The sequence below is a fragment of the Ochotona princeps genome, chromosome 1 (assembly GCF_030435755.1).
Source record: "Ochotona princeps isolate mOchPri1 chromosome 1, mOchPri1.hap1, whole genome shotgun sequence".
In the NCBI taxonomy this organism is placed as follows: domain Eukaryota; kingdom Metazoa; phylum Chordata; class Mammalia; order Lagomorpha; family Ochotonidae; genus Ochotona; species Ochotona princeps.
Genome location: NC_080832.1, coordinates 78,245,777 through 78,389,955, shown reverse-complemented (window position 1 = coordinate 78,389,955; position 144,179 = coordinate 78,245,777). Strand labels below are relative to the sequence as shown.

The window sequence follows — 144,179 nt, the reverse complement described above, 5'->3', positions numbered from 1 at the left end:
ATGTTTGAGAAAAAGGTTTTTGCAGATGGAGGTTAAAGATTTTGAACTGAGAGTACTGTCTTGTATTACTCCATGAACCTAATTAAGTTACAAATGTTAATAGTGACACTAAAGGAGAAACACAAAAGGAAGAAAGGTCCATGTGAAGATTGCGGCCGAAGCAGTCACAAGCCAAGGAACTACAGTCAACAGAAACTGGAGGAGACGAAGACCAGACTGCCCTAAACCCCTGAAGGAAGCATGGCCGCAGTAATACCTTGCTTTTGAGCTTCTAGTTTCCAGTGAGAGTACATTCCTGTTCTTTCAGAACATGGTGTGTGGGGTACTTGATTATAGTAATCACAGGAAACTAACAAAGCAGATTTGTTTGAAGACAATCCAACACATTACTCTTATATTGTTTTGAATGCTTAGGCAATGAAAAGAAGTTATTCATAAAATTTTGCTTCATTACACACAGATCAAACAGTTTTTTTTTTCTTTTTAGATTTATTTTATTTTTATTGGAAAGTCAAATACACAAAGAGAAGCAGATATAGACAGAAAGATCTTCCATCCTCTGGTTCACTCCCCAAGTGGCCATAATGGCAAGAGCTGAGCCAATCTGAAGACAGGAGCCAGGAGTCTCTTCCAGTCTTCCATGTGCGTGCAGGGTTCCAAGACCTTGGGCTGTCCTCGACTGCTTCCCCAGGCCATAAGAAGGAGAACTGGATGGGAGTTGGAGCTGCCAGGATACAAACCGGCACCCATATAGGATCCCAGCAGTTACAAGGCTGGGATTTAACCAGTAGGCTATCACGCCAGGCCCAGATCAAACATTTCTTAACAACATTTTGAAAAATTGCTTTTCAAAAGTTTTAAATAAATCATTTCTCATGTGTCAATTAACATAAGAAAAAATACGTTAATTTCATAAATGAATATTTTTAAAGCTATGAATACTGCCCCAGTCTAGTTTTTTTATTTCACAGTCACCACAGAAGTAACTGTTTAATGCCCAGATTTCAATGTGGTGGTGGAAATGTCATCTGTCAGTGCAAATTTGTTATGACTAGATTCATGTGACTATTGAGTGCCTGAAATATGTTTCTATAACTGAAAGACTGAAGTTTGAACTTTGTGTCAATTAAGAAATTTAGCTAGTTGTGACTTGCAGCTACTGTAGTGGAGAATACAGGTCTAAAATAACCCTTATGCAAATCAATCACTGTATAATTCTTTTCTTCCAGAATTATTTTGCCCATGGATAGACTAAATCACTCTTGGTGGTGAATCACTCATGGTTGCACGGCAAGAAACAGATAGTATACTCCCATTAGGTTAATAAGACAGGGGAAGTTTAATAAATGGACATTTGTAAATATGAGCAGGTTGTAAGCAAACATCAAAAACATTGCAATAGCCTGGGAACAAAAGGTTAGTACAACCTTCAGTTCTGAAGGAATAAGAAATGGATAGTTTACCAGAAATCAGAAGGAGACAGCTGGTATAGAGAGGACATCTTGAAATGAAAGGTAATTTTTCATGGAGTAGCCTTCTCTTCTCTCCCTCTGGTTTCATTCTGAGGAATTCTCATTGTCAAATCCAGTTGGCAGCAAGGTGGGAGGCACATATAGTCCGTATAGGTCAGCCTTTGGGCTGAAAGTAAGGTAGAAGAAAGTGGCTTAGATGTGGGAGAGTAAGAGAAGATATTCAACAGAAAGTAAACTAAAATGAAATAAACTTTTTATCATACATATGCTTCTGGCATCCAACCTGGTTGGAATTTAAGAAATTAAGTGATTATGCCCGAATTAAACTCATTCAATTCTGTTTATTTACTTATGATAACAAAATTTTCTCATCCTGAGTCTCATCGCATTTGAGCAGTCATCAAAAGGTTGATAAATGAGTGGGAGGGAAACCCCATTCATTTCAGATTTGTTTCAAAACATTACTAGAATTAATGAAGATTTGATATATTTAAGGCATTTAAATCAAAGAGTTATAGCAATTATGATTTATTTACTTTTGAAGATTTGTTTATTTATTTGCTATTGGAAAGGCCAATATACAGAGAGAAGTAGATACAAAGATCTTCCACTCATTGATTCACTCCCCAAGTGGTCACAATTGCCAGAGCTGAGCCAATCCAAAGCCAGGAGCCAGGAACTTCTTCTGGGTTTCCCACAATAGTGTAGGGTCCCAAGGCTTTGGGCCATCCTTGACTGCTTTCCCAGGTCACAGGCAGGGAGCTGGATGGGAAGTGGAGCAGCCAGGATACAAACTGCTGCCCAAATGGGATTCTAGTGCATGTAGGTGAGGATTTAGCCATTCGGCTATCACACCAGGCCTAAAGATTATAAGTTAAATCCATGGGAAATTTTTCAACACACTGTTATGTAGCCATACAGGGTAAGATATACATATTTAAAGAAAAAATAAGTGATATGGAAATTCCAAGTTTTCTGAATTTTTTCTGTGAAAATGTGTAAATGAGTAAAAAAGGGCATTAAACTATTATGTTACACGAGATTCCAGTGAAAGTGGTAGAATAAAGAATTCTAGAAGTTGGCCCCACTTTGAAAGTTATGAATAAAATGGAAAACTGTCTGAGTCAACTGTTTTGGAATTCTGATGTTTCATCAAAAGCTGACAATAAGTAGGAGAACGCAGGCCCAGCGGCGTGGCCTAGCGGCTAAAGTCCTCGCCTTTAAAGCCCCGGGATCCCATATGGGCGCCGGTTCTAATCCCGGCAGCTCCACTTCCCATCCAGCTCCTTGCTTGTGGCCTGGGAAAGCAGTCGAGGACAGCCCAAAGCTTTGGGACCCTGCACCCACATGGGAGACCTGGAAGAGGTTCCTGGTTCCCACTGGCCCTTTGCAGCTCACTTGGGGAGTGAACCATCGGACAGAAGATCTTCCTCTCTGTCTCTCCTCCTCTCTGTATATCCGGCTTTCCAATAATAATAAATCTTTAAAAAAAAAAAAGTAGGAGAATGCAACTAACAGAATACAGCTGAATCTCAGCAAATATTTGCCAGTCTGGGTACAGACTCAAGAGAAGTGAAAATTTATGTGTTCATATAAAAATATTTTCATGAACCCTCACAACATTATCAATAACAGTGGAAACAAGCCAAATGTCCAACAATTAATAGGCAGATAAAATTAATTATATCTAAAAATGGAATATTATTCAGATAAAAAGGGATGAAGAATTGATATGCTCTTTAATATATGTAAACTTGAAACTTTACTTTAAATGAAAGAAATCAGTCACAAAATATTACATGCTATATGATTCATTTATATGAAACTCCCATCATAAGCAAATCTAAAGCAGATTAATGGCTGCTATGGGCTGAGGGACAAAAGAAACAGGATGCCTGCTAAATGGGCATGGGATTTCCTTCAAGATGATGAAATGTTTTAGAACTAGATAAACTGATTGTTGTGCAATATTGTGAATATACAACTAGCCATTGAACTGCACATGTTAGAGTGGTTTCAATTTTGTATTTTGTGTTATATGAATTTTGCTCCAAGTAAAAAAAAAAAACTACAGGGTTTAGTTTCCATTGAATACATTAACAATGTGATATATTTGTATTTGAAAATCTGTTATGAAAAGGTGATTGATAGGTGCTACATTATAGATATATATATGAATAAGAAGTTGTGAGCCTCAATTGCACAGTGAGGTGAGAATACAGAATATTAATGTATTTTGTATTTCTTTATTTTAAAAGAAGCCAAGAAGATAGGATTTTGGATGCCTTTACTGTTTACATATATCAAATGCCTGAAAAAATAAATATATTTACCTGACTAATATTATACAATGTATATATGTATAGTATATACAAATAGTATCCCTAAAATACATAATTTTATGTTAATATTTTTAAACTGAAATAAATGACAAGCTAGAATGAAAGAAATTCAAATATTACTTTAAAATATGTGGCATGGTAGGTTGAGTCAAAGGAGATTACTGGTAGTTGGCCAATTTTTACCCAGAAAATAATGAAAATTTCCTGTTTCAATTTAATAGCTTTTGAAATTTTCTAATAAGTACATGAGCAGGGTCCGGGGTGATAGCATAGTGACTAAATCTTCGCCTTGAACACGCTGGGATCCCATATGGGTGCCAGTTCAAATCCCAGCAGCCCCACTTATCCAGCTCCCTGGCTCTGGTCTGGGAAAGCAGTTGAGAATGGCCCAAAGCTTTGGGACCCTGCACCCACGTGAGAGACCCGGAAGAAGCTCCTGGCTCCTAGCTTTGGATTGGCTCAGCTCCAGTCATTGCGGCCACTTGCGGAGTGAACCATCAGATGGAAGATCTTCCTCTCTGTCTCTCCTCCTCTCTGCATATCTGCCTTTCCAACAAAAATAAAATAAATCCTTTATAAAAAAGTACATGAGCAAAAAAGTTTGAATACTATCATTACAAAGGATTTAGGAAAGAGGGTAAATTAGCATCTGCAACTGAGGGAAGGTTTGCTTTGAATGAGAATTTCCAGAGGGAGTGAATGGAAGGAAACATGTAGAGCTAAGAGAGACAGCTTGAGGGGAATCAGGCTCTGTGGCCATGCAACCTGGGCTTAAACACTTGTTTGCTATCTGACTCAGGCAAGTTCAAACTTCTGTGCATCAGTTTCTTGAACTGTATAGTGGGTATGGCATTGCTATTCATCTCATGGGGTTGAGAATTAAATGACATAAAGTATGAAAGAATTTAAAAATATGTGCTGTATCAGGCAGCCTTGTCATGATAATAATACAGAACAAATGAGCCAGAATCCCAATGCCTACAGGAATAAATGTTTATTTTTTGCTCTGCAGTCATGGACTTGGGCTACAGGTTGTGTTCAGGTCTGCTCCAAGTCCCATTCTCTTTGGACCAACAACTAACCAAGGTTTATTCTTTTTATGGGAAAATGCATTAACACAGTAAATGTTAACTTCTATTTTTTTGGGGGGGGAAGTAACCTTTTATTAACTTTTAAGTCATCTTTTGTTTTATATGCCTTTCTAAATTTTTCTTTCTTTACAGTAATTTTAATAATTAAGAGATTATTACCCATTGAAAAATCCCTTGTTTGTGAACTAAATGAATGCTGGAGTCACAAGCATTGGTATTCTCCAGGCTTTGGAACAGTCTGCTACTCTTGGGCAACAAACAAGCTACATGAATCCCAGACAACACGGATAAAGAGAAATCGAGAAATATCATTTCCTTGTGGTTTGAACTGACTATAATTTTCTCTCCCCATCATTTGACACGACAGTCTTTTGTACCGTTGAAGCCATTTTGGAGTATGTACTCAGATAAATAAGTTAGAAAAGACATTGCCTGCTGTGGCTGATAGATTTTTCTTTCTGCTGCACAGGGAGGAGGACTGCTAAGGAAACGTACAACTCCTCCCAAGTGTCGGGTTCAGAGGTGACTGAGAGTGAGAGAGAGACTTTTAGTTCAGGCAAAGAGCTCTATTAGGGGATGAGTGATGGATCGCTCAGCCCAGGACCACTTCCACATGCAGGGTGACCCTTGAGTGAGATGGCCACCCAGGGTATACAGCCCTGGGCTTTCATACACCTCAGGTGTGAGGGGATGTGGGAAGGCAGCAGGCCCTCGATTTCACGTTCGTGACACAGGGGACTCATCATGGCAGTTATTGATCTTCCACGCAGAGATAAGGTTAGGGTGATTCAGCATTCCAAACATTTTTGAGTGAAACTGTCTGCTTGACTTCAGTTGTTTCTACTCTGCCCAACTTAAAACCAAGCTCGATATGTATATTGTGCTATCAGAAGTCAGTAAGCTTTTATTTTTTTTAAATATTCTTCTGTTTTCTGGCATGTAAACAATGGAACATTGTTTGGATAAAGAGATTGGGAGCCACTGAAGTCTTTCACTTTTGCAGATGAGTTTACAAACCTAGGAGCAAGCTACCAACTCCTTCTTCCTAAATAGTCTGTCTAGCTCATGAGATTTTGAAAATAAAGTAAATCAACTTCATGTATTTTCCCTGTCTAGTATTTCTACAGGTTATATACAAAGTTATCCTACATAATTGACAAGTTGAAAACATCTTTAAATCAGCACCCCTAGTAAAACGTAACACGGGAGTACACAAAGTGGCAGCCAGTAGTGCACATTCCTGCTACTTAACCACTGGGGGCAGGGAAAGGAGAGTGGCAGAGTACAAAATAAATTAACAGAAATCAACGGCACTAGAGTATGTAAACAACTCCAAGATTGAAAAATAACTAACCAGTAGGGTGCCCTTCAAAATAACAAAGATACTGAAATATCTTGGAATATACCTAACTAAAGATGTGAAAGATCTCTGTGAGGAAAATTGCAAAATATTTTAAAAAAAGAAATAAAAGAAGACTTCAAAAAGTAGAGAAAATATACCATGTTCCTAGATGGCTCAAGTCAACATATAAATTAAATGTGATTCCAATCAAAATACCAAGAACATTCTTCACAGAGCTGGAAAAAAATGATACAAAAGTTCATCAGGAAAAACAAATGACCACGAACAGCCAGAACTATTTTAAAGAATCTATCCTAAATAATAAAGAATAAGAAATAAAGAAATAAGAGCAATGAATCCTAAAGAAACTATTCTAAATAATAAAGAATAAGCTAGAGGGATCACAATACCAGACCTTCAGACATATGATAGGGCTGTAGTAATAAAAACAGCCTGGTACTGGTGCAGATACAGAGAAAAAGACCAATGGCGTAGAACAGAAACATCAGAAGGCAGCCAAAACATATACAGCAATTTTATCTTCAACAAGAGAGCAGAAAACATCCCAGGGGAAAAAAGGTCTCTTCAATAAATGCTGTTAGGACAATTGGATAGAAGCCTGCAGAACTAAGACACAAGATTCCCACCTTTCACCATAAACAAAGAGCAAATCTAAATGGATAAAGGATCAAAACTTACACCCAGAAACCATCAGACATTTAGAAGAAAATGTAGGAAACATTCTGTAAGATATAGAAGCAGGTAAAAACTTCCCAGAAAAATCATCAAAAACAAAGGAAGTCAAGACCAAAATAACAAGTGGGACTGCATCAAACTAAGAAGCTTCTGCACAGCAAAGGAAGCAGTCAGTAAAATTAAAAAGCAACCAGCAGAGTGGGAGAAAATCTTTGTACACTACACAGCAGATAGGGGGCTAATGTCCAGAATATACAAAGAACCCCAGCATAACCATAACAACAGAACAAACAAACCAGTCAAGAAATGGGTGAAGGATATGGGCAGACATTTTTCTAAGGAACAAATCCAAATGGCTGACAGGCATATGAAAAAAAATGCTCAAGCTTCCTAGCAATAAGGGAAATTCAAATAAAAAGAACACTGAGATTCCACTTAACTCCAGTGAGAATGACCCCCATATAGAAAACAACCAACAACACCTGCTGGCAAGGATGTGAGGAAAAAGGAACTCTACCCCCACTGCTAGTGGGATTGCAGGATGCTTACAGCCACTATGGAAGTTGGTATGGGTAGTACTCACGCAACTGAAAATTCACCTACTGTATGACCCAGCATCCTACTTCTAGGAATATATCCAAAGGACCTGATACATGATCAAGCAGCATACACTCCTATGTTTATTGCAACACAATCAATAATTTTAAAAATATGGAAGTAATTTAGATTCCCATTGACAGAGGACTGGATAAATAAATTGTGGTTCATCTAGTCTACGGAATTCTACTCATCTATTAAAATGAATAAAATACAATCAGTTGCAGCCCAATGGGCTAAACTGGAAACCACTGTGCTAAGGGAAATGAGCCAATGCAAAAGGTCAGATATCACATGTTTGCTCTAATGTAAGATAACATCCATCTAAAATATGCAACAACAACAACAATTGCAACAAAAAGGAGAATAAACAAACACATGTAACCCCACAATCAAAGGCTGTAAGAGAGACCAGACTACCAGGAAATAAGAAAAGTCAACGGAATGCATTTTTACTAAGGAATGAAAGTAAACTCCCAATGAAACTTTCAAATACACCTAGACCAAAAAAAAAAAAAAAAAAATCCTAGTACTAATCATGCCAACAGTTCCAAGACCCACATAAGCAGCAGAAAATATCGGAACCATTTCTCTTTCATACCTAATCTTAAGAGATTGTTCCCTGGTGATGCTCAAATGTCATCATGGCTAGGGGATGTTTTGCTCATCTTCTCAGGGAATGGCTTTCTTGTTTCGATTTGCAGTTTTATGGGTTCAACTCTAATTATTTTTCCTGTGAATTTGATCTTTTCATATTCCTAGGTATTTGTATCTTTCTCAATAAGTTCTTGTGATGTGATTCATTAATTCAACATTCTTAACAGATGAATTACTTATAAATACCTGAGATTGTTAACGTCCCTTTTATCACTGTTATTGCTACATCTCATGAGTGATAATGTCCTAGTTTTTATTGTAATTTTATTTATACCACATGGATCGTGCACAGGTATCTATTTCTACATGAAGGTTCTTGATACTCTTTTTGACCACTCTAGTGTTGCATTGGTACTTTTGTTGCATGTTTGTTAACTTCATGTTGATGAGAGCTTACAGTTTGTCTCCGCATTGTGGACTGTGTACCGTGGCTCTGTATTTAAGGGGATGCATAATGGAAATATAGTGAAAACTGAAATGTTCAGAGGTGAAGACAGAAAGCAGTATGTCTCTATGCACACAAAACAAGGATGGACTCTCAGAGAAATGGCTGAAAATGTCCTGACAGTTGGATGCTGGACTGTCTGACAGTGTCAATTCCTACATTATTGGGAGACACTTCAATGGCAGCATGATGAACTTATGAATGTTCATGAAAGACACCCATTGTAAAACTAGAGGTAAAACCAGTGGGGAGGGAGATGGGAAATCCCTGTGCCTACTAAACTGTGTCATAAAACAAAGTTAATTAATTCATTCATTCATTCGTTAAAGTTTTAAGAATGTAACACAGTAGAGTCCTTTTGACCAAAAGCAAGAGATCATTTTCCTCGGAAATGCTTCAGTGTAACTCTGAAACACGAATGGGATTATGCTTGTTCCTAGAAAGACGATTCTAATTGGAGTGACTGAATGTGAATAATACAACTGACTTTGCTGACAGCTGTCCTTGCTGTTTTCTGAATGTTTCATGTAATTATATTTCTTTGAAGAGATTGCACTATGGTCTCATCTTGAAATGGTACCTGTAATGTCACAGCAAGACCTAGCTATTACTGTTTCCTCTGAGGTTTGAATAGAAATCATTCTGTCCATGTAGTCACATGTTTGGCTTCTGCAGTTCAAGGAACGTGTGTGTGAGCACTATGCAGCCATTCATTATGATAGTTCCTTAGACTTGTTAGTGACATGAGAAAATCCTCAGGGGAGGTTCTTACAATTTCTAAGTGAAAAAAAACAGTATATAAAATTGTTTCATTTCAATTGAGCTAGAAATAGAAAACAGCTATTTGGAAAGAAACACAGCAAATGTTAATAATGATTATTATTTCCCTCTTGCATTTTTCTGCATGAAATGTTATCCATATTACTTTTAGACATTAAAGTGTTCCAAAAATAAATAAATCTTTTAAAAATGTTAAAGACTTCCTTAAACCACAAACATGCCCCACTCCATTCTTGAGATGTGCTGGGAAAATATTAATTCATTCAAAATGCTATATCAGCATCTCTTCCCAGCTTCCCAGAATTTCTATTTCTTGTCATCTCTTCTACCTTGTTCTTAGTGAATTTTAGCTGGTATCATAAAGCCAGCTGGGGATTCTAAGCATGTTCTAGATATCCATCCTTTTCTTTGATATTTATGTCCAGTCCTGCAACACTGATTGCCTGCCAGCTAACACAATTGTTCTGAGTCCTCTGTGTGTGTGTGTGTGTGTGTGTGTGTGTGTGTATGTATAAATCTATTGTATTGTGGGCCTCAAGGGTCGAATGGGTCACTAAGTGAACAAGATGGCAACTAACAGTCAAGGTCACTGGGTTACACATGGCGAGCAAGATGGCAGGCAAGGACAGAGCCCTGGGCAAGAACCAGGGTAGGGGTCAAGTTATTCCAAAGAAAGACTGATTGGCCAGGGCCATTTCGCTCACCTGCCCCTGACCTATAGGGGGGTGTGGCTTCCACAGTCATACTGATGACAATTGGCTCCTAGTTCTCCCCTCCTGAAATTCCTGGCCTGAGGCTATTCCCTCTTCTATATAAGAAACTGAATTTCCCAAATAAAGCGGAACTGCTTAGACAGAATCCCTGCCCACCTGTTTGTTTCTCGTGCGCCTGGAGGCTGGATGGCGGGCATCAGGCTCACCCTCTCCGGCAAGGGGTATTAGGACAATCTGTAGGGGAGACCCTGCACTGTATTACTTTATAACCAACTTCAAGAGTTGTCCTTTTAGGCCTACTTATAAGCCTTGCATTTTGTGCCTGACACCATTGTTTTTTGTCTTTATGGAGAGCATTCTCATTGTTATCTTTCACTCTCCTTATCTCTTACATGCAAACAGCTGTCATCATATTATAACTTCAGGGACAGGCTCATCTATATTTGGAATACATGCTTCGCAGATCACAGTGCCTGATTTTGAGTCCCAGCCCCTACCACGGCTTCCAGCTCTCTCTAAGGCAAACCATGTGAGTCTGCAAGTGATGGCTCAGGTGGTTGGGTTTCTGCCATTCCTGTTACCCAGGTGGGAGACTCATATTGAAACCCTGGCTCCTGAGTTCAAAGCCTGGTCCAGCTCAGCTGTTGTGGGCATTTGGGGGTAGAATTGGTAGATGAGATTGTAAGTTCAACACTTACCTATTTCTGTCCTCATTGCAAATAAATAAACGAAATAACTTTTTAAAAGAGTTGAATATCTCCAGTTCTATCTTAATAATGTTTCTTACCATGTAATTGCTTCTTTCCATCCCCACTGGCACTATCCTAATTATACCTCTCACATGAACAATGCATTGTACGTTCTAAGCACTTTACATATGTTGACCTTAATCCTCACAGCAGCTTTATGAGAGAGATATTCTTATAATCTCTGTTGCACAGCTATTTGTCTAAGGTCACAGAGTTTAGGAGCAATGCTGAGATTTGAACCTCGGCCTACAGCATCATAGACTGCACACGTAACTTCCAGCCATGTGGCCTCTACATCAGTAATGACCACAATAATTTTTCTCTTAATTCTCACTCTACTCTTAAGAAAGACATAGAACTATTTCTATTTAAAAGATTGGGAAATTAAGGCACAAAGACAAGAACAGAAACAAGTCATGAGTTAACTATGCCTATTCCCCTACATTTCTTTATCACAATTATCTTCTAAACATACCATTCTACTGTTTCTTTGAAAAGGGAAAAGAAAGGAAGAAAGAAAAAGGGGGGGGGGGGACAAAACAGTGTTCCTTGTTGTCTAAGGAATGAAGTCTACACTGTCTAGTTGGGCATTTGATGGCTCCCTATCTGACGTCTGCTCGCCTTCAGCTTTATCCCCCTCTCTACTCCAACTGAGTAAGTCTTCTCTCTATCACTGGGCTATGAGCAAAAGTCCTGCTATGACTCAGGGAAGCTCAGACTTCTAGGTTCCCTCCTCAGCATCTATCCCAACTGCCATGGCTGCACTCACCCTTGAAAAGGAGCCCTTGAAATTTTAACTGAAAAAGAACCATGACTACATTTATTCCAAGAACTTCTCTGCTGCTAGCAGACTCTGAAAGAGAGAAACCACTTGTTTTTTTTTTTTTCAAAATGCAAAACTAGGTATGACAGAACCATCTTATTACTTTCTTTTCTGCCCCATGGTGAATGTTATCAGTTTGACACTCACCTATACAGTAATAATTTTTTAAAAAGAGAATTGTTCATGAGCAGAGTGGAGAAAAAGGGCAAATTCAGTGTCCTTGAGCTATTAACCATGAGAATGATGGTTTTGGTTGTCCCAGTCTATAGGTTCTTGTGTCTAGATAGCTTTTAATATTGACCTTCTGCTGCAGGCTAGAGAAATGATTTTAATCTTTCTCCTTTTTCCATTTATTTTTCTAAAACTCTTGCATGCAAAGAAATCTTACCATGATGCATTATGTGAACAATGGATTAAAACAGCAGCTCTTCTGAGTAGGGTGTGGAGCCTAAAACCTTCCTCATTTGCCCTACACATGCCATATCCTCCCCCCACCCTTTTATTTCCTGGGAGTTCTGCAAGCACCAATTTTCAAAGACTGGGCAGGCAGACTGCGTATTTAGAGGTGAGAGGGAGAAAGCGAGGATTTTTGTGTTCATAAATATTCCAGGTGGCAACCTGCTGCCATTCTCCCATGCCCGTGTGGGCCTGGCGATGCAGGCTCAGGTAGGGGGAGGGTTGGGGCATAGCACCCATGGGCATGTGGGGACCTGGGAGCTAACCTCCAGGCATGTGGAGCAAGTCCGGGGATTTCCCCATGTGCTTGGTCCTGGGGAAGGTGAGAAGAGGGGAGGGGAGAGCCCCAGGTCAGCAAACCTGCCTGTGGGCTGTTGGACCAGGCCTGGTGAACTTCAATGGGCCTGGATCTTGGGTATGTTAAAAGGGGTAAGGCACATGTTTTGGAGCTTGGGACTCTGGTGGGCAGGCAGAGCTTTGGATCACCATACCACCGACTGGGCTTCCGAAGGCTGGGTTGGAGAATCCATGCAATCCTGGGCACAAGGATTGTGGCTTGATTAGGGAAAGGAGCAAGGGAATACTGGATAGGGAGGACCACTGTGGGAGTTATCTTGCAGGTGAGGAATGACTCTTGAGAGACTCCAAATAACAAGGCCACTGTGCTTGCAGGTAAGTGAGGGGACTAAGGCTTGGTGTTTTGGAGGGGAGTTATTGGATGATCTGTATGGATCAGGCTGATGCACCAGCCCACATGGCAGACCTGAGGTGAATATCTGCAGCTTTGTAAATATGTCCAGGTTATTCGTTGCATGTCTCTTAGGATAGCTTATATTGTTGGGGAAGCTGAGACATAGGTCTTCAGCTTAACGGATGGACTTAAGGATAATGACCATTTGTTCCTGTTGGAGAATGTAGGGGTTCCCCCTGCTGGGCCACCATTCCCACTGGTGAGCCTGAGAGCTAGGATTGGGGGCAGACCAGGCCGAGTAGGGCTATAATGCCTGGTGGCCTACATGTGAACTGGATGGGGGAAAGCCAAGCTGGGTTGACTGTACCTTCTGGTGCATGCATAAGCCAGAGTGGGTGTGGGTAGGCTGGGCTTTGCCGCAGCATCAGCAGGCAGATGCTGGCATGGGGGAGAAATTCTGTCAAGCTAAACTGCAAAATCAGCTTGATAATGCAAGATCCAGGACTGGGAATGGACCTAGCAGGGAAACAATGGGCACCACCCTGTTGGGTTCCCATTCCCACTAGTGAGGATGAGAAACAGGACTAAGGGTGGGCCTGACTAGACAAGAGGTGGCACACATCAGCATAAGAGTGGTGTGGATAGTGGGGCTTATTGGATTGATCTTGGCTTCAATGCCCACTGACATGCATGGGAGCTGAATGGGATGTGGGACAGACTGAACCAATCTGCTGTACATACCAGGAAGCACAGAAACCAGGGCAGGGGACGAGCCTAGTGGGAGTTATTGGGCATTGCTCTGACTAGGCTGCAGCTCCTGCTGGTGTATGTAAGGGCTGAGTGTGTGGTGGGCAGCATCAGGCTCAACTGCAGCATCCTTTGGTTTACATAAGAGATGGGGCTGAAGATAGAACTGACCCAGCAATTGCAACTACCAGCATGTGCATAGACTGATTTAGGTGACAGACTGTGCCAGACTCTGTACTGACAAGCACACACAAGAATCAGGTCTAGGATCACTTCAGACAAGGTTTCTTTGGGGATCCCCCCTCCCCACAAAACTGCTGGACTCAGAAGTCCAACCATGGGGAGAATTGCAAGAGCTGTGGGCTAACTTTGGAATGCATATGTCAGAGCTGGACCTCAATGACTTAGAGCAGTGAACCGATGCACCTGGAGGATATGGCAGTCCATTGGAGCCTTCAGAGGATACCTGGTACTATCACAGAGGACGGAGGACAGAAGAAATTTGTCAACTACCCCAGCCAAGTGTTGGCAGTGAATACCTGGGTGAATGGAGACTCTAAGTTGAACTATGCCAGCCAGTGCGTTCTGGAGAGTTCTTATTGTGACTTGAGTGGCAAGATCAACAGCAATTCAGAACTGTTGAACTATCAAATCACTTGAGCAGAACCCCTGGAAAATGATCCATACTGGGGATCTTGGGATGGTTGGAGGCGAGATGTGGCTTCTCCCTTTATCTCCCCCATTCCCACAGACACAAGAAGGAAAAAAGAAAATGTGGAAACAATGGAGTCACCCACTTTCCTCTAGTCCTTGACCCTTCACACCCTAATCAACTATATAAAAATCATCAAAAATAAAATTGAAAAAAAATATAAAAATATTCTACATACTCAAACCCCTTCCTCCTTTTTATCTAAATTCTTTCTGTTATATCTACATGCCTTGCTGTTATGTTCTAGGATCTCCAGACGTTAACTTGAATTCTACTTTAATAAGTACTTGCTTAATGCTTGCTGAGCTGCTTCCATGCTACAAGAATTCAGAGAAATATGAGTGCACTTCAAAAGGTTTATGAAAAATGCAGCTAAAGGTAAGTTTAGTTTGGTGCAAAAAGTTTGAAATCCATGATTATGACGAAATCTTCAAAAATGGCATGAAAAATATATAACAGAAAAAAATTACACCTGGGTTTCTTTATCTTTGCTTCAAAATAAACGTGTCTTTTCATTCTATTTGCACAAACCTTTGGAATTACCCTTGTAAACACAAAAACTGCATTCACTAGAATGTCTGGATGATGACTGGGATTTCCAAGGGTAATTTTAAACTCAGCTGCTTTCATTAAAAATAACCACTGTGAAAACTGTGACTTTGTTGTATTTGACTTTGCTGTGCAGAACAATCTCTGAGATGGCAGGATAGTGGTGTGCTGCCACTGTAAAGGAGAATTGGCAGTGAACTTCCCTTCTCAATTTGGACCTGGGCTGGGAAGAAACACACATGCCAAATGAAGTTGAATTAAAAGTGCCCTAAAGGTCATTCCCACTAAGGGCTTGAGTGTATAAATATTCCTTCATTTGGAGGTCAGGGAGACAAGAAACTAAAATCAGGAAGGAGTTTTAACAGAGTGACCTTCATGACCAGGAGGATATTGGGACTTCCCTTATAGGGCTGCTAGGTTTTAGAAACTGGACAAAGAAATACATCACTTTAGGGGGAAAAATGTCAAAGGTATAGAAGAGGCTGGGCAGTAGAGGAGAGTGAAGTAGGTAGCAGATGCTGATGGAGGAAAAATAAACAAGATAGAAAAAATGTCCCTTAAGGGCTAACAGGAGTTGAACTGTGTTTAAGGCAGTGTGAGCTTAACAAAGACCTGATTGTTGTGGGGTGCAAATGAGATCACACCAGGCATGTCTAAGGTTTTTTAAGGAGTCTTTATTAAACAAGCTTGGCGATAATAGAGCACAATAAAAACAGCAAATCACAAGTCCATACTGCAATCCAACCAATAATAATCCAAGCAAGCATAATCCCAAAAGGAACAAATGGTCATTATCCTTAAGTCCATCCATTAAGCTGAAGACCTATGTCCCAACTTCCCCAACAATATAAGTTATCCTAAGAGACACGCAACGAATAACTTTGCCACATTTACAAAGCTGCAGACATTCACCTTTCCCTGGCTTCTCTGCCCACATTCCATCACTGCTTGGCCTCACCTCTCCTGGAACTCCTAATAGTCCACAAACCAGAAACAACATTACTATATCCATTGTGCAATCTAAGCAGTACATAGGGACCATGCTCAGGAAATTACCTGTCCTGGGTCAGCCAAAAGTTGAGGTGCCAGAGTAACGGAAGCACCTGACCAGAAAGAAAGCAAGCCCCTGCTTCACAGGCCTTTTAAAGGGGCTTGTGAGGGGAGTGGTTGAAGATAGAATTATCATTCCATTGCTGTTAGGACCTACCTTCAGGACAGAGGGTAGGAGACACAGCCAAATTTCATTTGCCCACTGTCAATGGGTGCTGGCTATCACTGGCTGCACCCCATAACACTGACAGCTGTTCTTACATTGGTAAACTTTGGCAGACACTGAAGACATGTGAACTCTGGAGCAGCTCTGAAATACAAGGAAAGGAAAGAGCTTGTGTCTATGTTACAGCTTCTTCCTCCATACTTGGAAAAATTGGGCTCTTTTAGACACTAGGAGTGGAGGACAGGGGGTGGCTGCCAAAATTATCTTTCAACTCATCCACCCACCTGCCCTCCTTTAGGCTGTATTCCTCCTTTAGGCTGCCCTCCTTCCTGGCTGTATTCACATGAGAAGGTGAATAGCAAGAATCCATAAACACCTCAGAGCCACAACAGGGCCTTTTAAGAACTTATTTTTCACCACAGAAGTGAAAAGGGACTTTTAAAAATATCATAAAGACTTGTAGTTAGTGGTCAAATATATATACAGATATGGTACATGATCACTTACTAAGAGATTAAACTGCTTAAAAAGGGCATTCAAGTAATTGTCCATCTTTTAGTTCTACCAGTATTTTATATTAATTGTATTACACAACATATAAAACCATCATAGGATGACCTGAAGCAGTGTGCAGCTGCAGTGATGTTCTCAGAGATCACCAGCCCTAACTGAACACTATGTACACTATGGCAGGTGATCAGAAAGCATTGTGGTGGTGGCGTCATCAGCAGTTGGTGATATTTCTAGGTAGCTTGTATGCTTCTGTATTTGAGTACTATTGGGTTACACTTGTGTAGCCAATTACACCAATGTGCAAAACTACATTCTCATTTAATTTTATATATATATATGTTTATCATATATATCATTTATATCATATATATATACACACATATAATAAAAAAAAAAAGCATATATCTAGTCAGAAAGCCTGGAATGGAATGAAACATGTTTTAATCACTTTCCACTTGTGTAGTAAACAGAGCTCAAATTCTGAAATATTAATGTGGAACAGGTGACATCCCAAAGATGCCTCTGCTTCCCTCCAGTTGTCTAGGTGTGAGGGCTGGCCCAGGAACACATCATGTGGATGATGACAAGCCCAGGAAAACAAGATGACAACCAATTAACACTTGTTGTGAAAAACAGATGAGAACCTTTGGTGGTAGGTTGACACCTGGTTATCTTTTTACCTCACACTGCAAATGACTTCCTCCCTTTTAATCCCAGCATTTTACAATTCATCCTGAATTTATTTCACACAAAATTTCAAAGACATTGCAATTGTCTTTCTCTGTTTTTAAAAAACTGTTTACCTTGGTGGAATATAGGTGGGATGGGGGTGGGGAGTTACATAAGGTTAGGGAAAGGCTTTGAGCAAAGGCAGGACACTCACAGCTGAGCACGGGTGACCACAAGCAGAGCAGCAAAGCTGTAGCAGTGAGATTCTCCCATGGACAGCAGTGGAGGTCAAGGAGGAACCTCCGGGGGGTGGGGGCATCTTGCACCTACACCAAGGCAACACAAGTTATTCTTCATTTCCTTCCTCTCCTTTTTTCTCCTTCTCACTTCTACGCCTCCCCCGCCCCCTTAATATTTTAAGGGCCACAGTAATCGAAATCCCAAGATTCTTTTCTAAGCCACCACCAAGTCAGGCTATGACCAGAGTGATGGGCTCTAGAAAATGAGAATGGGGTAGGTGGCATAGCTTCATCCTCAGCTGGACAAACTCCATGGAAAGCTGGGAAAGCCACAGTATTATAGGTCCATGGGGTATGTTATCAGCAAAGACAATTTCCTCTTTAGCAAGAAAAAACAGGACACAGAGGCCAAGGACGAAAAGTTTGATTTCCATAGCAACATAGATACTCCCTCTTCCTGCTGGGGTTGGAGCACACTGAAGGCCTATTCTGGGCCATATATAATCAAATAACACGGCATCAAAAAACACTAAATTATCACATAGCAATGGACTCTGTGATTCAGGGAAGGCGATCTAAAAGCCATAGAACAGTTTCTTTTAAATTAAGATCAGGCAGATTTTTGTTTTCTTTATGATCCCAAAGAATACCTCCTCAAATAATGGGAACATGTTTTACTTTTGGATATTTTGCTGCTTCGAATCGTAACTCATCCTGACTCTTCTGATTATCTTGAGGGATTTCCAGCAGGGTCACCTGTGATAAATTCTTTTAGTACATGTGCTAGAGGGATTTATTTGCAAACAAAATATTTTCCATGTACACTTGTCTGACTAAGTTATAAGCATAAAAATAAAAGGGCTGAACTGACAAAAAAGGATCATCACTGGCAAAAGGAAGCATTTCAAATGTCATCATATCCATACCTGCTTTTTTTATCTTTGGTCCAAAAACCCTCTTGAACTGTTTTTCTTTTAGTACTTTTATCTGAAGAATGTGATATGAAACAGCAAACTTAAACAGCATTATTTTAAAAGAATGCAACTTTATTCAGCTTGTTAACATATGGTATTATCATTTATAATGCATAAATGTAATTGGAAATATATATTTTTCAAACTTACCTATGATTTTCTCCTACATTTTCTTTTTTTAAAATATTCTATTTTTATTGGAAAGGCAGATTTACAGAGAGAATGAGAGATAGAAAGAAATGTTTTCCATCTGCTGCCTGACTCCCCAGATGACCATACCAGCCAGAGCTGAGCTAATTTGAAGCCAGGAGCCAGCAGCCTCCTTCAGTTCTCCCATACAGTTGCAGGGTTTGAAGAATTTGGGCTATCCTCTACTGCCTTCACAGGCCACAAGCAAGTAGTTGGATATGAAGTGGAGCAGCAATGAACCTGCACTTGCAGTTAGGATTAGCTAATTGAGTCATCATGCTGGCCCCTTTCTCTTACATTTTCAAAAGTCAATATCATAGTATCTTATTGTCATTAGCATTGGTTATGCTACTGTGGTAGTGTTCTGTTCTACACATTTAATTAAATTTTTTAATATTCTACTTTACCCTAAGGCATCTTCAACGCAAAGAGGACAATTTTGCAAGCGAGAAAAAAAAGGGTATCAGTACTTAAAATGTGTGGTTCACTGCTGTATAGAACTTTTAAAATCTGGAATCCCTTCCTCAAAATGTGTCTAGGTTAAGTAACACTGGAGGAAAACTAGAGGCTTTCAAATGTCAGGAATAAGTTAGTTCTATTATTTTGCGTGCTATATTTGTGCAACCTATTCTTGAAGATGAATCTGTTTTGCTGAAGAGAAAACTGAAGACTTACTAAACAGTTATTTGTAACCAATCAGAAAACAGAAACAATGTCAGTGTCTCTAAGTAGAGACTGGTTGCTTAAGTACAGAGCACCCAATCATTCAGTGTAGCCTAAAGGAGACAGTTGGGAAAACACTATGTAACAATATAGGACAAGATTTAGTATATGTTACCTGAAAGTCGGAAGATACATCATAGTGGAATATGCAAGGAATACTCCTTACTTTACAAGAATGATGGGCCCTTGCCATCATTGCTGGGCTGGCAATGGCCAGAGGTAGTCAGCTCCTAGTGGCTTGGGGGTGAGGGGCATACAAGACCTAGGGTCTCACGTCTAGGTAGGTGGAGCTTGCCTGGGGTGTCTCAGGTGTTTGGTCCTGGAAAGGAAAGGGAGGGGAAGGAAGGGGAGAACCCCTGGTTCGCATGGAGGCCTCGTGGGCTGGTCCACTGGGCTTGGGGAACTTGGAATGGGCTTGGATTTTGGGTGTGTGAAGGGGTACAGTCCACACGTTCCAGGAACCAGAAGTTGGGACGGGGAACCCATGCATTCCTGGATTGATTGATCACAGAAAGGGACAGGGGAAGGTGGGAGAGGGAGGACTGCTGAAGGAATGTATTGCAGATGAGGAATGACTTCTAAGGAATGCCCAACAACAAGGTCACTTACAGGAAAGTGAGGGGGCTGAGACTGGGAAGTTGGGAGGGGAGAGGCTGGAGAAACTTTACGGGTCAGACCAATGCACCGGCCCAAGAAGCAGAGCTGAGCAGGGCAAGTTAACATGGACCACAGCCTATCACTATTCACCAGTTCTGGCTAGGGCTGTGGGCCTGACAAAACTAAATCACAGTACCCACCATGGAATGTTGGAACAGGGCACGGGTCACATTGGGCTGTGCCATGATGCTAACCTGCACTAAAGAGAACCAGGTCAGGAGGAAGATTCTGTGGGGGAAATGTGGACTCATCCCTGTGGAACTGCAATTTCTGCTGGCTAGCTTAAGAACTGGGGTGGTGATAGGACTAAGCTAGGCGTGACCATGAAACCCTCCAACACTCAGGGGCACTGGAGCAAGGAATAGGTGAGGCAGCTCTAGGCTGCAGCACCAGCAGGCACACCCAAGAAAAGGGTGTGAGGCAGACCAGACTGCAACACCCAAATGCTCATAAAAATGCCAGGATGACGTGGGCAGACTAGCCTAGCACCCACTGGAACATGTGAGATCTGGGTCTGGGAGTGGGCTTGGTGGGGAAATTTGGGAAATTCCTCTGGTAGGCCATAGCTCTTGCTGGTGAGCATATGGTTTAGTCCTGGGTGTTGGTCAGGCTGGGCAAGGTAGTTCCACCCATTGGGCAAGTGTATGGGTAGGTTCTGGAAGGGGTAAACCAGGCAGGGCCAGGCCAAACCTTGGCACACTGGCACATGCAGGAGCCAGGATGGAGTTCAGGTCATAACAGGCAAGGCTATCACACCTACCGGTTTGCATGTGTCAGATGTGGGAGCAGAGAGGAAGGTCAGGCTGCTGCTTCACCCACCAGCAAGAGTTGGGCCTGGAGGCAGGCCAGGATGGGTCAGGCTGCAGGATACGATGGGAAAGGCCAAAACAAGTGATGGGCTATACTGAGCTGGGTCAGAGCAACCACTGGCACACACAAAATATGGCTGGGTACAGGCCTGGTTGGGGAAGTAAGAGAATGCCACACTGGCTTATGGTTCCCATTTGTGAGGTTAACAGCCAGGGCTAGGCTGGACATGACTGCAGTGTTCCTTGCCATGGGTGTGGACTGGGTCTAGAGTGTGCCAAGTTCAACACCCACTGGTACTTGTGAAAGCCAGGTTCAGAGTAGGCTACGCTGGGCTAGATCTAGCCCTGCTAAACCATGTGAGAATAGTGTCTGGGTGTGGAGCAGGTGTGACTGGGCATTAGCTCCCAACAATAAGAACAAGAATGGGTGTGGCCTGTCAGGCAAAGCCGCTGTTTCAGCAAGGACAGGAGGTGGACTAAATCAGTCTGGACCAATGACCCACTGGTGTGCACAAGATCTGCCACTGTGAAGAGACCTGACAGAGGAGCTGGGGGAAGTTCTTTGTCAGGATGTAGTCCCTGCAGGTGAGCACAAGAACCAAGGTTGGGAGCAGCCCAAACCAGACCAGGTTATGGTACCCACCAGCAAGCGTGTGGGTCAGGACTGTGGGCAGGCCAGGCCAACTCGTAATACCCACTAGCAGAATTGAGAACCAGAACAGGGTGCAGGACACAGGCCTCAACACCAGCCAGTTCATACTAGGGTCTAGGGTAGGGTCTGGTTGGGCTGGACAAGGTTGCAGAACCTACCAGCATGAGCTTGAACTGGGGAGAGGCCAGACTGAGCCAGGCTATAACACCTTCTGGTAAATGCCGAGGTGAAGCAGACCATGCCAGACGAGACAACAGCACAAACCAACACATGTGGATCCGGGGGTTGGTGGGGAGTGTAGGGTTGCAAGCCTGGTAAGTGGACTGTGGGAAGCTCCCTTGCTGGGCCACTGCCTCCACTGGTAAATGTGAGAACTGGGAACAAGGTATGCTAGGACGGGCAGGGCTATAACACCTGGTAGCCTACATGTGAGCTAGGTTAGCCAGGCTGGGCTAAGCAACTGTATCCATTGGTGCAAACATAGGCCACAGTAAGTACAGGCTGGTTGGGCTTTGCATCAAGTGGCAAGTGCTGGCATGGGGATAAATCCTATCAAGCTAAACTGCAAAATCACCTTGATAATGCAAGATCCAGGACTGGGAATGGACCTAGCAGGGAAACAATGGGCACCTCCCTGTTGGGTTCCCATTCCCACTAGTGAGCATGAGAAACAGGACTAAGGGTGGGCCTGACTAGACAAGAGGTGGCACACATCAGCATAAGAGTGGTGTGGATAGTGGGGCTTATTGGATTGATCTTGGCTTCAATGCCCACTGACATGCATGGGAGCTGAATGGGATGTGGGACAGACTGAACCAATCTGCTGTACATACCAGGAAGCACAGAAACCAGGGCAGGGGACGAGCCTAGTGGGAGTTATTGGGCATTGCTCTGACTAGGCTGCAGCTCCTGCTGGTGTATGTAAGGGCTGAGTGTGTGGTGGGCAGCATCAGGCTCAACTGCAGCATCCTTTGGTTTACATAAGAGATGGGGCTGAAGATAGAACTGACCCAGCAATTGCAACTACCAGCATGTGCATAGACTGATTTAGGTGACAGACTGTGCCAGACTCTGTACTGACAAGCACACACAAGAATCAGGTCTAGCATCACTTCAGACAAGGTTTCTTTGGGGATCCCCCCTCCCCACAAAACTGCTGGACTCAGAAGTCCAACCATGGGGAGAATTGCGAGAGCTGTGGTCTAACTTTGGAATGCATATGTCAGAGCTGGACCTCAATGACTTAGAGCAGTGAACTGATGCACCTGGAGGATATGGCAGTCCATTGGAGCCTTCAGAGGATACCTGGTACTATCACAGAGGACGGAGGACAGAAGAAATTTGTCAACTACCCCAGCCAAGTGTTGGCAGTGAATACCTGGGTGAATGGAGACTTTAAGTTGGACTATGTCAGCCAATGGACCTTGGAAAGATTTCCTCATCCTTAAATCAGCAAGATCAATAGTATTTAAAAAAATTCAAACTATTGAAACCACTTGAGCAGAATCCTAGAAACATGGTCCATACTGGGGACCATGGGATGACACTGGGTGGCTGTTCACCATCTTGTGTACTAAGGTGGTTGGGAGGCTGGGTGCGGCTTCTCCCTTATCTTGCCCTTCCCCCCAGATACAGGTAGAAGAAAAAGAAAATGTGAAACAACAGTATTACCCACTTTCCCCTAATCCTTGACACTTCCCACGCTTATCAACTATGTAAACATCATCAAAAATAAAATCAAAAAAGAGAATAGTGTAGAATATGGATAAATAATCCATGTAAATATCTGTCGAAAACACTGAAAGCCATTTATACCAGTTTAACAGTGCTTTCTTTTACATGAATTAGACATGGTTTGGAAGATTATAAATCATTAATTATTAGAGTAGAAACAACTATTCTTCATTAATTTTCCAGATAACACATTCCATTTACAGGCTGATTCAAATACATGAAAATTTGGTTTTAAATGGAACTTGTACCTGCCTCCCTACAGTTTCCCTTAGCTGAGTCTCTCTGCCCATGACAGAAGCAGGAATAATTCAATTTCCTCTTCAGTGGCTGCTTTAATTATTTAAAGACCTCACTTAGTTCTTCCTAAATCTCCTGGTGTGCCACCTTTCTGTGTGGTTTCTGGACTTTTACCACACTTACCTGGAGCTGCCTGAGCTCTTGGTATCCCTCTGAATGGAGTCATCCAGAGTGAATCATGCTCTCCGCGTGCACAGGCCTGCCTGAATCCCAAGGGCCTGTTTGCTTCTTTAATCTCAACACAGTAAAGCCTGCAGTTGAGTCAACTTCAACTGAGTTAAAACTCTTCCAGAAATTTTCTACATCAGCAACTAATTAGGACCATCTGCCTGAATTTGAATTTATTCTTTGTATCCAAGCAGGACCTACATGGCTCTAACAAGTTGAAGTGTAGTTCCTGGCCTCTATATTATACTTTACTAAGAACTATTTTGCCTCATATTGCTGTCTACAAAGAGTCATTTGTAATCTTTATTATGCCTACTACCAGGTTTTTGTTTTTGTCTTTGTTTTCCTTCCCAGCTTGGTAAGTAAGGCCTCCTTGTCTTTGCTCATCTGTGAAAAACATTTGAAGGGCAAAGACTCAGCCAGCACGTGTCCTTAATGTCCCAAATATTCTTCTGTTTTTTCAGGGGATTTTATGATGCACTATTTCTTTGGAAACTCCCTATTTATTTTCCATAATTCTGAATTAAGCAGACTGAGCTTCCCTGAGGACAGAGAGGAGGTACCTGTTTAGGAAAGAATCAGCCTTGAATTTCTTACACTTGAGTTACGGTGTTTACACACCACCAGGAACAAGTAAAAACAAGACAAAAACAAAACTAAAGAGAGGAAATTTTCCCAAAAAGAAAGATAGTACAGTAAAAGAATGAAGGCCCTAGTATCAATTAGTGCTTACACTCTGTCGACAAAGTGCAAGTCTGTAGAATAACAGGTAGGAGTTCTGACTGGCTTCCCCAGAATTCATGCCATTTACGTTTAGCCCATTTACCTGGAATGCGACTTCAAGAAAAATCCTGCCTTGCAGAACCAAGCTCCAAGGAGAATTATTCAGCCATGAATCTCAGAGCATCTGTTACCACTGTTACATAATGTCCTCCCTGGAGCTGAGGTTCCACACCTACAGGGTGAAGGGGTTTCACTCGGTGACTTCGGAGTTTTTGATATGAAGGTAAGTTGACACAATGAGAAAAGACATTTTCTGATATTTTCCTTGCTATGCTCTTCCAAGTAAAATGTGAAACATAGATTTGACATGGCCAGAGTCTCTGTCTTGCTCAATAGTTTTCCATTTATCTTACAGTGGATCTCTGCTTTCTCCATACTGCTCAGGTACTGCCTTACCCAGCCCCACTTCCTCCGCACCTCTGCGTGCTCTCGGCCTTCCTGAGAAAACCACAAGGTTTGACCTAAAGGCCCGCACACATGTGACTTCCACTGCTTACTGCCACGTGATCTACTGTTTCTCATTTCTAAGCCCCTATCTTTATTTAACCAAATCAAATAGAGGTGCTAAGTCTCATAGAACACCTGTGGGGCTGTTTAACAAAAGAAATGTGATGGGTTACATAAGTTACTTGGCACATATAAAGCATTCAAACAAAAGTAAAGAAACAAGCAAACAAATAAATAAAAATTTTACATTTTTCTACTGAAACTTTTCTATTTGTCTTCATCCTCTGGTTTCAAATGAGCAAGTATCCTTACTTTTTTTTTTTCAAAGGCTATCATAGTTCCATTTGTATTGGTTACTGGCTTAAAACGATCAAAAGGAATTACAGGTTCCTGGAACTGCCAATTTCAAAGGGAGGGCAGACTTCACCAGCTCAACAATGCCCTGAAGAATTGAACTCTGCCTCTTTTCTCTGCCTTCAAGCAGACATCAGCTGCCCTATAGCAACATCAGCTTGAGAGGAGGGCCACTCAAGATCACAAGATCGCTGCACCAGCTCCAAAGCAAAATTTAAAAAAAAATCATAAAGAATGTCCTTCTCAAATCTCAGTGATCTAAATTGGATGAATGGGTGGTCATTTGTCTTAGTGGTTCAAGTTCCAACTCCATTCCCAAGCCCAGCCTTCTGATACTGGCACTATCAGAGCCTGTAACAGGTGATGACTGGGATAGATGAGTCTTTGTGACCCATGTAGGAGACGTGGATCGAGTATGCTGGCTTTGATTTGTCCCAGTCCTAGCCATTGTGAATATTTGGGGACTTAACAGTGGATGAGAGCTCTCTCTGTCTCTCAAATTAGAAATAGTGAATAAATGAAGAAATTGGGTAAGATCCCTTTCCTATACTAATCACTATGGTCAAGACATGTGGTAAGTAGGTATGATCTTAGCCTTGAACCCCATATTACAATTTTAGAAAAAAAAAAGGTGAAATGAAATTTTCTGAGCTGTGTACTATACCACCCACCTAACATACAATGGGAATAGTGCTTCCTAGAATCATTCACATGGTAGATTTGGACTTGAAAGCAGGGGTGAGTACTTGAAGTTAAGAATCATTACCACAAAAAGAGTATTACATATTGGTTAGGTCATCACAATATCCTTTCCACCATATGCATTTGGACCCATCTCTTCCTTCTTCCTCTGGATCACAGTTAGTTTATCCATTTTCTTGATTTAGCAATAGTGCCTTCCTTGTTAGACCACCTGCTCAGGATCATTCTTCTTCATCTAAAATAAAAAGAAGCAAAACACAAACATTAACTTAAGCTAAAAATTTTCAAAAGCAAAGCTTTCCAACCTGCAGGTACATAAAGTTACCTTAGTTTTCCTAATTCAGTCCTTGTCTCAATGCAGTAATTTTGCTTATGCCTCAGCTACTCCAGTGAATCTCCCCTATGGAAGAGGGATTTTTCTATAAATAAACCTAAATATCATCGACTGATACCAATTTCTCTGATCACTACATCCTCACTTTATCCATTTATTTAGTCAGTATTTATTGTCTACTTTTCATGTGATACACCAAGTTAGATACAGAGAATGCAAATACTGAAAGAATTCAGTCCTTGACCCCAGGGACAGTATAAAAGCCAATGAGAAGATAACCAATGAAACAACAGATGGCAAGCATAATGGAGGCAAGTGAGAGAAGAAAACACCTAGTTCCATTACAAATCAGAAATTTCACAAAGATGCCATTTGGGGGATGTTTTTAAAGAAAAAGTAAAGAGTGTCACTTGGAATATGTCAGAGGCACTGGGAAAAGCATGGAAAAATCAGACAACTACACTTGGCTCGCTGTGGATAAAGAAAATAGGTTACCAGAGAGAGTAGCGGAGGAGCAGGAGGCGCGGTTGTCTAAGAAGGGAGGAACCAGATCAGCCAAGGATTTGGACAGTGTGACACAGTCATGGGGTCATGGGCAGAGCTAATAACTGTATTCTGAGATATCTGATGGCACAATCAGATTTGTGGTTTACAGAGATGTTTTCGTTGTAACAGTAGAGACTGGAAACTGACTGGCATGTATCTGAAAGTTGAAGGATCAGTAAGAAGAGGCTACATGGGCCAAATGAAGATGTTTCTGAGTTAAACCATGGTAGAAGATTCAAACAAAGCAAAAGAAATTCTAAAGACACACAGCAAAAAAGAAGAGAAAGAGCAAAGTAGAAAATGATGAATACGGAGAGGGGAGATTCCATAATGTCAAACACAAGAGAGAAGTGAGCTAAGAAAATGACACAGACTACCTGTACTTCTCTCCAATTTTTTATGACCAGTTCTTCATTCTCAGTCTCTCAGCCATGCTGCTTGGCAGACATGCTTCCCGGTTACTAAGGCCATCCATCTCATCTCAAGGCTTCTAAAATCACAGCTGTGCCTTTAGCCACAAATCTGCATATTTCAGTCTGACTTTCTCATAAATTCAATGCCAATTTTCAGTAATTTCCTCACCGTCTCTACTGGGTGTCCAAACATGAATCTTTAATGTGATCAAAATCATGATTCTGGGCCTGGAGCAGTAACTTAGTAGCTAAAGTCCTCGCCTTGCATGCGCTGAGATGCCATATGGGCAACGGTTCTAACCCCAGCTGCTCCACTTACCATCAAACTCCCTGCTTGTGATCTGGAAAAGCAGTCAAGGACAGCCCAAAGTCTTGGAACCCTGCACCTGTGTGGGAAACCAGGAAGAAGCTCCTGGCTCCTGGCTTCGGATCGGTGCAACTCTGACTACCGCAACCACTTGGGGAGTGAATCAGCAGATGGAAGGTCTTTTTCTCTGTCTCTCCTCCTCTCTGTATATCTGACTTTCTAATAAAAAAAAAAACATAATTTAAAAAATCATTATCCTAGCCCCCAATTTAATCCTTATTATAGTTTCTAATGTGTTGGAGACACTGTTGTCCTTATTGCACTGTTTACTCTCCCATTTGTGTCCCTATTATTTCATTCAATCACCAAATAATAGGCACTTAACACTGATTGAGATCTAGATGCTCAGGATATGGTGGTGACTAACGCAAAGCTTTCCCATACATAGCTTTATTCAGGAGAGGCTATAAAGTGTATAATATCAGATAAATATATTTATCTTAAATAAAACAGGATACAGAAGACAAGAGTGATTTGCTTTCTACTTTTAGTTATGTATTAAGATCTTTCCCTTTGTGTTTCAAGTCTCTAGCATTTAGCTCCACGGCTCAATTCCCTCATTATCCAGGTTCTGCTCTCACTGCTCCTCAGATGACAAATAGCAATTGTGCTCCTGTTGAACAAAATTTATTTGGAATAAAATAAACTCAGTTCTTACTGTATGCTGGGCACTGATTCCAAAAAAGAACCATGATCATTTGCAATCTGGTGAGAGTGAGGAAATGAACATCCAAATCACTTAGATACAAAACAAGGTTGATTAGCTCCAATATGTTCAATCAGCCATGGATATTCTCAAGACAGGAGGTTCTGAAGGAAATTCAGTTGAGTGAGCGGTATTCACACTGCTGCCTGAAGTGTGCATTAAGATTTTGTGTTTATTTACATGGAGCAAATACATTACAGTAGATGAATGAACAGGGCATTTTGAGGGGGAAAAAAAGTCCAGATAATAATGTATGGTGCTTTCTACCTTAAGCTAATGTCACAGACAGAAGAACTTATGTCTAATTAATAAATAGAAAGTCATCATTTTTCCTCTTTTCTTTGATACATGCATGACAATTTTATTTACTAATATACTTAGTTAAAATTGGCAATTTAATAAAAAGCTAATATGCAAGGCAAATATATAGAGACAGTACCTTATCTCATGCAAGATAGTGGTATATTTTAACAGGCACAAAATTAAATTTCCAAAGTCTTTTTTAATATTTGGAGTTTATAATTTTTTTTAGTTTAAGACTTCAATGACCAAACTTACAAATTTCTATTTCTGTTAACTTTAGATCAGGAACAAAAGAAATGTTCCCTTTGTATGTTTCAAAATTTTGTGATTTGACAGTTCATGAAGCACAATATATTTGAATTCTAAACTTTTATGAATTAGGGCCCGGTGGCATGACCTAGTGGCTAAAGTCCTCGCCTTGAAAGCCCCGGGATCCCATATGGGCGCCGGTTCTAATCCCGGCAGCTCCACTTCCCATCCAGCTCCCTGCTTGTGGCCTGGGAAAGCAGTCGAGGATGGCCCAAAGCTTTGGGACCCTGCACCTGCGTGGGAGACCTGGAAGAGGTTCCTGGTTCCCAGTTTTGGATCGGCACAGCACCGGCCATTGCGGCTCACTTGGGGAGTGAAACATCGGACGGAAGATCTTCCTCTCTGTCTCTCCTCCTCTCTGTATATCTGACTTCGTAATAAAATAAATAAATTTTAAAAAAAAAACTTTTATGAATTATCCCCAGACATTAGTTACTATCTGAATAAAATATCATAAATAGGAAATACCTCTCATGTTTATGGATTAGCAAAATTCATACTTATTAATAAAATGTTCATCATATCCAAGGCAATTTTCAGATCAAATGGAATCCCCATCAAAACACCAATCAAATTTCTCACAATTAGACAAATCAATCTGAATTTTCATAAGGAAATACAAAAGACAGCAATTATCCAAAAACAATCTTGAACAATAAAAACAAGGCTGGAGGCATTACACTACCAGATTACAAAATATGCTACAGGGCTATTATAACTAAAACAGTATGGTATGGGCATACAAGTAAATACAGAGATCAGAAAAACAGAACCCATATAAATCCACATGCCTACAAGCAATGTATCACTAACAAAGGTGCTGGAAAAATAAGGAGAAAGGACTGTCTCTTTAGCCAATGGTGTAGAAAAACTGGATTTCCACATGTGAAAGTTTGAAGTAAAACTCCTACCTCACATCCTTTATCAAAAAATCAACTCAAAGTGAATTCAGTGTCTAGATACAAGATCTGAAATTATGGATGTAACAGGAGAAACCACAGGGGGAACACTGGAACGGGAAACAGTTTTTTGGATAAGACCTCAAACACACAAGCAATAAAATAAAATAGACAAGTAGATTTATAGCAAAATATCAAGCAAAAAGAAATAGTCAACTAAGTGAAGAGACAGCCAACAGAATGGGAGAAAATATTTGCAAACTATGTATTTGACAAAGGATTAACATCCAAAATGCATGAAGAGCTCAGGAGAGTCAATATAAACAAAATAATTGAGTTAAGAAATGGACAGGAAAAAAACCACAAATGGTCAAAAACAAAAACATGTTCAGGATCACTAGCCTTCAGAAAAATGCACATAAAAACCACAGGGAGATATCATCTTACTGCATTTGGACTAGCTATTATCAAACAAGTTTGTAGAGGTACAGGAACTTTAATACATTGGTCATGGGAATGCAAATTAGTACAATTATTATGGAAAACAATGTGGAGATTCCTTCAAAAACTAAAGACAAATCTATCAAATAATCCAGCTATCTTTCGCCCAAGAATGTGATCAAAGGACATGAAATCAGCATATTAAAAAATGACAGTACCCCATGTTAATTGCACCACAATTCATAATAGGAAAGACATGCAATCAACCCTGATGTCCATCAATGCATGAATGGACTTTAAAAAGTATATATATGTGTGTGTGTATAAGTATATATGTATAGATACATATATATTTTAAAATTCTATATATATATATAGACTTTAAAGTCTCTATATACACATATGTACACACAGTCACACATAAATATCCATATGGATTATTACCCAGTCATCAAAAAAAATGAAACACTGATGTTTTCAATAAATATGTGATTTGAAGATAATTATGCCAACCCTGTTTTTTCTCATGTGAAAAGCTAAATATATTTTTATATCTGTAGTAAAATTATGGATTATATATCTAATACAAATGGTATGTATATATGTTTACATGTAAAGATACATAGCAAAATGCTAAAAATTATTTGCAAAACTGAAGTAAGATGAAAGATACCATATAGTTTCCACCAAATATACATTAATAGCTAGCTATTTTTACAATGAAACAGTTTCCAAAGTAGTAACTTGTCTTTCTAACAAAAACCAAAAATATTGAATTGTTTAATTCAAAGTATGCATCAAAAAAGGAAATTTCCAATTGGAGAATTTTCCAAAGTGAGTAAACCAACTGAAGTATCCAACTACAAAGTCCTTGTTGTGTTGATAACTTATCCTGGTAACTTACATTCTGGTTTAGTTTCTGAATTATTATATATATGGACAATATCTTCAAAGTATAGAATTAGTAATGAGTACAGAATTTTTCTGTACATGAGTAGATTTAAAACCAAGCAAAATTTCAGGGTTGGCCAACTTACCAAGGAAGTGCAAAAGGGTTTCAGAAAATCAATAGTGCCCTCTAAAGGATATCCATAGGAGGAACCTTCAACATCTAGGCTTAATTCAGCAGTTATTTTGCCAAAATGGTACTTTTATTCATAATATGGATTCAAAATTACAAACAAAAATGTAGTGTCTCATTCTGCACTGGAAGGCAGAACTACTTTTGTGCTAGTTGCTTCTGCTCAGATCAAACTATGGACATCACTATTGTGGTTCTGGGATATAGGAAACTCAGGCATGGGTCTAAGTAGATGTCTTGGGAAAATGTGTTATACTGGAGGAAAAATGTGTAGAATGGAAGCCGTGTCAGAGTTTGCCCAGAGCAAACACTGAGAACTTGTATATTGGGAAGATAGCCAACTCGGCTGACTCAGAAAAGGACAGGCAGTGTCATCTGGCTCAAAGAAATGAGAATTGACAGGAAAAAAGTGACATGGAACACTTTCTGGTTTATTCTTACATGTGCCTTTTTTTCAGTTTGCATGATACACAAAAAATCAAGCACCGATTTCTTGATAATGTTACAAGATACATAGGGTAAAACCTTACATTTTATATTGATGAAGAGCAGAGTAAGCCTTGAACATTAAAACCTGCCTATATGCTCCAATATGTCACTGTGCTTACACCACATAGTAACCTTGCGGGATTAGCAGAGCAACTATTATGTTGGTGGAACAAGAAAAAAATATTATGGGACATGAAAACAAACAAACAAACAAACAAAAAAATATTATGGGACATGAATAGGGTGGTGAGAGAGAATTCACTTGCAATCATATTTTTCTACTGATTGGTTGGAATATTCAAACACTTGAAAATATATTAGATTAAATTCAAATGGAAAATTAGGATCTTCTAGGAAAATACTATGCCATCCACAACAGGCTGCAAACTATTCCCCCACTTTAGGACAATGCAGGCTGAAGGTCACATTTCAACCGAGCCAGTTGAGAGGAGTTGAATAAGGTGATAATACAGCACGGACTTAACTAGATGTGACTCATTAGTTGAAGAAATAAGGCAAATTAGAGAAATGTTTAGCAGGTTCCTCAGAGTAAGGCCAGCATCAAAAGGTGTGTCCATTGGGCAGCACAGTGCAGAAACTGTTGGAAGCAGTTGGCTCCTCATACCACTACATCACAGGCCTTCCCGGGCCTCCTTGATGCATGTTGAACTTCACAGGCTAGAATTTAAAGATTTAAACGTTCATTTAAATTTTCCTTCCAAATGGCTCACAGAAAGACAGATTCAAGAAGATTCCTTTAAACCCCCAGGTCTGAAATAACACAAAAATCCCTCCTCCTATGCTTTGTTCTTTCTAGCTAAGAGGCTACTTTAAAGTAGATGCCAAGCACGTACTTTAAGGAGGTTATCAGCATCACAGCACAGTACAATGGTAGGCTGGGCAGGAATCATAGATTCCCTTAGGTCTAACTGCTCCTTTGCCAGTGTGCATTCTTTTCTAAGCATTTTCAGAGTTCTCTTCCAGAACCATAGCTCTGCTTTAGGAAAAAAATCGCTCTTGATGGACACAGCTTAGATGCGAACTGAGTGTCAGAGAAACTGCCTTCAGTACCGTGGTTATCAGTCACAGCCTGGAAGCCTCAGGAGAACGTTTCGTTTCCGATCATGTCCAGAACCGCTGAGGTTCAGCGTTGTCACTGGTCCTGTTAGCTACTATTGTTATGTGACACTGTGTGATCATTAGAACATGGACACATATGGAACAGACAACAACTTCACAAATAGGTCGGGCAAAAATTTTCCTCCCCATCTTGTTGCTTGTGAAGCAATTGAAGGAAAAGTTAAACAGCTGAGCCTGAGAACACCCTGGTAGCTAACAATCCAGGCTTCTCCCTGTTAAATTAATGTTGTTTGTTTTATACCACTTTATCCACCCTCCTGTTGGCCCCATGTCCGTGTGAAGAAAGCAGTCTGATAAGAGAGCAGCATTACCCGCCTTTAGCATCTCCTCTCCAAGATCTTTCAAGGCACACTACATTTAGGAGACATTGAGTCCAACACGATGGCGCAATTGTATAATCTTCCACCTGCAAACACCAGAATCCCATATAACACTGGTTCATATCCTGGCTGCTCCACTTCCCATTCAGATCCCTGCTTATGGCCTGAAAAAGCAGTGGAGGATAGCCCAAGTCCTTGGGACTCTGAAGCCACATGAGAGATCTGAAAGAAGCTCCTGGCTTCTGATCAGCTCAGCTCCCCATGTGGGTGCTGATTTGTGTCCCAGTTTCTCTACTTTCATCTAGCTCCCTGTTTATGGCCTGGGAAAGGAGTAGAGGATGGCCCAAGTCCTTCATACCCTGCACCCATGTGGGAGACTTGGAAAAGGTTCCTGGCTCCTGGTTTCAGATTCACTCAGCTCCGGCTGTTGCAGCCATTTTGGGGAGTGAACCAATGGATGCAATATCTTTTTCTCTGTCCTTCTCTCTGAAAATCTGCCTTTTCAATTAGAGAGAGAAAGAGAGAGAGAGAGAGAGAGAGAGAGAGAGAGAAAGCATTGTCTTGGAATTTTAGACTGGAAAGATAAGATTTTGTTGTGGATTTTAGGGATAATAAAGAGCAGTAAATAAATGTGCATCTTTTAAAGTGTTTCCTTATGAGATGTTTAGGAACATATCCATGTGATCTTTTGGCTGTTCGAGAAAACTATACAAGATGATAGGTTTCTGCTTCATGGGAAGACAGAGTGGAGGCAGCCAGGTCTTGGGCACTACACCAGTACCATAAAGTAATGTATACCCAACATATGGAAGACCCTCTGCCGGTCATCAGTTATCCAATTATTGGGTCAGTCAGGATGTTTCTAGTGAACAATGGATCAATCATTCTCATTGATCTATTTTACTCTATCTGAGTAGCTTTAGTGACCAGAACAGAAACTCTGGGAGAACAGATGAAGAAATGAGTCAGGAGGCCATGACACTCATCCAGAATATTCACAACATGAGCCATACTGTGATGAGCCTATTGATGAAAAGAAGAAATAAAATCCTGAGGAAGGATAGAAAACTTGAGCCCTACTTGTTGCCTTTGCTTAAAGCAAACCATGTCCATCACCCTGCAGAAAGTTCCTGAGAAGGAGATAGTGTTGATTCCTACATAGAATGTGAGGTATCGCTGTCTCAAAGAGATATCCAGGAGTGAGGACATAGCATTTGACCTTCACTGATGAATTAATCCTCAAAGTATAAGTCTGAACTGGTAAGGAGGGCTGATGTTGTGGCGCAGCAGGCTAAATCTTTTGTTTACACTATCAGCATCCCTCATGGGCACTGATATATGCCCCAGCTGCTTCACTTTGAATTCTTCTTTAGGCCTGTGGAAGCAGTGGAGAGTAACCCAAGCCCCTGGGCTACTGGACCCCCATGGAAGACCGTGAAAAGGCTCCTGACTCTGGCTTCAGATCAGCTCAGCCCCAGCCATTGTGGCCATTTGGAGAGTTCACCAGCGGATGGAAGACCTCTCTCTCTCTTCTACTCTCTCTCTCTGTAAAATCTGCCTTTCAAATTAAAACAAAAAATAATTTTTTCAAAGATTCTATTATTCAGGAAATGGTCATTTTTTTCTGAAAATCAAAGATTGAAAAGCTAAAAACGACAATGTTTCAAGTTGTTTAGACCTAGCATTCTGGGCTCTGGGGTTATGTTCCTCCTGCATGAGGCATTCTGCTGGCAACCAGGCCTGTGGAAATCTCAGATACAATTACCAGCTGCTGCAGAAGCTGCAAGAGGCTGACTTGGGGCTCCAATATTCAGCAATTGTAGGGATGGTGGATTTCTAATTCTGGTTTTTGGTTCCCTGAATTACAGCTGTGATGCTTCCTGATAGTAGCAGAGGAAGCGGTTTCCTTTATAGTACAGTCAGTGTTCTGGGAAGCATTGCTTGAACCCTTATACAGTATGCTTCTCTGGTTCTTCTAATTGCAAACACTTTGCTCCCTGTAGTAAATCCTTTCTTTTAAATATCTACAGCAGTATCTGCTTCAAACAATAAGCACTGGCTGTGCACAGAGTACCAGGAAAAATAAGAGACCCATCTAAATACACCCTGTTGATATTTTTATTTGGCTTATTAAGAAAACAATCTAGGCAAACAAAAAAGTAAGGAAAGAAAATTTCAGTTAGAGTAACAGTTCTCTATAACTTTAAACACCAAGAACACCGGAATGTTGCCAAACTTGGGAAATGATACAAGTCTCTAAGATTCATAATTTGTATTTGTACAATAAAAACTTTGAGTTTGGTTTTGTTTACTCTAGGGTTTTCCAAATTCACTTGAGAATGACAATCACTATTTGAGAAATGGTGGTGTGTTAAGTTTGAGGGACAAGATAATGTCAAACATAATTCATTAAGGAACAACTTGGCATCAAAAACAAAAGGTTCACATTTTAAAAGGTGAAGACACTATACAGAAAAGTCAGTAAGCAGTAAAGACCAATACAACATACTGAAAGTCTAAACACTGGTATGGTTATTAAACTTAACATGAATTTAAGCAAAAGTCTTGAAAGAAAAGATCAATAATTCACGACTTTAAAATCTTAAAATATTCCAACACAAACTGAGAAGTATCAGAGATTGAAGAAAACATGCTACATCAAAGAGGTTGACAGATCAAATTTATCCATAATAACAGAGAAATATAGGAAATTAATGAAGGGATAAAGGATTAAGTATTTAATGCTAAGGTAGTAAAAATGTAGTAGAATATTTCAATCTTTCCATTCACTAGAGAAGGAAAAAAAATCGAATGCAAGAAAACAAAGCAAGAAATCCTATTACTATATGCTTAATATTGAACAGCTCTAGTGACAGCTAGAAGTGTAAAGGGGAAAAGCAATTATCCCAGCTTTGATACAAATTCCATCCTGTGCTCTTCTTAAGCAACCTGTAAAAACAAAACCAAAGAGAAAGCATAAAACAGAGACGGACAAAGAAAGAGAGAGAAATGTCAGCTAAGGAGAAACGGAGGGTCTTGATACCAACATCAAAATATAACTCTGGGCAAAAGAAATTATCTGCAGATCTCTATGTTAACAAAAAGTATTGGGTACCATTTTTCTCTCTTGGAGACCACCCCGACAAGTGTTTCCCCTAACCTCTCATTGGCTCCCTTTGCTGACGTATTTTCTTACAGCCTCCCACGTGAGGACAGCTTGTTCTCCATGTGGAAACCTCTCTGAATGACAGAATAGTAAACTTAACATCTGGTCTTGGAGAAAATTAGCCCCTCCCCACCAAGCCACTCAACAATGAGCAGGCAAAGGGTGAGCTTGTCCTGCACACACAGCTTCTAGAGCATATTTCTAACCACAGGGCTGCCCTTATGTCTGCCACACAAAAATACCGGGGCTAAAAATAATAATAATAACAATGGGGCTGCTGCCTTTTCTCGTTTAGGTTTTTCCAAAGAGGTCAAGTGTGTGACTTGCCGAATGCCTACTTTTTTTTTTTTTGATTTGAAGGTAGCATTTTATTCATATTACCATAGAAATTGAGAATAGTGCTTCAAATTTGGTCAACTAAAAGGAATGAAATACAGCATGATTAAGATAGAAATGACTGTAGGACTTTGGCACCTTCAGCTTGCAGTGGTTAAAGCAGTGTGAAGTGCTAATTTTTATTTTTTGTTATTAAATTTATTAATTAATTACATTGTGTTGTAATTACATAGAATCTGGGATTCTCCCCCACACTCCCCCTATGGTGGGTTCCTCCACCTTGTTGCATAACCATAGTTCAAGGTCAGTTGAAATTCCCTCTTTGCAAGTATATGCCAAGCATAATGTCCAACATCTTATAGTCCAGTCAAGTCCAACTACTTATTGGGTAGACCCTCTCTGGTCTGAGGGCAGAGACAGCAGAGTATCATCCTGGTCAAATAAAAGCACTAATATATCATCTGCAACAATTAACATCGTTATGGAATTAATTGACATGGTATTGAGCAGTCAACATGTTAAAAATAAATGCGATTTCTTAACCACTTTCTGTGACCCCCCCATTCACAGTTCAATTTTAGTTTATATACTACATATGACATAATATCCATAACATAACATGTTATGCTTAAGGCAAACATGAATTCCTACTTTAACTAGAAATTCAAGCCAAATCCTCCAGCTCCATTTAGCATGCAACAAAGCTCATATTTCATCCCTTTCTGAATTCTGAACATTCTTCTCAATTAGTTTATGTACTGGAGAGAAGGGAGCTATGGGCAATTATCATCTTGCAAATTTCCAAAATGGGAACCATTAACTTTAATGAAAGTACATTAAAGAAATATATAAGAAGAAATCGTCAAATGATATTTGAAAAAGGAGAATAAACACTCTTTCAAACCTTAATTGGACAAAAAGACAAAGAGTAAAACAAGAGAGAGGGGACTGGAGCAATTAACTAGAATTTAAATGAAAAAAAATGAAATTTGTGTGTTACAAAAGACACTCATTCCTTTCATGTATCATGTAAAAATCTGAAAAACTTGACTATATATTGAGATATAAACAGAATCCTAAATTCCAAAAAAGTAACATTTCTACCTACCATGTTTTCTGACTGGAAAAATAAAAATAAATATTAGTATTTATAAAAAATAGTAAAACAAAATTTAAAGTGAATTAGAAATAATCAAATTTTAAAAATAATGATAAGGTTTGATCTACTGAAAGGTAGAGCTAGAGATAAAGCTTTGATTCTCTGGTTCAGCTCCCGAATGCCTGCAGTGGCTGAGGCTGGGCCAGGCCAACGTCAGGAGCCAGAGATTCAATCCAAAGCTAAAAGCAGCCCAATGTGTATCAACAGGAGACTGGCAAATTAACTCTGGTATATTCATATAAATGGAATACCACACAGTTTTTCATTTAAAGTGAGTATGCCTTCTGGCAATGAAATGAAATTATCATTGTAACAGAGTCTGTGTCTGCGGGCTCTGCATCAACCAAATGTATAACAATAATATTTTCAGGGGCCAGCATTGTGTCATAGTGGGTGAAGCTGCCACCTGTGATGTCGGCATCCCATATGGGCTCTAATTTATGTCCCAGCTACTCCACTTCCAACCTGCTCCCTGTAATAGCCTGTGAATGGCAGTGGAAGATGCTGCAGGTGCTTGGACCCCAACTACCCACATGGGAAACTGGGATTTAGCTCCTGGCTTCTGCCTGGCCTAGCCCTGACTATTGCGGCCAACTAGGGAGTGAATCAGCAAATGGAAGATCTCTCTCTCTGTCTCTCTGTCTCTCTCTCTCTCTGTGTCCCTCTGTCTTTAACTCTGATTTTCAAATAAATGAAACATATCTTAAAAATAACATATCTGACATAAAACACATACGGATTTTTCCTTAGTTATTGTTCCATAAGAAATAAAGTGTAATAGGAATTTAACATTCATACTTTATCAGATATTATAAGTAAACTAACAATGCTCTAAAGTATATAGGATGATGCAGGTTATTAGCAAATACTGTTTCATGTTGTATAAAGGATTTAACATCAGCAGATATTCATATCTAAGGTGGGTTGCCCTGGAACCTACTTCCATGGATATTGGCAGATGACCGCATTAGTTTTCCAGGCTGCCATAACAAATTACTGCAATCTGGGTGCTTTTGAACCAACAGAAACTTCTCCTCACACTTCTGGAGGTGAAGTTTCAATCAAGGTGCTGGCACAACCATTGCCCTGTAGGCCCCAGGAAGGATCTGTTCCATGCTCCTTTCCCAGCCCCTGCAGTTGCAAGAAATTCTTGTCACTGTGTGGCTCAAAACATGACTTGATTCTCTGTCTCCACCTTCACATGACATTCTCTTCTGGATTAGCAAATGATCAAATAACTGTGCATTACAGGTGGCAACGTTATTCAGAAAAATAACCATCACAACAAGAAGTATATTCAGTGAGAAATAAATCAAGTACAACAATGTGTCAAATATACTACCTTTTATTTACCAAAGGGGAGAAATGAAAATGTACATTGACTTTATTTGCATAAAGTCTGGAGGAGTCCTTAAGAAATCAATGAAGCAAACTGAATATGTGCATGTCTTACATTAGGGATAAGGCAAAAGAACGTATAGACCTTTTCATATCACTTTGAATTTGAGGACCACAGGAAGTACTGCATCATTTTTGAAAAACAAGAATAAAATCTGTGATACTGATGCAGGAAAAGGAAGATGATTAGAACAAGATGTAAAGTCGAAACATGCGCATGCACACACACACACACACACACACACACACACACACACTCCTGTGATTCAAAAATGGCATTCAAAATGACTTGGTAACGCTTTAGGTTAATTTACTTTCTTTGGCTTATTCTGTACAATACAAAAACAGTTTGAAAGGTCTTTAATTTCTTTCAGGATGCTTAGCAGAAAACAAACATCAAAGTAATTTAAGAATCAGAGTTTCTGTTCTGAAATTTTTTAAAAAACTTTAATCTCTGCTATTAAAAAGAGGTGATTTTTTCTCCTATGAAAAATCTGAAGAGAAAGGCTAGTAACTTCATTAATTTTCAAGTGTTTATGAAATTCACAACTGAATATGAAAAATGGCCCTAGGGAAACCATTTCCACAGTGGAAACTGACAATTTCTTTGTCATTATGGACCTGTCGTATTCCTACGTTTTACACACTGGGTAACCTTGTGCTGACCATGGCCACATTCTGTTGGTGTGTGAAGGAGTCCACAGATTGGTTTCTCTAGTGTAGAGCTTCCTTTGTTTGCTGGTGGAGCCTCTAAGAACATTCCAAAATAAACTCTCACGTTTCAAAGGGGGCTACACAGTACATCCTAACCCTTCTGCTTTTCTCATAGCCCTCTTCTCAAACAGTGTCATTGTCATCTCCTAGGCTACTGAGGGCTTTTTCTCCCTAGCTCTTTTCCACATCCAAGTGACTGGCAAGCACTATGAATCCTGTAGTTATTCATGTGAGAAGCAACTGACTCTCACCTTTATGTTTTACTTGTAATTTCTAACTTGTTCAGTCCTCTTCTGTATCAGTTTTGAAGAGGCTGTTCCAAAATGAAAATCTTATGTTATATTGCCATGACTTTTAGTAAATTGCACTATCTGTAATAGAAGGTCAAAAACATTTGCTGGATGAATGAATAAACGGACATCTCCAGGATAGGCGGTGAGTAGAGTCAGGCACAGTTATTTTATACTTATTAGCCATAGGACAATCACTAAAAGAAATGCCATCCAGTCAAAGCCATTTGCTCGTCCTTAACTCTGAAACAACCATTCAAATCAGATAAAACTATTATAGAGATGTTTTCCTCTGTGAGCCTTTTTATTTTATTGAGTCAAACAGGGACAATGACTGCAATTAATGAAACTGATGAATATACACATAAGTAATAATCAAAATACCCATGATAAGATTTCTGCAGGTTTAGAAACAATGGAAATATATTTAGCAGTGGTGGTCAGAAATTCAGAATTATTTCAGCTTCAAATCCACATAAATTGGCCCATCCACAATCATGTTCCCCCCAAAATAAAGATGACTAATTCTCATCCACTAAATTATTATTCAAAACACATTTTTGTCAGTATGCCTAAACATTTATGTAATACTAACAGCATCCAGTGACATATACCCTTCTCTTGCTATACATTTATATGAAATCCTGACCTGTGTTTCTATGACTGAATGCAAATGATATTTGGGATATCTGGATTGTGCAGTTAATCATGAGAATTGTATCTTTAAGAGTATCCTAGCAACGTCCCAGCAGCTAAGGAAAAATCCACCGATGATGTGTGCCGATTTAATTATGCCGTTGGACTCCACCAAACTTTACAGTTAATCAAAAAGATACTTAACAGAAACAGAAATTAAGCCACAGCTAAAAATGAGAACTGCTGCTAAAAGGGAAAAAAGGAAGAATTTCATCACTAAATAGAGACTCTTTAATGTGGAACATGTTTGTGAATAAGCAGAATCACAAAGAAATTGACAAAATGATGAATCTAGTGGGAGTGTCAGAACTAATATATTAATTACTCTATGAGACTGTTAGACTCTGGGATAGAATTACATTGGGGTAATCACAGTTTTATAGAAACATTAAAAACTTGCAACTGTATTGGATTTTCTTTTTTCATTTTCTTTTAAAGGTAGAGACACAGACACATACAGATAGAGGAAAATCTTTCATTTGCTGTTCACTCCTTAAGTGTTCTCAACATCCAAGCCAGGGACCAGGAATTCAATCTAGGTGTCCTGTGTGTGTGGCAGAGACCCAGTTATTTAAGAGATTACCTGCCACCACCCAGGATGCTCACTGGTAAGGAGTAGAAGTGGACAGCAGAGCTGGGACTTCAACCTAGGCACTGAAACAGGACCTAAGCTTTAACTGCTTCACCAAACACCAGCCCCTCTGCTACATTTTCAGTAGCCTATCCAAATATACATTTCCTTGTGGTGGTACATCTTGTGGGACCAGAGCCCCATGGAAATAAATTCCTCTGAGTACACCTTGGAAACGCAGACATTTTCCTTACCGCTACCAGCAAACCAACATCAATACCAGGTTTTTTACATGGCCTGATGCTCATCACTTCATAACCACATTTCCCAGAAATAGATCTGTTTCCATAAATGAGGTAGCTTTTGGTTGTTTTTTGTTTGATTTGATAATGGACACAAGTCAAGGAAGGCAAAGCAAAACTTTATGAATACTTTGTATGGTAGTCAAAATCCAAATTCATAAGAACAAGACTGACTTTGTACTAAACACTTCTGGGTGCATTTAGCCTAACAACTGAAATGGTCATGGCCAGGACAAGCATTGTAGTATATCCGTTTAAGCCATTGTTCAGGTTCCTGGCACACTATAGCAGAGTTTCTAGAATCAAATCATGTCTGTTAATTCAAAGGCTACTGTCAATGTGCACTTGGAAGACAGCAGATGATGACTTAGGTACTTAGGTCCATGCTACCTAAGTGGGAGACTTGAATAACGTCACTGCTCCCTGCTTCTGCATTTTCTGGCTGTTGTGGATGATTGCAAGGTGATTTAGTGAGGAAAGGTATCTGTTTCTTCACTTCTACATTTGTTTTCTTTTCTGTTATTTATTGGAGTTTTTTAGAAAACCCACATTTGATTACTGGCTCCTGCTCCCTATTCCAGCCTCTCCTTTTTGCAGACGTTAGTGGACAGTGGTGATGACTGAAGAAGCTATTAACTGCTTACACTGGAGACCCAGATGGAAATCTTGGTTCCTGTCTGTGGCCTGGGTACTTGCATTTTGGACTTCACCTGCTCTTGAACAACTAAAAAATACAAATATTTCTTCTTGACCGAAGTGGGAATTCTTGCTTATGCCCAACTGTCTTCACAGATGCTAAGTTACGACAAATGAGAAATCTAAATATGTAGTTCTGCCTTACTTTTGTATTATTAAAACATTCCAGAGAATCAAGATGGCAGAACAGGGTAAGGACATGTTTAAACAGATGGAGAAATATTAGCCAGTAAGAACCAGACATGGCACATTCCAGAAAAGAGAAGAGGACAGAACAACTGAAGAGGGGTACCTGGAAACTGACAGACACAGGAAAGCAACAGACAGTGAGGTGTTGCAGTGACTGATACCCAAGCAGCATTCAGCAAATGGTGATCTGAATTGCACTGGCAGCCCGAACTACACCAGCAACAAAGTGGGAAGAGACATTTACCAGGAGCTCCAGAGGTGAGCCCAGAAAAAGAACTGCCAGTCCTGCTGGTCTGTTTTGCTTGACCAGAAACAGAGACAGAACAGTAGATCCAAGATGGGCAGTGCACGAACAGGGTGCACCCAATCGGCCTCCTAGAGCCATATTGGGCACCATTTTGTTTAAGCAGGCAAGGGCTATACTGGGCACCATTTTGTTAAAGGCGGCAAGGGCTATGTGGCAGGACTGTGATTGCACTGAGCTGGGATTGAGCTCATTTCTGGCTCAGTGAACTGCAACAACGTGGCATCCTACAGGTTACACCCAAGACAGGTCTGGGTAGCCCTCAAACCTGATGACCAGCAGATCAAGAACTCTAGTAGCAGCACACTGGGAGATATTTCTTTCAGTGTGGCAAAGAATTTAAAACTGCAGGGAGAGGGCCCAGCGGCGTGGCCTGGTGGCTGAAGTCCTCGCCTTGAACGCCCCGGGATCCCATATGGGCGCCGGTTCTAGTCCTGGCAGCTCCACTTCCCATCCAGCTCCCTGCTTGTGGCCTGGGAAAGCAGGAGAGGATGGCCCAAAGCTTTGGGACCCTGCACCCGTGTGGGAGACCCGGAAGAGGTTCCTGGTTCCTGGCTTTGGATCGGCGCGCACTGGCCCGTTGCGGCTCACTTGGGGAGTGAATCATTGCATGGAGGATGTTCCTCTCTGTCTCTCCTCCTCTCTGTATATATGACTGTAATAAAATGAATAAATCTTAAAAAAAAAAAACTGCAGGGAGAATAGTGAGCTGCGCATGTGCTGAGCTCAGCAAGAACTCTCTAAGCTCAGTCCATTGCACTGGTCCCTTGGGAAAATAATACCAACTATGGCATCGTCCGGATCAAAACATGTCCATGTGCCCCTCAGACCTAAAATCCAACAGGTTCTGGCAAGATCAGCACCACCAACAAGCTAGCAATATATAGGACTCCTGGTATCTCCCTAATCTTGGGGCCTGCTCCAACTGGAAGCAGGAAAAATGTTGTATAGACAATGGTGCAGCCTCAGCATGGTATCACAGGAGGTGGAGAGTGGTGAGCCAGGAGCTGGAGCTACAGAGACTATGGTGGAAATCTAAGAGCCCAAACTTGGAACTTGCTGAAGGGAGTGTCACAAGTGACTGCAAACAAAGAGCTGTGTGCTAACTGCAATAAGTACAATCGAACTGTAGACCTGTGGGTGACACAGCTTAGAAACCTGCCACAAGGCAAAGAATCTGATAACCAGAAGTACAATGACCAAGAGCAAAAAGAGACAGAGGCACAAGGAATATTACTGAATACTCCCCTGCAAAGGAACAAAATCTTTCATCAACTTCAGAGTTAACTGAGGTATACATCAAGAAAATGAGGAATACAGAATTCAAAACACTTATTATAAAACTTCTTATCAACAAGAAGCACATAAAGCAGGCATTTAAGGAAGTTAAGGAATTTGTTACACTGGAAATGAATCAAATGAAAGCTGACATATGAGAAATGAAGATACAGTAGAGCAAATTAAAAGTACAATGGAGAGTCTCCAAAATAGAATGAAGGAAGCAGATGAAAGAATCTCAGAATTAGAAGATATTTCCTGTCACCGGGGGAAACAAACAAAAAGCTGGAAGCAGAGCTGGATCAGGCCAAAAAAAGTATTCAAGAATTGAAAGACACTATTAAAAGGCCAAATATAAGAGTTATGGGAGTCCCAGAAGGTGCATAAAAAGAAGCTGGGTTTAAAAATATATTCAATGAAATAGTGAGGGAAAATTTCCCTAATCTGGAGAAAGAACTGGGAAACAACATTCAGGAGGGGCACAGAACCCCCAACAGACTTGACCAAAAGCAAACTTTACCAAGACACATGATAATCAAGCTCTCTTCAATCAAATATAAAGAAAAAAAATCCTTAAATGTGCACCTGAAAAAATCAATTGACATATAAAGGGATGCCAATTAAACTCACAGGAAACACTCATAAGAAACAGTCCAGAAGAGAATGGAGCGACATATTCCAGATTCTAAAAGCAAAAAATTGTTGGTCCCGGATAATGTACCCAGCAAAACTTTCCTTTGTCTTTGAAAATGAAACAAAATTCTTCCACAGTAAAGAAAAGTTAAAAGAATATGCCTCTTCCAAAGCTGCCCTACAAACAATACTGAAAGATGTTCTCTTGACAGAGAAAAGGAATGGCACCCACCAAAACCAAAGGCAAATGTGAAGAACATCCCAGTAAAATAACAGAAGATTAAATCAACGAACAATCCATTGCTAATCTGACAGGACCAAATTGCCACCCACTGATATTAACCCTGAATGGAAATGGATTAAACTCATCAATCAAATGTCATAGATTAGTAGACTGGATTAAAAACAAAACCCATCTATTTGTTGCCTTCAGGACACAAATTTCACCAACAAAGAGCAGCAGAAACTGTATCTCATGGATTTTTATTTTTTTGTTAGTTTCACCTGTTCAAAACACTTTCTTCTAATTCTTCAATGATCATACAGTAGCATCATTTTATTCAAGAAGATTCTTGATTTTTTTTTCATTTCTTCAGTGCCACATTAGTCATTCAGTAGCATGTTACTTAACTTCATGGCATTGTTAATTTCTTTTTTTTTTCTTCCTGTTGTTGATTTTGTATTGTGGCTTTTCATTTAAGGGGATGTATAGTAAGTGTGTAATGGAGACTATCATATCTAGATGGGAAGATATAATGTAGTATGCGTCTCTACTTCCAGATAAAGATAGACTCCCAATGAAACTGTTCGCTATATCTTGACAATAAGATGCTGGACTCTCTGCCATTGTCCACCTCCACAATGATGGACATATGACTGTGTGTGAAGAATTATACTATAGTAATAATATAGGGGAACTCACTGAGGGGAGAGGGAATTGGGGAGGAGATAAGGAAAATCCCAGGGCCTATGGAACTGTATCATAAAATGATAATAAAAATGATAACAAAAAGAAGTATAAATAAATAAATATTCTATCTTTTAAAAACATTTCAATATATATACTTAGATCAATTTTATAAAATTATTAAATCGCAAACAGAATCTACTTGTCTAGACCAGTAAGTAAATACACACACACACCACTCACACATTCCTTCTCGCCTCAAATGTTTAAAAACCTTTAAGAAACATATCGCTATAACAGGCTCACAAAGAACACCACACTCCTAAACAATACTGAATAGTTTTTCCTGAAAGAATGCTAAAAAACGTTCTGCAGATTCCTTCGAATGCGTGAGAATTTTAGGTTACAATGAAGGAGTGCTGTACGAGCTGACCAATCTTTCTGGTGCTGATTATTTCAAAAAGGCTCTTCTTTCCTGATTGGCTCTTCTTTCCTGTACTAATCTCAGAAATGAGACAGCTTCAGACAACTGTTTTAACCAGGATAAAGACAGTGGTTCTTGATATTCCAGACTGTGTACTGTATGAGCAGGCATACTGCACCTGCAAATCGTGACCAAAAGCCCCAAGTACCACATTTGAATATACAAAACCCTACATGTTGCTATTTCTGTATGTAAACGAACACCCCTCATCCTTACTAGAGTTACCTTGGAATAGTGTTTCTCAAACTTGAGATTCATGAAGGACCCATAAAGGACTTGTTCAAACACTGATGATTGAACTCTGATTTAACAGGTCTGGAATGGAGCTCAAGGATTGGCAATTCTAAAAAGTTCCCGGAGAACACTCCTGGAACTCTGGGAGACCTACTAACAACCAGCACCTAAATTAATTAAAAAATAAAATTTAAAAAAGAACTACTATTTAAAGTTTACAGTGCATTTGCTATTTAAATGAGGCTGGTCTGTTCAAGAGCATGCAAGGTGACAGCTGCATCTCCTGGCTACGAAGAGACTGCATACTATTATTACAAAACCAGACTTCCGATCTGGGCTCCCTTGTTCCATCTTCTCTGCTCTAGTCGTAATGTGGGAAGCAATAACACTTAACACATTTCCCTATATTACTTGGTTCTACTGATTCTATTTTTTTCTGAAAATTATTTCAGATATAAGAATATACAGATTTATACTTATTTGGAAAATCTCTAAGAGCTTAGCAGTATATAAATTACAATATGACAAAGCTCAGAAACAAGCACTGAAGCTAGATTTAAGTTTTGGGAGAAGTTTTTGTAGAAGGAAGGAAGGAAATACTTCAATACTTCTTAGTTTCTAGGTGGACCCGCAGACTGTCAGTATCCACAACAGCCTATGCGTGTTAACTCCCACACTTGTTATATTACAATGAAAAAACATCAATGATGTCCTTTACAGATTGTATGAAAAGCATGTTTAACCAGGGTCAATATCAACTGGAACAGGAAATCTGAAGTTTGATATTCAGGTCAGTTAAAGAGAGAAGAAAGGCGGTGACCTTTGGCCATGCTCTTCAGGGCATCCCCCTGGCGCTACTGGCAGGCTGGAAAGCTTCATGCTGAATTCTAATGCCCTGCCTTCAGACCAGTGTGGCCTCCTGATTTGTATCTATTATTCCTCCATGGAAACAGTCAGTGGAGTAAAACCATGTGTGTCAAACTGCTTCTCCCACAGACTGCTTGCTGCCGGAAGCAGCAAAGTGCCTTCTACGAAAATCTGTAACCTCTGCATTAGTCTGTACACATGAGAGCAACCTCAATCTGAAGTGGCAGAGCATGGGGAAGGAAAACACACATTTACCACTTAAAATTCCATGCTGACAGGCTTCTATTGTTTGAAAACAAACAAAATTTTGACTTTTTAATGTTGAGTAAGGCCCTCTGACAATATAACACTTCTCTTTCTCTCCAGAATTCATGACCTTGCTTGATTCTCCCAATCACAATAACCTTGCAAAATATGATCCACTGTGTTGCACATCTCAGGAATCTCACGGAAAGTTAGTGTTTGAATAAAAATGTGGTTGGTGCATGGCATTCTCAAATTCAACTGCTGATCCCAAAATCAGTCTTCCTATTCCATCATGGCAGTCCATCTTTTTTTTTTCATTAAAAAATACAGAAATATATAAAAAGAAACAGGCTATGTTCACTTCTGAATATATATTTCTTAAATGTAGCATTTAGTTTGGGAGAAGATATATTCAAACATTTTCTATGAACTCTAAGATGTTAATATCTTACTCGTCTGACCTACTGCTGTAACAGCTCACCATTTAAAAACTAATGAATTTTGTTGTATTTCTCCATACTTATATTACAGAAATGCCTTGCTCCTAGGAATAAGGAATGTTGAATAACTAACTAATACTTATTCTAGTAAAAGCTTTTTAATGCTTTTTTTCATTAAGAGCTTTTACATTTTGAATTGGAAAATGCATTTTGGCATATCCAAAATGCCTTTATCAGGGAAATATGACTCCCCATTCTGCTGAAATTTGTTCATTCTATGAACAGAGATAAGGGTAGAGTCATCCACTATGGCTCTGCACAAGGCTTCCAGCCCCTAAAAACAGGTGTAGAGCATAAACTGGGACAGTCAGACTTCTAACAAAGCTGTAGGAACAACTCCTCTTTTCTGGAGGGAGTGCCAGCTGACAGATGATGCAGGTTTGAGTCCACTGACTGCAACATGATCAAAGTAATTCTCATGTATTCACTTAATGGATGCAACCATCATGACATAGGGATCCTCATTAGCCTCTCACAGAGGAGGAAAGCAGTGCAGAGAGGACATGTAACTTACTCAGGAATACACAGGTAGATTGAGAGAACTGAGACATAAATAACCTTTTTGTGCAACCATACAGTCCCATTTGGGGATGTTGTCCCCCTGTTGCTGTGACACTAATTCTCAACTCTCACAGGACTCCTGCTATCTGGCACCCTGGGAACCTCAGCTACTTGGGTCCTTGCCAGTGACTGTGGGGGGTACCTGAACTGAGTTCCTAATTCTTGACTTCCATCTAGTCCAGTCCCCATGTTGCAGGCACTTGGTGAGGGAATCAGTTCGTAGGAGATCTCTGTCTGTCTCTGAGTCCCTCCAAACAATTTTCTTTTACAGTTCATTCAAAATTGAATTAAAACCTAGCCTTATTTTGTCACAAAAACATTTAAAATGCATATATTTAAAGAATTCTTTAAAAAAAGGTCAGGGAAAATGCTTACTAAAAAAGCACGAGATTTCAATATTTTGCACCAAAGTAAGCATATTTTTAAACCCAATTTTCCAAAACCTTTTTGAAGTGATTTCATAATACCTGTTTATGCCCATGCTCCATTTCTTTCAAAGATTTCCTAAGAGAAAACTGGTATTAGACATAATGGCAGCTAATATTTACTGAGTGCTTACAATGTATCAGGCACCCTGCCAAGCATCTCATTTACTCACAGCCATTGTGAGTAGTATTGTAAAAGACCAGTGAGGCTGAAGGAGCTCACACACAGGGAGTGATGGGGAAGAGACGGAACCTCATATGGTGGCTCATTGAGCTCTCTCTTCATACAAATGATCTTCCATGCACTGTACTCCTGGCACCATACATGGGGGCAGAACACCAAAGTACTTACATATTTACAACATATGCATATATGTTCATAAATAGAGTACTTCTTAATGATATAAAAAGGGACTTTAAAGTGAGAAAGCCTTATATTGTGTAGAAGGAGGAAAAATTTTTTCTTTTAAGATTTATTTTTTTATTGGAAAGTCAGATATACAAAGGAGGAGAGACAGAGAGGAAGATCTTGAATCTGCTGATTCACTCCCCAAGTGGCGCAATGGCTAGAGCTGAGTGGATCCATTGAAGCCAAGAGCCTGGACCTTCTTCCGGGTCTCCCACGTGGGTGCAGGGTACCCAGGCTTTGGGCTGTCCTCGACTGTTTTTGCAGGCCACAAGCAGGAAGCTGGATGGGAAGTGGGGCCACCAGGACATGAACTGTGCCCATATGGGATCCTGGCACGTTCAAGATGAGAACTTTAGCCACTAGGCTACCATGCTGGGCTTGGGAGAAAATTTTTAAAAGCAGTTTTTTGCAAATCTATAGTAACTTTACTCCTAAAAAGTCCATATGGTCACTGTGATACAAACTTCCCTTCCCCTTTTCATCAAGCAGAATTGTGTGCCACATCCAATCAACGATCCCAAAACCTAGTTTTGTGTATCTGAAAATGAGATGGAGAGAACAATCAGGAAGACAGGGAGTCAGTCATGAAATAAGTTTGTGTTTATTTTACAATTCAAATCTGCCTGCTGTTGCCTTTTTAAAAATATGAGCAACATGTGCCATTACCATAGTTGCTAAGGGTGAAAGGGTTAATTAAAACTGATTATTTAAGAGGAATAAAATGCTGTGTGACCTGATTTAAGGCAAATTCATGTACTTCAACTAAAAATACTGGACAACAAAAAACAAAGGTGAATAACGGAATAAAAATGAATCTTGTAGGTTCCAACATTTCTGTCATGTAATTACTAAGCAAGCTAAGGTATTATTCAAATAGTCACACTGATTTTTTAAACTTTTATTAATTAAGAGTTTTAAGTACAAAGAAACTTGATATTTTAAAAAATCCACTAAGCTTTGTTTGTAAAGAAAATCTGTTCTATTCATTTCAATTTCCAAGTTTAATGCTTAACAGCATAATACATTTAAGTCTACAACTTAATTTTAGTTTTAATAACTCCATCTTGGCGCATTTGGTTAAAAGACCGTTTTGGTTAAAAAGCAGCAAGAAACTGATTTAAATTACCTGAATATATAAAACTTTACTAAAAAATTATTTAAACTTTTAAATAAAACAAAAGCTAGAATATATTTGACAGAAAAATTAGCATCTATAAACAAAAGTAACAATGCATAATAGTTTATCAAGGAATGCATTACAAATAATAGTGTTTCATATATATTAGAATGATTTATAGCATAGTAAATGCTTAATAATTTCACATATAAAAATCTCTTTAGGAAAAAATTATTTCAATAGTTTAGTACTTTATAAAGAATATGTTCCCAATAAATGACAGGAACACAATTTAAAGGATGACAAGGTGTGCATCTTTCAATTAGAGACTCCACCAGGTGAGTCTTATCAAACAGCCATATAATGATACTCAACAATAAGCATTCATAAGAATTCAATAGACAGTAACCCTTTTCCTCATGAGCATGCATGCTTGGCATCAGAAATCACACAATGAACAATTACATAGTAAACTCTTGAAAAAAACAGCTCACTGTAGGATAAGTGCCAGTCTAAGACTTTTATTCTTCCCACAGACTATTTCCGCCACTCTTCATTTTAAAAGTGTTTTCTCCTTGGTTGATGGTATATTACTGCTTCTTAAAGATCAATCACACTCAGCACAATCCAAGGTCATCAATTTCTTTGCAGCTGAAGTGAAGTACAAACAGCCATAAGAAGACCAATGCATTTCAACAGAAAACTATGTACCCTACACAGCAAGGTAGAAGTTCCATCTCTAAAACAACTTTACACAGTTTGCTTCAAAGTTAATCTTACAAGCCAAGTAGTGATACACTATTGTTGTCTTCTTGGTTTATGGCCAAGTTCAAGTCTTTTTGTTAAGTACACACTAAAAGTTTAATGTGAATATCATTCTGGAAACATAATTTGAGTCAAAACGTTTTTTATAAGGACAAAAATTTCTTCTGCTCCTTGTATGTGCTGTGAAATCTTACATGCAGTCAGTGAGACACAGAGTGTAGAAGAACAAAGAAGGAGGATTAAACAGGAAGCAAACTGAAGGAGAGACAGAGGAGAACTATTCATGTTGAGAAAGAAACGTTTTCTGAAATTAAACTGACATGCTAATAGAGTTGTACCTAAGTGATTTCCATAGATGGTGATTGGAAAATGAGTCATGTTTAATTGTGGGTACTTCCAGAGTGTGTGAAATTTCACTATCGTCACTGCTAGCTCTGAAGAGTAACTCAGCTTTGCCTCGGCAGGCAGGGACCCTGGACTTACTCAAAAGGGTAGGTTTCCCAAGTAGCACTGGTTCTCCACCATGTGGGATTTACACTTTCAAATTCAAAGTTTTTCACCCCTAATTATCATTCCTGCAATTAGCTCAGTGAGGATATGCTCAAAAACTAACAAATAAATAAATAAGGATGAAAGTAGGAAATGAATACAACTTCCAGTGAAGTAAAATTCCCCATAGAGTTGGTTTAGGAAGTTAAAGCTATGTTTAAGGTCAAAAGGAAGTAAGACGTATCTCTAGTTTTGGTTTCATTCAAATAAGTCTCCTTAATTCTTGGCAAACTATGTGGCATAGAGACGTCATTTACTTCTTTCTAACTGCACTGCATTTAGCTATCAAAAATAATTTCTCAAGTACGACTCTTTAAAATCTTAAATGCTTATAATAAATACAGTATAAAAATACTTTGATATTTACAATTAAAAATGTATACTCTATTATGGAATTAATTGACATAGTAATGAGTAACCAATATGTTAAAAGTAAATGCGGGTTCCCAGCCACCTTCTGTGACCACCTCACCTATACTTCAATTTTAGTTTATACACAACATATAACATTCAAAACATAACATGTTATACATAACATCATATCATCTTAAATTAAGGCAAACATGTGGTATTGATGTAAATTTTTGCTGATGGTATGTTGGAGCTTTCAATTGACTGGGATGATACTCTGCTGGCTCTGTCATCAGACCAGAGAGGGTATACCTAAGAAACCGTTGAACTTGACGGGACAATAAGATGCTGGACTCTATGTTTGGTATACGCTTGCAATGGGGAAATCTCAACTGAACTTGAGCTGTGGTTATGCAATAAGGTGGAGGAATCCACCATGGTGGGAGGGTTTGGGGAGGGGTGGGGAGAACCCAAGTATCTATGTAACTGTGTCACATAATACAATGTAATTACTGAAGTTAAATAATAAATAATTAAAAAAAAAAAAAAAAAAAAAAAAAAAAAAAAAAAAATAAAAATGTATACTCTAGTCAGTCATCTCAGTGCCACTTCTTCAATTTCATCTTCTATAGAATCAACTGCTTTTACTGCTGGTTTGTTTGTATGTTTTAATCGGTGTCTATTTGGATTCAAATTTTTCCCTTCACTGAAGAAAAAGTCTTCATCTTCATCATATTCTCTCACTCTGCTGCTTTTCTCTCCAGGGAGGAAACTCGAAGGGTCAAAGTCTCCTTTGCTGGCGGCTAGAGAATTCAGGTCACTGCTTTTAGAGGAAAGGGTACTGCTGCCACTTGCACCAAAGAGCTGTTCCATCAGACTAGCTTTCTTCTCTTTTCTTGTAATGAAATCTATATTGTCTTTACTAGGGGTTTCCATACTGTTTCTTTGGAAATCCAAAAGGTTACTCTTTGGGCCAAATGGATTTGACTTCCCTGGTGTTTTGGCAAACGAAGGCACATAGCTACCAAATGCAAACCCCTGTGGAGAGACTGGGCTTCTAGCATTTCCTGGATTCCGACCCTCTGCTTTTGGAGTAAAAAAACTATTATCTTGCAAATGATGTCCATTAAAAAATCTCTCTGAGGATTCAGAGAACACGGATGGTCTGGAGCCTCTCTCTGGAGAGTACAGTTTTGATTTTAAATCAGGTAGCAATGGCAGAGAAGGACTTTTCAGATTCCTAGAATCTTGGAGTTCTTTGTTGATTTCATTCAGTTTAGCCAGTAGCATTTCTCTCTTCAGTCTTTCTTCTTCCTCTTCTTCCAGTGTATCAATGTTCTGAACCTGGTACATTTCCATTTGGTACCCTCCAGGTTCCAACTCTGGTGCTTCTTTCCTCTCCAACAGAGATGTCATTGCTTTTTGACTTTTATCAAGTTCTTCTCTGTCCCATTCTGTATGAAATCAAATTTTTAAAATGGGATTTTATAGCAGTCCATATTTTTAAACATAAAAATTCAGCTACCACCTTTTACAAAACAGCCATCTTTATCTAATTTGAGCATTTTAAGCACATCATCAATTTTATTTCTAACTTATTATTCTGGGATTAGAAAATAATATATTTGGCGTGTATTGCACTTAACATTCATATGTATAGAACAAAATTGCTCTTCAAGGTAGGGATAGGGAAGTAGATTCTTGGAGATCTAGCTATCTATAGATATATAATATAAATATAGTAACTATAAAGATGGATGCCTACATATAGACATATAATAAAGTGCTATTTATAAATGAATATGTGAGGCAAAAACTTTAATCTTAAAAATAAATGAAAACTTTTGGATGCCATACCCTGAGGAAAAAACATCACCTAATGTGATATTCCAACAAAAGATGAATTAATCTAAATCAAGTTAAAATTTCAGCCAAAGTACAAATGAGGAACATTTTATTTTAAAAATGGGCCTGTAATCTGTCTACATCAAATCTGTCCCTCCTTCCATCTATCTCTTTCTCTCTCTCTGTCTCTCTGTCTCTCTGTCTCTCTCTCTCTCTCTCTCTCTCTCACACACACACACACACAAGAAACTGGGGCTGGTGGTGTGGCATAGTGGTCTAAGACTGGATGTTACACGGGCACTGGTTCATGTCCTGGCTGCTCCACTTTCAGTTCAGCTCCCTGCTTATGGACTGGGAAAGCAGCAGAAGATTGTTTTAGTCCTTGGGCCCCTGTGCCCATATGAAAGTCCTGGAGGGAAGAGTCTGGGCTCCTAATTTCAGATTGGCTAAGTTCTGGTCATTATGGCCACTTGAGGAGTAAATCAGCAGATGGAAGACCTCTCTCTCTGTCTCGCCTTCTCTAACTCTGCCTTTCAAATAAAAATAAAAAAATCTTAATAAAAACCAAGAAGTTGTTCCTGATTAAAGGAGACTAAGGAGATATGAAAATAACTGTAATTCAAGACGATTATCTTAAAGAAAGTGATATAAAAAACAATATTGTGTCAACTAACAACATTGCAATATAGACAACAGCTTAGGTAAACATGTTGAATATAACGTCCACAAGCTGAAAACCCACACTGAAATAATACAAGAGAATGTCCTTGCTTTGGGGTAATGCACTTTTAAATATTTCAGGATACAAGCATAAGGTTTACAACTCACCCTTAAACAATTATTTCAGTATACTTGTTACAGTTTCGGCAATTTTGAAATTATATTCAAATTAAAATTTATTAAAAATATTACTAATTTAAGACTGTGAACTTTAATAATTGCCATATATCCCAACTGATAACAGAGATCTTTCCAATTTGTCTAGGGAAAAAAATCAGTTAAATGAATAAGGAAGTGACAGTCTTTTGCTACTTTATTTCTGTTTTATCTAGACAGAGTTATCCATAATTCCTAATATTCAATTCTGTAATTTAGTCTGTGAGAGTATCCTATTCCACACATTATTTAACAATGATGTGAACAGTTTCTATCTTGACAGTAACACTGTTTACAGAGAACATATACACGTGCGCATAAACACACTCATACATGCACACATACACACTAATTTAAGAAATAACTGAGTGATGAGCTTATGTCCATCATCTTCAGCTTAAGAGAGAGGAAAAAAGGATTCCTTATGAGCAGCTACTAAACACAAGCTAATGCATGCATTTAGAAAAGATTAGACTGGAATCCCTGTTGCCCCACCTTCATAACATCCAGTCAGCAATGCATATATTTCTACATTTCATTTCCAATTTCTGAAATCACTCAACTTCCATACTAATGGTTGAACAGATTAAAGATTTACTTTACACATTAAAACTAAAGAAGTTACAGGAATACACTCAGGATTTCACCATTCATTGATTTTTACATATAAGCTAACCTGTGGACTAGAGCCTCAATGCAGAACCAATAGCAGATTCTCTCTGTTATCTATTCGTCAAACTTCAAGTAACACCCAGAGAATCCTTTCTCCCTTGAGCTGAATTATACTTCACCCAAACTTTAAGATAACCTGCCTATTTTACCTAACTAAAAATAATGACAACTTAAAGCCTTTGTTTTTTCTTTCTCTCCTTAATAACTCTATACAACTGTTTGTGACTCCTTATATGCCATACCCTACCACTGCACTAACCTTTTCTTGTTCTGCAGAATCAGTTCGCAGTTCAACTGGAAGATAATTAGGCACACTAATCATCTCTTTCTTAAGGAATGCCGACTTATCAGTTATTTAAATAAATTTTTCTTACCATTCTTCAGCTTCTCAGCCTCCTGTTTTACAATATAGGATCCTTGATCTTTAAGGAATTTTTCTTCTTTTTCCACAGTTGGGTTTAAAAGTGCTACTTCTTCATGCTCATCTTCCTTTTGAGATGCAAGGTCCTATTATGTATATATTTTTTTAATGCAAATTTATATATATATAAGGAATGGGACTTAAATCACCATACGTTCATCCTTTCACTAGGCATGACTGTCAACTCAGATAAAAATAAAGCAAATTTTCAAATAAGAAATCAGTAAGTTACAACACAACCATCCTTTTAAAGATGTTTCAAAAACATACTCTTTCATAATTAAAATTTTAAAGAAGCATCTACAATAATATCAAAACCAATATAATACCTCACATTAAATTCTGAAGAGTTGTGGTCCAGAAGTACTCTTCCTTTATGTACTTTCACAACAAAATCTAACTTACTTAGTTCATTATAATGGCTATTAATCAACTATAGTGGCCAACTGAGGTGCTGAACTACATAACATAGATAATGACAGTTACATTGAATCTTTTAAGTTTATACTATTCCCAAAGCCTCCAATCAGCAATATTAAAAAATATTTAAATCAAATAAACTGTTACAAACTTAAAATTCATTGTTTCCTATGGCTTCTTTTAAATAAGTGTGCATATAACTTTTAACAAATGTACAGTCACGATTATTAAATATTGAATGGTAGTGAACTGTGCCCTAGTATCCTTTTCTACATCACTCCTTTCAGCAACAGAATACCCTGGGGTCTTAGCAGGGCATTGGGCTACTGAGCTAGAGACTAAATTTGTTAGCCCCTTTTGCAGCTACAAACAAATATGGAATAACGGTGTGTGAATTACGTGTACAAATCTGATCACATCCAAATGAAAGTTGCTTGCTCTCTATTCCTTGCTCTTCTTTTCCACAACGGTGGTGAATCAGTTTCAACAACACAAAAGAGAACTGTATTTTAAAATGGAAGACCAGTAAGATCTACAGTGAAAGGAAGCTGTTTACCAGTTCCGATTCCCCATTCCTGAACTACCCATTAACTTCCCAGTCTATGCTACCACAAAGAAAGCTGTATCTCATTGAATCCACTCTACTGAGGCTTTTTCCAACATCAATTTAGCCTGTGTTCTAAAGAAGCAATGACATGCTGGGGTCCTTTGCACTGGCCAACTCAGTCTTTAGAGCTTTATAAAGTTTCTGATTAGTCATTACTACATTATTGAGAAGTAAGCCACATCCATTTTATAGATAAAGCAATGGAGACTCCCAAGAAGTCACACTACAACTAACAATGAACCAGAATTTGACGAAAATGTATAGCTCTCCCCACTACACCAGACTGCTGCTGCTACTCCTGTTGAAAATTCAAATATAAACACGGAAGTTTTTTGTCCTTTTAAGAAAATATTGGCTAATCCACATTTCCTCATTTCAAAGAAATGAGTCACATGACCTAGTGTCAACAATACTGTGAGGTTGTCTCCAGGTCACTGTGAGGTTTATAAGGTACAAAAATACAACATTATATGACAAATGCTGGATGCCTGATACTTTGCTTCCTTTGGAATTTAAACTGAAGACACAAGAGTATCTTTTTAGAAAAAAGGACTTTCTGATGACTCAGCATGGATATCTCTTTAAGGAATGAACAGTCAACACAGACTTCCTGAATTCAACTGTTAATTTACTCTGTTTAGTATTCAGTTACAGTGTAAAAGTTTTCAAAAAAATTTAAACCCATTAAGTTCCCAGAAAATAGTCATCAAAAATATTAAATGTAGTTAAATTATTCAAATCATTAAGAAACTATTATAATTTGATTTAAACATAAAAGCTCTCAGGGTTTATTTTTAATTTTGTTTTAATTATTATTTATTTGAAAGGCAGAGCTATAGGAGACAAAGAGAGCAAGTAACAATGGCCAGGGCGGGGTCAAACCAGAGCCACAACTCAGGAGCTTCTCCCAGGTCGCCCAGGTGGGTGACTGGGGCCCAAAGACTATGGCCATCTTCCCCTGTTTTTTTCCGGGCACATTAGCAGGGAACTGAAATGGAAGCAGAACTACCAGGACTTAAACCACTGTCCATTTGAGATGCTAGTGTTGCAAGTGATAGCTTAACACCCTGTGCCACAGGGTTGGAAATAAATTCCTGGGTTTTCTAAGACTATCAGAGTAAATAAAAGGTAAGAAAAGCAGGAAGCAAAATTTTCTCTGTAAGGTATTCAATCTTTTCAAAGCATCTGAGGAATGCAGCATGAATTATAGCAGGTACTGTGGCACAGCATGTTAAGCCAGAGAGTAAGACAGCCACATGCCACACTGGAGTGACTGGGATCAAGTCCCAGCTCCTCCACATCCAACAGCTTCCTGCTTACATGATGACCAGACACTGGGATGGATTCCTGCCACAAACATGGGAGAACCAAATGGCGTCCTCGGTTCCCAGCTCACTGGTTCAGCCTGTCCTAGCCTTAGGTGTTGTGGGCATTTGGGAAGTGAATTAGTGGACAAAATACACCTCTGTCCTTACTCTCTTTTCTAAGTGAATCAATCAGAGGAAAAAAGGTCTCTTTCTGTTAAAGAAATAAGTAAATCTTTTTAAAAATGCAGTGTAAACAGAGTTAAGCCAAAGAATTTAACAAAACGCAGAGGTGTTCTCCATCTCTCTTTGAAAGCTAGTTACACATTTAACAGGAAAAGCAGTAGCTGGACTGTTGAGATTTTAAAATGTTTTTAGGGATAGCTGCAAACCTAGTACATACAATCAAATGACTAAACTCACCAAAGGAAGGTGTTCAGGATCCTCCCATTTATTTTCATAACACATAATTGTTTGGGGGGTTATAGAAAATTCTTCCAGCTCAAAGTCCTCAATGGTTTGTACTCCTTTTGTACACAGATCTGCAAAATCGCTCTGGCAGGCAGCTATAATGAAAAGCACAAAAGATTTTTCCTACTTCCAATAACCAATGCTATTACAATTCAACTCATATCTACTCACTAACTGACATGATACACATTTTTACTGAGCTCAGTGATTACTGTTACTGCTTCTAGGGTTGTTTAATCTGGGGCCAATTTTGACAATAAATGCTCACAAGATTTTAGAAAGTACATATTTTAAAATGTTTGCAAAATACAGAAGAAATTTATACCTTTTCTAAGATAACAAAAAGCTATACATAATATTACATATTTATGAGTGGAATGAAATAACAAATGGGTTGTCTTAAAATATTCTAGAAAAATAGATGAAATAAAAATGATAAAGACAGTAACTGTTAAAGCCAGGTGATACATAAGAAAAGTTCCTTATACTATTGTCTATTTTAGGGTATGCTTACACATCTGTATAGAAATTTTGAAATTTTCAATTAGAAAACTTCAAAAAAGTAAAGCACAATTTAATGAATTCTCCTTGGCAAGGGAAGAACTAAGAGATTTGAACAGATTTCTAAAATTTAACTATAAGGAGATTAAATTATGAAACCATATACTTAATTTAAATATATTTCAATGAAGTTCTTTTTCTTCTTTGAACTGAAAATTGTTTTATTATTAACAAGTAATAGCTATTCTATCCATGTCTTAATAGCCATAACAACCCTACCATTTTTTCTTGATGCAAGTTCTTTTTCTTTCTTTGGAGAGGACTTTGGCAGACGATTAGAATATATATTTTTTATATCCAATTCTCTCTCTTTTTCCTAAAAGCAAACCCAACACAATTAGGGAAGCAGAGTCTTAGTTTTCTCTGATTTGCCATAATTAACACAGGGAGTGCAAAAATATTTATATGATGTTTACGAATGAAATTGACATCTTGAGATTTGATTATTATTTATAACCTTTCTCTATATTACTGAGGAACTTTGATCTTTCTATTTATTGCTGAATTATTTAGTGGAAGGTTAAGATTGTGATTATAAAAAAATTGAAAGCATGTCATTGCAAAACTTAAAAGAAAATTAAGAAGAAGGTGGAAGAGTAGGAAGAACTGAGTGAAGAGGGGTGAGAAGTACCATTATGTTCTTAAAACTTTATACAGAATGGAGTGTTAAGCCTGTGACTGTGAAACGAGCTAAATATGTCATTACAAAAATTAAATGAGAAAGGAGGAGGAGGATAGGTGGGGAACATGGATTGGTGGGTGAGTAGCATGGGAATTATCATTGTGCTCATTAGTCTATGTTGTGAAATTCAGGAAATTTGTTCATAAAATTCAAATAATTTATATATATATAAAATACACAAATTTGTACACTTTATGTAAATAATGAACTAATTTTTTAAAACCTTAATTTATCATCTAGTATTTTTCTTACCAAGTTGAAATACACGTGGTTCAGCATCCCTTTTAAATAGCAAATCAGAGAAGGGAAATGTCTTTAGTACCTTTAGAACAATTTTCCCAACATCCAAACAGGGTGAGTGTTAGCTTAGTAGATAACACACCAGTTGAAATACCCATATCCTACATCTGAGTGCCTGAGTTCAACTCCCAGGTCCAGAAGTTGGTTTCCTGCCACCTATGCATGTAAGACAACTGGATTAAATTATTGGCTCCCAACTACAGCCTTGCCAAGGGTGGTTGCTGCAGACATTTGGAAAGTGAACCATCATGGATATCTAGGCAGTAAAAATGAGATGAGTAAAAAATGAGATTACTCTTTTTAAACATAGCTGTTCTTCTTTAGTTTTTGCTTTTGCTTTTGTTTTTTAGGTGGTTATGGATTTCCTTCTTTTTCTATGTCTTTTTTTTCTTTCTGAGAATTTGATTAACAACAACAACAACAAAAAACTATGTGTGACAATGCATAGTTTGGCACTATTTTACACAAAATTTAAATCCAGCAAAGACTACTATAAAAATGAGCAGCTGCTTTAACAAAATTAAATACTTTGAATTGAGCACATTCTCTATACCCTGTGAAAATGAAGGGTATCATTTGAAACAACTTTAAAAATATGCAAAGGGAAAACCTGTGGAAGAACATGGGATTAGTTGACCATATAATACTTAAAAACATGAATAAAAGTTAATCTTTTAAAATATTTAGTTTTTGGAGCTGGCATTGTGACACAGGGAATTAAACCACAGCCTGCAACATTGGCATCCCATATGGGTGCCAGTTAAGGTCCGGCTGCTCCACATTAGCTCCCTGCTAATGTGCCTGAGAAAGCGCTGGAAGATGGCCCAAGTGCTTGAGACTCTGCCACCCACGTGGAAGAAGTCAATGGAGTTCCTGACTTCTGGTTTAAGCCTAGTTTAATGTTGCCTGTTGTGGCTATTTGAGGAGTGAACCACCAGATGGAACATCGCTCTCTTTCTGTAAGCATCTTTGAAAGAAAGAAATCTTCATATGCATATATATACTTTAATCTTTATATATGTACATAAAAGGAAAGACAACAAAATTTAAAGAAAGCGCTTACCTTCAATTTGTGATAGAGTCGTTGTACTTCCTTTTGAAGAACTTTATTTTCATCATGAGCTTCATACGCCCTTTTCCTTTCAGCAAGCAACTGTCGCTGGAAACTGTTAGTACTTAGCTCAAGGTTTTTTGATAGTTCCTATGTGTTCAAACATATTCAAAAGAAAGAGCATTTTTGAAAAATCGAATGCCAAAATACAGCACTTGGCAGTGTTAAAATGTTATTTTTGATAGTATTGTACAAGACATACAAATCAGGCTATGAAATAAAGTTAGCAACAATTTAATAAGGCACCTAATTTATCATTCGTTCTTCATAATGACTGTAAACAAATTCTTTAGCATCTGTCAGAAGCACATACTGCCATTTAAGCTGGAAGCAAAAGACAGCCAAAGGATATTATGGGAAACAACAGGCTTTCGGCAATCACTGCTAGGATATATAACCTGATATCAAGGCAGCTAAAATTACACTGCATTGATCAAGGTGTAGAGGGTGCCTCCTAAAGCATATTCTAGCAAAAAAAAAAAAAAAAGGCAGCCATGTCTATAGTCTTCAGATGTGTTCAATGCAATGTATGAATGTTTAAATTGAGATGTTTTCCTTCAGGGAGAGTTTTGTGGCACGGGCATACTATAGCAGAGTACAAGATGTGAGCTTGACTTCCACCTTCTGACCCAGCTAGTGTTACCCTTCTGAGATGCAGCAGGTGATGGGGAAAACACTTAGGTCCCTGTCATGTTTGTGGGAGACCAGGATGGAGTTCCTGGCACCTGACTTCGGCATGGCCAGCTCTAGCTGTTGCAGACATTTGGGGACAAAAACCAGCAGACAGAAAATTTCTCTGTCCCTCTTTTACACACACAGACACACACACTCTCCCATCCCCCTCTATCATTCTGCCTTTCAGATAAATAAATTTTAAGACAAGATAAAATATTTTCAGTTAAAGTAGTAAGTTATCAAGACACCATTCCTAAATCCGGATGAAAAAGTGTTTTATGCTTTAAAAATTATTATAAATATAATAAGTGTTTAACATAAAGTAATCACTATAATGTTTTGGGAAATGAGATTATATAATTTTCCCATTAAATAATATCACATATGTTTTTCTAAATCAATATACTTTTTTTAAAAGAATTTACTTGAAAGGCAGAGTTAGAGAGGAGACAGAAATAGAGATCATTTGTCCACTGGTTCACCTCTCAGATGGTCACAACCAGCTATGGCTGGATTAGTCAAGAGCCAGGAGTTCCATGTGGGTCTTCCATATGGGTGGCAGGGATCAAATCACTGAGACCATCTTGCACTGCTTTCCTAGACACATAGCATGTAGCTGGAGCAGAACACTAGGACTTGAACTGATGCTTCAGAGTGGGATGTCCAGGAAGTGCAGTGCCTTGACCCACAATGAAGACCCAATCAGCATACTTTAATGTCACAACCTTTTACAGTAAAAAAAAATTATACATTATCATAAATTACTAAACCAAACTTTGATGTTGAACATTAGACTATCTTAATTTTTCCTATGGTGAACATCCTGACATGCAACCTTGAGCATATCTTTATTATTATCCTATGGTTAATACTAAAAAATAAAGTTTGTTGGGCTTTATCAGAATTAAAAACTCCTGCTTTCTGAAACTGTTAGAATGAAAAAGTTGGCTACAGCTTGGAGAAATTATGCACCAATCATCTATTTGCTAAAGAACTTACATTTGTTGTGGTCACTTAGGGAATGAATCATTGGACGGAATATCTTCCTCTCTGTCTCTCTTCCTCTCTGTATATCTGACTTCGCAATAAAAATAAACAAATCTTTAAAAAAATACATGCATATATACACACCCATACACATTTCTCCTTTAACTCAGTGATAAATCAAACAGTTCAGTAAACAACAGAGGAAATACATGAACAAACAGTTCAGCAAAGAAGAGATACAGAGACAAATGAGTATAATGGATCATACATTTTATTAGTCATAAAAGAAAACTAATGCCACAGGAAACAATGCCATGCAGTTGTTAGAATATCTATAGCTAGAAAACTGAGCATACAAATGTTGGCAAGGATAACAAACAAGCATTATTCACACATACTTTCGATGGGGATGAAAATTGCACAATTTGGCAAACAGCTGAACAATACACATTTATTATAAGAAGATACTTTTAAAAGCTCATGAAAAATAGAATAAAGATAAGTTTATTTTGGTGCCAAAAAGTCTGAAACCTATAATTTTTTCATAATGCACATTTTTAATTCCTTAATGGATTTGAAATTTTCAGAGCCAAAGGAACTATATCATAAAATAAAACATAAAAATTAAAAAAAAAAGACAGAGAGTAAAACAAATTTTGCAGCTGCTGGCTCACTCTCCAAATGCCTGTAACTACCGGTGCTGCACCTAGCTGAAGCCAAGAGCCCATCTAGGTCTCTCCTGTGGGTGACAAGCATTCCCTGTTGAGCTATGGTACACAAAACAGCAAGAAAGGTCGAGTGAAGCAGAGATTTGAAGTCCAGTACCATGATGTGAGACGTGAGCATCCTAAGCAATATCATAGGCACTATGTGTAATGCCCAACTCCATAACATACATTTCCAAGAGCTTTTTGAAGTAATCTTATATACAACACAGCCATTATTACACTTAAGTCTTTCCTGACAACAAATGAAAGCTCCTAACTATACAAAGCTTGCACATAAAATTACATGTCATGGATTTTGATAGTTTTGGTTTCCTTAGTTTCATTTCATTCAAAACACCTTTTTCTCATTAAATTCTTCACTGACTCATAGGCCATACAATAGCATCATTTTCTTGATTTTCTTTTTTCATTTCTTCAGCAACACATTAGTCATTCAGTAGTATGTCATTAAACTCCATGGCACTGTAAATTTCTTTCTTTTCTTATTGTTGTTGTTGATTTTGTTTTGCGGCTTTTCATTTAAGGGGATGTACAGTTACTGTGTAATGCAGATTATCATATCCAGTGGCATGGTCAGCACCTACGATGGCATGTCAAAGCACTTACCCAGGCATTCTTTCTCCAAATTGACAGCTGCTTATCTGCACACATTGGGAAAAGGTGTGAATCTGTTTAAGCTTGCTAATATTATTTTCAATTAGTTCACATTTCTCCATTAAGAAACAAATGAGTTAATGTATTTATTACTATATACTATCCTACATATACAAACAATATCTACTAGAATACAGTACATAGTTACAGAACGCAGATGTATATAGCATATTTACTAATCTGTTAAGGTAACAAAGTATATAGATGTGTACAATATATGTAAACAGGAGAATACAGTAGATACAACACCAATATAACAATAATAATGGGATGAAAAGTAAGGACTGGATAGCTATCTGGCCTTGGAGTTAAGTTGCCATTTGGGAGTGTCTGAGTTTGAGACTTTATTCCATTTCCTATTCTACTTGCCTGCAAATGTGCACCCTGAAAAGCAGAAGAGAATGGTTCAAGCAGCTGTCATTCACATGGGAGACCAAAATTGAGTTTTGGAAATCCATCCTGCATCTGGCCAATCTCAGAAGTTGCAGGCAGTTGGGAAATGAACCAGCAGATGGAAACATTCTCCCCCGTATCTCACATTTCAGATAAACAAAATAAACAAGTTTTAGTAAAGAAAAAGAATAGTTATAAATGAGAACATTTTTCCACAACATATTTAAAAACTTTGGAAGAGACTGGCCATCTAGCTTACTGACATTTCTGTAGTTATCTCTGCATCTGTTGTTTTTTCACTTTGTTCTCCAACTCCTAACTTGGTAAAGCACATTGACACACACTGAGAAGCTCTGAAGTCACATTTGCAAGGTTCTTCAGTTGTCCAGGGTACGACTCATCCGAATAAGGGAACTGAGCTCATTGAAATGAACTATTTAACTCATTTTCTCATCTGCTTTGGGCTGGACAACAGGGAAGCAAATCTGTTGTCCATCAGTGGTGCTTCCTGTTTTTTTTTTTCCTGACAGGGTAGGTGTTTAGTCCCAAACTGGAGAATCAATGGTCCCAGCTCCGTGCCAGTGCAGACCCTGGAAGACAGGAGGTATGGCTCATGTATCGGAGTTCCTGCTACCCACGTGAGGGATCAGAACTGCTTCCTTGGCTTTCAGTGTTGGCCTCAACCAAGCCCCGGCTGTGGCAGGCATTTGCAGACTGAGCCAGAGGACAGATGTCTTCCCTTTCTCTGTGTCTCTCAAATAAATACATTTCAAAAAACATTTTCCTGATGCCTGCAAGCCTTTCCTTACTCTGGAGCTTTTGTTGTCCAATGTAGCTAGATTTTATTCCATAGTATATAATACAGTTAGCAATAAAAATAAACAGGTTTCCAAGCAGTTCCTGTTCAACAAATCACATATACATAATTACCATGATATGACAAAATTTTTTAAAAAGTATTTGCATATTTTATAATCTATAGATCATCTTGTTAGAAGTTACTAATAATTAAAATTCTGAAAGAAAAAACCCAGAAAGTATACTGTTAGAGGAATCTGCTACTCAACTTTTAAAATAGTTGATAAATTTCTACATATTTTACTAAAATGTTAATAGACTAACAGAAAGCACAACAGAATGGAAGACAAAAAACTGCCATTCTCATGCTGGGCATCTGGTCTATTGATCTGTATGAGTTTATGTGGCCTACAAGCAGGCAAATACCCTTTTTGTCAGTTCACTCAATGGGTTAAAGGTTTCAGACTAAACTAGAAAGGTCCTGGGGGCAGGGGGAGTGGAGGTGTTGGTTTGTAGGCTGCTTCAGGTTGCCAGGCAGGTGTGTTTATGGCCCAACTCATCAATCACGACCACAGAGTACTTCACTCTTAATCTGGCTGCCTGTGAGCCATTGTCAACATCTAAAAAGCAAGTGAACCAAAAGGCTAGTTTCACACCTTAGGACAAAAAAAAAAAAGAACCCTGAGTTCAATTTGAAAACCAACACAACAGAGACTCGCAAGATGGCCGACATAGGAGGAAGACTGTGAGAGAGCTCACAGACAGAGAGGGCTAGAACGCGACAAAAGCGTAAGTGGAGCAGCATAGAACTACAGGGAGAAGAACGTGAAGTTCCCTGGACAGTGTGGAGCCAAAAAAATCCACACAACTCGGAAGAGCAACCAGGGAAAAACAAAGCAAAGGACAGGGAAGACGACTTTCCGCTCCTGACCTGCTGAGTCACCTCTGAGGGCAGACGCTGAAAGCCGCCGAACCCACCCAAAGACCGACCTGAAGACGCTGTGGCCGTGAGGACCGGAGGTGATTGGGACCCGCTGGCATCTGCTCACCCTGGTCACCAGGACTCGCCAGGACCTGCCCCGCTGCGGACACCAGGACCCTGAATCACCGGGACCCGCCGGCATCTGCCCACCCTGGTCGCCAACCCCCGGGACCTGCACCAGCCGCAGCCTCCAGGCTCCATCGCGACCCGCGCGGAGACCAGCAACGGACGCAGCAGTCGGGAGACGCACTGGCGGCCAGGATTCCCACCAGAGGAAGAGGCAGACTGCAAGAACCTGAGGTTTGAGTGAGTTGGGTGGGGACAGTGGTGGGTTGGAGGCTTCGGGAGTTGGCCCCCCAGGGGCACGGACAGAGCCTGAACACAATTGGCCTCCCCGCCCCTCCCCCCCCCCCAGGCTCCAGCCTCTAGAGACACAGGGCGAGTGCCTTGAGACTGCCAAAACTGTGTCTGGGAGAAAGGCAAAAGGCACACTGGATACTCCCCTGTGCCTTTGCGGTGTGGCACTCAGCTGGGCGGTGCTATCCCACAGGAACCCAAGCACGCCTCTGGGCTGGGCAGTTCCCTGCTAGCGCAGGGGCGGTCGGTCCCCTGCAAGTGCTGGGGTGGGCGGACCTGCGCAGGAGGCGTTTCCAGAGAGCACCTGGAACACGCCCTATAGTCCCTTGCTCCGAGACCTGTGATCCAGTAAACAGGGTGCGCACACAGAGAGTGCCTTCACTCCCCCACGCCCTGTGGTAGCATACCTGTAGGGGACGAGCTGAGAGTGTGCTTTGAATCCGCTGGGCCCTGGAAGAGGCGCCCTGAGGTCCAGTGTTCTGGAGACGCACCAAAAGTGCCTTGAAAATTCCCACACCCTGCTACTCCACGCCTGCAGACTCCGATCTCTACAGGATAGTGCTTGGAGACCCCTCAGCACACTGGTGCCTAGGTCTCTCAAAAAAGAAACACTAACACAATGGGAAGAAATACCAGAAAAGGTAATGATCCAGATGAGAGTGCCAACACCCTACCAATAAAGGATCGAAAGCCAATGTCTATTTCGGAGATGCGAGATGAAGACATAGAAGATCTACCAGACAAGGAATTCAAAAAAATAATGTTAAAATATGTCAGAGACAATGAGAAGAATTGGGAGGACTTCAAGGAATTCAAGAACCACATAGCCTCAGAAATACAACAAATGAAAAGTAAAATCCTTGACTTAGAGCACAAAATTGAGAGCCTAACCAACAGAACAAATACAGCAGAAGAGAGGATCTCTGAAACGGAAGACACACAAAACGAACACACCCAGTTCATGAAACAGCTGGAGACAAGTCTGAACAAAGCCAATAAGACCATACAAGAAATGAAAGACAACCTCAGAAAATCAAATATTAGGATTATTGGCCTTCCTGAAGGAGCGGAAAAAGAATCAGGAATGCAAATGGTGCTCGACGAAATTATACAGGAAAACTTTCAAAACACTTGGAACATGAATCCAGCTCAAATCCAGGACGGTCAGAGGACTCCCAGCAGATATGACCCAAAGCGATCTTCACCCAGACATATGGTGCTCAAGTTCCACTCCAACGAAGACAAAGAAAGAATCCTGAGACAAGTACGAAGCAGAGAAAAGATCACATACCGGGGAAAACCAATCAGGATCACGGCTGACTTTTCTGAAGAGACCTTACAAGCAAGAAGAGAATGGACAAAGATCTTCCAAATCCTGAATCAGAACAACTGTCAACCAAGAATATTGTACCCAGCAAAGATCTCATTCGTATTTGAGAACGAAATCAAATACTTCCACAGCAAAGAGAAATTAGAAGAATATGCCAGCACAAAACCAGCTCTACAAAATCTCCTTAGAAATGCACTAATTCCAGAAAAAAAGGAGGTGAATCATAAGCAAAGATGGCAAACAGGAAGGTCTCCCCACTAAAGTCCACACAAGGAAGGGCAATAACACAGATATCAACACCCACAAAAACAAGTATGGCAGGGCAAAATCACAACCTCTCAATTTTAACTCTCAACACAAATGGCCTGAACTCACCAATCAAAAGGCATAGATTAACAGAATGGATTATCAAACAGCACCCAACTATCTGTTGCCTACAAGAGACACATCTAACCAGAAGAGATTCAAAGAAGCTGAAAGTGAAAGGTTGGAAACAGATATTTCATGCCAATGGACGAGAAAAAAAGGCTGGGGTAGCTGTCTTAATTTCAGATGATGTGGACTTCAATCTGACACACATCAAAAAGGACAGGGAAGGACATTATATATTGGTGAAGGGACTGATCCATCAGGAAGTAATTACCATTGTGAACATATATGCACCAAATTCAAACGCACCTAGCTACGTGAAGCAATTACTCACGGACTTAAGGGGAGACATAGATATGCACACAATAATAGTGGGTGATCTTAACACCCCACTAACAACTATAGACAGATCAACAAAACAAAAACTCAACAAAGAAACAACAGAACTCATACAAACAATAGAACAACTGGACTTGGTTGACATTTATAGAATTTTTTACCCTAAGGCCACAGATTATACATTTTTTTCAGCAGTACATGGCACCTTCTCCAGGATCGACCACATGATAGGACACAAAGCAAACCTAAATAACTTCAAAAAGATAGGAATCATACCATGTACCCTCTCAGACCACCACGGAATGAAGCTGGAAATCAGCAATTCAAAATGCCCCAGGAAATACAGAAACTCTTGGAGGCTGAACAATATGCTACTAAACGAACAATGGATCAGAGAAGAAATTAAAGATGAGATCAAAAAATTTATGGAAACCAATGAAAACTCTGACACAACATTCCAAAATTTGTGGGACACTGCCAAAGCAGTGCTACGGGGTAAACTCATCGCAATTGGAGCTCATGTCAAGGCCCAAGAGAGGCGCCAAATACAGGAACTAAACACACACCTCCAGGAACTGGAAAAACAACAGCAGAAGAGCCCCACACACAATAGGAAACAAGAAATCATCAAAACAAGGGAGGAAATCAACCAGATAGAAATAAAAAAAACCATACACAAAATCAATGAATCAAAAAGCTGGTTTTTTGAGAAGATAAACAAGATAGACACTCCACTGGCCCGACTGACAAAGAAAAAACAAGAGAAGGCAAGAATTAACAGCATCAAAGATGAAAAAGGCAACATAACAACAGACACCGCATCCATTAAGGCCATAATCAGAAATTACTACAAAGCACTGTACTCCAACAAATCAAAAGATCACCAAGAAATGGAAAAGTTCTTAGACTTCTACCACTTGCCAAAACTTAGCCCAGAGGCAACAAACGACCTGAACAAACCCATAACTGAAGTAGAGATTGAATCAGTGATTAAAGACCTCCCAACAAGGAAAAGCCCAGGCCCAGACGGCTTCACTCCAGAATTCTACAAAACATTCCGAACAGAGCTGACCCCAATCCTCTACAAACTCTTCAAAACAATAGAAAAAGAGGCAACCCTTCCAAACTCATTCTATGAAGCCAACATTACCTTAATCCCAAAACCAGACAGAGAACTAACAGAGAAGGAAAACTACAGACCTATCTCTTTGATGAACATTGATGCTAAGATTCTCAACAAAATCCTAGCCAACAGAATTCAAAAACACATCAGACAGATCATTCATCCAGATCAAGTAGGATTCATCCCTGGAATGCAGGGATGGTTCAACATTCGAAAATCTATAAATGTGATACACCACATCCAAAAACTGAAAAACAAGAATCACATGATAGTATCAATAGATGCGGAAAAAGCTTTCGACAAAATCCAACATCACTTCCTACTAAAAACCCTAACCAAGGTAGGCATAGATGGAAAAATCCACAACATAATTAAAGCAATATATGAAAAACCCAACGCCAGCATCATACTGAATGGAGAAAAGCTGGAACCCTTCCCACTGAGATCTGGAACAAGACAGGGATGTCCACTTTCTCCACTACTATTCAACATAGTCCTAGAGGTACTCGCTGAGGCCATAAGACAAGAAAAAGAAATCAGAGGAATCCAAATGGGAAACGAAGAAGTCAAGCTCTCACTATACGCAGATGATATGATTCTTTATGTAGAAGAGCCAAGAGACTCAATACAGAGACTGCTAGAACTTGTACGAGAGTTTGGTAGAGTGGCAGGGTACAAAATTAATGAACAAAAATCAACAGCCATAGTGTATGCTAACAGCCCCAAGATGGAAAAAGACTTAACCAGCAAGATACCATTCAAAATAACAGAGAAAAGTATGAAATATCTGGGAATAAATCTAACCAAAAATGTAGAAGACTTATTTGAAGAAAACTACAATCTGCTTAAAAAAGAAATTGAACAAGACCTCAAAAGATGGAGTAATATCCCATGCTCCTGGATAGGTAAAATCAATATCATTAAAATGTCTATACTGCCAAAAGCAATATATACATTCAACGCAATCCCAATCAAATTGCCCAAAACATTCTTCACAGATCTGGAAACAATGATCCAAAGGTTCATCTGGAAGCACAAAAAACCACGGATAGCTAGAACTATCCTGAAGAACAGGAAGTTAGCAGGGGGAATCACAGTTCCGGACCTCTGGACATACTATAGGGCAGTGGTTATCAAAACAGCGTGGTACTGGCACAAAGATAGAGAGGAAGATCAATGGAGCAGAATAGAAACGCCAGAAGGAAACCCACACAGATACAGCCAAATAATCTTTGACAAAAAGACAAACGACAACCCAGGCAAATGGGAAGGTCTGTTCAATAAATGCTGCTGGGACAACTGGTTGATAGCCTGCAGAAACAAAAAAATAGATCCACATCTCTCACCATACACTAAGATCAGATCTAAATGGATAACAGATCTAAACCTACATCCAGAAACCTTCAAACTTTTGGAAGAAAATGTTGGAAACACACTGGAACACTTAGGGGTAGGCCCTCACTTCCTAAAAAAGACTCCAGATGCAGTAGAAATCAAGACCAAAATAAACAATTGGGACCTCATCAAACTAAGAAGCTTCTGTACAGCTAGAGAAACAATCAACAAAGTAAAAAGGCAACCCACAGAATGGGAGAAGATCTTCGCACACGACATAGGTGATAGAGGGCTAATATCCAGAATATACAAAGAGCTACAAAACAACCAAAATGTCAAAACAAACAAGCCACTCAAGAAATGGGCACGGGAAATGGGCAGACACTTCACAAAGGAACAAACCCAAATGGCAAATAAACATATGAAAAAATGCTCAAGTTCCCTGGCAATAAGGGAAATCCAAATTAAAACATCAATGAGGTACCACCTAACGCCAGTAAGACTGGCCCACATGAATAAAAGCACCAACGACACTTGTTGGCGAGGTTGCGGGGAAAAGGGAACCCTACTCCACTGCTGGTGGGGCTGCAGGCTGGTACAGCCTCTATGGAAATCAGTATGGAGAATATTCAAACAACTCAAATTCAACATACCGTATGATCCAGCAATAGCACTCCTAGGAATATATCCAGAACACTTGTTCTATGAGAAACCAACATGTACTCCTATGTTCATAGCAGCACAATCAGTAATTGCAAAAACATGGAAACAACCAAAATGCCCATCAACAGAGGATTGGATAAGAAAGCTATGGTTCATCTACTCCATGGAATACTACTCAGCTATTAAAAAAAACAAAATGCAGTTCTTTGTGGCCAAATGGGCCAAACTGGAAACCATAATGCTAAGGGAAATGAGCCAATCCCAAAAGGTTAAATACCACATGTTTGCCTTAATTTAAGATGATATGATGTTATGTATAACATGTTATGTTTTGAATGTTATATGTTGTGTATAAACTAAAATTGAAGTATAGGTGAGGTGGTCACAGAAGGTGGCTGGGAACCCGCATTTACTTTTAACATATTGGTTACTCATTACTATGTCAATTAATTCCATAATGATGTAAATTTTTGCTGATGGTATGTTGGAGCTTTCAATTGACTGGGATGATACTCTGCTGGCTCTGTCATCAGACCAGAGAGGGTATACCTAAGAAACCGTTGAACTTGACGGGACAATAAGATGCTGGACTCTATGTTTGGTATACGCTTGCAATGGGGAAATCTCAACTGAACTTGAGCTGTGGTTATGCAATAAGGTGGAGGAATCCACCATGGTGGGAGGGTTTGGGGAGGGGTTGGGAGAACCCAAGTATCTATGTAACTGTGTCACATAATACAATGTAATTACTGAAGTTAAATAATAAATAATTAAAAAAAAAAAAAAAAAAAAAAAAAAAGAAAACCAACACAACAAACTACTTTTACAGCCTTTTCAAACTATAAAATGCTATCATGATATGAAGCATTTACTTTTAATTAATGTGCCTCTTTCTCTTACTGCCTTTTAAAAAAAAATTCATATATTCATATTAGTGCCTGATAAGTCCCAGGCACAGAGCCAGACTCATTATGAGCTTTATCTCTCAAAGAGCTAGCTTATCAGCCTCTGCAAAGTCTTATAGACTAGAAAACTAAGGCTCAATCTTGCCAGTATATCACATTATAAAACTAGCAAGGTACAGAAGCAGAATTTGATTCTTTTTTGTTAATATAATGTGTGTGCATATAAAATTCATTAAGAACTTACTGGGATAAACGTATTGGTTATTAACTGAACTATAAATTAAATACATTTTTATTTGGCTGTGAATTCTAAGCCAATAATTTCTGATTAACTCAGCTGACAAAGCCCAATGTGTCTATATGAAAGATAATTTGCTTTCCCCCAAATAGAAAGTGTTAACTACTCCAAGAACAACTATTACCCAGTATACTCTTTAAAAATCTTATCTTAACAAATACTCAAAAATGGTTTCAAATGTTTTATTAACCCAAACACTTCCTCTTCCAGGAATTTTCCATTAGGGCATTAGTAGATGAACATTGTATGTGAGCACTTACTATGTAGACACACCTAAGCTTAATGTCATGAATCTCTTATACTGCTCCAAATCAAAAAATATGTAGAGATAGAAAGGAAGGATTTCATCATATTGTGACACAGAAACACAAAAGGATAGCATGCAGACTTCAAAAACCATAGGACTGACTTGGAGTGCAAGTGAACATATATTCGTGTGTACTTGTGTGTATATGTACATGATACATATATACAACATGTAAGGAATACCAAATAGAGTTTTCAGTGAAAAAGTAAAATTAAGCAATATGTATGGTACTCCCATCTGTGTGAGGAGGATGGAAAAAAGGAAATTAATATACAGCTTAAGGTTGCAATATCTTAACAATGATCATTCCTTGGTAAAGTATCTACAAACATAGCACCACAAACTTGCTATATTATTTGAAACTTTAAACCATTTTTATTTCCTATTACTGTTTGAACATAAAATTGTTACTTGAAACATTAATGCAAATTACTTTTAAAAGCACAATTTCTAAAAACTCTACAAAATTTATTCTCTCAACGGTTTTAAACTCTAGCTTTCAATCACAGATCTCATAGACTTATTGTAAATCTTTTCCTTCCAGAAATAATAAAATGGCTATAAATAAATCTAGTCAATCTTTGACTACACAATTAAAAATAAGAAGAGTCAAGATGAAGTACATGTTATTTTACAACCACCAATTACTTTTTCAACATTGAGAAATTTTCACCTATCATTAAAAATTAGAGATAGAAATAGACATAACAAAAAATTAATGAAAGGGTGCAGAAGGATGAACGCAAAAGGCTCAGAAATATGCATCTGGACTCAACAGGTTTCAAAACTGAAAGGCATCTCAAAAGTTATTACATCCAGTTCCTCAGATGAAGCAACTGAAATGGGGGGTTAAAAGAGCTGCTCAGTGCAACAGCCTTGTGGTTATATCCTTGCCTTGCCTGCGCTGGGATCCCATATGGGTGCTGGCTTATGTCCCAACTGCTCCACTTCCTATCCAGCTCCCTGACTGTGGTCTGGGAAAACAGTAGAGGACAGACCAAACCCTTGGAACCCTGCACCCTTCCCCCTCACTCCCCCACCCCATGAGAGACCTGGAAGAAGCCCCTGGCTCCTGGCTTCGGATTGGCTCAGGTGCAGCTGCTGCGGCCAGTTGAGAACTGAATCAGTAAACGGAAGATCTTTGCATCTCCTTCTCTCCGTGTATCTGCCTTTCCAATAAAAATAAATAAATCTTAAGAGCGAGCGAGAAACACACAAACAGAGAGAGGGAGAGAGAGGAGAGAGAGAGAGAGAGAGAGAGAGAGAGAGAGAGAGAGAGAGAGAGAGAGAGACGGATGTACCAAGTCAGAGTAGAACAGGATTGGAGCTATAACATCCCTTAGCTATTCTATTCAGCTTTATTAGAAAAAACCAGAACTGGTTGATGAGGTAAGGACAGGGCTTCTGAATCTGAGTTTCTCAAGGATGAAAGGGCAGAGAAACTTTGAGAACAGACACCTAGCTGCTGGAGTAAAGGATAGCAAGGAATGGTAGGGAAATATCAATGTATCGGACCCAAAACCAGATTTCGATTTCAATTCTGAATAAACTAGGAAGGGAAAGAGGAAGGTACTGCTAAGTTCTTGCTTTTGAAGGTAGTTTACAGTGAGAACAATGTTGCTTGAGAGCAATGTTATGTTATCAAGAAGAAGCACTTATAAATACTTCAGCACAGTCCTAGAGTCATGAACATGTGATACCAGTTTCTTACAGGAAAATCTATCAAAAAACAAGTCTCCTCAAACTAGCTCCATTTTATTGAAATCATTCTTAAATATTCTTAAAATTTCTTGTCTAAAAGAAAGAAATTTCTGAAAGTTTCCACTGTTTTACTGACAAAGCAATTCACTCTATACCAATCTGATATGGAAGAGGTGGATTTTTTTATGGAATAAAACTGCATCCTCAAGTCTTTCTAGTTACGTGTGTGCTATTAGATTTATGATCTTTTAATAAATCTTTGAAGATAATTTCCCATCTAATGATTACAGGTTCTTTTGATAGTGACGGTTCATGATAATTGCTTTACAACACAGGTATAGCTATGACTAATCTACTGTATTCTTAGAAATACAGCACCAATTCTTAGTCTTCTCAAGGAAGGGTTAGGACAGGCTTACTACCAGTGCCTTCAGCTCCTATCTTGAGCCCTGCCAACATTTGGAAAACAAGCACAGCTCAGTTAACCTATACTTTCCAATTGACCAATGCATCTGTTCAAATGAGAAGAGCGAGCAATGGGTTTTAGTGTAACTCACTATAGAAAGTTCACTGATAAGTTTTGTATTCCTTTTTGTATCTGATCTTTAAGAAACATTACTTGTTAAGTTGTAGTGTACCATCAAAAACTATCTGAAAGGCTAATAAAATACTTCTCCATTTTGTAACCAGTGTAAGCCAATGTGTTAGGCTCTATTTTCTTTATATGTATTAACTACAAAAAAAATTATTAAAAAAAAGGAATGTAGAAGTAGCTATTAAGATCCAGCTGTCCCATATTAAGCTATATATTAAGGAAAATTGCAAATATGCAAAATGATGCCCTTTCAGTTTGAAAATTAGAGGTATTTTTCATTAAGTTTCTATAACACATAATTGGATTATTTAAGTGAAACAAAAAATATTTTTAAAAATCTCCTCAAATTTAATTCCTAATGTAGTAGACATCAACAGACAGATCCACATAAAATAAAAGCTTTAGGAGAGAAGAGTCCTATTTTTTGGGGGGTGTAAAAGGGTCTTAAGATGGGACATGTGGTGGTACAACACACTAACCCTCTGTCTGCTAGTGTTGGTTCTTGTTGCAACTGCTCTACTTCTGATCTAGCTTGCCACTTATGGCCTGGGAAAGCAGTGGGGGATGGCCCAAGACCTTTGGCCCCTGTAGTCACACAGAAGACCATGAAGAAGTTCCTGGTTCCCAGCTTCGAACCTGCCCAGCTCTGCTCATTGAAGCTATTTGGGGAGTGAACCAGCAGATGGAAGATCTGTCTCTTCTTCTCATAGATAGATAGATAGATAGAAAGATACATATCTTTATACATAAATAATATGTATATAAATAATATATAAGTATATAATATATATACATTTTATATATAAAATATATATTTTTAGAAGAAACTGAATAAGGTACAAAAACAAAAGCTAAATTTCATATGAAAATTAGAAACTCACTAGTAAATGTTTCCAATGCTGAAGTCAGGAGGTGGGTTTTTGTCATAAGTTAAGGCATCTTCCAAATGCCTGCATCCTACCCAGTTTTGAATACACACCCTTGGAGGCAGCAGACAATGGGTCCACTATGTGGGTCCTTGCCACCAATGGGTGACCTAGATTGAACTCCAGGATCTGACTTCAGCCTTGCCCATTCCCGGCTGTTCTTAGCAGTTAGGGAGCTAAGCAGCAGATGGGAGAACTCTCACTGTATCCTGATCTCTACCATTAGCCTGCCTTTCAAATAAAATATTTTTTTTCAAAAACATTAGACTGATTACTGAGATTATGACAGAGAATTTTTAATTGGGTAAAACCCAAAGGTTTTAGGAAGTATAAAAAGGTAAGCTAAGGAATTGATCATAATTATCCACCAACAGTTTGCAGTATCTCCCACACTGAAAAAAGAACAAGTATGGCTTGACAACTCACATGAAAGTAGGGATAAAGAGATAAGGGTTCATAATATTAAACTGATTCCAATAGTTTCAATCACAGATGCAATGAAATCAATGCAAATGAACAAAGTACAGTTTATACATTCCTAACACATGGCAGTAAACATGTAAAAATAGTTCATAATTCCTTGTGAAAGTAATTTTTACAACAAAGATAAGCCCTGAAACATTTGTGGGAGGGGGGATCAAAAGTAACTTTCTAATTCAAAAAGAATTGATACCCTTTAGAAATCCAAGATAACCTAGTAAGTAGAAAGACATATTACATTCAAGAACTGGAAAATAATATGATAAATACATCAGTTCTCTACAACTGACCTAAGTGCATGAAATTCTTATCAAATGGAAGAAAGGCATTTATAAACAATGTTATTTCAAAATTTATATGGAAACCCAAAGGACCTAGAGTAGCTAAAATGTTAACACCTGTATTGCCTGACAGGAATCATTCTACACAATGTTAAAGCTAACTAAGGAGGCTAAAACCAAAATACAGCAAAAAGCTACAACTCTGAACTCACACATTTATTGCAACTTTTCTTTCTTTTATCCCCCGCACCTGCCAAATCCTTTCATGCCATGGTCAGTATTGTGAGACAGAGGGTTAAGTCACCTGCAATTCCAGGTTCCCAGATCAGACTGTTGGTTTGAGTCGCAGCTTCTATGCTTCCAATCAGCTCCCTGCTAATATGCCTTAAAGAACAACAGAAGATGGCACAAGAGCTTGGGCTCTTGATATCCAGGCAGACAACTCAGATGGAATCACTGTGTAATTACAGGTTCATGGTTTCAGCCTAGCCAGCTTGGCCTTTGTGGTCATTTGCGGAGCGAACCAGGGAATAGAAGATTTCTACCTCTCTCTCTGTGTCACTCTGCCTTTCCAATAAATAAAATGTCTTTATAAGATAGTAAAATGGAGCCTGATGTAGTAGCCTAGTGGCTAAAGTCCTAGTCTTGCATGCACCTGGATTCCATACAGGCACCAGTTTGTATCCCAGCTGCTCCACTTCCCTTCCAGCTCCCTGCTTGTGGCCTGGGAAACTAGGTTGAGGACAGACTAAATCCTTGGGACCCTGCAACCCATGTGGGAGACCCGGAAGAAGCTCCTGGCTCCTGTCGACTAATCAGCTCAATTCTAGCCATTGTGGCTACTTGGGGAGTGAACCAGTGAATGGAGGATCTTTCTGTCTCTCCTTCTCTATGTAAATCCAACTTTCTAACAAAAAATACATCTTTAAAAAAAGATAGTGATATGCAGTATATAGGTATATAGATGTGTATATCTGCACTGTGATTTCATGTTCTCTCTTTTACATACACACACAAACACACACAGAGAGAGTCATATACCATTATTTATAAACTGGCAGAGCCAAGTCCTGCCTCATCTGTCATTTCTTGCTAAGGGACACCCTGGAAGCCAGCAGATGATGGCATCTAACACAAGTTCCTTATGTACATTTTTCCTATTTAGAAAAGAAATACTTTTAAAATATCTACTCTGTTCTCAGTATTATCCCATCCACCCTCATATAAGATTTTATCTGAGGAATAGGGGCATACCCCGCCTCCAAATATGTATGATAATTAGTCTTTCACACATTGTACAAAGAAATAAAAGTAGAAAGCCTTGCTTGTGTTGCCTTTCCTGCACAATGGCCTCAAAACTTCACTTTTATAAACTAGGACTATCACAGCATCATTTTCAACTTTAGAGAAATGAACATTAAAGAATAAAAATATTGAGGCTGGCATGATGGCTCAATTGGCTAATCCTCCACCTCCAAGTGCAGCATCCCATATGGGCACCAGTTCATATCCTGGTGAACTTTCCATCCAGCTCCCTGCTAGCGGCCAGGGAAAGCAGTTAAGGATGGCCCAAAATCTTGGGCTCCTGTACCCATGCGAGAGACCAGGAAGAAGCTCCACTCCTGGCTTCAAATCAGCTCAGTTCTGGCTGCTGCAACCATCTGGCGAGTGAACCAATGGCTAGAAGATTTTTCTCTGCATTTTTCTTTGTAAATTTTTCTAATCAAAATAAATAAATCATTTTTAAAAACAGAATACTTCCCCCAAATGACTAAGATCCACTAAATTAAATACTAATCCATCAACTTGTAAACTTCATAACATTCTTTCCCATATTGCTCTTAAAAACATAATCTGCAATTTTCCCTAACCTCTTAGAAAGATAACACTAATTTTCATTTCCAAGCAAATGCCAAACTTCATCAAGTAACTTAAAGTGTACCACATATCCAGCAAGAAACAACTCTACAGCACAAGCAGAAACTGTAGAAATCTTACCTTAATTCTTCTCTCGGTGTCATCTAACTTTAACTCTGCCGAAACTAGTTTCTTTGCCAAATCATCTCGTTCAGGTAGGTGTCTAGCTTCAGAGATCTTTTTCAGTTTCTCTAACGAAAATTTTGTCCTAACTAGCTCACCTTCTGTATCTTTCACTCTTTTCTCAGTTGCTCGCTCTTTCTCCTGAGACTTTCTCAAGCGTTCTTTCAATGATGTAATCTCATTGTTATGACGAATAATAAGCTGTGAGATTTGATTTTCTGTATCTTCAAACTTATTCAGGGCTTTCTCTTGTCTATACTGAAGCCTTTTCAAAGTCTTGTTTTCTTTCAGCAGCTCGGCCAACCTGACCTGAAGTTCAGTTACTTCATTCTGTAACTCATTGATTTTTAGCAGTCTGGCAGAAAGCACCCGTTTTGTAACAAGGTCAGGATCTTTCCGAACTGGCTCTCTGTTGAGGCTTTGGGAGCGAAATCCGACTCGCGCTCCCTTTCTGTTTGGTAGACCCTTAGGGCTTGGTTTTATACAGGCTAAAAAAAGAAACAGTGATAAGGTAAAGTAAAAGCTGTACAAAAATATGGTATTGTTTATTTGTGCCAATCAAGAGGGCCTACAACTTTCTTTACTCATTTCTTCATGTAAAGTACATATATTTTTTTACACCTTAATCTTATACAGTTTTATAGAAGGAATTATTTCCTAGAAAGCAATTTTGAAGGAGAAAAGATTTAGAATTCTATCTCTATAAATGTTTGAATACATGAAAAAAATAGCAAAAAAGGGAAACAAGGGAATATCTAATTGGCTTTTTAAAGTTATACTAACCACAGAGGGCTACGTAAAATTTGGAATGTGCATAGTTTAAATTTAGATAGGTTTTGTAACTAGGGAACTACAAACTAGATTTTGAGCACCCAGTTCAAAATAAAGTGTATGGAAGGATACATCAAGCTATTTAGTCCAGTGCTTAGGACACCAGCTAAGATATTCACATAGGTGATCCTGGCTCCTGACTTGAACATCCTGCTAATAACAGACCTTGGGAAGCAGAAGTGATGGCTCAAGTAATGGGTTCCTCTATCCCAAATAGGAGGCCTGAATTAAATGCTAGCTTCCAACTTGGTCTCTGCCTGGGTCCACTGCAGGCATCTGAGAAGTGAACCACCAACTATCTAGGCGTTCTCTCTCCGGCTCAACTAAAAATGTTTAAAACTGCAAAATATTGGGCCTTGTGCAATAGCTTAGTGGTTAAAGTCCTCGCCTTACAAATGCCAGGATCCCATACGGGTGCCAGTTCTGGTCCTGGCAGTCCCATTTCCCATCCAACTCCCTGCTAGTGGCCTAGAAAAGCAGTTAAGGACAGCCCAAAGTCTGGGGACCCTGCACCCATGTGGGAGACCAGGAAGAAGCTCCTGGCTCTCAATCAGCTCAGCTCCGGCCGCTGCAGCCACTTGGGGAATGAACCAACAGACAGAAGATCTTCCTCTCTGTGTATCTGACTTTTCAATAAAAATAAATAAACCTTAAAAAAAATCTGCAAAATATTTTATCTAATGTATGTACAAATGATACACATGGTCTTCAAAAAACTTCATGGGAATAGATTATGAAAAACGGATTCCAAAAATTTTTGCATCAAAATATTTAGCTTTTGACTCTTTCCATAAAATCTGAAATAGACTTATATTTGAATATGTTGGATTTAAAAAGTTAAATAAAATATATTATAACCAGTTTCACCTATTTTGTAATATGATTAGAAAAGATAAAATTACATTTATAGCTTACATATATGACTTGAATTATATTTCCACTGCTCACCATTTCTTTGAGATGTAATTTTAAGTTTGGAGTGTTTATTATCTGAGTTTTCTTTTGTTCCTCAATATTGAATTAATACAATTTTGTTATCTAAATTTACTTTAGAATATATACTCAGTTCTTAAAATGAAAGAAACTTTACATATAAAAACAACATATAAAGGTCTCAATTGTTCCAAATCTCTAATTTTTATGTGTAAAAATAAGACCCCATGCAAATTCTCATTTGTTTTTGAAAACTCAAAGCCTAAATAAGAATCAGGATAAAATTTTTGCTAATACTTTATTTCAATTGTTGCATGAGGTATAAGTGGGCTTTTACATCCAAATTTTTCACATATTAAAATCTTAAGATTTATTTTTAGTATATTCTTAGTTTGACTATAAAACAAATCAGTAACTGAACCGAAAAATATTTCCCAACCTTGTTATATTTTGTTTTTTAAATAGTTTTTTAAACTATTAAGATAAAGATAATGCTAACTGTATTAAGAAGTTTTAAGCTTATTAGGCACTATGGATAATATCTTTAATTTTAATAACACCAAAAATATGACTCATTTTAAAAAGTAATAAAAATAAACTATGTATTTAACATGAAAATCAAGGTACAGTGAGGTTACTGGTAAAATAAGAAATGGGGTAAGAGTCAAACACATGCAACCAAAATTGTCATTAAATTTTATCATTATTTATGTATGTTCTGACAGAATATTTTTTTAAAAGTTGAAAATTCAAGACAGGATAAGAATATGCCATCAAACACACAAATCCACAAATTTGAGTGTTTAAGAAGTTACTTTATTCATATTGCTTTTTCTTTGCTTTAGGCTACACTGTAAGTTATACCTAGAGAAAGGTATCCATTCCTTCCTGTTCTTTGGTCTAAAAAAAGTAGACAAATTATCACAGATTTTAATTTAAAAGACAGTTTTAAGCTGGAGACAGTGCTAGCTAGTGTAGAGACAACAGAATTTTCTGGTTGGTGATGAACATATTTTCCACAACTTCTCAATCATCTTCTCAAATAAGGTAAGGTTTAAAAAGTCTCACACTTTAACTGAGTGGCCTCAAAACTGCTTCTGGAGAAGAAAGGAAAAACTTAAAAATATTCCTCAGTAGAAATCGAGACCAAAATAAACAATTGGGACCTCATCAAACTAAGAAGCTTCTGTACAGCTAGAGAAACAATCAACAAAGTAAAAAGGCAACCCACAGAACGGGAGAAGATCTTCGCGCACCACATAGGTGATAGAGGGCTAATCTCCAGAATATACAAAGAGCTACAAAACAGCCAAAATGTCAAAACAAACAAGCCACTCAAGAAATGGACACGGGAAATGGGCAAACACTTCACAAAGGAACAAACCCAAATGGCAAATAAACATATGAAAAATGCTCAAGTTCCCTGGCAATAAGGGAAATCCAAATTAAAACATCAATGAGGTGCCACCTAACGCCAGTAAGACTGGCCCACATGAATAAAAGCACCAACGACACTTGTTGGCGAGGTTGCGGGGAAAAGGGACCTTACTCCACTGCTGGTGGGGCTGCAGGCTGGTACAGCCTCTATGGAAATTAGTATGGAGAATATTCAAACAACTCAAAATCAACATACCGTATGATCCAGCAATAGCACTCCTAGGAATATATCCAGAACACTTGTTTTATGAGAAATCAACATGCACTCCTATGTTCATAGCAGCACGATCAGTAATTGCAAAAACATGGAAGCAGCCAAAATGCCCATCAACAGAGGATTGGATAAGAAAGCTATGGTTCATCTACTCCATGGAATACTACTCAGCTATTAAAAAAAACAAAATGCAGTTCTTTGTGGCCAAATGGGCCAAACTGGAAACCATAATGCTAAGGGAAATGAGCCAATCCCAAAAGGTTAAATACCACATGTTTGCCTTAATTTAAGATGATATGATGTTATGTATAACATGTTATGTTATGTATGTTATATGTTGTGTATAAACTAAAATTGAAATGTCAATGAGGTGGTCACAGAAGGTGGCTAGGAACTCGCATTTACTTTTAACATATTGGTTACTCATTACTATGTCAATTAATTCCATAATGATGTAAATTGTTGCTGATGGTATGTTGGAGCTTTTAATTGACTGGGATGATACTCTGCTGGCTCTGTCTTCAGACCAGAAAGGGTATACCTAAGAAGCCGTTGAACTTGACTGGACAATAAGATGCTGGACTCTATGTTTGGTATATGCTTGCAATGGGAGAATCTCAACTGAACTTGAGCTGTGGTTATGCAACAAGGTGGAGGAATCCACCATGGTGGGAGGGTTTGGGGAGGGGTGGGGAGAACCCAAGTACCTATGAAACTGTGTCACATAATACAATGTAATTAATGAATTAAAAATAATAAATAATTAAAAAAAAGTATTCCTCATCAATAATATCCTAAGTATGCAAATGATTTCTTGGGACCAATACACATTTTCTAGGATTTAATACAAAAATATATTCACCTGTTCTTAATTATTCAGCAAGATTAATGACAGGGACCAGCATTGTGCTTCAACTGGCCAATCCTCTGTCCAGTGGTGCAGGCACCCCATACGTGCACCAGTTTGTGTCCCAGCTGGTTCATTTCCAACACCACTCTCTGCCTATGGACTGGGAAGGCAGTAGAAGATGGCCCTGCATCCATGTGAGAGACCCAGAAGAGGCTCCCAGTTTCTTAGCTCTTACCGTTGCAGCCATTTAGGCAGCGAACCAGCAGATAGAAGACCTTATCTTTCTGCCCCTCCTTCTCTCTGTAAATATGCCTTTCAAATAAAAAACACAGTTTCAATGACTGACAATTCCCCGAACTCAGTAGACTGTATTTACAGAGGATGCAAAGTGTTATTATATAGACACAATCATGACGCAGGTCCTGTTTTCCTTTCGGCTTCCAGTTTTACAATGTCCTGGCAATCTATGCAGTCTCTAACCATTTTAAGTGACTGATGTTATAACCGTGCTGTATTTATTAACACATACTCCAACTACCTCATTTATCTTATTTTTCTATACTATTCTTCACATTTTATTACAAGGTACAATGGGGTTTTCTTAAACATAGATTCATTGAGGGAAGAAGAGGTTTGCAGAGTACCACATAGTCAAATACAAGTCAACACCTAGTTCCAGATTGACAACACTTTGATAACAAAAATTATTTCTAATGATTAACCCAGTTTTATCGCTGTAACAAATCTTTAATAAAAACAATTAGGCTGGTGGTTCCAAGCAATGATTTCCATTGCTACGTTCAATCCTAACTTTGCTGTGTGCATTTTGTTACCTAGGCTAAATAGTCTTACTTAATGTATTTTTAAAAAGTCCCCTAAAGCACTTTATATCAATGACTTTTAGTACTTTTTTAAAAAACAAAGGTATAGAAAAGTCCAAATATTTTCCATGGGTTTTACCTTTATAGTACTTTACAAACATTAAGACAAGCATTTAGGAAGAAAAGAAAATGAAGCCTTAACTGTTGCCTTTTCTATATATTGTATGATTGAATATAGCAAATATCATAAGCAGAGCATTTATATTTATGCATTTTTCATTAAACACTCAAAGTAGTTTTGTCTACTGAACTTGTTTAAAGAACACTTACCTTGCTGATGCACTTGGCTATTTGAAATTTGTTTTTTAAGACTTTCCTCCCTAATACTTGCCGGTGAAGAAACACTAACTGGTGATGACCTGCCAGAAGACTGTGGTGTAGTTCCAAATTCAGATGAATAATAAGAGTAATGGTGTTTGCCTGCCTTTGTTTCTTGATCAGTATCAGGACTTTCTGCTTTTTCCTCCATTCTTTTCAAAAATGGTCTCTATTCACACATCACAGATTCCTGAAAATAATGAAGGGCATTTTCATAGTCGTCTCTAGGACAAACTAGTAGTCTGCAATTCCCACTAACAACCAAAAGACAAGCTTTATTCCCTATAAATAAGGAAGGGGAAAGGAGAGTCAGCATGTAGTCTTGAAATAAGTTCTGTATTATTTACAATTAAAAATACTAAGAGTAAAAAACACAGCTTTAAAAGAAAAAAAACCGATTTATCTTTATACTTCCATTTTTCTGAAAGTAAGGGAGACAGAGATAGAGACCGCCTTCTGCTCCATCACTCCCCAAATGCCTCCAAGGCTGAGGCTGGGCCAGGCTGAGCCAGAAAGCCCAACTCAGTGAAGGTCTCCCACAGTGATGACCAGGGCCTTCCAGGGCGTGCCTTAGCAGAAAGCTAAAATCAAAATCGTATCCAAGACTTACACCCAGCTCTGATATGAGAATACTCAGTAGAATCTTAACCATTGTGCCAAATGCTTGTGGCTAGCTTGCAATATTAAAAAGAGGTTAAACTCAATTTATTTCTGTTTTCACACGTAAGTTATTTATAGTATATGGAGAAAAGAGAGATACATAGCCTAGACGACATGCAAACTGCCTGAAATACAATTGTCTTTATTTAACTCTCTGAAACCTAAACTCAATGCTGAATTTTAACAGAGCAATAATGATAAAACTGTCACAAAATTGTCAGTGTTTTTCTTTTTTTAGGTTTTTTTTTTCCCCTCGGGGGAGTGGGGGAAACAAGTGGTAGTGGTGATAAAGAAAAACCCTGCTAAGCATGGAGCCAGCGGAATGGCTAATCGATCTACAAGCACTGGCATCACATTAGGGCATTGGTTTTTGCCCCAGCTGCTCCACTTCCAACCCAGAAGAAACTCCTGGACACCTGGTTTCAAATCTGTGTTGCGTTCATTTGGGGACTAAACTGCAGATGCAAGATCTTCCCCTTTGTTTCTCCTTTGTATAAATCTGTCTTTCAAATAAAAAATAAATAAATCCTATTTGAAAAAAGAAATTAGTTCTAGGGGCCACTGTTGTGGCTTAGCAGACTGGCAAAGCTCTCAACTGCAATGCTGGCATCTCATATCTGCACTGGTTCATAGCCTGGTGTTCTACTTTCGACCCTTATTACTACTTTAAACCCTTATTACTGCTTCAAACTCTTATTTGAGTGGTCTATTCCACATCAATAACAACAGATGAGAACTGCCTTGTCCAAGCCATTACTTACACCTGTATCTATTCCATAACTTTGCACCCGAGCCTTGCTAAGACTCAAAAAGTATTTCCAATCCTTTTTAAAGCAAAGCCTTTCCCCTGCTTTCTTTCCCATACTCTGCAAGTCAGAGAGGGTGCTCCTACAACTGCCACCCCTCTACCAGATCATTCCTTTCAATAAAGAGGCTCTCATGAGTCTGACACTTGATTCCAAGTGTACTGTACCCACAACACAATTTCTCTATACAGATTTTTCAAATATAAAAAATGAATAATCTGTCACCTGCAATGTTACCACCACCTCTGTTCCACACTTCTCATGTGAACCAGCACTCTTTACCTGTTCATTCAGAGCACACCACTGAAAGCTTTTTTCAAGATCACCAATGATGTGTATCTCCTTAAATCTGGTCATCAATTTCCTATCCCATTCCTGTTCGACCTCACAGCAGTGCTCAAGAAGACCTAAACATTCTTACTTCATTGCCACAGCTATGTGCTTTTTTGGTTTTCTTACTAACTTCTTGGCTCTCAAGTCCCAGTCTCCTTTCAAAAACCTACTTCCTCTTCCTGGGTTCTGCATGTCAGGACACAGAAGGCAAATGATGCTGGTCTTTTCTGTCTTGACCTGCACTATCTACTTAGGTGATTTGATACATACCTCTCATATTCTGCTCTCCAGATCTATATCCACCTCACTATTCAGAAGTCCATTCAGATAGCTAGAAATCATTTCAGACTTACATGTCCAAAACCAAATTATCAGCTTTTCCCTATCCACTTCCGTTGCTTCTTATCTAATTTCATGAAATGTGCCTCCATCTGCTAAATGTCTCAGGTCACAAACTTAAGGATGATCCTAAATTTTTTCTTCCTTCACATCCCAAAGCCAAATCATCTGTAAAACCTAACTAGACTAATTTTCAAAATATATTCCAAATCTAACCATTTAACACCATCTCCATTGCTACTGCCCTAACTCAAGCTACCACCTGTTTTCATTCTGACATCCCTAACAGCCTCCTAATGGGAGGCTTTCATTCTTGCTTGCTTCACACAGACATCAAAAAAGACAACTCAAAAGAAAGATCAGATAGCACTACTTCCCTGCGAAACACACTACAACCGGCTTTCAGATTCATTACGACTTGCAGAAGTGTTCAAGACCTACCCTAACACTTCACTCTGCTTCTCTATCCTTATCTCATCAGGAAAACTAGGGTATCCATGTCTCCAAAAGTACAGCTTTTGTATTTGCTGCCCCCTCTACCTAGAACTTCACAAAGATGACTCTGTCCCTTCTGCCCACTCTCAACATAAACATCATCTCGAAAATGCTCCAACAATGCTTAAAAATGAGCTCAGTCGCTATATGGTCACATTTTATTTTCATGGACCTGAGAAACATTCTTTTTAATGTCTTATTATTCCTACTAAACATAAGACCCATGAGAACAGAAATCCTATTTATCTAATGCATCACTGCCACATTATTCATGAATGAGTCAAGGAATAAATGATTATTCTGATGAAAATTTGCCTCTTCGTTTTAAAACAAATGCTAACTCCCCTATTTTCAAAATAACTGCATGAGGCACACTTAAATCTCTAAAATTTCAAAAGGGAAAAATCAGCAAACCAAAAAGTCTCACTCAGAGTCACTGCCATCATAAAATTGGAATACTTTTCCTGAACAATAAATAAATGGAATGAATAAAGCTTCAGAGAAAACAAATTTCACCTAACACCATACAAATGAGTTCCATTTGACTAATACAAGTTAATCATAAGATTAAGTAAACACAATTTTTCATTATCTTAGCTACGCCAACATTTAGAAAATCACAATTTTTATTCCATGTATAAATTCAATTGATTAAATTAATTTGTTGATTAATTTGATTCACTATCACTAATAATGAACACATTAACAATAGCACATCTATTTCCCCTATCTGTATGTCGAGGAGACAGAGTATATATTCTGCTAGCACTCTCTCAACAATAATAAAAAAATAACAAGGGGTAGGCATCTGGAAGAGAGGTTAAGGCAGGTCCTTGGGACATTCTATTTCCCATATCAGAGTGTGTGAATTCGAGTCCTGGTTCTGCTCCAAACTCGACCTCCCTGCTAATATGCGCACACTAGGCAACAGCAGTGACTCAAATAATTAAGTCTTTCCCACCCATCTGGACAGCTAGGATTCAGTTTCCAGTGCCTGGCTTTGTCATGGCACAACTCCACCTATCTCAGTATTTAGGGAGTGAACCAGCAGATGGGACCTGTCAGTCTCTGTCTCTTTCTCTCTGTGTCTCTCACTGCCTTTTCTAAACAATAGAATTTTTAAAGAGAAAAACATAAAAGCAAAAAAGAAAATTTTAAGTCCTACCCAATTTCAGCTGCTAAGAATTGTTTATTTTCTTCAAATGGCCAAGAATGCTACTATGGCAATGTTAGAAACTATCAAATGTAAATAACTGTCATTTTTCTTCCAAAAATAAACTCCTTAAATAAAATGTGTCAGTATAGGTTACCCATAAGAGAGCAGAAAGATTATCCCAAGACCTTTTGGGGCTAGAATAAGGTCTTAATGTGCAGTTACAGCTGAGTCAGCAAGTAAGTGCACTTTGTAGAGGCCACTGTACTTAATATAATCATCTGATTAATGTGACTCTAAAGAAGACTCTTAAAAGGAAAACTGCATAAAATAAAAGACATGTCAACTTCCTCACACATCCCTGTGCTTAGCTTCTTCATACAGAAGCAGCTGCCAGATTATCTCAAATACCTACAATAGACAAGCAGGCAATTGAAATGAAATAAACTAAAATATAAATGATGAGTTTGCTCTCCCCAAAAAGGAAAACAAATATTATAGATGTGATTATAAAAAATTACATTGATACAGTAAAACTTCAACTGCCTCTTTATTACAAAGGTCAGATTAAGAAACAAAAACTCTATTTTCCACTCCTGTATTTAAATGCTCCTGAGTACTTCTGAAGATTTTTGTCTTTTACTATACGTATTTGCTCAGAACCTGTCAGAGTGAAACTATAGGGAGCTGTAACCTCGTGCAGTAATTTGAGTCTCCACTTGGGACAGTGGTATCCCATATCAAGGCGCCTTTAAGTGCTCTGCTTCCAATCCTCCTTCCTCTTTCCTGCTAACGTGCTTGGAAGGGCAGTGGAGGATGGCCCAAGTATTTAGAATTCTGCTAGCCATGTGGGAGACCCCGATGGAGTTGCTGGATACTGGCCACTTCAGCCACCTGGGGAACGAACAAGAAGATGAAGCTCTTCCTGCTTCTCCTTCTCTCCCTCCCATTGTGTTTTTCAAATAAGTCAATTTTTAATGTGGCTAAAAATAAACTTTTTAAACCATTTTGGGATATTAAATATAATTTTTTCTGATCAGATTATAAAAATGCATAGTTTTAAAAAACATATTTTAAAAGAATGGGTCAAGTGAAAGCATCTTAAGCACAGTATATTCACCTGTCAGAAGAAAACATCACATTCAATTATTCGTTCTTTCAACAAGTATTCTATACCTGCTAACACCAGGTTCTGAACTATGGATGGAGCTGGACATACAAAACTAAGTTAAGGTACAACTGATTTCCTACCTTAAGAAACAACAAGTGAGCAGAAGAAAAGGAATACAACCCAGTGTAGCACTGAGAACAGTCCAGGAGGCTAAGTAAACTCAGAACTAGATGAGAGGGCACTGGGGAGTTCCTGAGGGTTCCCAGGGAGAACCATGCCTGAACTGAGTCTTGAGGTTTAGCAGCCATTAGGCAGGAACATGTTGGTTGTATGTGTGTGCCTGTATGCTTCACAGAAGTGGTAAATGGGACTGTAAAAGAAAGTAGCTGATAAGGAACAAATCTGAGTAAGCAGCAGCAGCACACGTGTGGTACACCACCAGAATGCAAAGAGCTGCCAAGGTGCCACCTGCACAGTGGTCACCAAGCACCTGAAATGTGGCTCCTCAGACCGAGTTATGTTCTCAGTGTAAAATACAGGGGGACTTTGAAATTTCGGTGGGAAAAAAAATGAAATTAAAAGGTTTATTTTAATGCAAAAAGTTTGGATCCCATGGAATTTCTTATGGTATGCATATTCCACAGATTTTTTTGCAGAATATATATACATACATACATACATATGTGTGTGATTTTTAAAATTTAGCACATAAAAAACAAACTATATTTAATAATATTCTATATTAGATACACATTGAAACACTATTGTAGATATATAGGTTAAATTAAATACATTATTAAGACTACCTCATCTATTTCTATTTTCTCATATGGCTGCAGGAAAAAATACGTACATGGCACATACGTATTTCTCCTGAACAATGCTGGTTTACAATGACTGCATTGGCTGGGGAATTGTGATAAGGTAATAGTGTGACTGGTTCAGATGTAAGAGACAATCACATTAAGAATCTTCATGTCACATTAAAAAAAAGGTTAAGATGATCAGAACTGGCAATCACGAAGATCCACATAAAATAAGAACTGGAGGACGATAAAACTAGAGGAAGAACAAGAGTTGGTCTGGAAGCTTCTGCTAGTGGTTTGAGCTAAGATAGTATAATCAGAGTTACAGAACTCATTCCCACAATCTTCACTAAGTAGGATAAACCAGACGTGGAAACAAATTAAATATAGACTGTTAAAAGCTAGAAAAATGTATTGATTTCTAAATATTGGAGCTTGCACTACCGGTTGTTAGAGTACCATGTAATTCAGACAGGTTTGGAAGGAAAAGACAATAACATCAGACATACTTAATTTGGATGTGCAGGGGACATTACATGAAATTACTGCCAGTTCTAATCCTGGCAGCCCCATTTCCCATCCAGCTCCCTGCTTGTGGCCTGGGAAAGCAGTCAAGGATGCCCAAAGCCTTGCGACCTGTGTGGGAGACCAGGAAGAAGCTCCTGGCTCTTGGCTTTGGATCAGCTCAGTTCCAGTCGTGGCCACTGGAGGGGTGAATCACTGGACGGAAGATCTTCCGCTCTGTCTCTCCTCTTCTCTGTATATCTGACTTTCCAATAAAAATTAACAAATCTTTTAAAAAATGACAATCTTGGTGTTAATTCTACAGCAGAGATTAAAAATTGGGACTATCTTAATAATAGATGACAGAAGCAAAGGTGAAGGTATATTCAGCCAGTAAAAGAATATGGTGTAGGGCCTGGTGCGGTGGCATAGTGGCTAAAGTCCTCACCCTGAATGCCCGGGATCCCATATGGACGCCGGTTCTAATCCCGGCGGCCCCACCTGTCATCCAGCTCCCTGTTTGTGGCCTGGGAAGGCAGTTGAGAACAGCCCAAGGATTTGGGACCCTGCACCCGTGTGGGAGACCTAGAGGAAGTTCCTGGCTCCTGGCATTGAAATGGCACAGCACCAGCCGTTGCTGTCACTTGGGGAGTGAATTATTGTACAGAAGATCTTCCTCTGTCTTTCCTCTTCTCTGTATACCTGACTTTGTAATAAAAATAAAATATTTTTTTAAAAAGGATATGGAATGAAAACTCACATGACTAAAATAAGAGAATTGACACTAATTCAATGGTGGGCAGAGGAAAAGGATCCCACAGAGGAGCCGGAGAATGACAGGACAAGAACCAGGAAAGGGAGCGGTATCCTTCTTGTAATGGGCTTCTATTAGAATCCCATGATGCTTTTCACAGAATAAAGTGACTTTGACAAAAAGTCTCTTCTCCTACATCATCAGTTAATGTTTTTACTTGAAATGATGCACTGTCAACTTAGTGAATTTAAATTACTACCTCCTATTGTGTTTGGATAAGCCTAATAACAAACACACTAAAAAAAAATCACAAAGTGAAATACTTAAAACAGTAAAACAAAACTCAAATACAGAACTGCTGCTGGAAAGAAAATAACGACAATGGAAAAGAAAGAGAGACAAGGACAAGGAGAAAGAAGTCCCTCCATCATGCCACCTGAAAAAAAATCTTTCAGATTAACAGATATGCAAGTCCGCTTTGCTAGGGAAAGGAGCCAAAGCCATTTTTAGGCTTTGCGGATAGGTCATGATAGAAAATATTAACAAAATCACTAATGCACACCATCCAGTGAATAGTTCTCACAAACCAAATCCTGACCAGGAACGCACTTTAACTAAAACCATCCAATCATTTCATTCACCTAAACACAAGCTCAAACATCTTAAAATTCTCACAATAAATCTGAGCCTAGTCCCACTATTTTAAAATGATGCTGGTGCTACTGATATTAAGCTGTGCAAGGTCACAAAGCGAACAGAAACAGAGGGGCTTCAGTCCAGGTGAAGTGGGTCAGGAATCTACCTCGGAATTAAACACTCCGCCCAGGTGGGCAAATGAGAAACCATCAAGAATTTGGGTACCCACTGCAACTCACTCACGCCAAGATGCCCCCCCTTTTTTACTATCTGTACTAGCTTTGTCACCCCTGGGGCATGTGTGAAATGTGTCTGGCCAACTGTGTCTTTCCACGCTAAGCACAATACAGCCTAAGAAAATAAACCTAGTACCTCAGAGCTACAAAAACCCTGTCGCCCCTACCTTGGCCGAGTTCCTCCTTTTCCACCCAGACCTCCAGGGTTGCATATTGGTTTTGAATTACTATTAACCTGTGGATCCCCGTGCACTGGGCTGTCTTTCCAATCCCAAATTAGCAAGACCTTTTGCTAACTCCCTCAACGCCCCAGATCCCTTTCAGCCAATCAGCCTGCCCTGCTCCCGAACCCCCTCCCAGCTGCCGAGCTCCCCAATTTTCCAGGACCTTCTTTCTCACGCTGCCTCGCGCGCAAATCCTCCCCATCCTTAATCCCTCTCAGAACTCGCAGCTTTCCCACCCGCGAAGGCCCCACCGCTAGCACACCCCAGCGCTTCCACCTCAGCCAACCCCAGCATCCCCGCAGTCTCCACGCCCACCCTAAAACCCACCCCCGCTCCGCAGCAGAGCCGACGCTGCGTTCCGCCTCCTTGCCTTCCCTCCCCGCACCGAAATCCCCGCCGGGGGTTCGGCGTCCGGCCGCCCCGGAACGGGTGCCGGGCTCCTGCGGAGGCTGCGGAGGCTGTGGGGCGGCCGCTGAGTTGCCGGGGGACGGGAAGTTTGAACCCAGGGATGAGGCAGGGGCGGGGACGGCGCCTCCGGGGTGGCAGAGGCGACCTCGACTCCAGGGTAACGGAGGTGGAGGCCCAGACTGCACTGCGAGGCACCTGCAGCCAATCATGCTTCTCCTCGAGTTCCCATTGGCTTTCGCCTGCAGATGGCCCTTTCTGTTGGCTTCAGTGGAACTGGGAGGCGGGACAACGAACGCGTGCAAGGGCGGCCATTGGTCGGCTTCTCCGGTTGTAGAGGCGCCGTCGAGTCAGGAAGTCTCCGCGGAGCCGGGCGGTGGGCTACGCGCCGCGGTGGCCTCGACCCTGGAGGGTGGGGAGAGGATGCGGGCCGCACGCGGAAAGGGACTTTGTGAGATGAATTATGAAATTTGGAACTCCGTCATTAAAAACACTGAACACTTTTCTTTGTGGATGGCTTGGTTATAATTCATAAAGGAATTGTGAACGAGTGGCCCGTCTTCCTCGGTGCTTTTCGTTTTCAGGAGGATGTGGGTTTGGTGCATTAAGTGCCCAGCCTCGATGTCCCTGGCCCTCGTGAATCACGAACGCGCCGTGAGTTTGCCCTGAAAGTGATTTTCAGGTTTTGAAACGGGTTTGGGGGTGGAAAAGCTAGTCAAGCACGTTTACACATGAATTACTTTATTAAAAGTAAACGTTCTAACGTGCATGCCCATCCCGAGCTGTAACGTTTTTCTCCTTGGGAGGGGCGGGGGTGGGGAACGATGCATTAAACGGTTGCAAGAATTACAGAAGACTTTTTAAAAAATGCTGTTTTCCAGAAGGGTTTTAAACCACTGAGCCGTATGGTTTTCAAAACAGTGTAACACTGTCCTCTTCCGTTCTTTCTCCTCTCCATTGTTTATTTCTTGCTTGGTTGACTTCCATTCGCAGGGACGATAATGCGTTCCGGCCAGTCTTCTAACAAGGAGATAGGACCACTCCTGTGTGCCGCTTGATCTGGTCTCTCCACTTTGCACCATCTCAGAGCTTTCATTTTATCCTGTCAATATATTGTACTTCGCTTTGCAGACTAACTGACATAAACAATTTTGTAATTAAATGTAAATTTCTGCATGTGCAGTAAACCTGCGGTAAATGGCAGTTGTCTGAAAATAAGATGTGAAATCCTCAAGCTGCACTGAAGTACTTTCGGCAGTTTTAGTTCAGCTCAGACTCTTGGCTAAAATAGCACACTGGTTATTATTGACTCAGACTTAATACTATGTCGTTTAAAAAACATTTCCATTGATGGCTTTTTAACAGATTTGCTAGGAAGAGGCAAGAAACATGCTCTATTCCCGTGGACAAAGAAAGGCCTCACATCCAAATCAAATAGGGATTAATGACACTCAAGGACAGCTAGGAATAAGTTAGGGCTCACTCAGAGCTCCGAATGTGCCAGTAAGGGGTCTCTAATTCAGTCTTCATTCATGATTCTAGACAGATATTGTTAGCCATTGTTCATATTTGAGGCAACAGACTGAGAGATGTTAAAATAGTCTGTACTAAGATACTAAATGAAAACATCGTGGTACAACACCAGAGCTGCTAAATTCCAGATTTCACATCTAAAATGTAAAATGAGCATGCTTTACCTACATGTTATTTCTACTATTGAGAAAGAAAATATTTAAAAGATGCAGTCTCAGAAAAAAGAAACTGTGTAATATATCTTTAAGATTGTTTCATGATAGTTTTATTCACAGGTATTCAAAAATAATAGTAACCTTATTTGACCTTGAAGAAAGATTGAAAGAATTTATACACAGAAATAAAAACTAGTTTCTTTAATTGCATTTTAAGATTAGGCTTAAGTATAACAATTTCAAAAGCTTTTACAATGATGTTACATTTTTTGATGTAAACAATTTTTAATTGGACTAGAATTCTCTAATGTACAATTTGCCACTTCATTTCACTATATACTACATAGGATTCTGCCTTTCAGGAAGAAAAACAGGAAACAAAACTGTGTTGTTATATTGCTGCTTCATGAAATAGCAGTTAGTAGGAACAAGGCTTCTTATTTCTATTAGACTTAATATTCATGATGTAATTCTTTCAGTGATCATTAAGTGCTTTGGAGTTTTATTTTTAATGTCCATAGGCTTCCATTAGTATTATAATAGCTAAAGGTTTACTGACTTGCTAACTGAATGTTCATTTTCTGTAGCACATTGATTACCCCGTTTAAATGCTATGTGGCAATTATATAGATAATACTAAAATATTCCTGAAAATGTTTACAACTAAGAGTTCTTGCATTTTTCTGTTGGGAAAACCTGAATGATAGATTAACTTCGTAAAATTAACAGAGTAATAGGTAGTTTTTCCAACTGTAGACAATACCAAAATTACCATGACTAAATTTGAAAGGAGGACACACAATAAATATTTCAGAAAGAACACAAGATTAGGCTTAGCCAAAATTCAGTTGTCTGTGCCATTCTTGAAAAAAGGAAAGCCCTTTCATAATTATATATGCTTTGTATATGTATAAAATAACAGTCCAGCAATCTTAATCTAACTCTCTGATGTCCATATTGCTTGAAAATTTTTGTCAGTATGTTCCTGATAAATAATAAGTTAATAACACATAATGATTATCTAAATAGTAGCTAACATATTAGTTGTCTAAAAGAAATGAATGCCTTAGGAAAACTTAATTTAGGCTTGTTGAACAGTTTAATTGGACATCTAGAAAGTAAACTGCTCTTATAAAAGCTAGTTTAATCTGTTATTTGCCTTTGCAGTATAAAAACCTAACATCCTTTAATTATAACTGTATTTTTAAAATGCAGTTTTTGAATACTTGATGAAATTTACATGTTAATTATTTTGTTAGTTGGGAAACAAATACAATCAATGATGTTTAGGAATAATTTTATAATTTCATAATCAGTGGGGTAAATCTTAAATGTGAACTTCACAGATTTTATTTTAATTTCAGGGACTTCTACATCTATTTTTTATAAAAAGAACTGTTGATTTAAGCAAGTTTTAAGTATTTTTTCAGACTTTATTCTAGATTTTATTCAGATTTTTATCTTTAGGTAAATCTGCCTATGGATCAAATTCTGTTTCCAAAGTAACATCAGTGGCATTAAGGGAAACCGTAGAAATTCCATTTGTAGTCATATCATTTACTTTGAAAAACATAATATCAAAATGATCTTCTTGATAATCATATATTTACTGAAACTAATTGTTGGATATTGTGTTTAAGATTTGTATCTATATTTTTAGTTTTCAATAAATATACTAAGAAATGCTTACGACTTTGTTACAGCATGTTGAAGTATCCATTTCTGTAGTCTAGACAGGAAAATGGCATATCAGACTTGCAGTGGAAAATCTCTTAGAGATTTTTGTTCATTCACTAAATATATATTTAGTACCTATTTGGTATGCTTGGAGAAGTCAGAAATGAAAAATGAAGTCTGATCCTCCAGCTGACCATTGTCTAATAAACAAAACAGAAATTAGATGCTATTTAACAGGGTGATTGCAAGGGCATGTATGGGGTGACAAGGGGACTTGAGGAAGGGACCCCTAATTCAGCCTGTATCTTGCTCAGATATTCATCCCCCAAAATATACTTTTTGAATTAGAGTTTATATAAATTATCTGACAGTTAATCAGAAGTGGCAAGATATATAAAGTAGAAATAAATAGATCAGCATACACTCAGGCACTTGAAAGGCAGAGCAAAGCATTTATTAAGACATGATGGCGGAAGGCCTACTGGGACTGTAGAGGGAGGGAACCCTGGAACAAATGGTCAAATATATGGCTGAAAAGGAAGCCAAGGCTAAATGTCTTAAATAGATATAGGTAGTAATTAATGATTGAGTCTTCATTTTAGAAGTTACCTTAGTGTATCATGCAAAACAAAACTACAAGCAAAAAATCATCTAACGCCTTTAAAATTTCAAAGGGACCAATAACATAGGCAAGAAAATAAGGTCTAGATCAGCTTATATTAAGTACCTTCATTTCTGGCCTTTCTGGCCTTGAGATTAGAATCTTACACATTCCCTTTCATCCTTATTTGATACAGGATCTTTGTCACAAGTGAAATAGGATGGAAAATGTTAACTAAGTGTTTTGTTCAAAGTTACAATTAGGACACCCTTGTCTGGCCTTTCTCTTCCTTTCCTTTTTCACTCAGGCATGGCTGCCTCTTTCAACAGATATTTAGCTTAAAAACTAATCAAGAAAGGTCCATTCTAAGTACAGTTACTGTCCAGACATTAGTAAAGAGTTTGGAGTCAGATTTCTACTTTAATAGGATCATGAGGTTTGTGGAGGATTTGAAGATTTGGTTAGTTCAAAGGCAGAATGACAGGAGAAAGACACACAGAGGAAAAGATTTCCTATCTCCTAGTTCACTCTCCAGAAGCCAGGAACTAGGAACTTCATTCAGCTTTCCCAGGTGGTTGTCAAGGACCCAATTACGTATGCCATCTTCTGCTTTTCCAGGATCTCGAGGAACAATAACAGGGTGTGGATCAGAAGCAGAGCAGCCAGAACTTGAACCTGCACTCTGAAATGAGATCTAGGTCTGACAGGTGGCGTCTTAACCTACTGTGCCACAAAGCCAGCCCCGGGATTGCAAGCTTAATGAACCTGAGCACACCTATAAGATCAATTACTCAAGTGATTTTCTGATGCTGTTTTTCTTCTTTAGTAGTATGTATGGATGCTTTTTCTCATACAGTGCCTGATGTAAACCATGATCATCAATTCAGGACTGTCATGAAAACGTGAAGATATGAGAAGGCAGAAACCTACCCACTCAGTATCCCCACAAAACCCCGATCATAAGTGGCTGCGAAAACTCTTCTCTCCAACTGCTAGAGCAAATGAGCTAGAATTTTAACAGCCAAACGTGAAGCCCAGTTCTAACCCCATCATCATATGAGGGAACCAGGCCAGGTGACATGCTCCACATCCCAACTCAGTGTTAGTGCCTTGGCTACCCAGTGGCCAGGGCACAGTCACTGATGTGAAGGAGTTACCACTGGCTAGCTGGCTGTCACCTTCTCAGAGATTCTGCAAGGACATCACACTGATAGGCTAATAACTTGAAGTCAGCTATGGTAAAAATATTGACACCACAGAAACTGTACTGTACATCAAAGCCTTCCCCAAAGAACCTGTTGTTAATCTGAGTACACCTCGGAAGCTTGTGTTAGTGATGTGTCTCTTTTTATTCCATAGAGTAAGCTGAGAGTAGGTGCAAATCTTTGAGTTAATAAAATGTTGAAAATTAAAAGTAGAATTTGTAACTATCCACAAATCAGAAGGAAACACCAAAAACGGCCATCTTTCTTAGAGCCCATGTATCAGTCGCTGTCACTTTGAGCATACAGCTATTCCTTTGATTGGTTCAAGGTGTCATTTAGAGTATTCGGCTTCCTTGGGGGATGATTTTTAAGGTTAGGTAACACAGGCGCATAAGAACCCCAGGACATTATTTTTATATGTTTTAATATTAACAATGATTTAGAAATACTTAGAATGAAAGCCTGAGTAAAAAGTAGTGGAAGCCAGGGAAATCTACGGAACTGCCGCCTCACTAGCAGAGGATCTGATATGCCTTCTATCTCAGTCTCCCTCTGGTTCTATTTCTGGCTAAGAAGGTTATTGAAAGGTCAGGACCAACTGCTGCTGAAGTCCCCAGCTTCTCAGTCTCCCCAGCATTTAATCCTCCCCGCTGAACTTCTGACTCATCTTAACAACCCTTTTCTCCTTCCTCCCCTTTCTTCAGGGCTTCCCTGTGAGTCCTTTGTGAGGCTGCAGTGGTTGTTAAGGCTTTGCTCTAGACCTGTTTGGGCTTGCTTGTGATGTCAGATTTCTGCACTTCAGCCATCCCTTTGTATCCATGGTGATGGATGAAAAACAAGCTGCTTTGCAGTGATCTGAACTTTAATCCGTTTAAATGATGCATGTCTTATTTCTCAGGTGATCCCCACCCTCAATCCTTTAAAATGACTGAAATCTTAGATTAACAGAATAATTAACATATTCACTTTTTCCCTGTTCTAGTCCCTCTTCCCTCTTTTAGTTTTTGTAAAATGACAATGTTCTTATGCCATGAAAAATTCAAATACTCTTTGATCTCAGCACCTGAAAATTTTGTTTGGATGAGGAAATAAATAGCAAAATAATTTAAGAAATAGAAGTCCGAAAGAAAATACAAATGTAAAAAATATTATTTGAAGATCCCTTTCAGTAAACAAACATAAGAAACGGTATTAGGTCATGTAAAACATGGATAGCCTACATAATACAACAGAAAATGACAAAAATTGTAAAACATATGTAAAATAGATGCCCAAAAGTTGGGTCTCTTAACACCAGTAATACTTGAAATTATTTTAGTGATCTGTATTAAATACATTAGTATTTAAACCTAGTATTAAATACAGTAACTTCAAATCTTTCTGCATTCAGGAAGAGAATACCACAGCTTGGTAGTCATTAGCACTTTGCTAACATCTGCTAACCAGTTTTTGAGAAAACAAGAGGGTGGACTTTTGCTCACAGTCTTTTAAAACTATCATTTCCGGCTAAAATTGTTTTACCCTGTGAATTTTCATTATCTCCTATTTATAGCAATGACATTTCAGAGAAGTAAAATTTCCTGATATTTAATATATATATATATATATATATACACATATATATATATATATATATATATATATATATATATATATATATATATCAACAACACAAGACAAGCCAATGACACTGAAGTCAAGACATTTGCACCAGATAGTAAGGTGAAAAGAACAGGGTAATAGTGTCATATGCCTTGGCCCTACTCTTAACACCCAAATGAACTATCGGGGACAGAGTCCAGGTGAACACTAATTCTATGTGGTTATGACATTACTCAAAATTCTTGGTGAAACCATGATAGTTGGGTGACTTAAAAACCTTTCCTTTCTCAGATAATACAAATTTAACAATACAGTTTTTGGAATAAAAATCAATTTGAGGGCTGGGGTTGTGGCTTTAAGAGCTTAAGCCACAGCCAGTGATCCAGACATTCTTATGGGAACCGGCTTGTATCCAGGTTGCTCCATTCCACATTAAGCTCCTTCCTGCTAATGCCCTGGGAAAAACAAAAGATGATCCAAGTGTTGGGGTCCCTGTGCCCATGTGGAAGCCCTGGTGAGGATCCTGGTGCGTGGCTTCAGCCTGACCCAGCCTTTGCCTTTGTGGCCATCTGGGGAATGAACCACTAGGTAGAAGGTTTCTCTCTCCCCTTTCTCATTCTCTTTTTTCTCCCTCACACCCTTACAGATACATATATAGTTCTTTTTTTCATATATACTTCTTTAAAAAGTAATAATAATAAGCTTGAAAAGTGTCTCCAGTCTTCCTCTTGCCACTTTTTGTTGGAAGATGTTGAGTAGAGTTTTTCTACTGTCTTGATATTGTGGATACTGCACCAAACTGTGATGTTCTCTAAGGGGTTGCAATTTATGTCTCAAAATTTGCCACCAGGAGGAAGCTACAGAGACATGGTGCTAAGAGGCCTAAGGGAAAAGTTCCTGTTTCTCAGTGACAGAGTGTACCTAAGCAAAACTGAGCACTGCCAGGGGAGGCACAGTTGATAAGCTTGGAGAACACTGTAACCTTGGAGGCACCGGCTGCAGAGCTGACACGCTGAACAAGAGCTAAGCCAATGCCAGTTCCTCAACCCTAGCCCCTGGCTATTCGTTTAAGAAGATACTTTTGCCCTCTCCACCAGAGCTAGCTGCACAGCCATTTATTGCTCCCAGCTTCGATCATCTTCATGATTCTGGCCTCTACTAAATAGGATTGAGAAAAGAAGTTGAGGGCCCAGCATGATAGCCTAGTGGCTAAAGTCCTTGCCTTGCCCATGTGCCTGGATCCCATATGGGACCAGTTCTAATCCTGGTGGCCCCACTTCCCATCAGCTCCCTGCTTGTGTCCTGGGAAAGCAGTCAAGGATGACCCAAGACCTTGGGACCGTGTACCATCATGGGAGGCCCAGAAGAAGCTCCTGGCTCCTGGCTTCAGATTGGCTCAGCTCTGGCCATTGCAGCCACTTGGGGAGTGAATCATCAGATGAAAGATCTTCCTTTCTGTCTCTCCTCCTCTTTTTTATCTGACTTTCCATTAAAAAAATATATCTTGGGCCTGGCAGCGTGGCCTAGCGGCTAAAGTCCTCACCTTGAACGCCCCGGGATCCCATACGGGCGCCGGTTCTAATCCTGGCAGCTCCACTTCCCATCCAGCTCCCTGCTTGTGGCCTGGGAAAGCAGTGGAGGACGGTCCAATGCATTGGGACCCTGCACCCGTGTGGGAGACCTGGAAGAGGTTCCTGGTTCCCGGCTTTGGATAGGCGCGGACCGACCCGTTGCGGCTCACTTGGGGAGTGAATCATCAGACGGAAGATCTTCTCTGTCTCTCCCCCTCTCTCTGTATATCTGACTTTGTAATAAAAATAAATAAATCTTTAAAAAAAAATTTATCTTTTTTAAAAAAGAAAAGAATTGAATTGTAAATGAGACCTTAGTGTTCAAATTAGACTACAAAAACTGAAAGAAACCAGAGTATTGTTAACTCTGTCCAAATTGTTATAATAATGGAAATCTGAAATTCAGCAAAAGTTAGTGGTAAGGAGTAAGTGGGGAAAAAATGTTAATAACCCCTCTAAGCTGAGACTGCTCAATTAAGAATTAAATTATACGCATAATTCTGATATTTCATTAGTAATTATACAACTTCCTTATCAGCTTAAAGAATCTTTATAAATAACAGTGTATCATATTTCCATTTTATAGATATGCCATTAAAAAAACAAAAAACCCTTTTATGAGCCCAGCACAATGGCCCAGTGGCCAAATCCTTACCTTGCACATACAGGGAATCCCATATGGGCACCAGTTTGTGTCTTGCCTGCTCCACTTCCCATATAGCTCCCTACTTGTGGCCTGGGAAAGCAGTAGAGGACGGCTCAAAGCCATGGGTCAGCTCACCATGTGTGAGACCCTCGAAACTCCTGGCTCCTGGCTTCGGATCAGATCAGCTCTGGCCATTGTAGTCATTTGGGGAATGAACAAAAGGATAGAAGATCTCTCTGTAAATCTGCCTTTCTCATAAAAATAAATAAATCTTTCAAGTATCATTACTGTCAGTATTACATGTCACTGATATTTGAACAGAGATTCTGTTTAGCATTACCTTAGAAAACTGAAATATTGATAGGCCAACTGAGAGCTTTCATGACTAGCTTGCTGGGCTAGCAGCATCACACATTTTATGCTTCCATAGCTTTCCAGTCCATGCGCAGCTTATGGCCGTGGCCTAAGAGGACATCGTGTGTCCCTGCACGAGGACAGTTCTCTCACTCATTCTCTGCTGTATGTCTACCTCCTACAACAGTGCCCAGCACAGGGTAAACACTGAGTCAATACTTTTCAAAGTAAACAAATGGATGTCATTTTAAGTAGAAGCGGGGCATCATTACTTCTCAACTCCCACTACATTATTTTTGCAAAGTGACTATGGCAAAGTAAATTATGGGGCAAGTATGCATTTGATCTGAGAAACAATCAAAGGGGGAGGGTCTATAAGCAAATGACAGAGTTGAAGGTCAAGAGGAAGTTTTAGGTTCCCAACATCTGAACAAATATTGATGTGATCGATGGTTGTATTCTTATTCAGATCTAAATTAACTGATTCAATTAGTAAGATACCTGACTTAACAAGATGGCTGGAACCAGGCAGTGAGCATGTGGAATGCTGTGGCCCATGTAACCCCTCTGTCTCCCAAAGTCCCACTGAAGTGTTAGAAATCCATTAGCAACATGAAACACATTTTTTTATTTTTTTATTTTTACTTTTTTTATTAATTATTATGCATTATGTGACAGTTTTATAGGCTCTGGGAATCCCCCCACCCCTCCCCACGCCCCTCCCCCCTGGTGGATTCCTCCACCTTGGTGCAGTATTACAGTTCAAATTCAATCAAGATTCTTTCCTTGCAAACATATACCAAACATAGAGTCCAGCTACTTATTGTCCAGATGGGTTGAACAGTTTCTTGGGGAGACCATTTCTGTTCCAAAGTTAGAGCTGGTAGAATATCATCCCAGTCAATTAAGAGTCCCAATATAACATTAACAGCAATTTGTAACATTCTGGAATTGAAACCATGTCAATTCCATAATGAAACACATTTTTAAAGATTAAAAACAGCATTAAGGTTGAAGAGCATGCAATGAAGATGGCAGTTATTCAAAAGTACAAGGAAAGTCTGGTAAATACAGGATAGCTAGGATCACACAAAGGAGGAACAAGGGATGAGAAGAACAACACAAAATTCTGTAAGCAAGAGAAACCTTTTCCAGAAGAGATGCACAGGAAGTCCAAGCCCAGAGGCAACAGGTGCAAAAATCATTTGGGGATGGGGCTATCAGCCATGCATTTTATTACACAACGGCTGAGCCAGTGGGACCCTTCATACATTTCTCTACCCTCTGGGCTTGTATTCCCAAACTCACCTATATGCACAGTATAGAAGAGTTTCATATGGCTATGACCCAATACAGTACCACTAGTATAAATTTCAAAACACAAAAAATGTAGCAAAATTCAGGAAGGAACTGAATGGAGAATTCCTGTAAACACCCTACCTAGTTGCTTCATTATTCATAAAAATTAGTTGAAAATATGGTTTAAAATTAGTGAGTAAGTAAAAGTGTAATACATTGTTTTGGGCTAAACAGTAACCATCACAAACAAATGAGAATCTTATATGAATTCAACATGTTATTGATAAAAATGAACATTTCTAAAGGGTGAGATGGGACAGGAGATAAAGGGGGAGTCTTACTAAGACACATTTCTATAATTTAAAAGGCTTCCTGTATTTTAATATAATGTCTCAATAGATTTAGTAAGAGAAAAATTAGGGAAATACACTAAAATGTTGGTAATGGTTATTTTGATTTGTAGGAATTATGAATAAAGTCTTTTCTACAGTTTTTCAAGTTCTATTTTCATTATGCCTGTAGTAGAAAAAGTATATTAAGTAGGGCCCGGCGCAGTGGCCTAGCGGCTAGTCTTCACCTTGCACGCACCGGTATCCTATAAGGGTGTCAGTTCGTGTCCCAGAGGCCCTGCATCCTGTCTAGCTCCCTACTTGTGGCCTGGGAAGGCAGTCAAGGACAGCCCAAAACCTTGGAACCCTGCACCCTCATGGAAAACCCATGGGAGACTCAGAAGAGGCTCTTAACTTCAGATTGGCTCAGCTCTGGCTGTTGTGGCTGCTTGGGGTGTGAATCATCCAACAGAGGGTCTTGTGCTCTGTTTCTCCTCCTCTCTGTATATCTGACTTTCCAATAAGAATAAATAAATCTTTTTTTAAATAATTGCTTCCTCTAAAAAAAGTGTATTAATTAAATATCACAACTATTTGCTATAAGATAGTATTCATGCAAAGAAAGAATATAAAATAGGGGCTGCTTTTCTGGTACAGCAGGTTGAACCACAACTTTAAATACCTGCATTCGATATTGGAATGCCTGTTCAAGTCCTGGCTCCTCCACTTCTATAGCAACGCAGCCTGGGATGCAGCAGACAACGATTTAAGTACATGAACCCCTACCACCCCCACAGGGCATCTTGAATTCTTGACTTTTGGCATCGCCTGCCCCAGATCTGGCTGTTGTGGACATTTGTGGAAATGACCCAGTGGATGCAAGTTCTCTTTCTCTCTCAAAATAAAAATAAATGCAAACAAGCATTTCTTTAAAAGTAATTTAAAACTGAGTTTAACTGAATTTTTAAAAAAAAATAGCTGAAGGAATAATTAAAGAGGCTAAGAGGGTAGGCTGAGCTTTGCAGGTACTGGTTAGACAGAGTAAGAGGCAGATGTTGCAGCTGAAAGGAAAAAATTCCGAATGTTCATAGGAGCAGAAAGGTTGTCGAGTCCATGGGATTTGTTGAGCTGCTCCAGCCCCCTTCCCATTGTAATCCTCTGCTGATCTGATATTCCATGTACTGAGACCTTCAGCTCCATCGTTTCCTGTCTTATTGTAAGCACAAAAAAATCTGACCAGTGAACAGCAGTTTTGGTGCTGATGCAACTGTTAGCATCTCCAGCAAATTTGTCTTCCTTTGTACTGTGTTCATGCTTTTCATTTTCCCCTAGTGGTTCCCAAAAGATCATATCCTTCCATACAAAAGTCAGCTGTCAAGAGTGCTGTGTTAATTGTAGAGCAAAAGGATATTATAGGAACGAAGGTGTGTGACCTGGCAGTTTAGGATGTCAGACTGTCCATATTCCATAGAGTAGACATGAACTTATTTCTGGCCTTGAGCTCCTGCCTCCAGCTTCATACTAATGGAAATCTTGGTTGGTAGCCATGATGGCTTCCGGCCAATCAAACAGGAGTTCTGGATTGCCTTCCTGGCCACTGACTTCAGTGCTGCTTAGTCCCAAGTGGTTGCAGGCACTTGGGGAATGAACCAGCAGATGGGGGCTCTTTCTTCCTGCCTCTCTTTCTCACTTGCCCCCAATCTCTTTTCATCTGCCTGTCAAATAAATCAACAACTGGAAGCATATCAACTACTCCAGGGAAAGAGTTTTAGAAATACCTACCCACCTGAAAGTCTCCAAAGGTTCTTCTGTTCTTTCCTTCCTTCCTCTCACCCTCCTTCCCTTCCTCTCTCATTCTTTATCTTTCTTTCTTTATCTCTTTCCCTTCCTCTCTCCTCTCTCTCTCTCTTCCTCTCTCTCCCTCCCTTCCTTCCTTCTTCTCTCTCTTTCTTTCCATCTTCCTCTTTCTCACTTGAAGGAACACCAAAACATTATGCAATAAATCAAGAAGGGGAACTCTAAGGGACAGAAGCAAAACATAGCTCTGGGAGAGCCTAATTGTGCAGATAGAGATGTTTTCCTAGTTTCTATGTAGGATCTTCAATGATGTACAGTTTTCTGAGAAAATGAAACAAGTTGATTCTAGTTTTCAAGAACTCTTCATCCTAAAGAAATACTACATTATTATATGGTCTGTTGCCAGTCGTTTCTTAATGATCACTTTTTAAAATTATGTAGTCAGTTGAGCTATGTTAAGCAACTCCAACTCACAAGTGTAATTCTCAAGGGTCTTTGGAGAAGCAAATGGTTGATCTTCCTCCTTAGGTTTCCTTTTGTGGTCACAATAAATGTATCAACTGTATTATGCTTATTTTTCTTTTTCTTTTTTTGAAAAGATTTTTATTTTATCGGAAAGGCAGAACTACAGAAAACAGGAGAGAGAGAGAGAGAGAGAGAGAGAGAGAGAGAGAGAGAATGATCATTCATCCTCTGGTTCACTCTCCAAGTGGCCACAAGAGCTGGAGCTGAGTGGATAGATCCAAAGCTAGGAGTCTCTTTTGGATCTTCCATGTGCGTACAGGGTCCCAAGGCTTTGGCCATCCTCCTCGTCCTGCCCAGACCAGAAGCAGGGAGTTGCATGTGTAGTGGAGCATCCAGGACAGGAACCTGCACCCATATGGGAACCCAGTGCTTGAAAGGGGAGGATCAGTCAACCAAGCCATTGCACCAGGCCCTATGCTCATTTCCTAAGACATTAAAAATATCAAGTAAGGGGAAGAAGGAAAAAAGGAAATAGCATTTTATCACAGAATTGTGTCTATCAACTGCTAAAAAATGAAAATAATAAATGAAAATATTAGATTATCATTTCTAGACATTATAAAAAGCATTGTTTTTTACATATGGAACTCCAGAGGTTGAAAAGAGACATAATTTCTAAGTCGCAAGATTTGTGCTGAAGAAAATAATTTATGCAAAAATATTAATAAGCCTTTCTAATCTCTTGACAAATTGTACTGATAGTCATTTGAGGGTTCTTGTTTCTGGTATATTCTTTGAAATTCAATAGAGGATTTATTGAGGCATCTGCAACAGGAATAAAAATGCTGATTTGACATTTGTAATTCAAATGTACTTTTCTTTAAATCTTAAAGTTCAGTCAATTGGAATATAAGTTTAAACATGCAAAATTCAATAGCTTTCCTATTAAAAATTGATGAGGTTAGGAATACACTTTGAAGTCAAGAGGCCAGAAGTTGTAAATTGGTACAAGATTCAAAGACTCAACATTTCAGTTCCCATATAGTGAAATGGAAATTATACTGTCCACTTCTTCAGGTGGTTTTGGAGATTAAACTAGGTAATTACTTAGTGCCTACCAAGGTCAACAAATGTAGGTATAAAACCATTTTTCTAAAATTAGTGGTATCTAGCTAGAGAATATAAGAAACAAATACTTTTATACAGATAAATATTATTATTTGTATCTAGCAATATCTTACTAGAGTATATAAAAGAAAATAGATTTCATTTACTTATATTCTGTAATCTACAGAAATTTCAAACTAAAATATATCATATCCTCATAAAGGAAAACTGAGTAATTTAAAGAGATCATACAATACCAATGTGACTCATAGGCTAGTTGACATTCTACAAACTGTTTCTTTAAAAATTTGAAAACCATCTTAATAAATATAAAGACAAAATATGTTTTTAAAATGAAAAAGTAATAATTATGAGAAAAGAAAGCTATGCCATTTCAAACATTAATGTTGTCATATTTACATTAACATATAACATTGTCTAAAAGCATTGCCATATTAATAAAAATATGATAAAGAAAATCTACCAAATCAAATTATTATTCATCAAATGATTCTGAGGCATGCCATGGGTACAGGAATCTTTATTCATAACCTATACCTGACACAGGCCCAGCAAAGACATAACAAGTAAATCTAGAAGAGTAAAAATTCAAAATATAAGGCAGCAAAAAATGAAATCAAATATTTATCTAGTTTCTGCAAGACACATTCTAAAATTAAAGTCAGAACTCATGTACAGAAAACAGTTTAACAAATTTTATCTTAAAAACTATCATTTCTGGGGCCTGCTTTGTGGCCTACAACTCTAAGCAATTACTTAATTAATTACATAGGTTAAGTAATTGCCTACTACTCTAGCATTCCATCTATATGCTGGTTTACAATTCAGTTGCTATACTTCTAATCCAGCTCCGTACTAAATTGCCAGGGAAAGCAGCAGACGATGGCCCAAGTGTCTGAGCTCCAGCCACCCAGATGGCGTTCTGGGTTCCTGGCTTCATTGCAGCCATTTGGGAATGAACTAACAGATGGAAAACCTCTCTGTATCTCTTCTTTCTCAGTACTCTGACTTTCAAACATGTAAATAAAACAAATGCAAAGTTAGCAAATAAAAACTACAATAATTTCTGCCATAATAAGAGCATAATCACATTTACAAAGTAAACAGCAAACAAGGAAACAGACACATTAAATATGACAAAATGTTAGTCTATAAAGATAACAGATATCATTAAAACATAAAGACTCCACTCAACATCAGAAAAACCTATGACTAGATAATTGCCACAGAAGAAATACATAATTACAAAGAGAAAAGTCCAATGACACTAAAGGCCTTTAATAAATTCTCAAGAGTAAGCTTTCAGCAGAGCAATTATTTATTTTTTATTATTATTATTATTATTACAAAGTCAGATATACACAGAGGAGGAGAGACAGAGAGGAAGATCTTCTGTCCAATGATTCACTCCCTAAATAACCACAATGGCTGGTGCTATGCTGATCCAAAGCCAGGAGCCAGGAACTTCCAGGTCTCCCACGCGGGTACAGGGTCCCAAGGCTTTGGGCCAGCCTTGACTGCTTTCCCAGGCCACTAGCACTCAGCTGGATGGGAAGTGGAGCTGCCGGGATTAGAACCGGCGCCCATATGGGATCCCGGGGCGTTCAAGGCGAGGACTTTAGCCGCTAGGCCACCTGGCTGGGCCCTTAGCAGCGCAATTAAATTGCTGCTTTGAAAGTGCCCTGCGTTCAAGTCCAGCTGTGCTCTCTATTCCAGTTCCCTGAAAAACAGCACACTGAGGCATGTAAAAGATGATAGATCATGCATTAGGACGGCTGCCATTCTCGTGGGATCCTGAATTAAGTCCTATTCTGTGGTTTTAGCCTGATTCAGTCCTGCTTTTTGCAGGCATTTGAGTCATGAACCAATGAATGGATGATGATGTGTGTGTGTGTGTGTGTGTGTCTGTCTGTCTGTCTCACACTAACTTTTCAAATAATAATTAAAATTTAAATTTTAAAAATAAAAATTCTAGGGCCCGGCATAGTAGCCTAGAGAATAAAGTCCTCGCCTTGCACGTCCCAGGATCCCATATGGGGGCCAGTTCTTGTTCCTGCGGGCCCTTCTTCCCATCCAGTTCCCTGCTTGTGACCTGGGAAATCAGTCAATGATGGCCCAAAGCCTTAGGACCCTGCACCTGCATGGGAGAACTACAGCTCTTGACTCCTGCTTTTGTATCAGCTCAGCTCCAGTCATTATAGCCATTTTGAGGAGTGAATCATAAATGGAAGATCTTTCTTACTCTGTAACTCTGCCTTTCAAATAAAAGCAAATGAATACATTTTTTGTTTTAAAGGGAAGAAAAAAGAGAGAAAGAGAAAGAATACTGAATCGGTCAGCTTTGTGGGTAGCACGTAAAGTCTCCACTTGCAGTCAGTGCCAGCATCAGCATCTCGTATCAGTTGGTTTCCGGCTGCCCCATTCTCTATCCAGCTCCCTGCTAACATCCTGGGAAAAACAACAGAAGATAGCTCAGAACAACTCCCTGAAGATACATCTGGAAAAGCAATGAAGGATTGCCCAAATACTTCAGTACCTGTATCCACATGAGAGACCCAGATGAAGCTTCTGGCTTCAGCCTGGCCCAGTCCCAATACTTGTGGCAAGTATACCAGCAATGTAGCAGCAGATGGAAGACTTATCTCCCTCTTTCTGTCTCTCCCTCTCTCTCTCCAGCTCTACCTTTCAAATGAAATAATTTTTTTAAATAAAAAAGGGAGCTAAAGATATTGTGTATAGCACAGTTTAATGTGATATATAATATATTATGATACATAATAAAGTTTTGCAAGACATTAAAATATAAAATTAATGATGAGGAAATAAATAAAACATTTAGAAAAACAAAACTAAATATAAAAGATAAAATGTTCAAAAATCTCAACTCTTAAAAAAATGTGAAAACTCCTAACTTTTTGAATAATAGAACTAAGGAGACTTTTTTATTTCTTTTTCAAACTACAGGTTCTGATTTATCTATAGTGAACATGTTTGACTTTGATGACAAAAAAGTACTTCTGAAAGCTCAAAAAATATTATTTTTACAATAATTTATGCTTTTCTGCCCATGTGAGAGATATACAAGACAACAATGGTTTATTTACATTTCCTGACTGACTACATACAGTATTATAAGATCCCTGGGTGCTCAAGTGGAACATTATAATATACATTCCAACAAGACAGGACAAATAGATGAAAATCTTTGAATTTGCATCAGCATATTTAAATAGTGCCAAAAACTTATATAATATTTACAGTTTATTTCAAAACTAAGTGTTGATAAGGTTATGGACAAAAGAAGAAATGCACAAATATAAAGGTTGGTCATGTTTTAAGCTTTAATTAAAATTGACTGCTCTGTGTGCTTTTTGCCTTTCTATTTCAGAATAATTTGAATGGCTTATGACAAAAAGCTAATTTGCAGCTATGAAGATATTGAATTTTTTAAATTATTAAAACATAAAAGACTTACACTCTAAGCAAAAAAGAAATTCACCATGAGTTTTCAAAGGATGTTTCCAATGTGAAATCATTTATAACTTCGGAAATTATTAATGGAGAAGTTAGAAAACTAGAGCTATTCTCCTGGCAATGTTCCCAGATTATAGTAAGCTTTACTGTGCAATAGCCTTCCAAGGATAATTATGTTTGCGATATTTACATGTGGACTAAATGAATGGTAGAAGAAAGAGCACTGTAATTAGTAGTGGATAAGCTTGTTAGCATCCAACCTTACTTCAGCCAACAAGCATTAGCTGTCTGGAGAATGTATTTTCCTAAGTAAATTTTAATAGTTTATGTGGCAATTATTCATTTATATGTCTCATTTGGCATGTAAAACTTTTTCTAGAGTGCTTCCTGGAGAAAAGTTACCCTAATTGCAGGGAGCTTGGAATTATTCAGGCCGGAACAGACAGATGATTATATATATTACATTTTTTTTATTTTGAAGCTTACTTATTTAAGGACTTAGGACCACTCAAATTTGACTAGGCTAACATTTTCCTTGGAAACATAAAGGAGAAAATGCTCACTATGTAAATTAAAATCACAAATAAGAATTTCCCAAGGCAAAAATGTAAGTATTTCAGCTTATTGTTTTTGCAATGAAAGTCCAATGGATTTCACTTGTTTGAGTGATCCACCTAGGGCAAGAGGCGACACACTTATGAATACTGAGTGACAATAAGAGACACCTGTGGACAACTGCTCCAGAGATGGTTTGCCAGTAGAGACAGTGCAGGTAAGACCCAGGTCATCTGTATTTCCAAGGACCAATCACTGTCCAATAAAGAGATGACTCCTTAGAATGCAGAAAGGCAGCACCTTGGTATCAAGTCCTGCTCTCTGTGGTAACATAAATATACCACAAATATAGCTTTAAATATCCTTTGGAAAGAGAAAAATGATGTATTCGAGCTTATGTATTTTTTTTTCTGAGAGACAAAGAGAGAGGAACCCAATTACTTGTATCGTCACTGCTGTCTCCCAGGGTCTGCATTGGCAGGAAGGCTGGAATCAAGAGCCAGAGCCAGATGTCAAAATTTGGTGCTCCAATATAAGATGTGGAATAGACTAAATTTCTGCCTATTTGAGAGTATTTAAAAAAATTTTTTTGCTTGTTTATGTAAAAGGCAGAGCAACAGGTAGAGAGAGAAATGAGACAGAGAAATCTTTTAGCTTTTGGTTCCCTCTCCAATTGGTCTCAATATCCAAGGTGTCCCAGCTTGAAACCAAACCTAGAATTCCATTCAGATCTCCCACACAGATGCCAGGGACCCAAGTACTTTGATCATCTGCTGCTGCCTTCTCCACAGACTAACAGGAAGCTGCAGCAGAAGCAGAGAAACTTGGACCCAAGCTAGCATTCTGTTATGAGATGCCAGCACCACAAATGGTAGCCAAAACCACTAAATCACAAAATCAGTCCCTGTTTTTGAGGGCATTTAAACAATAGAGCCCATTAATTAAATATAGCCTTATATTAACATTGCTTAAACAAGACCTCCGTACTCTGTGAAATAGGAAAGATAATGTCCTTAACTGAGCTTTAGACCAATGATGACATGATTTTGCTTGGCAAATATTCAGATGAAAAACTGAGATGGACATTCCTGTACTGTGGATGTCCTTTAACATTTTAGTATGAAAATGATAAGGCATGTAAAAATAGAATATTATAGTAAACATTCACATATGAATCATTGAATGAGAACAGTGATCAATAGTGTGGTTAAAATTATTACTGTAGGTCATATCTGATCCTTTTACTCTATTTTCTAGAATATCAAAAGCACAAGCCTGACAAATTAGACAAGCAACTTAATGAGCAAATTTCAAATTAAAAGAATTATAGAGATTTTATCTCAAAGGTTTCAGCAGTAAGAAAGAACTAGTTTCTGGGAGAACATTGCTTTCTGTTAGACAAATTGCTGATACTGTAAAGCAGAGCAAATCAGACTACCCAAATATCCATGAGGAAAAAAAAAAAAAGATAGATGTACTTCCCATGGCCCAAAACGAAAAGAGAAAAAGAACAAGTCAGCAAGTGAACTTTTCAAAGAACCACGAAGGAACAATTTTGGATCCATAAAAGAGGAGCAAGTCAGGAATGAATACTGTTAGCAGAATAACCATCTATTGCAGACACAAAGAAAGAAGCAAATGGGATAAAAGAATCAGAACTAGAGGTGACTAGTAAGCCCTGTTGAAGAAAAGAAATGGAAAGAGTTCAATCCAATCAAAGGACCTGGAGGCAAAGATATTTCGGTTACTGAGGCATACCTACCTACTGCTTAAACCTTGGTATTCAGAAAATGCCATTAAAGAAGAAAGAAAACAAACAAACAAACAAGCAAACAGTTTCCAGGGGGGAATGAATGGTTGATTCATAGCTGGAATAAGGTGAATATAAAGTGAACCTGGAACATTGAATATGTCAGAAAATAAATAGAACTAAAAAGGAGGAGGAAAAAGAGCGGAAGAGGGAGAAAAGGGATGGAGAAGGATGAGGAGGAAAAAGAAGAAATTGGAGAGGAGAGGAGGCCTCTTGTCACGAAGACATAGAAGCCAGAACGAGGGGCACTTCTTGTTGGTCAAATCTGGGTACAATTCAAATACCAAGATAATTAAGTACACTAACAGGTATAATTCATTGAAAAATTTGTATTAGTAGTATGCAAATCAAGGGGCAGCATTCTGATCAGAAATAGATCATATAATATAAATATAAGAAACAAACCAAAATGAGATGTTTTCTTAGACAAAAAAGGACTGCATACTTCAAATGATATGCCTTATGTCATTTCATAAAAGATGAAGAAAAAAGACTATGAAAACATTCCTTCCAGAATAGAGACTAAAGGGAAATGACAATTAAGCACAATACCTAACATTGAATAAGATAATTTTCTAAAGGAAACAAACATAATATAAATGACAATGATTTAATAAATTGACAAAATTAGATTGGAAAACTACAGTTTTATAGTCAAATATCAAAGTATTACACTGGGCCCGATACAGTGACTCAATTAGTTAGCTAATCCTCTCCCTCAAGTGCCAATTTGTGTTTTGACTGCTCCTCTTCCCATCCAGCTTCTATTTGTGGCCTGGCAAAGCAGAGGATATTGGCTCAAAGCCTTTGACCCTGCACCCACATAGGAGACCTGGAAGAATCTCCTGGCTCCTGGCTTCCGGTTGGCTCATCTCCAGGAGTTGTAGTCTCTTGGGTAGTGAACCAGTGGATGACAGTTACCGTATCATAGAGTGCAAATTTAATCTATTATTCTTATTTTATATTAGTAAGTTGTGACCTGATAAAGTCACATACATTATTGTAAGTCATGAAGTTGTTAAGCAGTTAAAAAAAAAGAAACATTTAAATTCACACCTCTTGGTAACTACAAAATGCTGCTTGCTGTATTTTTGTCTGTGTGTATATTCTTACAAGGAAAATAAATCACATTTTAAAAAGAATACTGTTCCACTACAACAGAATTCACTCACTGTCATTTTTCCAGCACCTGGAAAACTGAGGACACATGCTAGGAAATACTGGTGGAATGAATGAACAGATGGAAAAACAGGTGCGAAACATCAGCTATTTCATTATCTTCAGTAGGTTAGATGGTAGATAAAGGGACAGGCTGTTGTTCACTGTCCTAAGTACACATCAATATTTAGGTTATCTTTTAATTATAATTATGAAAAGAGGTTTATTTGAACTACAAACCAGTTTTGATCAGAGACAACATGATGTTATAGAAAGAACAGTAGGGCAACATAGCTGAGTGGAATTAGCATCTCAGCTCTGCAATCAGCTGGCTTGGCAGCTTTGGATAAGTTTACTTTAACTCAGGATAGCATTAAAATGAAAGGCATCTTCAATCTTCAATCTATTCTAATACTGTGGGTTAATCTTACACACTCCCAGCAAAAAAAAAAAAAAATACTAATTTTGCAAGATTCAGTTGTGAGCATTTGGTAATTCCTTGCATTTTAAATATATGATATTCTTCTAAAATTTCTCATTTTTTCACATAGGTCATGAAGACACCAACAAAGTTGAGCTATAACTTCTTGGCGCAGCCATTTTCATCATCCAGTCCAGGGAGGTAAAATAGCAGACACTTTGATAGGGCATAAATCAGATCTAGCAGCAAAATTATTCATAAAATGGTACCAAGGCAGGACATTAAAATGTAGAAGGTAGTGAAATGTCACTTCAGCACACAGTAGGTCAATTGATTAAAACTTTTCTGCATAAAACTATTCATTCTATTTACTTGTTTTCTCAATAGCCTGGCTACAGCCGTGAAATCTGTATCAGCTAACACAATCTAATCTTTCAATAATTTCCATTGGTGTGCTTATTGCTTTTCTGAGCCTTGCACCACCATCGTTGCATCCATTCTTCGAATGGCAATAATATCATAGAGAGTGGTGACAGTATGAGTATGAAAAGAAAATTAGGTCAACTGTAGGAATTAAGACTCTTCATGATTTTTAAGGTTTGTTTGCTGGGGTAAGAAAACCAGTTGGAATTCAAATTTAACTTGGCAAATAATTTTTGATGCTTGAAATATGCAGGATTGGATGCTGGCAGAATGACCAATAGGCAAAAATACTTATTTCAGAATAGTTTATGATGCTTATTTAACTCTGTGGCTTTGATTATAATATTTTCTCTTCTGAGAATGAATTTCTTCCCATTTTATTTTTATGTATATATTAAAGATTTATTTATTTTTATTGGAGAGGTAGATCAGATTTACAGAGAGGAGAGACAAAGATCTTTCATCTGCTGGTTCACTCCCCAGGTGGCTACAACAGCTGGAGTTGAGCCAATCCAAAGCCAGAGCCAGGAGTTATTTCTGTCCATAAGCAGGCCATAAACAGGGAGCTGGATAGGAAGAGGAGCATCTGGGACACAAATTGGTACCATAAGGGATCCCTATGCTTATAAGGTAAGGATTTAGCCATTGAGCCACCATACTGGGCTCTGTATATATACCCTTTAAGAATAAGCTCAGAGCCACCATCTGTTAAAAAATCAAGCCCTTCAGTAGTCATTTCCCACCCTAACTTTTGGGTTGGGAGTGTGAAGTTTTGGTCAGTGAGGAAATAGTAAATGTGACATAAGCAGACAATTGAAAAGCAATTACTCACAGTCTGTCCATGTTTCAACTTCCATAACCATGTAGAACCTATGGCAGCCTGCTGTCAGCTTAAGGTATGTGACCAACTTGTCTTCAACAAATAGATAGCTAGGTGAGGCCGTTTGTAAACAACCAGATCCCACTTTGAAATTAAATATCTCATTTAAGTGTCTCTAAAAGCATAGGCAAGAAATCACTGAGGCATACCTTCAGCTGAAGGTTTCCTTGCCCTGTCTGAGGATGGTTAAGGGATTTCACCAAGTTAAACGGTGACACTGATGACTCCGAATGACTAATTACCAGATTCAAGGAGTCATTTGCTTCTCCAATAGAGAAAATCCTGCTGCCTAGAGGGGATTGCTTAGGAAATTCTGGGTCTGGGGCAAAATGAACTACCCTATGCATGTAAACTTCTCCATCACCAGGGTTACTGAAGCCCACTTGACCAACCAAAGGAAGGTCATGAGAACCTAATCTTCAGGGAGCCGGGGAAGTAAGCATTAGCTGCTCAGTTCCTTCTCCTGCACTTTGTAGATAAATGCCCCTTTCTTCTACCATGCAGATATTAGTGCTTGCTTTTTTGTGCATAAAGTGTGACATTTTGAAGAAACACATTCAACTAATTTGTGAGATTGTTCTGTAGCCACTGGAGATTGCCAGGTGAATATCATGAAGCGAGTAAGTCTAAGTGATAGCAAGGAAAGAACATTATTGTTACAGCTAAAATGGTCAGTTTAAGAACTGTGAATAATAAATCTTCATGCTTCTAAGGGACTACATTTTCTTATCATAAGCAACAAATTAACTGATATAAAAATATGTGTAAGTTGTATGTTGTCGCAAGACATTTCTAAGATCTGTGACAGTGGTTTATGGCTCAGCCACCAGTGCTGAACCTGGAAAAACTGCAGCTCTTGCCTATTAGAAAAGACCAGAATAAGAGCAAGAAAACTCTTTAAAAAGCTAGACAATGTTGAGGAACTATTAGCAGAGACCATAAAAAGCAGTGAATAAGTATATAAATTGCTATAGTAGGCTGGAAACATGGGAACTCATTGTATAAACTAGTGAAACAATAAAAATTTCAGCTGCGGTACCTTGGAAACTAGAAAATGATCTTAATAAAATTGTGACTTTGCCCAAAGAGATTTCTGGGAACTGACAACAATTTTCTGCTAGCTATATGTCAGAAAGATGCTGCAAGAGAAACAAAAGATAGAAGAGCTATTTCATTTGTAAATAGAATTTACAACACAATGGCCTTTCCAAAATAAAAGTCATATAAAAATTGTACAGTTTTACAGCGTATAATGTCAAGTTCCAATATAATATATATACTTTGGAAAATATCCTATCAGGGTTAAAGTATCTATATCTTCACTAATTTTGTACTTCAGTTTGATGAAAACATTTCGAATACCATATCACAATCTTTTTTTTTGAGAGAACAGTGTAGTATATGAACATTATCTATAGCTACTCAACTATGAAATATAATGTCAATACTTCTTACTCCTAACACTCAGAACCCCAACCCTTCTTCTCTGTTCCCCTCTCCAGCTTGCTGAAACCACTATTACTAGAACACAGTTATTTTTATGCCTAGCATAAGAGATATTAAGTATATAAAACTGCTTAATTTTTAAGTATATGAAACTGCTTAACATATAAAAATGCTATATAGTGGAAAAAATTGCATTTCATTCAATTTTTAGGTATTTTGGAATTCAATATTAGAGTTTTAAAATTCTGGATCTATTTATGCCATGAAATTTTATAGAAAAATAATAACCTTTGAGACTACAGGTTAGATAACCAAAGCTAAGAAATGTGTCCAAGTATACACACAATAAGTGGTAGAACCAGGATGTGATCCTGAGCTGCTGGAGTTCAAAGTTAGTATTCTTTCCAAAACACCTGTTCTTCTTTACTGTTTTTTTTTTTAACTTCTTCCAACAAGAACAGCATTTCAAAGGAAATGAAATCTGCATTCGAGACAACAACATGAAACCCTGTATTTATAGCAGCACAATTCACAGTAAGAAAGACGTGGAATCAACCCAGATGCCAATCAACAGAAGATTCGATAAAGAAATTGTGTTACATCTACTCAATGAAATGCTACTCAGCCACAAAGAGGAATTAAATCTTGCCATTTTCAACAAAATGGTTCCAGGTAGAAAACATTAAGCTTAATGAAGCCAATCCCAAAAGGAAAAATATCATGTGTTCTCTCTGATTTAAGATGCCCAATATGCAAAGTAACATATGTATGTACATGTAAACACATACTTACCAGGAAGTAAAGGTCCTAAACAAGATAGGACTTTCAATGAAACTTTTAAAATACACCTCCACAGTATAATGCTACATTTTCTACCTTTTCTGGTCATTATCACGTCATTATATATTTAAATATCAGAAAGTTAAACTTGCAAGCTTGTGCTAAGGGACTATACTAATGTGATAATATGGGGAAAATGTTGGGAAGCAAAAACAGGAAAGAAGGGAGGGGCGATAAGGGAAGCAATATAGAGGAAAACAAAACAAAAAAACCACAGTCATCCAATTAATATTTTCATTTGTAAGTATTCTAAAAAAATAAGAGCTTCACTAGACTGAATACTTTTAAAATTCAGGGTGAGTGATAGAATGACACATTATGTATGAAGGACTAGTGTATGCTTTCTACTTTTGTAATTATAATAGAGGGGAAATTGTGGTGATCTGGCACTTTGTGCTGCTCAAGGTGGACTTGCTCTTTGCGATCTGACCCGTGGTGCCCTGGCACATGTCTTACTATTTCTAACTTAGTGCCTGTATTTTTCCTAGATAAGCCTGTTGCTATCCATCTCTCTCTTTCTCTCTCTCTCTCTTTTTCTGGAAATTCCCATTTATTTAATGAGATAGAATTTCTCCTGGCAGGAGAAATTTCTGGTTATTGTTTCTGGTTATTGTGAAGAATCCTACAATGAGCAGGAGAATGCAGCTGTCCCTTCAACAGATTTTATTTCCATTGTGTACACACCCAGGAATGGGATATGATAACAGTCTACCCAGTCTATGTGGTTTGATTTACATTTTCCTGATTAATAATGTTAAGTATTTTTTCATGTTCCCATGGCATTTGTATGTCTTCCTTTGTGAATTATCTATTTAGACTTACTGCTCGTGTTTAATTGAATTTCTAATTAATAAGTAAATAAATTAATTTTTGCTATTAAGTTGTCTGAATTCCATATATATTCTGGATATTAGCCCCTTGTCATAAACATGGTTTGTAAGTATTTTCTCCCTTTATGTAGGTTGTTCACACACATTTCCTGTGTGTGCACAATGCTTAGTTTGATGAAATTCTTGTCTAGTTTTGGGATCTGATTCAGAAAACTCTTGCCCATTCCAAAGTCCAGGGCAGTTTTCACCATATTTTCTTCTCATATTGTCAAAGTTTTGGGTTTCACATTAAAAGGCTTAGCAAATTTCTAGGGGGCTTTGGTACATCGGGAAAATTGGGGTCTAATTTCATTTTTTTGCATGTGGATATTCAATTTTTCCAGCATCACTTGTTAATAAGACTGTCCTTTTCTCCAGCATAGGTCCTTAGCACCTTTATCAAAAATCACTCAATTATAGATGCATAAGATTAGTTTTAGGGGTCTGTATTTTCTTTCATTGGTGTTTTTATGCTATCGTGTTATTTTTTTAGCTACTATTTTTAGAGATTTTATTAATGAATATTTTAAAACTACACATTCTAAAACATTTTTTTCCTTTTCTGCATTTTTCAATGTTGTTATTTTCAAGGTATGGTTTTGTAGGTATAGGAATACCCCCGTTCACTTCCTCTTCCCCTCCATCCCCCACACACCATTCTCCCCCATACCACTGCAGTACTATATTCCTCCAGCAACAGTCGCAAGCCCAACATTCTGCTGTTGAAGTGTATCATGACATTGCATTTATTAGCAATGGTGGAAAATAAAGTATTATATTGTCAATTTTGTCAAGATATATTTAACGGTTTCACTGGGAGTCCTCCTTTTATTAGGGAGTAGAGATGCATACTGCAATATATCTTCACTTCATATGCTAGTCTGCATTAGCAGTGCATCTATGAGAGTATATGTATATCCATGTTTACCTATATATCTGTTTTTCTATTTTGCATAAATGTTGCCTTATATCAGAGAAAACATGTGCTATTTGTCCTTTGGGGATGCTATTTCAACTGCAATATAGTTTTAATTAAGGTAGTGTAGTAATTATTGCTTTATTCTTTTTGGTCAATATCACATTTGATATTGTGAGATCTTGTGTAGTTCTATAGGATTTTTAGTAACGGTTTTTCTAATTCTATTTTTTTTAAGTCATAGAAATTTTGATAAGGATTGCATTGAGTTTGTAATTAGATGTCAGTGGTGTGTACATGTGATGTTATTCCAATCCATGGACATGAAATATCTTTGCATTTCTTTGTGTCCATTTTGTATAAATCAGTGATTTATAGGTTTTATTATAGAGCTCTTTTGTATCTTGGATTACTTTTTTAAAAAAAGCATGTGTGTGTGTGTGTGTGTGTGTGACTGAAAATGAGATTGCTTTCTTTTTTTTCTCAGATAATTCACTCTTGATGTGTGACAACACTGTACACTGGCTTTTTATCAGCACTTTTGCTGAGTTTGTTTATTTGTTTTAACAGCTCTTTGGTGGAATCTTTTAGGGTTTTCTAAATATAAGACAATGCCATCTGCACAATGACAATTTGAGTTTCTTCTTTCCGATTTGGATGCACTATCCTTCTTTCTATTTCCTAACTTTCTAGCTAGCACTTCCAGACTGTGTTGGGTGAAAGCACTATTTCTTCTTGCTGTATTGAACCTCTTATTATTATAAAATAATCTTCCTGGTCTGTTTGCTTTGGATTTAAAATATATTTTATCTGATAGAAACAGAATTATTCCTGTCTTCTTTTGGATTCAATTTACATGGAATACCTTGTTCCATTCTTTCACCTTTTGCTGATTATGTCTTCAGAAATGAAGCAAGATTCTTGTAAGCAGCCTTCATTCATTCTGTTTATTAATCCTTTCAGGCACTTGCTGTCTTTTAAGTGGGGAATTCATTTATAGCCAAGGTTTTGTTTTTGTTTTGTTTTGTTTATGACTCATTTATTTATTTGGAAGGCAGAATTGCTGAGACAGAGGTAGAGATAGAAAAGCAGGTTTTCTATTTGCTGGTTCACTTCCCAATAGACCCCAGTAGCTGGGGCTGAACTGGACTGAAGCAAGAAGCCTGAATCGCCATTAGAACCTCCCATGTGGGTGGTAAGGGTCTAGGTACTCAGGTCATGGTCCACTGCTTTTCCCAGATTCATTAACAGAACTGAATTGGAAGTTGAGTAACCAAGACTCAATCAGTGCTCACAGAAGAGGCTGTTGCCACAGGAGCCTACAGAGGTCAGCCTCTTGTGCCATTAGGTCGGGTCCCAAGTAGCTCTTATTACTGCTTGCCTACTTACTACTCGTGATACTTGTTTTTAATTTTTATTGTAGCTCCTATCTTTCTCTTACAGTCTTCATTTGTGGGGAAATGACTTTCCCTATGTACTCTGATTCTTTGCTTTTTACTCTTGGTAAGTTTATATATAGATTTCTGCTTTCTGATTATCATGAGACTTTCAAAAGGACCTCCTTGGGCTGTAACAAGCTATTTTCATATGATAACAATTTAACATTTATGACAAAGAGACAAATAAAACACAAAGAAGTTCTTATTAAATAAACTCTAAGGTAACCCTTTCCTCTTGGCATTTTGAATTTTTGATGTTACATTTCATCTCTTTCTAGAATGTCACTTGACATTTTAATGTAGTCAATTACATCTTTTAATCCTCACAGCAAATATATAAATGGCTTAGATACCATCTTTGCAATATTCAAGCATTTTGAATTTGTTTTTAAAATTACTCTTACCAGTGAGTTTAGTTTCTAAATATTTTTTTTGTTGCTTCTTGGATTGTAAAACTATCATTTCTTGCGAAGCACACGTGATGGTGCTAAATTCTTCTGGCTTTTGTTTTGGAATGTCTTTATGTCTTCCTCACAACTAGAGAATAGCTTTTCTAGGTACAGTATTCTTGGCTGACAGTTTTTCCTTTCAGCCACTCCCTCCAGGCCTATAATGCACCTGGTAGAATGTCTGTAGTGAGGCAAACAGCATCTCTTTATGTGTTACTGGCTTCTATCCTTTTGCAGTTTTGGGAATCCTCTCTTGATCTCTAACCTTCAAAATCTTTTTTTTTAAAAAGCTTAAATTCTTTTTTTTTAAGATTTATTTTATTTTTTCTTTATTGGAAAGTCAGATATACAGAGAGGAGGAGAGACAGAGAGAAATATCTTCCGTCCGATGATTCACTCCCCAAGTGAGTGCAACACCAGTGCTATGCTGATCCGAAGCCAGGATCCAGAAACTTCTTCTAGGCTTGCACACGGGTGCAGGGTCCCACACGGATTCAGGGTCCCAAGGCTTTGGGCCATCCTCGACTGCTTTCCCAGGCCACAAGCAGGGAGCTGGATGGGAAGCGGGAACTTCTGGGATTAAAACTGGGATCCCGGCGTGTTCAAGGCGAGGACTTTAGCTGCTAGGCCACACCGCTGGGCCCTAACCTCCAAAATCTTAACTATAATATGTCATGCAGTAGAATTAGCTGTGTTAAATCTGACTGATGACCTTGACCTCCCTTATTCTAGATAGCTGAATCTAGAGAGTTTGAGAAGTTTTTTGCCATTATCTCCTTGCATGTGCTTTCCTTAGCATTTGAAAGACCCTCTTGAACCCAATAATTCAGATATTTCCTCTTTTCATTTTATCTCATAATTCTCAAAGGATTTCCTCTTACTTATTTTTCTTTGTTCTCTTCCAAGTAGATTTTCAAATAGTCTTAGAGTTTACTGATTCTTCTTTCTGTTTGATCTATTTTTCCATTGATGTGTTATTTTTTGTTTTTACTTTTGATTAGTGAGATTTTTTAGCTAAAAAATTTCTTCTTGGTTTTATTTAATTACTTTCATCTCTATCAAATTTCTGTTAGAATGCATACACGTATAACTGACATTTTGATATTTGATTATTGTTTATGGCGCTTTACTTTTGAGGAACAATGGTTTTTCTGTTCATTATTTGCAGAATTTTTTATTTGGTGGAGGACTAAGCTTGTGATATAAGGAAAATTGGAAGTATGTCCTACTAAAAACTAAAAGGATGAAGGAGGAAGATAGGTAGGAAGTATCAGTATGCTATTCAAATATATATGTAAAATAAAAGACACACTATTGTAAAAATTGAAGATAAACAAAAAGAAGTAGGATGGTTCGAGGGAGGGAGAAAGGCAGGTAAGCACAATTATCTTAGAAGTGCATCTATGAAATACATGGAATCTATTCTTTATATTAGTAAACTTTTAAAAATAAAAAATGAATGTTGACTTTTTTTTCTGTTTTCTCATGAATTTCGTTGAGTTTCTTTAAAACAGTTATTTTGACATTTTTATCTGAGCATTTGGAAATTTCAAATTCTATGTGTTAGTTACTGTCCTCCAATTTCCTCTCTAGGCAAGTTTCCCCAGAAGTCCTTGATGGTGTGTATTTGTATTTGTATTTATGTTTTTCTGTGTGTGCATGTTTATAACATCAGTTTCACATTTAAAGATTAGTTTTAGTAATCTGGCTTTATCTCTGACTATTCTAGAATTTCTAAGCAGTCTGTTTATTTTCTTCAGTCTATCAAAGCTTCTATTCAGCACCAGACAGTAGCCTTTGTTGAACTTTACCCCTGGTCCACTGTTATCAATATGTTTTCAATGATTTCATCCTACAATATTGCCCAAACTCAAACTTCTCCCAAATCTGTAGATATTTGTTAGGTATCAACTGCAGATATGCTTTAAAAGGAGTAGCCTAGGCCCAGTGTGGTGGCCTAGCAGCTAAAGCCTCGCCTTAAACGTGTTGGTATCCCAAATGGACGCTGGTTCTATTCCCAGCAGCCCCGCTTTCCCATTCAGCTCCCTGCTTGTGGCCTGGGAAAGCAGTCAAGGATGGCCCAAAGCCTTGGTAACCTGCACTCACGTGGGAGACCTGAAAGAGCTTCTAGCTCCTGGCTTCGGATTGGCACAGCACTAACCATTGTGGTCACTTGGGGAATGAATCATCTGACGGAAGACCTTCCTCTCTGCTTCTCCTCTCCTCTCTATATATCTGACTTTGCAATATAAATGAAATAAATCTAAAAAAAAAAAGGTGTAGCCCATATCTCATAGCCTGTTCTTGGAATTATGGCAGGCTTAGGTTTCTTGTCCTGTGTTCACATACGTGATAATGCTAGATCATGTCCAGAGCTCATAGCCCACAATGACTGGTGAAACCTGGGGGTAGTGATGCCAACTCTGCTGTGATCTGTCTGCTACTGAGGTGAGATACTGCCCAGTACTGCTCACATTGGCCACTGGTGATACTGATTCGGACATTAGGCCAAGTCCATAGACTCTGCTGAGCACTAAAGCAATGAAGAGGCTTGGTCTGCAGCCAATGTCACTGTTAGAATATGCTCTATGTTAGAATTTGTCAGGCTGATAGAGTCCCAAAGCAGTCCTATGCCCTTGCCTTGTGCCCAAGGTTGCATGCTAACAGGTCTTAGGTGGGTTGAGTCTGGGTCTCCTGGTCACCAGGCTCTGTAAAATCCTGGAGATATACAGTGTCCAGGAGAGGCTCCACATGATACTGGGCAAGCCTGGAGACTCAGCGGGCACTGGCCTGGTGTCTGTAGCTTTTGTGCAGGTGACTTAGTATGATGTATAGTTGTTGAAAGTGATATCTTTGCAGGGATATATGAGCACTGGTTTGAATGCTGGTTGTTCCATTTCTGATCCAGCTCCCTGTTAATGTTTCTGGGAAAGCAGCACAAGACGGTCCAAGTATGTGGACTCCTGACACCCATGTGGGAGACTGGATGGAGTTACAGACTCTTGGCTTTGGCCCACACACACCTGGCTGCTGTGGCTTTTTTGTTAGTGAATCAGCGAAATGAATCTCTCCGGAGAGACGTCTCCCTCCACAGTGACAGGAGGGGGCTGGTTCTAGCGGAGATGGGAATAGAGCAAGATGACAGAGGATGGGCAAAGGGAAGCACACGGAGGAGGCACACACATGGACACGTGCCTACTTTGTGGCCATGGGCTTGAGGGATTGGTGGATTGTTGAAGCCCCAGGGGATTAGTAGGTGTGGTGGTGGGTGGGGATTAGGGGGAGAGTCCTTGAGGGATTAGTGGAGAGGGCTGTCTGGTACATGTCATGAAGTTACAGCTGACTGGTGGGAAGAGGGTTATGAAGTTAAGGCAGATCAGCAGACAACCAAATTTGAACCTAAACGGTGCAACAATCTTAAGAAACCCAAGACCTAGGAGAAACAGAATTTTAAAATAGTATCAAGTCCCAAATGCAGAGCCCATGTTTGAGACACTCCTCATAAGTCTTCCTTTTGAATTAACAAATCTATTTTTAATCTCCAGAAAAAAAGACACACAAGCAATACAAAAGTGGGCGAAGAATATGGCTATGTGTTTCACAGGAGAAAAAAAATAAATGACTAGTAACATATGCATCTAAAAAGATGTCAAATCTCATTAATAAGAGAAAAATGAAATACTATTTTATATTTGGAAACTGGCCAAAATTTTAACCATGACATGTAATGTGCTTGTCAAGATTAGGGGAAACAGGAACACTCCTGTATTACTGAGAGGACCAATTTGTTCAAGTCCTGTTGAGAGTTATTTTGTGTGATTGAAAAATCCACCTAATACCACAATTCTGTTCTTACATCCTTGATTAAAGAAACCCTCACATATGTACAACAAGATATAAACACCAAAATATTCATCATATTTATTATTTGGACAGCAAAAAAACTAAAAATGCAAAAGATCACTGACAGGCGACTGGATAAATAAATTATATATTTGTATAACACCTGGTAGTGAAATAATGAACTCTAGCTCTCTTCGTTCACATGAACGGAACTCTTGATAATGTTAATAAAAAAGTAGGGACACTGGGCCCGGCGCGTGGCCTAGCGGCTAAAGTCCTTGCCTTGAGTGCCCTGGGATCCCATATGGGCACTGGTTCTAATCCGGAGGCTCTGCTTCCCATCCAGCTCCCTGCTTGTGGCCTGGGAAAGCAGTTGAGGACAGCCCAATGCATTGGGACCCTGCACCCGTGTGGGAGACCTGGAAGAGGTTCCAGGTTCCCGGCTTTGGATCGGCGTGCACCGGCCGTTGCAGCTCACTTGGGGAGTGAATCATTGGATGGAAGATCTTCCTCTCTGTCTCTCCTCTCTGTATATCTGACTTTGTAATAAAATAAATAAATCTTAAAAAAAAAGGTAGGGACAGAATGCACAGATTGTAGTTCAATATAAAATTGCAGTTACATCCAAAATTCAAAAATATGCAAAACCCCAAATGTATTATTTAAAGAAATGTATGTTGAAATTTATCATGTGAAGTAAAGGAATGACAACCCATAATTCAAGATGAGAACTGCCTGGAAAGCAAGGGGAAAAGCAAAGAGCAATGGTGATGTTAGGTGGGATACACAGAAAGTGATTTCTAAAAATATCCTCAGATTTTCATTCATTTCCTTCTGTCTTTAATTTATAATTTAAAAAATGTTTTATTGTGATAAGACTTTTATTATAGAATTTGTGTTCCCAAGTTGAGTGGTGGATTTAAGCAGGTTAATTTTACTACTCTTATTTATGCATCTGTCATTTTTAGATTCTAGCATATTTGAAATAATTCAAAATGAAATTGTTCTTGTTACTTATTGTGTAGGTATTGAGCTACAAAGGTAGGCTTCTGGTTCCCTATCTTCTACAACTGTTTACCTGCATTGTTCTGATGCTTCCTATGATAGTAACTTGAAGCACAATGTCTGAATGATTGCAATATCAGAGAATTCACTCTTAACAACCCTGCTATCATTCATAGAAAACTTACATCCAAACTGTACATAATGAACTATCAGTGAGAGCATACAGAATGTAGGGTGGTTTTGCTGAAGCTGAGGAGTAGGATTATGAATGAAATGGGAGAGTTCTACTTTATTTTGGGCTGAATAGTAACTCCATACATGTCTACAATTTCAAAATAATATTTGAAAAATAATCACCCTCCCTCATCTTTTTTTTTAACAACTTCCAACATTAAGTATCTGTAGGAGCATATGGTAGTTCCAAGAAAAAGCCAAGTAAATATCTGAAACATTTATGTGTGATGTTGCCACCATTATAAGAATAAAGAAAAATGGGAATCCAGCAATCTCCTAACACAACAACTGTTGCCTGCCAATTCTATCAAACAAAAACCATCACTTGGGGAAGGATAGCTGCACGGTGACTAAGCAGGCAAATGGCAGGTGTGAGTCAAAACACTCTGTGGTGTTAGATGCAATCACTCGGCATTACACTGTGCTGGAGAGCAGAAGCAGAAAACCACTCACCCATTAGACCAGGAGGAAAATGCTCCGAATCCCACTGACAGAAATCCAAAAGGCAGACAAGATACCAACGTTTTAAGTGTTGTACTGCAACTTTAAAATCAAGTTTTCTAAGCTTGCCCTTTGATCTTTCTCTGCCTCCATCCCACCTAAGTGTTCCTCACCTTTCCTGACCAGCAGGTTCCTGTAGTACACAAGGCGGTCATCGTTTCTTCACTTAACCAAGCCAGTCTGAGCTGGGACCACCTGTCTCAAAGGCTACCTGGCTGCATTCCTGCAAGGCAGTGTTCCAAGACCAGAGATAAGATGTCAATCACATCCTTGCCTGGCAAGCAGTCCATGGTGATTTCTGCCTCACACTTTTTTCTGGGCATGACCAACTTAACTTTCCTGTGTTAAGACACATGCTGTGGAACAGGGGTTCAAAGACTCAAGCCCTCTCTTATTTGCATAACTGCAGTACATACTGCGGTCATAAAGGCAGTAATTCGTCTTAATGAATAGGAATGTAATTATAGAAAAGGGCCCTAGGTGGAGCCTCAGCACTGGTGCGACAAATGGAAGAACAAATTGAAAATAAAAATAAATCAAAATCCTTCAAAAATTCCCTGAGAAATCAGAGCATTTTACATAAGCAAATATGTGTTATTCCCTCAGCACTGGATATAGCCAAATATAGAAATGGGTGATTTGTTTGCAATAACGGTTAAGAGCAAATTAATGAAGGTACTCCCTCTCTGACTTTCTACAAAGCAATGGATGTCCCCAGCCTGCCAGCACCCTTGCCTGAACATCTCTCCTTCTACTTATAGGGACACCACTTGTCATAGGTATTTCTTCCTATATGGTGAGAACATTTTGCATGTAAATAATCAAAATTATTTGTAAGATGGCTTTCATTAGATTATAAACAGACTTAAAGAACTCAGAGTGTTTTGCTTGTCTCCAGAGTATGGAAAGATTCAATTTCCCCCAAAGTTTTATTTAGATATAACTGATAAAACTTGTACATGAGCAAGACATACACATGGCATTGTCGGTATAGACAATGATAGTCTGGTATCTATTGTCAAGATACATTTAACAGTTTTATTGGGAGTTCTCCTTTTTTCCGGGAGTAGAGATGCCTCCTGCAACATAGCTTCACTTCCTGGTATGCTGGTCTCCATCACAGAGTTCATCTATGAAAATACATATGCATAAATGTACCTATTTGTAAAAACAATTAAAATCCCTCTGTGGTTTTGATTATCATTACTTAAGCCTAGACACCTATTGGGGATGACTGACATTTTTTGACTATTACTGAATTTTTTGATTCATAATATGTTAATTGCCTCCATTTATTTTAATTTCCTTAAATTTCTTTCTTCAATCTTTATAGTTCTATTAAACAAGCCTTATGTGTACTTCATCAGCTTCATTCCTAGAAGTTTTATGTTTTCTGATACTACTCTGAATGGTATTAATTTTTATTTTAATTTCTAATTCCTATAGCTAGCATATAGATTTTCCTAGAGTGATCTGTGACCTGCAATCTTGTTAAACTCACGTTAGTTCTACTTTTTTGCTTATGTGCTCATGTTGTCTACGAATAAGGACATGTTGGGGAATTATTTTCCTGTGTGTGTTTGTGTTTGTGAGCCATGTAGGAAGTAAGAAGCTGCCTTCCTGACCCCTCAAAAATCTCAAGGGAGAAAGGGACAGTGGGAAAAAGCTGCAGAAATTTCACTGCTTGTTTTCCAGGTGCATCTATGAACCTGATCTGCACACATCATTTTGACTTTCCCAACTTCCCGAGAGGATCACAGATGGAGTGAGGCCAAGCGGGTGCTCCTAGCAGAGTCAGTACTTGACATATAGAGAGGAAAGGCCTGTTTGAGAGAAATATAAATCAGAAGGTTGTCTGGTAGGCATGACTAGAGGAAGAGTTGTTTACTATTCTTACAGGATGCTGCTTCACCCTTCTGTGATAAAGGGAAGTGTTCACCTACTCACCAACGTAAGCATACTGCCACATTAGAGTTTTCTCTTCCTTATAAATGGCTGGAGATTCAAGGTGACTTCTGTGACTAGATACCGCAGTTACCGCTCTTTATTTGCCTTTTCCATTGCAATGCCTCTGTAACTACACAAAAAACAATTTGCCCAGGGAATGTCTCCTATCTGGTTCAGCTGTCCTACTTTCTCTTTTCTGTAAGGGTTAAAAGTTCCCACTCCAAATCCCCCTTAGCTGAATCAAAACCTCCTAATGGCTGACTGCAATTTATAAGACCAAGTCTCCTGATACTCACTCCCATATTTTAACAGTTTTCTTAAAAAGTATTTGGAGGGTGGGTCTCTTATTTTGAATAAACTTTTGTCATTTCCAACCCAAGAAATTTAATGCTTCTTCAACCTTGGTTAATTTATTCTTCAGCTAAATCTGAAATGTGGTAAACATATAATTTTTCAAGTTTATTGCCTACTACACAATATTTTGTGAATACCATCAGGTGGCTCATTTTTTAAAATGAAAAACCAATTTTTCGAGGTTAAAAAATTAATTACATCATGCAATATAAATGACAGGCTGCTTTAAAGTCAGAAATGCCATCCTTCAAAATTGTCATCTTCATTTAAATTATCTCTAACACTTGTGAATTTTATTTGTAAACAAATAAACTCAGTTGAGATTAAAGTTGGAGATAGTATTTGCTGAGAATTGCTTTTCTGGACTTTTTTCCTTTAATTTGGATCTGTGTTTATTTTCCAATACCATCCCATCAATCTTTGCAGTTCATCTTTCTGATGATGCCCAAACAAAAATCTTCTACCAGTGCTGCAGGTCTGTATTGGTGTCATTCTTCTGTGATTTTCCCTCCATCCTTTCCAGAAACTCAAGTCTTGTTCATTCTTCAAGTTCTAAGTTAAGGATTTAAGAAGCATTTCTTTTTTTTTTTTTTAAAGATTTATTTATTTTATTACAAAGATATACAGAGAGGAGGAGAGACAGAGAGGAAGATCTACTGTCCGATGATTCACTCCCCAAGTGAGCCACAACGGCAGGTGCGTGCTGATCCAAAGCTGGGAACCAGGAACCTCTTCCAGGTCTCCCACGCGGGTGCAATGTCCCAAAGCTTTGGGCCATCCTCTCCTGCTTTCCCAGGCCACAAGCAGGGAGCTGGATGGGAAGTGGAGCTGCCGGGATTAGAACCGGCGCCCATATGGGATCCCGGGGCGTTCAAGGGGAGGACTTTAGCCGCTAGGCCACGCGCTGGGCCCAAGAAGTATTTCTTAACTATTGTCATTCACTTTTGTGTAGTATTATTGCAAAATATATAATTTGACTTCCTATGTGTTCTCTTCTTATTTTTAGTAAAGATAAAACTAAAGACACTGGGCCAGGCACGGTACCCTTCGACTACAGTCCTTGCCTAGCATATGCCGGGACCCCGTATGGACGCTGGTTCTAACCCCGGCAGCCCTGCTTTTCCTCCAGTTCCCTGCTTGTGGCCTGGGAAACCAGTCAAGGATGGCCCAAGGCCTTGGTATCCTACACCTGTGTGGGAGACCTGGAAGAGGATCCTGGCTCCTGGCTTCGGATGGCTCAGCCCTGGCCTTTGCAGCCACTTGGGGAGTGAATCAGTGGATGGAAAATCTTTGTCTCTGTCTCTTCTCTCTGTATATCCAACTTTCCAATTAAAAAAAAAAGACATCTAAAAACAAAAAGAAACTAAAGGCATTAGTATCAGAATCAGTTATTCTTCAAATCACGATCATTTTCATTTACTTACAGATAGGCCTACAAAAGGAAAATAGAATTCATAAACATTTTACACTTCAACAAGTTTTATGTTCATCACCCTTTGCTTTAAAATTTAAATTTAAATAAGTGTGAATTTATATCCATTTTCAAGTCTATAACAAATCAGAAAAAATAAGTAGTCATAAAAGAGAGTCATTTTAATTTTCTGGAAACATAGAGTAGCCTAGAACACACACGACAAGTTCCCTTTGTGGTGAGAGACATATGGCGAAAGTTATGTGCTCTCTGGAAGGGCAGAGTGCAAAGGGTGTGGGGAGCACTGGTGGCGTCTGTGACCTCACGTTCTTCAGTGTTTCCCTCAGGAACAGGTTAACAAGGTGCACCTATTTTAATCTCCTATAGTTTCAGGCAGGTATATGGGAAGCCACATTTTATCTAGTCTTCCAGGTGGTCCTGTCACAGGTGAGACACAGAGAGATCCTCTTGTCCTGGTTCACTACCCCGGTGGCCACAATGGCGGAAGCCAATCCTAAACTAGGAACCTGGAAGTTCTGTCTGAGTTTCCCACATGGGAGAAGGAGCTCAAGGATTTGGGCCATCCTCCACTTCCTTCCCAAGTAATAAGAAGGGAGCTGCATCAGAAGTAGAGCAGCTAGGATGCAGACTTATGCTCCCATGGGATGTCACCAGTGCGGGAAGAGAACCAGCCTACCATGCCAGCATGCCAACCCCTCATCTAATGGTATTTTTAGCATTGAACTTACAAAATAATGACCATTTCATTTACATTTACATGTTTTCTTTCTTACAACCATATATGATTCTATAGAAAAAAAAATCATGGAAGTCAATTGTCAGAGCTGGAACAGTAAAGCAAGACTTTGGACATGATTCTAACACTGTTTTTACTTTGCCATATGCTTCTTTCTGCCTGTGTATTGAATGCCTGACTCTACATTAGGAGCCAGGCCATGGAGGAAGTGTGGGTGCCAATGAAGTGAGCAACCAGGCTGTGTGATTCTAAAGGTATGCTTACTTTTCCTTTTGAAGAAAGAAATGGAGGAAGACAAGTTCATTGCTTACTGTGTTATATTGCAGCCACGAGGTATACTGTAGTCTATATGTTTTCAAAACAAAGAAAACACTCTTTGACACTGGAACTACCACTCCCATAGCTGTTACCTTAGCAGATGCTGAGGCTGAGGCAAGGTCTCATGTCCACAGAACTCTCCTCTATTGTCCAGGACATTAAATCATGCAATGCAAAGGCCAGTCAGGACAGTGAGAATACACAAAGTACACAAATGGCAAAAGGTACCAGGAAAGAGCATGAAACATGGAGAAATAACATTTTGACTAGAACTTTTCATTTCAATCTAAGACCATGAACGTGTTTCAATTTTGAAGGGGAAAGATCCTGAAACATAAGCAGAGAAGCCTGCGAGTTAATACCCCATTCGAACAAAGAGCAGTAAATAATGAGGAAGGGATATGACAAAGGAGAAAGGGACTGGAGTTAGGGGAAATAAACTTTGGTTAAGTGACAAAAAGTAAGTAGAGAACACTGATTCTGTGGCATAACAAATTAAGCATCAGTATTCCATTGGGCCCCAGTTCAAGTCCCAGCTGCTCCACTTTTGGAGTTCCTTACTAGTGTCCATGAGAAAGCAACAGAAAATGACCCAACGCTTGAGGTTCTACCATGTATGTGGGAGATCTGGGAGCAGCTCCTGAGCCCTGGATTTGCACTGGCCCAGCCCTGGCAGTTCAGCCCCTTGGGGAATAAAACAACAGATGGAACACATCTCTTTCTCTGTCACTGCAACACTGACTTTCACATAAACAAAGTATATCTTTTTTAAAATTTGAAAAAACTAGTGGAAGATAAGGCTTATTTTAAAACATTTGTATAGATTCATCTGAACATGAACTTCCTATGACCAGTGATAAGGATGTTCTCCTCTTCCTGATAAAGATAGTACACCATTCTTTCAAGAAATTTGGCTCTTCTTTTATGTACAAAGTAGAAAAAACAGATATCCCTTTGTGTAGCTGCTATCTTTAAACTGCCTTCAGGTCAGAATAAGCCATGCACTAAAGCAGTACTTTTACTATTATTATTATTATTATTAAAGATTTATACTTGCTTATTTGAATGGCGGAGCCACAGAGAGAGGAGAAAAGAGAAGAAGGAGAGGAATAGATCTCCCATGTGCTGGTTCACTCCCTAGATGGCTGCAATTGTTAAGGTTGAGCCAGGCCCAAACCAGGAGCCTCTTCCTGGTCTCCCATGTGGGTGCAGGGGCTCAATGACTTTGGAATATCCTCTGCTGCTGTCCCAGGCCACAAGCATAGAGTTGGATCAGAAGTGGATTGCCTGTATGAAACATGAGATCTGAGGCAACAGCTTAACCTACTGCACCCCTGCACTGGCTCCCAAAGTGACACTTTTAAAGGTTGTATGTTCAGATCCTCTTAATAACCACTGATTATTCATTTAAAATGTGTAGGATCACCAGTAATAACTACTGTTCAATGAAAACAATTAATGTGTTGCTACCACACAAACATTGTGAGCAATAACTGAAACAGTAAGTGTATTCATCCATTCTGCCACCTGGAGAAAAGGGATTATGATGCTGACTCCAGGTACTTCACAGTAGCATGTCTGGGTTGGAATCAGGACCAGCATGTCTTGGCAGTTAAAGTAATTGGTTACCAGTTCTTGTTTCTAGACATGTGCTTAGGGTTAATGAGTTGCTCACAGGGTTCAGAAATATTTTGAGAATTTTTAAAGAATTAATTGGTTTTAAAACACAAGGCCACAAGAAAAAAGTAATGAATAATTTGTTAAATGCTTGAATATTGTAGTATTATGACAATTTTATTAATGTGTTCATAAAAATTTCATTCCATTCATAAGCTGAATTTTAATCACTTGGAAAGAATTTCCAAGTGTACTTGCAGATGCATGATAAATCATAGTTAATTGTTCTGCAGTATTAATTATAATTAAATCACTTCAAAGAAAAACTAGTATTTCAAGAATTTAAGGAATTCTGGGGTTATTATGTTGTATAGGTTTAATAGATTCATTTGAACATGTTTGCTCACTTGAGAGACCCGGGCCTTCAGGGAAGGAGTGCCTAGCATCCTAAAACCGTCATGCTGGGGTCAATATTATTCAGTGCTTTCACAGTGGAAAGTATAACCACATGTACTAAGAAGAAAATGAAGTCACAGCTGTGGAAGATAATTTTCTCACAGTATAAAAGCAACATCTGTATAATGTATAATAATTTAATATGAAAATTTATAATCTTATGTGGAGGTATTTGTTATAAATATTGTTAAATACATCTTCATTCTTTTGCTCCAACATCCCTGAAAATATTCCAAAATATTGGCTATTTCCTGCTAACAGTTTGAGTACCAATTTTTGCTTTATATTATCCCTATGGCTTAATGTCAATGAATATTGGCAGAATTATCAATAGTATAGCTAGAATTAGAATCCAGTGTTTTGTGAATTAAATTGTAAAGACAGTTTTAAGTTTTTAGTTCCACATATGATGATTCTATGACAGTTCAAATTTCTTATCAGTATTCTGAACATCATAAGAGAAACTGAGAAGCATATTAACAATAGTTAGAATATCTTTTATCAGTACAGCAGGAGTTACCTCTAAAAATATCTGTAAAGCTTTTTGTCTCTGGGTTCAGTACGGTAGCATAGTAGCTAAAGTCCTTGCCTTGTATGCATCAGAATGCCATTTGGGCACCGGTTCATATCCTGGCTCCTCCACTTCTCTTTCAGCTCCCTGCTTGTGGCCTGGGAATGCAGTGGAGGACGGCCCAAAGCCTTGGGACCCTGCATCCACATGGGAGACCTGGAAGAAGCTCCTGGATCTTGAATCACTCTGCTCCAGCTGCTGCAGCCACTTGGGGAGTGAAGCAGTGGATGGAACAGCTTTCTCTCTGAGAATCTCCTTCTTTCTGTAAATCTGACTTTCCAATACAAAATAAGTAAATCTTAAAAAAAACTGTTTTTGTCTCCAAAAAATGCAGGTAGTTCAAATTTTTAAGTAATAAAATACACTTTTCATGTTTTCCTATTCTACTTTCTTTTCATTCTGTTTAAATTATTCTGAACTTTTTCATACCAAAAACCCCAGAAAATTTTATTAAAACTGGAGAATTAACTTATTTGAGCAGATGTATGCATATGTCATGTTATTAAAGAACTACTATTCAGAATTATGCTTAGAATCTCCAACCACAGCTGTAGAAAAACTAAGCACTTTACAATACTACCTAATCATTATGCTGGTACAATTCCATGGCTTAGTCTTTTCTGTTTAGATAGCACAGTACATAGGATGGGTACATTCTAAAGAAAAGGGATATATTTTGACTTACTGTTCTGGCCCAAAGTCAACGGGCTGTAACTGATAATGGCTGTCTTAACGGCAGAGACTGGAGACACAGAGGTGCTACATGGTGAATGGCAGGAGCAAGAAAGCGCATGTGTGTATCCTCTGATCCCTCTCTCTCTCCTTATGAAGTCACCAGTATCTAATCATGGGGGCTCCCCCAGTCACATTTTAAATCTTGAACACCTCTCAATACCATACTTGGATTAAGTTTCTACTTTTTTAGTACCTCACGGTGAGGATTTAACTCCAATGAGCCTCAAAGGGAGCAGATCATATGCAAACCACAGCATTATATATTAATGATGTTGGGCAGATTACAAGATACCCATTTGAGGAGATTCAAATTCATCAATTCATTGGTCTTTCCCATCTAAGTGTTTTTGACAACCTTTATCTCTTTGAAAGGTGGTTTTAGAGAGACAGGGAAAGTGGGACAACCTTTCATCCGCTACTTCACTTCCTAGATGGTCAAATCATCCAGGGCTGAGCCAGACCTACACCAGAAAGCCAGGAGCTTCATCTGGGACTCTCACATGTGTGGCAAGCGCCCAAGCACTTTGGTTTTCTTCCAGGCCATCAACAGGGAGAGCAGGATTGGAAGAGGAGCAGCTGGAACTTGAACAGGTACTCATATTGGGTGCTAGCATGGCAGGTGGGTTATGTAACAATGGCAGCCTGAGAAAATGCTGCTTTACAGAGATGAAGATAACCACTGATTAAACTTTATTTAGTTATTGCTCTCATAAGGATGATAAAAGATATAAAAACTAAAAAGTGAACACAATTTTGGCATCAATTTACCTACTAATGTGAACACCCAAAGAAGTATTTTATGCTAGAAGGACATAATCAATTATTATGTTTTATTCTGAAGTTGTACTTGAAGAGAAATGTTAACAAAGCAGTGTAATCCTACCAGTTACATATATTTGATCCATTTCCCCCAAATGCTCTTTGAAAGTCATATTTATTTAAGAGAGAGAGAGACAGAGAGAGAGAGAGAGAGAGAGAGAGAGAGAGAGAGAGAGAGAGAGAGATGGTAGTAGTGGTGGGGGTGAGTTGGCCTGGACTGAGGAGAGAACTAGGAAGTCACCCTGGCTTTGCCATATGGGTGGCAGGGAGGCAACTACTTGAACCATCACCATCACATCTCATGGCCTGTGTGGGAAGGATACTGGAGTCAGTACTGAGACAGGTACTGAACCAGACACTGTAACGTGGGTATAGGTATCCTAAGCAGATAGTTAACTGATGGGCCAAATGTCCTCCTCTGAGTTTTTTGTCTTTGAATAGGTTTCAACAATACAGATGGTCAAGTCAAAGAGGGTTCCTGTTCTCAGAAAGCTTACAGTTTACCAGGAGAAATGGATACAAACCACAAATTAGGAGTGTGGTAAGTATTGCAAACTTAATATGGAAGCCTATGAATAAGGAATTTAGCCTAATCTTATAAGTATCCATGGAGAATTAAAGTGAGAGTGGGCACTGTGGCACAGATTAAACAGCTACTAGGATACCCATATTCTACATCATAGTGCTTGATGCATAATTCTGATCCAGATTCCTGCTAATGTGTGGGGAATAGCAGATGATGACCTAAGTACTAAGGTTCCTGCCACCCACATGGGAGTTCTGGGTGGAGTTCCTGTCCTGGCTTTGGTCTAGCTCAGTCTCAGCTCTTGAGCTCATTTGATGAGTGAACACAGGAAGTAAGACCTCTTTTTTTATCACTCAGTCAAATTTGTAACCACATTGAATATATCTTTTTTTGTATTCTGATAAACAAAAGCTAACTGCTGAGCCTGTAACAGAGTAAAATGTCTGTTTAAATAGAAAGAAACAATATTTATTACCTGAAGTCCTCGCCTTGCACACATCGTGATCACATGTGGGTGCAAGATTGTATCCTGGCTGCTCCATTTCCCATCCAGCTCTCTGCCTGTGACCTGGGAAAACAGTAGAGTATGGCCTAATGCCTTGGGACCCTGCACCCACATGGGAGACCCAGAAGATACTTCTGACCCCTGGCTTCAGATTGGTTCAGTTCTGGCCACTGCAGCCATTTGGGGAGTGAACGAGTGGATGAAAGATCTGTCTCTCCTCTCTGTAGATCTGAATTGTCTTTCCAATAAAAATAAATAAAGAGTTTATAAAATAAAAATTAAAATAATGTTTATTTTTGAATTCCAGAAACTTATCTTGACAGAATCAGCTGAAGTTGCAAAATAATCTGGCCCTCCTACATCATCATGACAGGAAGTTTGAATTTCTTACAGAATATAAAGGGTTGTGAATGCCTACAGGCATAGAGCATAGGGTCTATACTGTGTGGGCTTCATCATGATTCATACAACACTGGAATCTTTTATCATAATAATTTACCTCTTTCAGGTCTCAGCACAATAATGCTTTGTATACCTCAGACTGCTAATCTCTCTTCATGATAAAATCAAGCTATTAAGCAAGTTTCTAAAGGAACTGCATTATTGTCCAAAATATCCTGTTAACAGACCCACATCTAGCCTTTGTCTCTTAATATCTGCTCAAAACTTGCCATTACACATGTCCTCAGCAGCCCTTTTGCATTGTTCCAACCCCCAGATGAGCTTCACCAATCAGGACAGTAGCTCCTGAGTTCCCCAATGTGCTCATCCACCATAGATTAAACTTTATCTATTCTTTATTTTTATATTTATTTTATATATTTTTTATATTTTTACTATATTATTATTTTTACTACATTATTATATATTATATCAAACTATATATACCATACAGTATATATAAATATATTTTATATATTAAATGGTACATATTTAATATACATTAAACTTTATTTATAAACTTCCTTCATTCTCAAGCCATATCCTTGTTATTCTGGTTAGGCACAATTAGTAAGGACTGGGCTTTCAGGAACAACTCTGCTTTTCAGCTAAACAAATAAATCTTTTTAAAAAATAAGATTTGAGGAATGAATAAATACTATCCTGGCAAAGGGGATATTCTAGTCAGAAGTAACACCATATGTAAGCACAAAAGTTGCTGAAGCATAGAATTAAGGGAAAAGAATTAAAAATGATGATGGAAAGATTGGCAGGATTAGTTTGTAAGAGCTGGGGGCATGTATAAGTGAAATAAAAACTGCTGAATTTATAATAGAAAGGCGTGAATAATCTCAGTTAATACTTACCATATTGGAAGTAGACTGTTACTACAGTCAATCCCTTTTTTTCTGTAGGGGATAAATTCCATGGTCCCCTGGAAATGCATGAAACTATGGACAGTACTGAACTGTATATTTGCTCTTTTTTCTATACATACATACTTATGACAAAGCTTGGCTTCTAGATTAGGCATAATAATAGATTAACAAATATAAAATAGTAAATAAAATAGAATATATTATATATACTGTATAACAATATACTGTAATAAAGGTTATGCAACTATTCATTTTCTAGCTCTCAAAATATCTTATTGTGCTTAAGTCTTCCTGAAGTAACGTGACTTAAACAATGACCACATAGTGAGAGGAAGTGAGGTGAATGCTATAAACATTGTGACATAGTGTTAGCCTACTACACAAGTTACTTGAACACAGTACTGTGGTACCACTGCATCGATCTTGTAATTGAAACAACTACCAAGTGACTAATGGGTGTGCCGCATATACAACATGGATATATTGGATAAAATGATGAATTACATCCTAGATAGGATGGAGAGAAACAGTACAAGATTTCAAAGTGCTGTGTAGAACGGTATAGGATTAAAGATTTAAGAATTGTAGTTTTTTTTCTGGATTTCCTAGTTGATATTTTTCAGAACATGATTAAGGATGAGTATCTGACACCATGCAGAAAGAATTTTTCAAAAAGGAAGGCGGCTGTACTTCCATTTTTTACATGAACACACAAGAGTCTAAGAGTGAATTCCCTGAGTTTACATAACAAGTAAGCAGCTGAGCTGAAATGAAATTCAAGCAGAGTTCAATCAGCCTTCTCAGTTACACGGATCACAAACTCAAAAATCTTGAACAAATACAAGGTGCTTGGTGTAGGACAACAGAATGATTGAAACTATTACAAATGGGAAAATAAATCCTATCAATGGTTAGTGGTTACACCTCACCTTCAGATCTATACAGGTGAGAATTCAATACTACTGAATGCTTGATTGTTTGAGAAGCTCAAAACTTACCTTATCATGAAGTCTTCTTTTAAAATGTTTATAATTAATAAAACATTTTAAACAGTTAAATATATATATATACACATTGAAAGAAGTAGGGCAAAATAGAAATAATAATGATTTTCATTTAAATAAGCAAAAAGGCTAGAAAAATATAAAAACTGTCTTAAGATGCACTGTTTGTACAAAAAACAGATCTTACAGAGACTCCAAGTGAAATTAAAATAGAAACTGTGGGTTGTAGGGGAGGAGGGTGGCGGCAGGATAGAAGCAACAATAAAAGACAAAACCTAGAGGCTGTTTTGAAGTAGTCTGAAAAGAGATTTCTATATGAACATGGAGCTCCTAAGAGCAACCCCTCAGTGAAGGGGTGAATAAGCAATAAACTCGGTGACCAGCAGGCTTCCATGAGGAAGCAAATCAATTTTTATCCTGGCTGGCTAGCAAGAGACAAAAAGATCCCTATTAGACAAGTATAATTCAGTCTTCAAGGAATTTTGCAGTCTTTTCACCAGAACTGCATGCTCTGTAAAACCTCAGATAGAAAATTTGAACATTATAATGCCATTTTGTGGTGCACCAGGCGACCAGCAGAAGAAAGCACAAAGCCTTCCACAGAATCTGAAGTCAAAGGCAGTTATCCGAAGCCAGGACCAGGAGCTCTTTCGGGTCTCCTATGCGGGTGCAGGGTCCCAAGGCTTTAGACTGTCCTCAACTGCTTTCCCAGACCACAAGCAGGGAGCTGGATGGGAAGTGGGGCCGGATTAGAACTGGCGACCATATGGGATCCCAGCGTGTGCAAGGTGAGGACTTTAACCACTACACTATCGTGCTGGGTCCTCCACTGGTTCTTACAGCCAAACAACACCATTGTCTCACCCTTTGCGACCTCCGGGCCTGCTGGCATGTTTAAACCCTGAAAGATAGGGTTCTGTCCCCAACAGAATGAAGATTCCCCTCTCCTGCAGTGGGCAGTTGCACAAGGATCCAGACACTCAGCATGCTCCTTTGGGCTAAACTGGAGCCAAGAGCCTCAGGTAGCCACACCAATGGTGGGGCCAGTGTGGGAGCTGGACTTCTCTATGGGAGAAGGGCAGCACAGCAGGCACTGCTTCCAGAGGAAGGAGAGATGCAGCAGTCTAAATCATCAGGAGTGCCCCAGGAGCCTTCAGATGAGGACCCTGAGGTAACTGGGTCTGAGTGAATCTTAGAAACTGCAGTAACAGTGTCCGAAACAGTTGGATTCCGTATAGAAAATGTGATATCTAATTCTATCTCACACCTTTTTAAAAAATCAGTTTTTAGTGATGTAGAGATCCAAATGTGAATTGCAAAACAGGACAATTTTGTATTAAACACCTCCAGAAAAGAAAGATGACAAAAACGGGATTCTAACAGTACAAATGACAAAGTAATGATTTTAAAATTTTACAATACTGACATAAAGAATCTACTGTCCATGAGAAGACCTCAAGACATTAAACTGATATTCAGGTTTGCCAATGTGGAAGAATGAGAAAGAAAGCCCATTAGAAAACTGGGCAAATTATTTTAACAGTAATCTTGGAAGAAACATCAGTGCACTGTTGAACATTGAAAATGCTCAAACTTTACATCTGAGCCAAGTAATGTAATATTTCATGTTACAGGCTAAAAGATTCCATATGATGATCTCACTACACGAAGGAACAGCATTTGAGAAAATTCAGTACCTTTCATTATAAAGAAGTTCAATCAATTAAAAAGAGAAGAGTACTTAAGCCATCTAAGGGCATCTATGAAAAATCCCTACCTTCTATCACACTACTGAAAAGACTGGGTGTTTCTCCTTTAGGACAGGAACAACAACTGGAAAAAGTGATTTCTACTCTCACCACTTCCAGTCAACATTGTAGTGAATGTTCTGCCCAGGGCAATTAGTGAACAAGAAGAAAGAAGAAAGGAAGAAGAAGGAAAAGGAGGAGGAGAAGGATAGAAGAAGGAAAGAAAGAGGAAGAGAAAGAAAAGTTGAAATTGGAAAAGTAGAAGCAAAATTACCTCTATTTGCATATTATACTATCTTGTATTCAGAAAACCTAATAGATACCACTAGAATGTTGGAATTAACAAGTGGATTCAGCCAGATTGCTAGGCAAAACAGCAATGTACAAAAATCATTTGTGATTTTACACAAGGTAATGAGCAAACCAAAAATTCAATTTAAAAGCAACTCTTTTAAAAACAATAGATTATTTAAGAATAAGCTATTGGAAGTGCAAAACCCATACTTTGAAGATGTTGCAAAAATTAAATAGAGATGCTTTCTGTATTGACAGGAAGATGTATTGTTTTAAGGACGGTAGATTGGGTCAGCATGGTGGCATATCAAGGTGATCCTCTACATTCAGGGCCATCATCCCAAATGGGAACCAGTTTGTGTCCTGGTTGCTCCGACTCAGATCCAGTTCACTGCTTATAACCTGAGAAAGCAGTAGAGGATGACTCTCATCCTTGGGCCTCTGCACCTATTTAGGGGAACTAGAAAAGATACCTACCTGGCTTCGGATTGGCTTATCTCAGCCCAGTTGCAGTCCTTTGGGGAGTGAATCAGTGATAGAGATCTCTTTTTCTGTGTCTCTCCTTCTCTCTGTAAATCTGCCTTTCAAATAAAAAAAAATAAAAACAGAACAAAGTTGAGTCACAAAACTTATCACAATATTATAGCGCATAATACATTCAAATAAAATTAAGGGTATAAAATAATTCCTTTTATTCAGGGTCAAATTATAATTTGACCCTAAAATAATATATATTATTTATATATTTTATATATATTAATTATATGCTAATTATATATAATTAGATATAATTATTTTGAATTTTTGAATAATGTGGTACAATTTTGTATAGACTGGGATTTCTCCCCAAACTCCCACCCCCGACAGATTTTCCCCATTTTACTGCAGTGGTATAGTCCTTCATACGGAATCATTTCAGAGTGCAAATATAGTCAGTGGGGACGTGGTGGGAAAATATTCTTTTCAAGAAATAGCTCTGGGACAGCTAGATAGCCACATGTCAAACAATGAAGCTGAACTACTACTTTACATCATCTGTTGAACGCACAATGGATCAATCTAATTTTTACAGTGAAAACTATAAAACTCTTAGAAGAAATGATAGGTATAAATCCTCAATATTAAACTAGGTAACCATTTCTTACAAAGGCAGTAGCAATAGTAGAAGAAGAAAAAAAGTTATATTGGGCATCATCAAAATGTAGAACTTTTGTGTTTAAAAAGATAC

General features: G+C 38.7%; 1 protein-coding gene across 5 annotated transcripts; it reads right to left on the bottom strand.

Moving 5' to 3' along the window:
• Positions 1-53,058: 53,058 nt before the first annotated feature.
• On the bottom strand, positions 53,059-136,766 carry LCA5 (lebercilin LCA5). Of its 5 annotated transcripts, none has more exons than XM_058661192.1 (9): positions 136,687-136,766; positions 112,507-112,657; positions 85,436-85,673; positions 79,978-80,507; positions 61,706-61,843; positions 59,880-59,976; positions 59,052-59,194; positions 56,251-56,383; positions 53,059-53,937 (listed from the first exon to the last, which is right to left on the bottom strand). In XM_058661192.1, exons 3-9 carry the CDS (start codon positions 85,632-85,634, stop codon positions 53,078-53,080), a joined length of 2,100 nt encoding a protein of 699 aa, XP_058517175.1. In that variant the 5' UTR covers positions 85,635-85,673; positions 112,507-112,657; positions 136,687-136,766; the 3' UTR covers positions 53,059-53,077. The 5 variants fall into 5 exon arrangements, with proteins under 5 accessions (XP_058517175.1, XP_058517166.1, XP_004580500.2 ...); XM_058661183.1 differs by lacking the exon at positions 136,687-136,766 and adding an exon at positions 128,523-128,568; XM_004580443.2 differs by lacking the exons at positions 112,507-112,657; positions 136,687-136,766 and adding an exon at positions 128,523-128,568.
• Positions 136,767-144,179: the final 7,413 nt, after the last annotated feature.

Excerpts from the sequence above, each read along its gene's own strand:
- LCA5 (XM_058661192.1), bottom strand. The coding sequence starts at position 85,634 with ATGGAGGAAAAAGCAGAAAGTCCTGATACTGATCAAGAAACAAAGGCA. Across the intron at positions 56,384-59,051 it reads ATCCTGAACACCTTCCTTTG|GACCTTGCATCTCAAAAGGA; the intron begins GTGAGTTTAGTC and ends TATACATAATAG. Across the intron at positions 53,938-56,250 it reads GGCTGAGAAGCTGAAGAATG|AATGGGACAGAGAAGAACTT; the intron begins GTAAGAAAAATT and ends GATTTCATACAG.